The 144,179-nt window shown below is 44.9% G+C and overlaps 1 protein-coding gene across 2 annotated transcripts; it reads right to left on the reverse strand.

Moving 5' to 3' along the window:
* Positions 1 to 27,259: 27,259 nt before the first annotated feature.
* On the reverse strand, positions 27,260 to 96,071 carry Deup1 (deuterosome assembly protein 1). 2 transcript variants are annotated; one of them, XM_052752903.1, is made up of 14 exons: positions 95,882 to 96,059; positions 94,644 to 94,716; positions 79,811 to 79,982; positions 78,544 to 78,639; positions 74,475 to 74,606; positions 68,530 to 68,643; positions 67,200 to 67,442; positions 59,790 to 59,935; positions 56,027 to 56,132; positions 51,622 to 51,816; positions 50,156 to 50,242; positions 41,808 to 42,004; positions 30,861 to 30,975; positions 27,260 to 28,112 (listed from the first exon to the last, which is right to left on the reverse strand). In XM_052752903.1, the coding sequence occupies exons 2-14, from the start codon at positions 94,670 to 94,672 to the stop codon at positions 27,936 to 27,938; spliced, it is 1,809 nt and encodes a 602-aa protein (XP_052608863.1). In that variant the 5' UTR covers positions 94,673 to 94,716; positions 95,882 to 96,059; the 3' UTR covers positions 27,260 to 27,935. The 2 variants fall into 2 exon arrangements, with proteins under 2 accessions (XP_052608863.1, XP_052608873.1); XM_052752913.1 differs by lacking the exons at positions 27,260 to 28,112; positions 30,861 to 30,975; positions 41,808 to 42,004 and adding an exon at positions 46,503 to 49,372 and having other exon boundaries at positions 95,882 to 96,071.
* Between the last annotated feature and the right edge of the window lie 48,108 nt (positions 96,072 to 144,179).

Raw genomic sequence — 144,179 nt, forward strand, 5'->3', positions numbered from 1 at the left:
GAGTAACTATCCCACCTCTGCATCTGCGTGGTCTGCATGGTGTGAGTAACTATCCCACCTCTGCATCTGCGTGGTGTGCATGGTGTGAGTAACCCACCTCTGCATCTGCGTGGTGTGCATGGTGTGAGTAACTATCCCACCTCTGCATCTGTGTGGTGTGCATGGTGTGAGTAACTATCCCACCTCTTCATCTGTGTGGTGTGCATGGTGTGAGTAACTATCCCACCTCTGCATCTGCGTGGGGTGTGTCCCTCACCCACTGGGGCACCCTGACCCAGCCGCCAAGTCCTGCCGTGCACTGTTTCACAACATTAACAGACATGGCCAGAGCAGCCTTCCCACCAGAGGAACAAGGCCTGCCTGTCCTGGTGGCCTGGTGTGCAGTTAGTCCTTAGCCATCTACAGGGCTGTGTGAGCACACTGTGCCTTGGTTTCTCTGTGAGCGGTTGCTAGAACATTCTAGGGAGATGAAACATCTAGTGGAAAGCGAGGTTTTAGAGTGGACCTGAATTCTCGTGCCAGCTGTGCTGCTGGAGCCTGAGTCATGTCCTGTGGCGACAGTGACAGTGGTTGTCACCCTGTCTCCGGGTGGGTGTGATGATTGAATGACGGTCTTGCTAAGGAGCACAGCCTCATAAATCACAGCACCCCACTCACTTGTACTAACACATTTTCCTTCACACAGCTATCTGATGTAAGTGCTCATCTTTATCAAACAGGCTAAGTAGTCAGGAAACCACGTCACATTGCAGTGGCAGGGCCTAGGAGTCCAGGAAACCACCTCACACTGCAGTGGCAGGGCCCAGCACTCCAGGAAACCATCACGCTGCAGTGACAGGGCCCAGCACTCCAGGAAACCATCACGCTGCAGTGACAGGGCCCAGGAGTCCAGGAAACTGTCACACTGCAGTGGCAGGGCCCAGCACTCCAGGAAACTGTCACACTGCAGTGACAGGGCCCAGCACTCCAGGAAACCATCACGCTGCAGTGACAGGGCCCAGGAGTCCAGGAAACTGTCACACTGTAGTGGCAGGGCCCAGGAGTCCAGGAAACCACCTCACACTGCAGTGGCAGGGCCCAGCACTCCAGGAAACTGTCACACTGCAGTGGCAGGTCCCAGGAGTCCAGGAAACTGTCACACTGCAGTGACAGGGCCCAGGAGTCCAGGAAACTGTCACACTGCAGTGGCAGGGCCCAGCACTCCAGGAAACTGTCACACTGCAGTGACAGGGCCCAGGAGTTCAGGAAACTGACACTGCAGTGGCAGGGCCCAGGAGTCCAGGAAACTGTCACACTGTAGTGGCAGGGCCCAGGAGTCCAGGAAACCACATCACACTGCAGAGGCAGGACCCAGGAGTCCAGGAAATTGTCACACTGCAGTGGCAGGGCCCAGCACTCCAGGAAACTGTCACACTGCAGTGGCAGGGCCCAGGAGTCCAGAAAACTGTCACACTGCAGTGACAGGGCCCAGGAGTCCAGGAAACTGTCACACTGCAGAGGCAGGGCCCAGCACTCCAGGAAACTGTCACACTGCAGTGACAGGGCCCAGGAGTTCAGGAAACTGTCACACTGCAGTGGCAGGGCCCAGGAGTCCAGGAAACTGTCACACTGTAGTGGCAGGGCCCAGGAGTCCAGGAAACCACATCACACTGCAGAGGCAGGACCCAGGAGTCCAGGAAACTGTCACACTGCAGTGGCAGGGCCCAGCACTCCAGGAAACTGTCACACTGCAGTGGCAGGGCCCAGCACTCCAGGAAACTGTCACACTGCAGTGGCAGGTCCCAGGAGTCCAGAAAACTGTCACACTGCAGTGGCAGGGCCCAGGAGTCCAGGAAACTGTCACACTGCAGAGGCAGGGCCCAGCACTCCAGGAAACTGTCACACTGCAGTGACAGGGCCCAGGAGTCCAGGAAACTGACACTGCAGTGGCGGGGCCCAGGAGTCCAGGAAACTGTCACACTGCAGTGGCAGGGCCCAGGAGTCCAGGAAACCACATCATACTGCAGAGGCAGGGCCCAGGAGTCCAGGAAACCATCACACTGCAGTGGCAGGGCCCAGGTCTGTTGTTTCCTTGGCTTTTGTTATGGGAGATTTCAAACACAAGTAGGAACAGAATGTGCAAGGCTCCTGATGACTGAGGAGTGTGGTCATTGGCAGGCTTCCAAAGACACCAGCGCACAGTGGAAGCATAAAAACCACAGCTCTCACCTTGAAGCAGGTAGGAGATAATTTTTTTTCCTGGAGCCAAATATGAACAGCCACAGTCCCAAACAGATTTAGTTTACCCAAAATTTTATTTTGCAGCATAAGAGTTTTGTGAAGTTTTTATAGTAAGAGAACAAAGAAAGTCATATATCAAGATATTTTCTAAATACATTGGCAGGAACATCAGGTAGGCAGGTTATAGCATAGTTATGTATCTGATGACATTTTTAGCCTTTGGGTTGGTGGAAGCTAGGGACCTCTTCACACCTCTCAAAAAGATGGGTGTAATAAAGGGTTAGGTCATGTACAGAGGAGGGCAATAAACGGCTCTTCAAAGGGGCCAAAAGATAGCCCAAGAGATTTGTCTCAGAGTCAGCAACACTGTAACATCTTCACAATTGTTGAAGTCACAGTTGGCCAATCCAGTCTGTAGACTGTTCCAGATCGGTGATAGGTTCTCTTTCTGGGAACTTTAGTTCATAGAGGTGACATAGAAACTTAGTATCTGTGTCCTCAGTATCTTATCCTCAGTAACTTAGCTGTTGTCTCGGTCAAAGAATTCACACAAGACCTACAGTATACTGAAGAGGATGGGAAAGGTTTACTACAAAAGAGGCCCTTTCTAGAAGGGATGGTGGGCGATGGCCCAGGGACCATTGTGCTAACCTTCATATTTAGGTGGGTTTTCCTGTCCGGGTGATTGACAGGCTTACTTGGATCAATTCTTGAGAGGGGACAATGGTATGTTCTTCACCAGAAATAGCCTCAGTTTCAACAGTAACTGAACTTCAGGGCCCTTCAGATTGTCATGTCCCCACTCTGGGCCAGACATCTGACTTGGACCCCGTTCTTGTGGCCAGCAATCAGAGTCCTGAAGTTTGAGGTCCCAGTTTTACAAGCTGGGATTCTGAGCAAGGGGCCCATGCTAATGAGCTTCAAGCTACTATCTGCCTGGCTGCTTAGCAGAGGAGGTGAACCGTGGAGGACCAGCTCCAGAGGCCACAGTCTTCACTCCAGCGTCAATGGATTCCCTCACTCTGCACTGCCTAGGTGTGTTTGAACAGGCCTCCCCTGGTGAGAGAGACTGCAAATTCTTAGGTGACATTAGTAGATGAGTTCGGTATCCCCTACAGGGCGCCTAAAGGGGCATGCTCATAAGCCATTGTCTAGGTGAAGAAGAGCCTTGCCAGAAGACATCAAGAGAGATGTCTGTCCTGTGGGCTCCTTATGCAAACATTTGAGGGTTCTTTGACATACAAGATCTTGAGTTGTCTAAAAGCATGAGTTTGGGGCAGCAAAGATATTTGTGAATCCCATCCCTTGGCTTTCCAGCTGTGCAGCCTCAGGCTCCCACACCTGAGCTCTGGGACTCCACATCTGTTAATTTTACCATTGAGATGGTAAGAGGGTAAATTGAAAAACAAAACCACAATAGCATCCTATCCAGTAGATCATAGGAGCTCAATAAATGTCCATTTCTGCCCTTGTCAGTGTGTTCAGAACCTCACAGAACACACTTGCACTCCTGCTCCCCAGGCTTTCCTAGCAACTCAGATTGCAGAATACAACACGCGATGAGCCCATCACATGCCTTTGAGTCTTGCTTGCCTCGATGTTCTCTTGTTCTGTGGAAGGACATGCAGATTTAAACTAGATCTACAGGTCAATGACTAGGCAGGTTCAGTGGGCTGAAAGTGGGCTTCTGAGTCTTGCTGGGAGCGGCGACCTCCTGGTGGGCATGAGATGTTGGTTCACTGTGAATCTGTTGGGTGGAAGCTAACCAATTCTCAGGGTAAATTGTGTTCTCTCATGTGGGTGCTCTTGGTAATGAATTGAGGCACTGGCTTTTGAGTTATTCCCAGGTACTCACTGGCTTCGTGACAAAATGGAATGATTTCTTAGGCATATCAGAGAGTCATGCTGAGGTTTCTGCAGCACGATATTGGACTCTTGGTGTTCAGTCCTCATTACTGAGCATGTTCCAGAATGGAAATCAGGTGGGAAACAGGAATAGGAACCATGGCGGTGAGTGTAAATGGTGTCATTTGTTGTGTATCAATGCTACCCTGGGCGTCTGCTTACCCATTCTTTGGCTAAGCAAAATCTCAGTAACCCATCAGTGCAGTTGTTGGGGTGTGAAACGAAGAATTCAGACCCAGTCTTCTCTCAGTGTGACATTGGCCAGGCGCCTATGTGGGTATGTGGCTGTAGATTCTCATATAGCCTCTGGTACCCCAGAGATTCTGAATGCAGCATCAACAAAGTCCCCACATGAGTAAAAAAGATCACACAGAACTCAGGGAACCGGCAGCCCTGAAGAGAGAAGCTTCCAGGAAGCCTGCATGGCCTCTCCACCTGCTCTGTGTTGTGTGGCTGCTCTGATTACTTATGAGCCTGCTCCGGGGAGAGCAAGGGCTCAGTTTGATGAGTTCTGAGGTTGACTCCTCTAATTCCTCCCTGGCTAGTTCAAAGAGTGCTAGGCATGCAACCCTCCCTGCTTCCTGCCAGCAGCCAGGCTCATCCGAGAATTGGAGATGCTGACACTTGGCTTGGTTTGTTGGCAGCATTAAACAGTCAGCTCTTCCCCTGCCCCCCAGAGGATCTTGTACCATTCACTTGCTTGCTAGAGGACAGAAAGAGGGAAGTGTCTTGGTTATGCCCACCATCATGTGCGTCTGCATCCTCTGCAGCTGCTCCTTGATGCTGTCCCATGTGGTACATCTCCTGCTTTTACCAGGGATACGGTTTCTCTCTGTAGGAGCCATGCTGATTCTGTGTTCTCTACGGTGTTTGCCACATCCCACTGTGCAAACATCAGGCATGAGGTACAGTATCTTCAGATTAAGGAAATACATGGAAGCCGCCTTCTAAGTCCTTCCTGAATGCCTGCAGTAAGAATGGAGGCGTTCAGGCCTTGCAGGTGACTGTCCCTGTCCTCACATTTCTGATATTAGGAAGAGCAAGTGTGCTTGTCTGGCCTGCCACACCTACTCTGCTGGACCCTGTTTCCTTCTAATGAGTCTTTTGTGTAGTATCTTGCCTTCCACAGCAAACTTCTTTGACATTAGTATATATCAGGTGCTGCCCTGTGTTATTTCTCTGCCTGCCAGTTCTTTCAAAAAGAACAGCCTTTTCAAAAAGCCTTTAATCCCTTCAGCTGCTAAATCATAAGCACTGTGGATCCCAGAGAGCGCCTGAATGCTTGGTAAAACTGGTAAGACCCTGGCTAAGCCTCTCTACTTCCCTTGGCGTTCTCCTCCCCACTGTTTCAGAAAAGTTGTCTGTCTTTGAACTCTCCCAGCAAGAACGTTTTTTCCAACTTTGGAATATTCCTTTTCCAGTGTTGGTCACCTGGCTGTTTCAGAAGGCCTGCTAAGTTTCTGGGATTAGACGCTGGTTCTCAAGTTACCAGCTGCTTCAGAATGGAATAAATGAAGAAAACCTGCTATGAGAGCCTTTTGCAAACTCCCCCACTTTGAAACACTTCTGCTTCCAACTCTGTCACTGACTGCTTGAAAGCCCAGCTGACCCATTTCATACTCCGCACTCGGAATCCGCAGACATTAAAATGCCTGCCTCACACGATCCTCCCAGATTGGGTTTTCAAAGACATACATAAAGCAGAAATGTACGAAGAAATGGAGAATAAGAAGATGGGGAGAGATGAGGCAAGCATACATGAACAAAAACCATGGCAACAAATGAAACAAACAAAAGGTGGATGTGTCACGAGGGGTAAAAGATGGCAGATACGCCGGGCGGTGGTGGCGCACGCCTTTAATCCCAGCACTCGGGAGGCAGAGGCCGGCGGATCTCTGTGAGTTCGAGGCCAGCCTGGGCTACCAAGTGAGTTCCAGGAAAGGTGCAAAGCTACACAGAGAAACCCTGTCTCGAAAAACCAAAAAAAAAAAAAAAAAAAAAAAAAAAAAAAAAAAAGATGGCAGATACTAGTCAGGCAGCGAAAAGCCTGATGTGACTGTAGCCGTGTGGGCTGATAACCTGGCCTCAACTGTGTACGAAGCAAGTGACTGCTGAGGGGGCCACAGGAAGACATGGTCATTTTGATTGTTTTTTATGATTCACCTTTCAAGTAACTGAGCATTAGAATAATAAAATTACTCAGCTTGATCCGGTAGATAAATAGCTATAAGCAATATGTTCCCTCAACAGGAAATGTACATTTTTAAGAACACATACCTGGAAACATTAATTAAAAATTGGCTAATTTCCAAATCGGGTGAAAAATATAAATCTACAATTCAAAGTTTCAACAAGCACTGAGCAAGATCACCTTGGTCAATTCACTGGAGACCGAAATTAAATTGTGGTGGGTGTTGAAAACAGATGGGATGGAGCAGGAGTTCCTTGGCTCTTTCCTGGTTGAGCTCTCTCTTCTCAGGTGCTCACAGTGCTGTTGCCTTGTGGTAGCTTCTATTCTTGGTCTTGGTTACCTAGCAGTGAGAAAACACTGGTTTTTGGTTCCTGTTTTTATGGGATGTGCATTCTGGTGGGTGACGGCTAACGTACGACAATAATACAGAAGCCTTTGTGAATGTGGGGCAATTGAAGACTGTTTTCGTATGAACCTTTTGTGGAGAAATGATGAAATTCAAACATTCAAGAGAGAAATAGAGAAAAATACAGCACGAGAATTTGCACTGGGATTTAGAATTACGTTCCTGGTCATGTTTCTGAGATTATGGCTTAGGAAAAGCTGGCACAAATTGGAAGTGGGAAGGGAAAATAAGAGGGTGCATAAGAAGCCTATCTTTTACCCTTTCATTAGGTCTTTACAGTATAAAGCTTACAGTATGTGATAAAGGGTAACCTGAAAGACAAGTAGAAATGTAAGCAGCTAATTTGGCCTGGGGTGGATGTATCGGGAAGTAAAAGGGCATGTTAGCCTCTGCATATATGCAGGGTCACTAGACAGGGAGTGGAGAAACAAGGAAGCTGCATGTTAGCCTCTGCATATGTGCAGGGTCACTAGACAGGGAGCGGAGAAACAAGGAAGCTGCATGACTGGTTTGGAAAAGGAGGATTTAGCTTTTTGTTTTCCTTAGAGTCAGGACCTCAAAGTAACAGCGGGCAAATTGATGTTGCAAAATTCTTGTGCATAGTCAAGGAAACAATGAATAGCCTGAAAAACAGAATGATAGAAAATATTTGCAAAGTATACATCTGATAATGGGCTAACATCCCAAATATATAGGGAACTCAATTTGAAAGTAAGACAGCAGATGAATTAACTGCAAAGAAGACAAAGGATCTGAGTAGAAAGCCCCGCCCACCCCAAGCCACCCAATGGTCAAGGAGGATGTTAAAAATGCAGACCACCAGTCTGAGGAATGGGACTACAACCATGAGCTAGCACCGCACACCTGTAGAGCGGGATGTCGCCCAAAGCCTTAAGGATGATTGATGGACAGGATATGGAGGCTATGCGGCCATTTTGCTGAGAATGTAAATGAGCTGGGCTAGTGGCAGCAAGCCCAAGCAGTTTTCCTGCTTCCTCCCTCCACAGTGCCGGGCTATAGGCATGCATGGCCATGCTTAGCTTCTCATGTGAGTGCTGAGCTTCCGACTTCTGTCCTTCACAGCAAGCACTCTCAGCCACTGAATCATCGCTCCAGTGTCTAAATACAGATATTTTAAATGATTTAAAACTTGTTTTCTGCTGAATTATGGTCAAAGTGACTGAATGGAAAGGCTGGGAAATGAGATGAATTCACAGTGCAGATATTAAACCACAGTGTGATTGTTAGAATTCTGCCCTCACCCCAGCTACATCACTGCACATGCACAGTTCAGGGTCTTGCATTTTACGTCATCAGTGGGCGCTGGCGATTACGTATGCACGGTGTGGTCACACAATCTGTGCCTTAAAAGCCGGATGCAGACCCCACACTCTCTCTGCTCTCTCTGCTCTGCTCCTCTCTCCCCCACTCCCCATCTTTCTCTCTTTCCAGACCTGGCTCTCCTCTCTCCCCTCTCCCCTTTCCCTCCTAATAAAGCTCTGAAAACTAACACTGGGTTCTGTCGTGACCATGACCTTTCCACACAGTAACCAGCGCCACCACCAATGCCGTTTATCATCAGTGATTGCAAGGACCCAGAAGACTCCAAATCTTGTTTACAGGAGTGTGGTGGAGAAGTTACTTACGGGAGTGTGGGCAGCTTATCAGTGGTTACACCACTCAAGACGTGCCTCTCTTTTCCACTTACCAGTTTGTATCTTCAAGACTGAGAGAGGCCCCATGGGCCCCTCACTGTCCATGAGGGAACATCCATGGGTCTCTTCTTGAGTGGGTCTTGTGCAGGTAATCACAGCTGCTGAGCAGTCAAGCGGGCAATGGCATGTCCTACAGGGGACAGCTTTCTCTAGCACCCCCATTGAATGAACACTGTATGAAAGTCTAGACTTGATTTTACAGGCTCCATCTTAGGGAAAGGGCTACCATCTCAGACCACCTGCTATACTCAGTTCCAGGAAGGACCTCAGGAATGTTCCATGACAACTTGAACAGATACTGTCTGCAGTTTATGGCCCCTGAAGATAACTAGATAATCCTGCTGAGCAGCCCAGATAATCCTGTTAAGTGGATTGTGGTTCCCCGCCAAAAGTCTAACCCAATGGTTTCAAATGTGGTTTCCCACCCAAAGTCTAGATCAATAGTTTCAATAAATCACCTTGCCCCATATGCCTTCTACCCAATCCCAAGTTGCCAATTCCTGGCTTGTGGTTTTTCCTTATAAAACTCTCTATACCTGGGCTCATGGCCGCCACCACATTTCCTTCCATCTGCCATGCGGTGACTCAGGTTGAACCTGAATAAAAGGACCCCCTTTTGTGTTTGCATCGGAAACCAGCTCCTTGGTGGTCTCTGGGTGTTTTGCTAAACAGGTACAACTGCCTTTCTTTCTTGTTTGCATTGAGCTCTGCAGAATAAACCACAGCCTGTGCACCACATCCAGCTTGCCACCTGTTGGAACAGATAGCAGCTAAGAATAGTTGTTTTTAAAAGTAAACTTTTATTTTGAGATAGTTACAGACTCACATGTAACCGTAGGAAATAACACAGAGATTGTGTGTACCCCTTACCTATCCCTCCATTAGGAATTGTATGTGGCGGGCAGAACCCCCAGATGCAGCAGTGGGCTGGTGGGTGGCCCAGTCCATGTGGGCACAGCTGCATGTCAGCAGGTGGAGATACACAACCCAGACGCTGCATCCGCACAGAAATGGTTTATTATAATAGAGAGATGAAGAGGCAGAAAGAGGGAGACAGAGAGAGACAGAGAGAGAGAGGGAGACAGAGAGGGGCTGAGGGGTTCGAGAGGTGCATACCTCGTGGGAGGACAGCGGAAGAGAGAAGAGAGAGGAAGGGGCGGAGTTTTCCCTTAAGAACAGGCTTCTATGCCAGGGCATACAGTGTTGGGGGGGGGGTGATCAGAATGCTAACAAACACCCCCCCAGATTAACTTCCTCACACCTACCTTGAGTGTCTGAGGGTGCCACTGAGATGAATTACAGATTTTCATAGGGTTTCCCACATCCCTTCAATTTCTCTGTTCTTGCCAACTTTTGAAAAATTTATTTGAGAATTTTCTTTTAAAATATTTTTTAGATTTATTTTTAATGTATATGAATGTTTTTCACACATGTATGTATGTGTGCCACATGCGTACCTGGTGCCTGTGGAGGGCGTTGGATTCCTTGGACTGAAGTTACAGTTGTGGGCTGATATGTGGGTGCTGGGACTCAAACCCGGGTCTGTCACAAGAGCGGCCAGTGCTGTAACCTTCTGAGCCACCTTTCGAGCCTTGTTTGAGGATTTTCATCTTCTCTTTGCTGATGCCAGTGTCTTGGTTCTTACTGTAGTTTAATTTGCATTTCCTGAATTGTTAACGCTTAGACTTTCCCCATGTGCTTATCTGCCGCCCCGGTTCTCCTCAGTGAAGTGGGGTGGAAGGGGTCTCCACAGCTCTTAACTGTATCTAGCTGGATTGCTGGCTGTTTTGCTGTGGAGTTTGCAGAGATTTTTATACATTCTAGACACTAGTTCTTGTCAGCTATGTGATTTGCAAACACTTCCCAGGAGGCTTTCTTTTCATCCTCCTAACAGGGCCTTTAGCTGAGCAAATGTTTTTGGTTTTGGTAGCTCCCTACTTACCAATTTGTCTGTCTATGCATTTTGATTTTCCCGTCACATCTCAGAACCCTGCCTAGCTGCAAATCCCACGGTTTTTATCCTAGACTTTTTTCTTAAAAGATTTAATGGCTTCACATTTATATCCATGATTTGTGTGTTTATGTTGTGTGTGTGGTGTATGCATGTATATTTGTGTGTTCATGTCTAAAGGCCAAAGGTCAATGTGGAATGTCTTCCTCCAGTTCTTTCTATTGAATTTTGGGAAACAGTCTTTCCCTGAATCTGGCACTTGCTGACTGTCTAGACTGGCTGGCCAGCGGCTTCTGCCTGTCTCCATGCAGATATCAGGCACATGCGACCATGCCTGATTTTTACATAGATCTGAGTCCAGATCTCCGTGCTTTCATGGCAAACACCTTACCAACTGAACCAACCCCCATCTGTTGTTGTTGCTTTTTGACAGAGTCTCACACAGTAGCTCGGGCTGACTTTGATCAACTTCTCAGAATCTGTCTGCCTGAGATCCCCAAGTTCTAGGGTTATAGGCTTATTCTGTCACACGATCTATTTCGTACAATTATTAATTGTATTATTTATTAATTTTAAAACGTTAATTTGAGCATAAGGTACACATTTTCCCTTTTAATGTCCTAACAGGCCTCTAGCATTTGCTGAAAGGCTGCCATGCCTCCTCTGAATAGCTTGGTAGTTTTGTGAAGAGTCTGTTGGGCATGTTTGTGTGGGATATTCCTAAGGTCCTTATCAGTACCTGTGATGGTCAGTCTCAACTGTCACCTTGAGGTCTAGACTCACTCAGGAGAAGGGTCTCTGGGCAACCCTGTGGGGGATTATCTTGATTAGGTTGATTGATTAGGAAGACCTGCCCGATGTGGGTGGGATCCTTCTCTGACTGTATCAAAATATTAGATTATATCAAGATCCTAGACCATATAAAAAAAGGAGAAAGAAAGCCGAATACAAGCATCTACTACTCTGCATGTGAAGGGGCTGGACCTGCAGACCCAAAGCTGCAAGATCTCTGTGACACAGGGCAGCAACAGGCTGTCCAAAAGGAGTCCCAGTGAGGACCCAGTATCAAGGGTGTAGCAGAAGCCAGAGGCCTCAAACCAGACCAATGACTCATTGCAGTGAACACTTACAAGTAAAGATGTGTGGACTAAAGGGTACACACACTGTGTGACTCGCCACAGTCCGTGCCTCCAGGCTTTCTCTATTCTTCCTTCCTTCCTTCCTTCCTTCCTTCCTTCCTTCCTTCCTTCCTTCCTTCCTTCCTTCCTTCCTTCCTTCCTTTCTTTTTTTTGGTGTGTTAGTTAGGTTTGATTTTTTTCTGGTTTTTCTTTTAAATTTTATTTTATTGGGGGGAGGGTTGCAAAGGGCAGAGGGTGGATATGAAGGGATGGGGAGATGAATGAGATCTCCCCTGATCCTTACCACCAGGGCAAGCTCTCCAGCATTGCCCCAGCTAGCTCACCCAGTGCAGCAGGCAGCAAGGAGCAGGGCCAGTTCTCCTGTTCTCACACCCTTGGGGCTAGCTCAGCCACACCCACACCACCAGAGCCAGCTCTACTTTGCCCAGGCAAGATGAAGGGCCCACTCTCCTGTATGCTGCAGCCAATGAGCAGCAGGGCCAGCTCTCCTGCCATGGCAAGGGGCAATGGGAGGATGTGGTGATATATTGTTTGTAATCTAAGAAACAAAACTTACCTGAAGATCAGAGGACAGAGCCAGCCACAGAGTTAGCCACAGAGGTCAGGCAGTGGTGGCACATACCTTTAATCCTAGCACTCAGGAGACAGAGGCAGAGATCCATCTGGATTTCTATGAGTTCAAGGCCACACTGGGCTACGTGACATTAATCCAGTCTAAAAGAGAAACAGCCAGGCAGTGATGGCACACATCTTTAATTCCAGCACTTGGGATCACACACCTTTAATCCCAGCACTAGGAAGGTTGAGACAGGAAGTGATATGCCTGGGCAGAGAAAGGAATATAAGATGGGAGGAGACAGGAACTCTGGCTCTTTCAGGCTGAAGAGTTGGTAAGGTAAGAGGTGGTGGCTGTGACTTGCTCTGCTTCTCTGATCTTTCATCTTTCACCCTGATATCTGGCTCTAGGTTTTTATTAAGATCAATTAGGATTCGTGCAACAGGGGGAGGCTTTCTTTCCTTACCGGTACTGCCACATGGCAGATGAATGGGGGTGGGGTCAGCTCTTGTGCTCTCACCCCCTCAGGACTAGCTCACCTGCACCCCCACCAACAGGGTCAGCTCTACTCTGTTGCCTGGGGGAGGTGCAGGGCCCATTCATTCTCCCAAGTGCTGCAAGCTGTGAGGTACACACAGGACCAGCTCTCCCACTCTCATAAACTCAGGGTCAGCTCTCCCACCTGCTACAGGTAGCAAAGGATGAGGGATGGGGAGGATATCTCTCCTTCACCCACTCTACCATATGGCAGATAAGGGGTGGGACCAGATCACCTGCACCCTTGTCAAAAGGATTAGCTCTACTGTGTGAGGTGCAGGGCTTCTCTGCTGAGTGCTAAAGCTGGCAAGGGGCACGGTCAGCTCTCCCTGCTGGTGACCCCAGGACTAGCTTTCCTACCTGCAGTAGATGGCAAGGGGGTCATGCTGTGGATGTCGATCTGTATAAATAAAACACTGACTGGTCAGTAGCCAGACAGGAAGTATAGGCGGGACTAACAGAGAGGAGAATTGAAGGAACAGGAAGGCAGAGGGGGAGACTGCAGCCTTGGCCACCAGGACAAGGCAGATGTAAGGTACCAGTAAGCCATGAGCCACGTGGCAAGGTATAGATTTATAGAAATGGATTAATTTAAGCTATAAGAACAGTTAACAAGAAGCCTGCCATGGCCATACAGTGTGTTACCAATATAAGTCTCTGTGTTTACTTGGTCGGGTCTGAGCAGCTGTGGGACTGGCAGGTGACAGAGATTTGTCCTGACTGTGGGCCAGGCAGGAAAACTCTAGCTACAGATGGTGCCCAACGGCTCGAGTTTCCACCTTAAACCTGAGAATATTTAATAAACAATTCTAAACAGAGCCAAAACCAGGTTCCTGCTTCATGTCTCATATGGGCAGCTAGACGCCACAAAATGCGGGTTTGAGCTACTGGCGGGTTCCTGGCGTTTGTGCTCAACCTGCAGTATGGTGGGAATGAGGCATCTACAAGCGGCACATTACGCTGCTGCTGTGTGGTGGATTTAGCCTTTGCTAGTATAAAAAAAAAAAAAAAAAAGAAGTTTCTGGGCTACCTGCTGCTTTGATAGAAGCACAGACCTACTATTTCTGAGAGTTGATGGCTCCCAGAGCTGGCGGAAAACGTACCACTGCCATGTTGGGAAGCTGAAGTGGGCAGAGCCAGCAGCCACAGCGCTGTTTCAGTCTTAGAATGCTACAGTTTAAAGCAATAGGTTCACATTAAGACTGATTCAGATGGATAGTTTATAATATATGTGAAAATGTACATAGGCTTGAAAGAGAAAGAAAAAGGAATATATACAGTTATATAAACAAATAGTTTTTGAAAATAAAGTCTTTAAAGAGACAGTAAAATTAATATAAAAAAATAAGCCATGTAAAGATGGCTATCACACAGAGAATCTGGATTATGTTCTCTTTGATATTTGTAACTGAAGAAAAACATTTGATTGTAAAAGCTGTTGAGTTATGCCAAAATGTAAATTTTAAAGGTACCTTGACTTCAAAATTTGGATATAAGGATATGTTGCTTTGGAAAAGAGACTCTGCTTTTGTTTCCACAGAAAGCCAGAGGCTATGGATTTGTTCCAGATCAAGATGCATCAGGTTTGACCAGCCAAGACCCCCTGAAAGGTCTCCAATGACACCATGGCCCAGATGATCCAACATCCAGAACAGTTTCAAGGCAACTGGCTCAGACAATACAGCCTCATGGACTACTCCATAATCCTAAAATTTTCTTTGTGTCCCCATAAAATACAGTGCACTCTTCTAGCAGGAAATAGTAAGAGAAGCTATGCCCAAATTCCCAAATATACCAAGCTGGCTTTGGAGATGGAATTGGCTCACTCCCTCTCTAAACCCAGACATATTGCTAAAAAAAAAAAAGGTTAAGAAATTCTTGTGTCCCAAATCAGAAGATCCCTCAGGTGTGGGACAGAAAAAAAAAACAATATTTTTATTTGAAACAGGTTGATTATAAATACAATCTCTTTCTAAAGAAGAAAAGGGGATATGATATAGATATGATAGGATAAAAGGGTAAATTGCTAAACCTATTTTAAAGAGCAACAACTTGTTTAAAATGTTTTACATTGGTATAGATTTTAGTTTATTGATACAAATTTAAAGTTAATTTTGTTATACTGTATATTTCTACTCTTGTTTAAAGTATTATGTTTGTACAACTCATTTAAAATTGTAATGGATAATTAAAAATAGATTAATAATTAGTCATTTATGATAATCATACTTGTAGCCATGTTAGTTAAGTCTTCTAGGTATACATAGATATATTTCAGATAGATAAGTAATCTTTAAATACTTCAAAGACCTACAGAATATGGCATTTAAAATATTTTTAAAAATTTAGACTTTCTGGACAGTGAGACATGTCTGCTCCTGGCAGCACTAGATTTACTTCAGAGAGGAGGATGGGCATCAAAGACACTCTATATGGAGTTTATCTTCTTCTTGACACAAATAGCCATTTGGGCAAGAAACTGCTTGATCGACTGGACATGCAGGACCCATAGGAAGGTAACCACTGAACTTTGCTTGGCAAAATGGTCCTTCAGGTTCCTGCTTCGCAGAGGAAACTGCCAGACATTCTACAGGACACACACACACACACACACACACACACACACACACACAAAAAAAAAAAAAAATGACTGAGAGACTCTAGCCCTGTGGGCTGAAGGCAGATGACCCAACTTTACAAGAGAACTTTAGATGACTGTCCAGGCTGCCAGCTATCTCTGCCTACCCTACAAGACTCCCAAAGGTTGCTTGCATCCTTCTCCCATTTCTCAGGTAGTATTATATCCTTCTGAGGTCTTTGATGTGGTTGAAGACTAGATACTTATAATTTCCTTAGTTATGATAAAAGATGGGTTAGATATAAAACCTTAGACTCACAAATATAAGATAGATAGGATATCTTCTTTAATATTGTAACTGTAATTCTTGCTTGATAATTGTTTTGTTATATGTAATTTTACTATGTTAAAGTTAAAACCTTCCTTTTTAAAAAAGAAGAAAAGGGGAAGTGCTGTGGATATCGCTCTGTATAAATAAAACACTGATTGGCCAGTAGCCAGACAGGAAGTATAGGCGGGACTAACAGAGAGGAGAATTGAAGGAACAGGAAGGCAGAGGGAGAGACTGCAGACTAAGGTACCAGTTAGCCACGAGCCACGTGGCAAAGTATAGATTAATAGAAATGGGCTGAATATAAGAGTAAGAGCTAGATAATGATAGGCCTGAGCTAATGGCCAAGCAGTTTAAATGATATAAGCGTCTGCATGTTTACTTTATAAGTGGCTAAGAGACTGCCAGGGCTTTGTGGAACCCGGAGAGATATCTCCAGCTACAGGGTCATCTCTCCCTTGCCCATGCCACCATGTGACAGAAGGATAGTGGGGCTAGCTCTCCCACTCTCAAGCCTTCAAGGCAGGCTCACCCCCTGTCAATGGGGTCAGCTCTACTGAGCTGCCCAGGTGAGGTACCGTGTTGGTGGGGTCAGGGGCAGTTCTCCCTAATGCAGCAACCAGTTTGGAGCAGGGCCAACCGTGTGTATTCCCATCCTCACTGTCTTCAGACATCAACACAGAATGCAGCTATGGCAGGGCCAAGGACCTAGACATGGCCTTTGGCAGCAACCCAGGCCTGGATGACACCATGGCCCCAGGTGGCAACACAGGCCATTCAGATCTGTATGGCCCTGGCAGTGGCATGGCCCTTGTACACTAACATGGCCCTAGGAGGTGACCCAGACCCCAGACTTCCGAGTAGCCCTTGGTGGCAACACAGGCCATGGATATCAACACAGATCCTGGCTGCAGTTGGACCATGGACCCAGACCTGGTCCTTGTCAGTAGCCTGGGGCAGGATGTCACCATGGCCCTGGTTGGCAGTGCAGGACACTCAGATCAGCATGGCCCGGCAGCTGCAAGTTCCTTGAACACCAACATGACCGCAGGTGGTGGCCTAGATCCCAGGCAACAGGAGCCTCAGACATCAACGTAGACCCTGGCAGCAGCCACTGACCCAGATATGGCTCTGGCCACAATTCAGGGAGGACAACATCATGGCTCCAATTGGCAGCACATGTCACTAGGGTCTGTATGGCCCTAGCAACAGCACAGCCCTCAGACTGCCACATTTTCTTTATTCTTCTGTTGATGGATATCTCAGTTATTTCCAGTTTCAGGCTATTACAAATAAAACTATAAACATAGTTGAGGAAGTGTCCTTGTGGTATGGTAGAATGTCCTTTGGGTATATGCCCAAGATTGATGGAGCTGGGTCTTGAGATAGGTTGATTCCCACTTTTCTGAGAAGCTGCCATATTGATTTCCAAATTGGCTGTACAAGTTTGCACTCCCATCAGCAATGGAAGAGTGTTCCCCTTGCTCTACAGTCTCGATAGCATGAGATATCACTTGTGTTTTATATCTTCGCCATTCTGACAGGTGTAAGATGGAATCTCAGAGATGTTTTGATTTGCATTTCCCTGATGGCTAGGGATGTTGAACATTTCTTTTGAGAGTTCTCTATTTAGAGCTGTACCACATTTTTTAATTGGATTATTTGGTTTGTTGATTGCTGTTTTTTTGAGTTTCTTATATATTTTGGAAATCAGCCCTCTGTCAGATGTGGGGTTGGTGAAGACCTTTTCCCATTCTGTAGGCTGCCATTTTGTTTTTTTGATGGTGTCCTTTGCTTTACAGAAGCTCTTCAATTTCATGAGGTCCCATTTATTAATTATTGATCTTAATGCTTGTATGATTGGTGTTCTGTTCAGTAAGTAGTCTCCTGTGCCAATGTGTTCAAAGCTATTCCCCACTTTCTCTTCTATCAGGTTCAGTGTATCTGGTTTTATGTTGAGATCTTTGATCCACTTGAACTTGGGTTTATGTAGGGTGATAGATATGGATCTATTTGCATTCTTCTACATGTTGAAATCCAGTTAGACTAGTACCATTTGTTGAAGATACTTTCTTTTTTCCCTTGTGTATTTCTGGCTTCATTATCAAAAATCAAGTGTCCTTAGGTATGTGGATTTATGTCTGGGTCTTCAATTTGATTCCGTTGATCAACATGTCTGCTTTTATGCTAATACCATGTGGTGTTTATTACTACAGCCCTGTAGTACAGCTTCACATCAGGGATGATAATACCTCCAGAAGTTCTTTTATTGTACAGGATTGTTTTAGCTATCCTGGTTTTTTTGTGTTTCCGTATGAAGTTGAGACTTGTCCTTTCAAGGTCTGTGAAGAGTTGTGTTGGGATTTTGATGGGGACTGCGTTGAATCTGTAAATTGCTTTTGGTAAGATGACCATTTTTACTATGTTAATCCTACCTATCCAAGAGCATGGGAGATCTTTCCATTTTTTGATGTCTTGTCCAATTTCTGTCTTCAAAGACTCGAAGTTCTTGCCAAACAGGTCTTTGACTTGCTTGGTTAGAGTTATTTGTGACTGTTGTGAAGGGTATTGTTTCCTTGATTTCTTTCCTAGCCCGATTATCATTTATGAATAGGAGGGCTGATGATTTTTTTTTTTTTAGTTTCTCTTGTATCCAGCCGCTTAGCTGAAGGTATTTATCAGTTAAAGGCATTCTCTGGTAGAATTTGGGGTTCACTTATACATACTATCATACCATCTGCAAATAGCGACACTTTGATTTCTTCCTTTCAAATTTGTATCTCCTTGATCTCCTTTAGTTGTCTTATTACTTGAGCTAGAACTTCAAGTACTATATTGAATAGATAAGGAGAGAGTGGACAGCCTTGTCTTGTTCCTGATTTTAGTGGAATTGCTTTGAGTTTCTCTCTGTTTAATTTGATGTTGGCTGTTGGCTTGCTGTATGTTGCCTTTCTTAAGGTATGTTCCTTGTATCCCTGATCTCTCTAAGACTTTTATCATGAAGGGATATTGGAATTTTTGTCAAAGTTTTTCAGCATCTAATGAGATAATCATGGTTTTTTTTTAAATTTCAGTTTGTTTATGTAGTGGATTATATTGACAGTTTTTTGTATGTTGAACCATCCCTGAATCTCTGGGATGAAGCCTACTTGATCATGGAGGATGATCTTTTTGATATGTTCTTGGATTCAGTTTGCAAGTACTTTATTAAGTATTTTTGCATCAATGTTCATGAAGGAGATTGGTCTGTAATTCTCTTTCTTTGTTGAGTCTTTGTGTGGTTTGTGTATCTTTGGCCTCATAAAACAAATTTGGCAATGTTCCTTCTGTTTCTATTTTAGGAGTATTGATATTAGCTCTTCTTTGAAAGTATGGTAGAATTCTGCTCTAAAACCATCTGGCCCTATTCTTTTTTTTTTTTTGGTTGGGAGACTTTTAATGACTGCTTCTATTTTCTTAGGGGTTATAGGTTTATTTAAGTTGTTTGTCTGATCTTGATTTAACTTTGGTAAGTGGTATCTATTGAGAAAATTGTTCATTTCTTTTAAACTTTCCAATTTTGTGGAGTTGAATATTTTGTTAATTTGAATATTGCTTCTCTGCCTTTTAGTTAGTTTGGACAAGGGTCTGTCTATCTTGTTGATTTTCTCAAAGAACCAACTCTTTGTTTCATTGACTCTTTGTATTGTTCTCTTTGTTTCTATTTTATTGATTTCAGCCCTCAGTTTGATTATTTCCTGCTGTTTACTCCTTCTCTTGGGTGTGTTTGCTTCTTTTTGTTTTAGAGCTTTCAGGTGTGCTGTTAAGTTGTTAGCATGAGATCTCCCTAGTTTCCTTATGAAGGCACTTAGCACTTTGAACTTTCCTCTTAGCACTGCTTTCATAGTGTCCCATAAATTTGGGTATATGTGCATTTATTTTCATTGCATTCTAGGAAGTCTTTAATTTCTGTTTTCTCCCATTTTTCATTAAATAGAGAGTTGTTCAGTTTCCACTAACTTGTAACTTTTCTGTTGTTTCTATTGTTGTTGAAATCCAGTTTTAATCCATGGTGGTCTGATAAAGTACAGGGGGTTATTTCAATTTTCTTGTATCTGTTGAGACTTGCTTTGTGATCAAGTATATGACCAATTTTGGAGAATGTTCTATGAGGTGCTAAGAAGAAGGTGTAGCACAAATCGCTAAATGGTTTTATTAATAAAAACCTGGAGCTAGATATTGGGGTGAAAGCTTAGAGATCAGAACAAGCCAGCTACAAGTTCTTACTGCTAGGAAATCCTCAGCTCAAGAGAGAGCTACTTCCTGTATACTCTCACCTGTATACCTTTTGTGCCCTGTCATCTTACTTCCTCTCTCCGCCCATCTACATCACTTCCTCTTTCCGCCCAGCTCTATCACTTCGTGTCTGTCTGTATAGACTTCCAGACCTCTATGGTTAACTAGTGCTAGGATTAAAGGCATGTGTTATCACTGCCTAACTTCTATGTTTTTTCCTCTGATCCCCAGGCAACCTATATTTACTAGAGCACAAATAAAATATCACCAAAAGAAGGTGTAATCTTTTGTGTTTGGGTGAAATGTTCTGTAGATATCTTTAGGTCCATTTGGCTTATAATGTCTGTTAGCTCTGTTATTTCTCTGTTTAGCTTTTATCTGGATGACCTGTCCATTGGTGAGAGTGGGATATTGAAGTCTCCCATAGTTAATGTGTGAGGTTTAATGTGTGATGTAGTCTTTAGTAATGTTTCTTATACAAATGTGTGTGCCCTTGCATTTGGGGCAAAGATGTTAAAAATTACAATGTCATTTTGGTGGACTTTTCCTTTGATGAGAATGAAATGTCCTTCTCTGTCTCTTTTGATTAATTTTGGTTGGAAGTCTACTTTGTTAGATATTAGAATGGCTACACCAGCTTGCTTCTTAGGTCTGTTTACTTGGAATATGTTTTTCCAACCCCTTACTCTGAAGTAATGTCTATGTTTGGTATTGAGGTGTGTTTCTTGTATGCAGCAGAAGGAAGGATCCTATTTTCATACCCATTCCTGTTATTCTGTGTCTTTTTATTGGGGGAATTGAGTCCATTGATATTGAGCAATATTAATGACCAATGGTTGTTAATTCCTGTTATTTTGGTATTGGTGGTGTTGGTGATAGTGTGTGTGTGCATGTTTTCCTTCTTGGGTTAATCTGGTGTGAGATTATTTATTGCTTGTGTTTTCATGGGTGTAATTAACCTCCTTGGGTTGGAGTTTTCCTTCTAGTACCTTTTGTAGGGCTGGATTTGTGGATGGATATTGGTTAAATTTGACTTTATCATGAAATATCTAATTTTCTCCATCTATGGTGATTGAAAGTTTTGCTGGGTATTAATAAGTTTTAGGCCTCTGATTTGGTTGCAACCAACCAAATCAGACCAAATCAGGAAAAGCCCAGGTTTAATGGGTAATGCATTCCCAGGCGATTCCCACTCCTCAGAGAGGAGATAGGGAAGGGAGACCAGAAGAACCACAAGTCTGTTTTCGGGGTGGGGGGGGTGGATGCTGCTTATATATCCCCTGAGGGAGTCATCCTGAGCCTCTAAGGGGGAGGAGCTGTGTTTGGTGGGCTCTGAAGGGGTGGGTTTGGGGAGGAGCTCTGTGAGGTGGAGCTCCCACTCAAACAGGTATAGTAGTCTGGGTTGTCACTCCTGGTCTAAGAGTCTGCAGCATATCTGTCCAGGCCTTTGTGGCTTTAGAGTCTCCACTGAGAAGTCAGGTGTAATTCTAATAGGTGCCTTTATATGTTACTTGGCCTTTTTCCTTTGCAGCTTTTAATATTCTTTTTTGTTCTATATGTTTAGTGTTTTGATTATTATGTGGTGGTGGGACTCTTTTTCTGGTCCGCTCTATCTGTAAGGTTCTTGTACCTTTATAGGCATGCTCTTCTTTAGGTTAGGAAAATTTTCTTCCATGATATTGTTAAATATATTCTTTGGGTTTTTGAGCTAGGATTCTTCTCCTTCCTTTACACCTATTATTCTTAGGTTTTGTCTTTTCATAGTGTCCCAGATTTCCTTGATGTTTTTGTATTAGGAATTTTTTAGACTTAACATTTTCTTTGACCAATGAATCTATTTCTTCTATCAACGCCTGAGGTTCTCTCTTCCATCTCCTGTATTCTGTTGGTGGTACTTGCATCTATAGTTCCTGGTCATTTACCCAGATTTTCCATTTCCAGAATTCTCTCAGTTTGTGTTTTCTTTATTGCTTCTCGTTCCATTTTCTGGTCTTGAACAGTTTCCTTCAGCTGATGGTTTTTTTGTTGGCTTTCTTGGCATTCTTTAGGGGATTTATTGATTTCCTCCAGTATTTGTCTTTTCTTCAGTTTCCATAAGGAATTTTTTCATTTTGTCTTTAAGGACATATATCTATCATCTTCAGAAAGTTGGTTTTAAGGTTGTTTTCTTGTGCTTCAGCTGCACTGGATTCTTCAGGTCTTGCTGGGCTCTGGTGGAGCCATGTTGTCCTTTCTGTTGTTGATTGTGTTCTTACACTGGCTTTAGGCATCTGGATTTGGGATGATAATAGGTCTAGGTGTTGATTCCTAGATGTTGTCTTTGTTGGATGGGTGTTTTGTTCCTTGGTTTCTCTGGTCTTCTGGCCTATGTGGCCAGGGGTTCTGGTGACTAGTGAGTCTTCAGATCCAGTAGATTGTCTCCAATAGGGTTTTTGCAGCCTCCAAGACCTCTGGAGTTTTGGTTGCCAAAATTGCCTCTGCAGTTTCAAGTACCTGTGTGGCCTCTGGGGTTCTGGGTACCTGTTTGGTCTCTGAGATTGCTAGTACAGCTTAGCCTCCAGTACAGCAAAAGTTTTCTCCCAAAGTTGTGGGCTGGGATCTAGAGCTCAAGGCAAGGGGGTTCACTCTGGGGCTGTTGGGTGGGCTTTAAAGGGTATTAGTGGTCAGTGGGTGATGTCTTACTTATGGTCCCTAGGACTAGCCTGGCCTCCTGTAAAGGAGCAGGAGGTATGGGCTGGGATATGGAGCCCAGGGGAGGGGTGCTGCTGGGAGACATTGGGCTGGCTTTAAGGAGTGTTGGGAGGTGTGGGGATGGGTATGGGAAGGGGGTCTAAAATTATATATATATATATGTGTGTATATATATGTATATACACACACACATATATATATATACACACACACACACACACACATATATATATATATATACACACACACACACACACACACACACACACACATATATATATATATATATATATATATATATATATATATTCGTCTTTCGAGTCAGGGTTTCTCTGTGTAGTTTTGGTGCCTGTCATGGATCTTGCTCTGTAGACCAGGCTGGCCTCGAACTCACAGAGATCTGCTTGGCTCTGCCTCCTGAGTGCTGGGGTTAAAAGTGTGTGCCACCACCACCCGGCTAAAATTATATTTTTAATTAGCTTACAAAGTGTGAGTTTCCATAAAGTCGTTCATATTGATTTATGGTTTTGTTTTAAGGACTTGGTCCATTTCAAGCTGGTTTTCTGATAACCATTTGTGTTTGTATCTGTCTTTGTTTTGGTAATTTACACCCCCTTTTTTTAATTTGTCAGTCTGGCTATAGATTAGTCAATCTATTGATTTGTTTTTCAGAGACAGCTCTGAGTTTTCTCCATTTTCTCTGCTTTGCTTATCATTGCTCCCTATGCTTCATTGCTTCCAACTTGTTTTGTGGCTTTTTTTTTTTTTTTTGACTTTTTGCTCCTAGATTCTGCAGATTTGAGTCTTATCTTGTTTGCTAATGTATGCATTTAGTCGCTAAATTTCCCTCTTAGCACTGCTTAAGCCTGCTTGTGAAGGAGACTCTCAAAGTGGAAAGGTGGCTAGCCTATCAAAGCCTCAGATTTCACAGTGGCTAGCCTCAGCTGTCTGTGGTCTCTGACTGGATTAGTCTTGTCTTTTCCTAGTGAGAGAGGTGTTTTGCTGAGGTTTTTTGGTTTGATACATTGCCAGCTTTTCCAGCTCCAGTTCAGGGATATGAGAGGGTGTTGGTTTGCTGGGGCTGCCCCAACAGTGTGGCACAGACTGGTGGCTTAAACAGCTGGAATGCATTGTCTCTCAGGCCTAAGGGCTGAACATCTGAAATCAGGATGTTGACTGGATGTGTTCCTGCTGAGTGCTGTGAGGAAGAATCTGGGTTCAGGCCTCCTTCTTAGAGGCCTGTGGTTTGCTGTCAATCTTTGGCATTCCTTGACTGATAGGAGCAGGACCTTGGTTTCTGCCTTTGTCCCCAGTGTGCATCCGTGCCTCTGGAGCTGTGAAGGATGAACTTCTGGTGTTTACAAGTCATCTGGTCTAAGGCATTTTGCTACAGTAGCCTAAACAGACTAAGACAGCAGGTCACCACACTTGAAGGAACACAAATCGATAAGTGAGAGGCTTAATTGTTGGAAATTACCCATTATCTGTGGTGTGTGTGCAGGCTTGCACACGCCATAGTTTGCCTGTGGAGGTCAGAGGAGACCTTCCTGGAGTCTGAGCCCTCCTTGCACCTTTTCGTGGCTCTGAGGAGTTGACCCTGGTTGCCAGGCTCCTGCAGCATGTGCTTTAACTGCTCAGCCATCTTGCCAGCCCATTAATTACCTTATGTGAAGCAAAGTAAGTTCTCACTCTTGTTAAGAAAAAACAAGACAAAACATGTTTAGAGAAAGCTGATATTAAGTGGAGTGCTGAAGTGATTTAACTCGAGTCTGCTCATGGGTTGATGCGCTGGTGCATGGAGGCTGGGCCTCAGGACACACTCTCCCACTCTCCTCACAGTTGACGTCCAAGAATGCTGCATCCTAGATCTTGGTTATCCTGAGGAGACTCAAGTGGTCCAGGACTTAGGACTCGGTGAAGGTATGTTTAAACTTTATGATCATTTCTTGACCCGTCCCGCGGGCCAGGTTATTGGGGAGACCCGAGGAGGCACCTCCTGAAAGATCAATGGGAGCGAGAGAGAAAGGAGGCCAGGCGCCATAAAGGAAGACAGAGTCAGTCTGAGTCACGTCAAGGTCTCGTTTATTGACTGGGTATTGAGGCTTATAAGCAGGGCTTCAGGCAGGGAGGGGAGCAGGGGAAGCAAAAGGAGAGAAGAATGGAAAATTCCTAAGGAAGGGTGAGGTCGCATTGGTCCCAGGCCCCTGCAGCTGGCTGATTAGCAGGTACTCCAGGAAGTTGTACAGCCCGCGGTTAGGCCAGGAACCTGTTTTTTGCAAGGTTTGATAAAGTAAGGAAGGTCACACAAAATTCAAGACACAGCTGTCCGGAGTCGGTCTCCAACAATTTCTGTTTGTTTTAGGGATGTACAGGCTGTAGACAAGATCAGATGGGTTCAGGGTGGTTTGGCCATGGACCCCAATTCTAAGTAAATAATTTCTTCCCATCTTCTAAGGAGAACACCTACATACCTTTTTTCTCTATTTGCTTGGGGTTTTGGTCCTTTTTATTTTTGTTGTGCAGTTCAGGATTCACCTCAAGGCTTAACTCATGTTAGACCCATGTTCTCTGTTCATTGCACCCAGCCTAGAAACTAGTCAATAACAGAAAAGTACCCCAAATCCTATGGCTTTCCTCACAAGGGGCTTTTGTGGGCACATTAAGGGCATGGAACTCTCCGATGTTTCGTCTGTATCTCTGTTCCCATTCTGCCTGCTTATAGGAAGTGATATTGTGATGAGAGTCAGGAGTCCACAATCCATACTCTTTCCTCTGTATATCCTGCTTACTACAGGATACTTTTGTCTTGTTTTGCAGATGTATGTGTGTGGTGATATATTGTCCACCCCAATACACAGTATGTATACCCTAATAAACTTATCTGGGGATCAAAGGACAGAGCCAGCCATTAGATTAGACATAGAGGCCAGACAGTGGTGGCACACACCTTTAATCCTATCACTCAGGAGGCAGAGATCCGTCTGGATCTCTGTGAGTTCAAGGCCACACTGGACAGAGCCAGGCAGTGGTGGCACACGCCTTTAATCCCGGCACTTGAGATCTCATGTCTTTGCTTGGGAAGGACACACACCTTTAATCACAGGAAGTGATGGCAGGAAGCAGAAAGGCATATAAGGTGTGAGGACCAGGAACTAGAGGCTTTTAATCAGTTCAGCTGAGGTCCCTTCTGGGTAAGGACTCAGAGTCTTTCAGTCTAAAGAAACAGGATCAGCTGAGGAGTTGGGGAGGTGAGGTTAGCTGTGACTTGTTTTGTTTTTCTGACCTTTCAGTTTTCACCCCAATATCTGGCTCCAGGTTTTCAGTTAATAAGACCTTTTAAAATTTGTGTTACAGTATGTATGTGGATGTGTGTGTACCTGTGTGTATGCAGAGGCCAAAGGGTGTGTGCAGAGGCCAGAGGCCAGAGGGTGTGTGCAGAGGCCAGAGGCCAGGTGTCCTGCTCTGTCACTCTCTCCCTAATCCCCTTGAGACAGGGTCTCTCAGTGAACCTGGAGCTGGGTTAGCAGCCAGCAAACCCTGGTGATCCCCCTGTCTCTGTCCACACCACATGGGGCTTGCAGGTGTGTATGGCCATGCCCTGTCTTTTTACATCAGTACTTGGATCTGAACTCAGGTCCTCATGATTAAGCAACAACTTCTCTTTCTCACTGAGGCACCTTGGATACTCATTTTGCTAACATCAAATTCTTAAGTTTAAATGGTGCTGTGGTGTGTTTGTGTGTGTGCGGGCACCATGTGTGGTGGCTAAAGGTCAATCTCAGGTGTCATTCCTCTGGTATCTTCTACCTTATTTTTTGAAACAGAGTTTCTCATTGGCATGGAGCTCCCTGGTTAGACTAAGCTGCTGACCAGTGAATGGGGGATCTGCCTGTCTCTGCCTCTCCAGCACTGGGTTACAAGTGTAGCCACCACACTTGGCTTCTTCACATGGGTTTTAGGGACCAAATTCAGATCCTGTGTGTATAAAGCAAGCACGGTACCTACTGAGCTGGCGTCCCAGCCCCTTAGAAGGGATTTTATACCATAAATGTATCTCCCCTCAAGTTTATATGTTGAATTCCCAACCTTTAGTGAGATGCATCAGGAGCAGGCGGGGCGGGGGTGGGGTGGGGTGGGGGAGCTTTAGGAAGGCATCGCCCATATGAGGGTGGAGCCTCATAAAGGTAATGGATTATCATCCTTATGAGGCCTGAGAGAAATTGTTTTTCTCACCTTATGTGAGAATACAGCAATAAAGTGTCTGTCTCCAAACCAGGAACTGGGCTGTCATCAGACTCTAATCAGCCGGGTCCTGGATCTGGGACTTTGTAGCCTCCCAAACTGTGAGAAATCCTGTTGAAGTCACACAGCCTGTGGGACTTTCATAGTAGCTTAACTACCATGGAAAGCTTTTGAAATGTCAGGAGCTGTAGAGGCACAGACAGCGATGCTTCCCAAAGTAGATACCATTTTGTATAGTTTACATGAAAACAACACTTGTTATCCACGGACATAGGGCTTCTCTTTCAGTGTGTCGACACTATTTCTTTAAAAAGAAAGGAGACTACAAGAGCTGTCGTCCTACCTTGAAGTTCCTCATAATCTCTGTGTGCTCTGATACAGATGTACAGGCAGGGGTGTGTGTGTGTATTCCACGTTTAAAGAACAAGACATCAGATTATCATTTTGTATGTTTGTTATGTGAATTTCCTTGTTCATTTTCTTGCTATTACTTCTGTAGAAACTGGACACTTGTAAAGCAACTGAATTTTGCATTCCTTTATTGTATTACAAACAGGGATGATTCCAAAGGAGACAGAGGAAACGTGGTGCTCTGTGTTTGCTGTGTCTCACTGGTAGCATGGCTCTCTGGCTGTGCACAGCGCACATTCAGGATCCTGCTTGATGTTATGGCAGAGACACTACAAAAGTGAATGTAGAAACAGCAAAGGCATGTCCTTGTGCTTCTAAAGCAAATCTTAGGGTGTTTACATAGTCCAATGTGTCTATCTAAACACCTTTCACTTTTAGAAGTCCTTGAGCTTTTGTGCCCAGCACAGAGTGGCTGCACTCAGTTTCCTTACATTTGAGTTGAGCGCTTCCCTTTCTTGCTGCCTGTTACACAGGAAATGGGACTTTAGCATACATGATTCAAATCAGAAATAATTCATTTTTATTCCCAAACTGTTCCTTAGACAGGAAAGAAACCCTCTGGGGCTAGTCATGCTTATTCTATCCTAACAGAACCATTAGTGTGTGAGATGCAGAAACAAGCAGCTTTATGGAATAAATGCTGTTTTCTAGCTGCCTTACAGAAGAGTGATTGGCTTGTGGAGACGGAACCAGATTTCTGCTTCAGGAGCCTGCTTTGCAAGTGTTGCGCTGGAGCTTTCCCCCTTTCTTCCTTTTGGAGAGGGAGCAAGCAGAAAAGGTGCAGAGCTCATATGTGTCTGTTCTGCTTGAACTTGGTGTATTTGTTAAGCGTGAACTCCGTGTGTCTCTGCAGCTCATCGATGTGTGTGTTGAGCAGCTTCTCAAGCTCCTTGGCCCGTCTCTCTTCTTCCATCAGGAAGTGCTGTGTAGCCAGGGAAGCTGGGAAGGATACATCTGGTGGAGACTGAAGAGAGGGAGACAAGTGAGGCGTGGCCAATGCAGAGCCTTAAGTCACAGGCATGCACCTCCCTGTCATGTGAGGCGTGGCCAATGCAGAGCCTTAAGTCACAGGCATGCACCTCCCTGTCAGTCAACCCTGCAGCATTGACAAAGTACCCAGTTTTGAGCAGAATCCTCCTCCCCTTGCAATGTAGTCCCTGCTAATGAAACCCTCGAGGATTTGAGACATCTCGGCTCCACGCCATTAAAGAGCTCTAGAAATGAAAACTGCAATGACCAGCTGCAAATCCAGGGTAGACCTAAGTACCAGGGAACCCAGGCAGAACACATTTTGCTGACTCACAAGGCAGGTAATCAAAACACAGGTAAGTCCCAGATCTGGAGTGAAGATGTAGTAGATTGGGTAAAGATGATTCATTTGAAACAGAAATCAGGCTAGGTTTGAGGAGGGGCTGAATGCCTAGGGGAATTAGGCGGGGAGGAGCCTGACCCAGGACATCCTGCTGGAGGTGGCGCTCTCTCTGTCTCTGTCTCTGTCTCTCTGTCTCTCTGTCTCTGTCTCTCTGTCTCTCTGTCTCTCTCTCTCTCTCTCTCTCTCTGTCTCTGTCTCTGTGTATGTGTGATGGAACTAGTGCTCCAGTCCTCCCCACTAGTCCTCCCCACTAGTCGGGCTTAGTGGAAGAAATCTGAGTGATGCCCAGTATGCCTGGCTGGGAGGTGTGGGGGTATTTCACAGCTTGTGATGTGCTTAGTGTATATTTACACAAGAAAAAAATATGGAATAAAGGGCATTAGTTTTATTTAAACATCATAAAATTATTAAAAAATTACACTTTAATTTTCTAGTTCTTTTATCTACCCTTCTTCCTCTTTATTATTATTTGAGATAGTGTTTCGGGTAGCCCAGGCTTGCCGGTAACTCACTCTGTAGTTGAGGGTGACTTGGATCTCTATTTCCACAGTGCTAGGATTCCTGGTGTGCAGCAATGCGCCTGGCCACCATTATTCTTCTTTACTTTTTATTTGTTATGAAGAATGAAGCTTTATGGAAGTGAACCAGGTTCTAAGTTTAGTTCATCAATCTATAGAAACTCCAGATCACAGCAGGTGACAGCAGAGGCCTGTAGCCATGTCCAAGGGTTAAATCCCAAGTGTACCTTCTGCACCAGGTGCAGCCTCTCCACCAGAGTCTAAGGAAACAGCCTTGAACATGCAGTGTCTGCTGCTGGTGGGTCAAGCACACTCTTTCTAAATATCCAGATGATCAGAAGCAGTTGTTGTTTCATAGGATGGACACTGTTAACACCAGGTTTGCCCCAGCCTGTGCTAATGATGTGTTGTAGTGAATTCCAATGGACTTTGCCCATCCGGACACCCAAAAGACCATGCCTGTGTACTAACACAAGTATCAAGTTAGAGAACCTGAGGAACCCAAGGCTTGAAAATTTGCACACACTCCAGGGGTGGAAACAAAGTCCCACACAAGACTCAGGGGCTTGGCATGCTTTTAGGTTGTGTGGGGCAAGCAAAGATATCCATGTAGAGCATAAGTTAATGTGTACTGAAGTTCTGTGCTTTTGGATAGAGCAACCTGGTGCCATTACCGGGCAGCACAGAAGGCTGGCAAGCCTAGAACAAAGGAGAGTTCCATAGTGGGTTCAGGATAGGTTAGAAATCCTGCCCCTGGGGTCAGATAAATGGTAAATCCTGTTCTAGAAAAAATCTCCAGCAGGGAGAATGTCTTGTGCATTTCATAAGCCTCAGAGGGAAAGTCATGTTGCAGATGTTTAAGACCAGAGTGAGGCTGTGTCTCCTATAGCAGAGCCTGCATAAACCTTAGACGACTCCTTCCTGTGAGCCCAGGATGACACAGAGCAGCTAGCAGATGGACAACGTTACCTGTCCCATTTTCTGTCCTTGGCAACCCCAGAGGATATTACATATGGACCCAGTGGCAGAGGGGCCCTCCCATTGAGAGCTACTTAGCTTGCTTCTCTTGACTCTTGGGCCAGCTGAATCCAGGAGGTGTGCCACCCCTCACTGACACTAGGCAGCCTCTTGGTTGGAGCAGGACCTCACTGGGTCCCTTGCACTTTGGAGAGGGCAGAGTTTTCTCCTCCCTGGAAGTGATCTGCATTCCTGTGCTGACCCTTTCTGCCTCAGGGCATTAGCACTTACATCGATGTTCTCTGGGATGACTCAGCACATGGCCATGTTCAGTTTGTACATGCTACTCTATATTAAAATCTATCTGGGTCTGGTGGTTCATGCCTGCAATTCCAGTACCTGAGGCAGGAGGATGGCTGTAAGTTCAAAGCCAGCCTGGGCTGCCTGGTGAATTCTAGGTTAGCCTGAGCCCAAGTGAGATCCTGTCTCTAAAGAATGAAAACAAAACAAACAAAAAACTAAAAAGTATAGCCAGGATTCTTGGTGGGGAGTTATCTTTTCCTTTTAGAGATAGGTGTGGTCAAATGGCCTGTAGAGAGCACCCTGCAGTCTTATTTCAGAGGTCTTTGCCACACACCTTTAATCTCAGCACTCTGGAAGCAGAGGCAAGTGGATTTCTGAGACCAGCCTGGTCTACATAGTGAGCGCCTGGCTAGCCTGGGTTACACAGAGAAACCTTACCTCAAAACCACAAAACAAACAAAAGAGAAAGAAGTGACATTTTAAGCTCTTCTGCCCTTCCCTGTATTGGTCTCAATATTGAATAATCTACCCTTAAAGGAAAACTCAGCGTCCAGAAACTCACCAGAGGGAAGACTTCATCGTCACTAGCCAAGGGACTTATCATTTCTTTGGTCTGAAATGGCAAAGGTGGTATCGGTGGTGTTGGGCATCTGCTCAGCTCACAGTCTTGGCTAATTCTAAAGAGAAGAAATGGATGTCAATGGTTTTCCTAAGTATCCTAGTTGGTTTGTTTTTTTCCTATTGCTGTGATAAAACACCATGACCAAGGCAACTTATAAAAGAAAGTGTTTCATCTGGCTTATGGTTTCAAAGGGTTGGAGTCCATGACGGCAGCATGCCAGAAGAGCTGAAAGCTCACATCTTGACCTACGACCACAAAACGAAGAGCTAACTGGTAATGGCATAAGTCTTCTGAATCGCAAAGCTCTCTCCTCCCCGTGACACACCTCCTCCAGCAGGACTGTACCTCTGAACCCTTCCCAAACAGTTCTACCAACTGGGGACCAAGTATTCCAATTTATGAGGCCACTCTCATTCCAACAACCCACCAAAGGCCATGTGTATTGTAGCAGGTTTTGATTTCCCTAATGTTCAGCTAAGGAGAACCAGTTGAATGAATGAGTTTGTTGGCGTATTTCTTTGAAAAAAAATTTTTTTTAAATAATCTCAACTTCCCTTTAAAAGCTTGGAATGCAGAATTATGAAGCAGAAAACACAAAGATTGCTAGGACAGTCTACTGTCCTGTAGTCTCAGCCTTCCTAATTCTGTGTTGTGCTTTTGTATTCTAGGCCAAATAAATAACTGGAGCAAATCTGACAGAAATCTGAACACTGAACACTGCTGCCACGGGGGAGACATTTGAGTTCTCTGCTGCATTTCACAGGCTTTTGTAACAAGTCATGCTTTGGGGATGTGGTACCACATCTCTGTACTAACCAGTTCCTTCGGATTCACTAACACAGTCTGCTTCCCAATGGCGCCCTCCCAGGTGTCTTGGTCACTTGGTCTCTGACTTTCCCTCTCACTTATGAGAAAGGGTTCTTAGGACAAGTGCAGCGTCAATGCATGCAGAACACGGAGAACACGATGCCTGCTGCATTCTCGACACCCAGTGAGGGTCAGGGTCATCTTGATGCCCATTTGATCTTCAGAAAAGCCCAACAAGGTGAACACCACCACAGATGAAGAAACTAAAATGTAAAGTTAAGTTATTTACCCATTCATTTTCTTTTCCTTTTTTCCTTTCTGGTCCTGGGGAACTGAGCCCAGATTCTTGCAAAGACTTCTAGGTGAGTGCCCTACCACTGAGCTACATTTTAGTTCTTTTTATTTATTTATTTATTTTTAAATCCTAGACAGGGTCTCCCCAGGCTCTCCATGAACTAGAAGTCCTCTTGCCTCTGTGCCTCTCCTTCCCCTGATGCCCCAGCCCCACCTAATGTGGGATTATGTCCTCTGAGTCACCAGTCCAACTTCAATCATTTATTTTAATTGTATGAAATTTTTTTCTTTTACTTTTGAGATTACAATATAACTACATCATAACCCTTCCCTTTTCTCCCCCAAACCCTCCTTACTCTTTCAAATTCATGGTCTCTTTTTCCATTGTTACATGCATATATATGTATAAATGTGCTTATATATTCCTAACTACAAACAGCTCAGTCTATCTAATGTTACTTTAGATTCCAAAGAAGGGAAGCAATGGACAGTCCTGCACAGCCATGACACCTGTGAACCACATCAACAAGCAGAATGGCACTATAACCCTAAAGGTACAGCAGTGCCTTGGTGATAACGAACAGCTCTCTAACTGGACTTAAGATACACTCAACAAATGGATAATCATGCCTGGTACTAGAAACCCAACCAACTACCCAAGGCTAGTGAAGTCATGGATCTTGGAGAAGAACCCATAATTTTACTAAACCAGTGTAGTCTCAACTACATTGGAAACATTTGTCCCTGTACCCACATAAGCATAGTCCTCATCCCTCAGGAAGGAAGCTTCTCTTTGCAGCAGAGAGAAGCCATTATAGAAAATTATAACTAATCAATATAGAGTTGTGGAGCCCAGTCCCAGTAGATACATCTACAATACAGCTCCTGCACCTAAGGCTCAGAGAACATTGCAGAAGATGGAGCAGAAAGATTGTCCGAGCCAGAGGACCGAGTTTGCTGTGAGACTGTCCCTCCTAGGAATGTCATAAATTACACCCAGAAAGTCTCACCATCATGATTGCCCAAATGTGAACAGAACAAGGCCAACACCAATGGACACACCAAAGTGGATGGAGGAAATCCTATGGTGCCTCATCTCTGCACAAAGAACTACAGGCAACTAAGGAAAGCTGAGAGGGAGAAATAGTCTTCCCCAGGGAAGAGTACACCAGTTGGTTATCTAGTACCAAATGGTCAACCCTGGTGTGGGATCCCACAGAGGCTTCCTAGTGACAACTTACTCAGGGTCAGAAAATCTCAGCTTGCTTTACCCAGTAGGGTTGTGTAAGGAGATGATTTGGCCACAGGCGTGTTTACCAAGTGTTTGGAAGGATCTACACTTGGCTGTACAGCATGCTTTGATCTTGCAAGGGGGAAGTCTTTTGCTTCTCCCCTTGGCATATTATAAAAAGACCTTTTCAATAAAGGGCGAGGCTGTTGGGTATTGACCCAGGCCCTCCCAAAGCTATCCTGAGTCTCTGTCTTTCTTTTCTTTGTCTAGGTCTATCTTTCTATCTGATATTTCCTCATTTCTCTCTCCTCCACCTAAGAACCCTTCAAAAGGTGGGAGCAGACTCCCACAACCCTAAAAACAATAGTTTACTTTAAAAATGAGAATAAATTGCTAGGAACTGGTAACTTTGAACTCAAGTCCAAGTTTTCCTGAAGTTGAACCCAACAACAAGAATGCAAAGCACACTATGGAATTTATTGTCTGTGCTGAAATATTGGGTGGAAAATGTAAGTAAAAACAAAAAAACAAAAAAACAAAAACCACTGAACAGATAAGCAAATAATGGAACAAAACAACATACCTTAAAATTGGACCAAAGACTATCCCACCTGGCCTGTTTGACTAAATAAATGTCTTTTATGAAAATGGGGCTTAAGTTTAATCAAATCATCAAAGACCATGAAAACATAAAAATCTCTTTAAATGAAAGCTATTTATCCTTATTAATAACCCAGATTTCCCACAGGTGTTGACCATTTTCAAAGCAATGTTTTGATACAATTTAAAAACCCACACTGTATTTTTCTGTTCTCATTCCAAGTCCAGTCCATGTAGACTTGCTTCTTATGCAAACTTCTTCAAGTCTGTGCATATAAATGGCACAAAGCATCGTGCTAGGTGCCTGCAGATTGGTGTAGAGAAGCAAACAAATGTTTCCCGGTTTTAGTTATCTTGAGATAAATCTTTTCCCCCATTATCCCACACCATAATTACCATGGAAACAGAAGAGCAAATTAAATGGAAATAACATGGTTTATGATGTGAACAATAGATGAAACATCTCACAGTTCAAACTGAGCAGTAACAATCGTATAATGCACCCATGTATCATCTCTGGCCTGAGCCTAGTGTCTACACTTCCAGGTGGAAAAAACAAGACAATTATAGAGGTGATCTGAGAAGTGTGTGTGTGTGTGTGTGTGTGTGTGTGTGTGTGTGTGTGTGTGTGTAGAGATTTTATACAAAGTATTATTTTTTCTAAATTATCTAAGTAATTATCCCAATTATCCATTTTGCTGTGAATGCATAGAGATGGCTTTATGGCATTAATTACTAAGATTTATATAGGAATATTTTTTATATTATAAGATCAATAAAATATTGAGATTGAAGGAAAAAACTATATTATGAAGTAAAGTGCTTTGCCTTAAATCATCTTTATAGCTGAAAGCCCTTCTAGGACATAGCTATTCAAATACTTCATAAAACTACCTTACACAAAATGCTGCACGTATCAATTTAAAGAGGGCTTAAAAATTATTGCAGAAGGCTTTTGACATCCACTCACAAGTCCCACTGTGCAATTAGCTTTCCCATTGGCCCTGCTCCAGGGCCGCTAAGTATGGCAGGCTCTTCTACGTGGATGTAGTGTGAGGTCCTGTCTGAAGTGTGCAGGCCTTTGACGTGTGGCCCATCCCACTTCTCCAGGTCCTCCTTCTGGACTATGGGATAATGTCCTAGCTGGGGACAAGAACCCACCACCTATTGCTCACCTCCCCAGCCTCACCTTCTCACACTCCACAGAAGCTCCCCATTCTGTGGCCTGCACTGTCCAGGCCTGGACCCTTTATTAGGCTGTGTTCCACTTCTTACTTAATACCACAGTACAGAATTTCATAACTTATTTTTGGCTTCTAGATTCATCCCCTGACAAGGGACCTTGCAAGCAGCAATGACAGACCTGCTAACTGTGTGGTCTTTTCCTATTGGACACTAACTTTATTAGCTAGACATGAAGCCATCTTAATGATTAATGTTTCCAATTACTGATGTCTTCTTGGTTCATGATATAAGAATTTAAACCATGAATATCATGTTTTAAAAGATTATTTATTTTCATGTGTATGTGCCTGTGTGGGCTTACTTGTATGCAGGTGCTGGTGGAGGGCAGAGGGAGTCAAATCCCCTGAAACTGGAGTTGCAGGAGGTTGTGAGACACCCGATGTGGATGCTGGGAACCGAACTCAGGTCCTCGGAAGAGCAGTAAGTGCTCTTAACCACCGAACCATCTCTCCAGCTCCTGTGACTTCACTTTTAAGTGTGTATTCTCATATAAAGACAAGCTCCATTGATTACAAAATTGGTTTGTCATTAAAATTAGTTATATATTAACAGTTCTAGATCCCAGTACTTCAAATCAGCTTGTAAGTTCTCCCATAACTTCAAAACACTGTTTTTTAAGGAACACTACACAGAACATCTTCACTAAATTCCATTAAATCTCATAAAAATTTTAAGTGATGAATAGATTATTATTCTAGAAACTCGATGCTTTGGATCACCTGAAAATGCTTCAGATTTCAAGTGAGCTAACATTAGGATATCACTTCAGACAGGGGTGAAAGACAAATGTTAGGAATGAACAACAGATTGTCTAACTCACAGACTGCTCGAATCTTCCTCACTTACAAGGGAGCATTTCCTTAGACTGCAACCTTGAGGTTTTATGAAGCAATTTTATTTTCCCTTCTCCAAATAGTTTAACCCATTGATATGTAAAGATGACTTGGGCATTTTCTGGCTAAGTTATACCAGAAACACACCCTACATGCACAGACCCACATACATACATATATACACATATAAACTATATAGAGAGAATACATACACACATATGCATACATATACACACATACACACATGCATATACATACAGATACATATACACCACACATACACATAACCACGCACATTTATATACATATATACACATATATACATATACTACACATACTCATATGCACACATACACCACACATATTTATATACACATGTGTGCACATATACACACACATCCATGTAAATGCACACATATGTGCATATGGATTTTGCTTCTTGACTCCCGGAGCTGGGCTGTGAGGAAAGGCTTCCTCTTCCACTGGGGGCTTCAGCGGGAGCTACCTGCTTTCTGGTTCTCCACTGCAGAGCTCACAGCGTCCCTGCATCTCAACAACTCTTCCCCATAGTGGGTTTCACATGGCAATAATTTATTCAGACTATTTGAAATGCTGTTTCTTTTCAAAACCAGGTCACTGAAGAACACTGAAATCAGACGAGGCATTAAAACAAATTTAATGAAACTTTCAGCAAATGGAGCTGGCAGGGCACGGCTCTGCAGTAGGAGCAGTTGTCCAGACTGCTTATTAAGATAATCTCCCGCGGAGCCTTTCACTCCCTCCTGCCTCTGCCTCCCACTGTCTTGTTTTTGTTGGGCACTTTTAATACATGCTGCACTGCCTGACAAAGTAAGATTAAGGGCCAAGAAAAATATTTTTAAAATCACAAACTGCAGAGTAATGGCACAACACCTCACCTGACCAGAGTTGCTCTAGTGACTGAGGTGAGGAGCTGGGAGCCCAGGGCCTCAGTGACTCGCTGACATCAGCCATCAGTGGGCCAACCCTTCCCAGCATCTGGAGGGCTCTGTGGAGACCGAAAGTACTGACATGTTTTGTGTAGTTCTGATTCTAGATTAGAAAATGACCTCTTAGAACAGGTTTTCAGGTCTACCGGGTGATCAACATGTGTTCAGCCATCAGAGGACAGGCTTTTGGCTGTGGCTAGAGGCCTCTTCATTTTCTCACAATGCTTACACTGAAGCCCCCATCATTATGTCATACCATGGCACTCCTTCCATGGCACCACCACCACCATGGCACCTCCACCACGGCACTCCCACCATGGCACTGTCACCACAGTACCCCACCGTGACACCCACACCACAGCACCCCCACTATGACACCCACACCACAGCACCCCCACTATGACACCCACACCACAGCACCCCCACCATGGCACCCTCATCATGGCATCCCCACTAGGACACCTCCACTATGACACTCACACCATGGCACTCCCAACTATGACATCACCACCACAGTACTCATATCCTGGTACCCTCACTATAGTGCCCCCACTGTAGGACCACCATAGTACTACCTGTTGTGGAATAATCTTTTTGTACACTGTGAAGAAATGTCATTAGGATTGGTTTAATAAGAAACTAAATGGCCAATAGCTATGCAGGATTTTTGGGGCAGAGAGAATGCTGGGAAGAAGAAGGGTGGATTTGCCAGACAGACAGAGAAGTAGTATAGACAGTACAGAGTAAAGGTAATAAATCCATGAGACAAAAAGTAGAATGATAAAAAATGGGCTAATTTAAGTTGTAAGAATATGTTAGTAACAAGTCTAAGCTATTGGCCAAGCTTTTATAATTAATAATAATAATTAATATTAATAATAAATTTAAAAGTAACAAATGGCACCCAACATTCAGCCACATATATCCACATAAGACCTGAGAAAACTTAAAAAAATATTCTAAACACACAAAAAGTGAGCCAAATGTGGCTTCCTAGTCTTGTGTCTCACATGCTGGCCACAGTACAGAGACAGGTCTCCCAGCAGCTGCCTGAATGCTCAAGCTACCAGTGCACCATGATCTAAGCTGCATGGCAGGTTTAAGGTTTTGCTCATGCACAGAGAAAAGGTTACCATATGCAGTAAAGCAGGTTCAGATGGACAAAAAACCTCTAAATAGGTTACAGTGTGTTTAACAATGTGTCTAGGGTTAAGAAAAAAATAGGTATAAACAGTCATAGAAAAAATAGTTTAAAAATAATAAAGTTTTGAGAGAGTAAAGCAATAAAAAGATTAAGCCATGTAAGGATGGGAAATACACAGGGAGTCTTGATCCTATATGGTGTCATTAACTTTGAAATATTAAATGCTAATGTACAAAAAACAATAGCTGCTGAGAGACATTGGATTATGGAAACTGCTAAATTAAACCAACCTGTATATTTTAACAATATCTTAACTTCAAAATGGAAATCTGTCAATGTGTTGTGTTGAGAGAGAGATTATGCTTTTGTTTCCAGAAGAAATGAAAGGCTGTGGATTCCTTCTAGGTTAATAGAGATTAGATTTGACCAGGGGAGATCTCCTGAGTATCTTGGCTACAGACATGGGGGAAGAAGCCAAAAAGACTACAGGACAGGTGACATGTAAGCTGATCCCTTGACATGGGAACAGCTCTGAGATGAGATGAGACATGATAAATCTTGTTGGCTACAGAGTCCTCATGACTTATTATATGCCATCCTTTCATATGGCATGGATAGAGATTTATATTACAGTTTGGTTATTAGTCCAAACGGACTTAGAAAGTTGACAGATGTCTTTGACCTGCTCAAACATAAAACAAAAAATTATCTCTAGCTGACTTGTGGACATTGCACATTCCACACTTGTGTTAATGCTGATATGTACATTACCTTTGAAAGTTTAGATGTTTTCAGAGCAAGGGGGCCAGACACCAATGAAAATGGGTGGCACAGATGACCCAGCCTCTTAGAATGCCTCTGTTGCAGTTTCCTCAGAGTTCAGCATCCAAAACAGCTTCAAGGCTGCTGACTGAGATAGTCCAGCTTTACAGACTACTCTAGGTAGTACTTAAAATAAGTCGTGCACTTTCCCATTGCACAGAGACTGGACAACAAATAATACAGCTAACTCTCCCAGGACTTGACCATTATCCCACTTTTCTCAGGGTCTCCTAAAGATTTCAGCACCCCCAGACAACAGAAAGCAGTCTAGAGAACACAATGCCCATATCCCAAGAGGTGGGCTTGATGGCTTTTGGTTATTCAATGGATTACAGATATTTGTCATCATTTAGGGGGGGATGGTTACAAGTTGTTATTTTTTATGGTCAAGAAAAAAGCTAAACAAAGGAGTTAGATTCAAGGATCCCTTTCTGAAGGAAAAAAGGGAGATATAGTATAAAAATGATGAGCTAAAAGGGTAGATTGGTGAGTCTAATTTTGAACAATCACTAGCCTCAATTATTTTACATTGGTATGGATTTTTGTATATAGATACAAATTTAAGGTTATTTTTGTTAGAATAGATATTTCTACTCTTGTTTAAGGTATTGTACCTATGCAGCTCATTGAACAATGCAATGTAAATTTCTAGTCCTTGAAAGTTATTATTACAAACTATTTAGGATAATAAAGAAATGAAGGTTAATAGTCACCTATAACAATCAAACTTGTAGTCATGTTAGGTATGTTTTCAAGATCAGAGATACATTTTAAATAGATAGTCTTCAAACACTTCAAAGACCTGCAGAATATGGCATTTAAAATGTTTTGTTAACATAGGGCTTTTCATGACAATGAAACATGTATGCTCCTGACAGCACCAATTTACTCCAGATGATGGGCATCAAAGAAACTTCATGTGAAGTTTGCTTTCAATGTGGCAAAACTAGCCATTTGGGCAATAAACTGCTCTTGTCTTGACTGCTGACAATATGCTGTACAAAGTGTACAAACAGAACACAAAGGAAAAAGACTGTAGAACTTTGCCAAGATGAGGTGGGGGTGTCTTTCAAAATTTCTGCTTCATAAAAAAGTCTGCCAGACATTCTGCAGGACACATAGGAAAGTGACTGCTGAACTTTGCCAAAACAAGGTGGGACAGTCCTTCAAAATTCCTGCTTCATAAAAAGTCTGTCAGATATTCTAGGCCTGTAGGCTGAAGATGGATGCTCCAACATTACAAAGGAACCTTGGGTGACTGTCCAGGCAGCCAGATGTTTGTCATTTCTATAGGTTTGGAAGTGGCTTACACTGCACTTCCTGTTTACTCAGGTAATATTATAACCATCTGGGGGTCTTTGATGCAGTTGAAGACTAGGTAGTTACAGTTACAGTTTTCCTTACTTATGATAGAAGGTAAATTAGGTACAGAGCTTTGGACTCATCAAGATAGAATAAGTAATAAAGTATTTTTCCCAAATATGCCAAATACAAATGGACTGAACATTGTAAATGAAACTCATACCTGATAGTTGTTCTTATTATATAGAGTTTTACTATGTTAGAGTTAAAACCTTTACTTTTTATTTAGACAAAAATGGGGAAATGTGGACTAATCCTTTTGTACACTATGAAGAAATGTCACTCAGATTTGTTTAATAAGTTAAATGGCCAATAGCTAGGCAGGATTTTAGGGGCAGAGAGAATGCTGGAAAGAAGGTCAGAGTCGCCAGCCAGATGGAGAGGAAGCAGCATGGACAGTACAGAGTAAAGGAAACAAATCCACAAGACAAAAAGTAGGTTGATAAAAATGGTTACCTATGGGACTGAGGTTGTGAAGGGAGAGCACTGCTCTAGAGCTTGGGAGTGTTGAGCAGACTTTCCCCTCCCCCGTTTTGGTCTGTTCCATAGGTTTTGCTTAGCTATCAAGAGGAGCCTGGCATCACCTTCTCCAAACCTCAGGGTCAGCTACTAGTCTAGTCACCAAAATACACATTTTAGTCACCACAAATTATTATAGAAGTATTAATAAATAAATACAATTTACTAATAATAATATTAGTGATTAGTGACCAACATTAATGCGACTACACATATTACACAGATTCTCTCATACAATCTCCACCAACATCCTACACACAAGAAACCATGGCATCCACGCTAAGTGACTCAAGCTTCTGAGGACAGGTTGAGTTGCAGTGTGGTCTGGACTTTCTTAATCACCATGAAAGGCTTATGTCAGGGAAGTCTGGTGAAGGCAGCATGCCATAGCCCTTCTCAGAAACCCACACTGTAAACTAACATCTTCATGGCTCTGAGAAGTTCTGTGGAAAAAGAATCGCTTTGCTGCGCATTTTGTAAGATTGAGGAAATAGTGATCAGCCTCCAGAGACATTTCTGACTCCATAAATCCTTTGTTAAAATTGAATTAATTAGCATGTTTCATTGTTAACATTGACTTAGGATGTGAAATGGACAGTGGGTATTGATCTTCCATGCACTCTACTCTCTCACTACCCCTAGGGCCTTGTAAGGATGTGACCAGCAGTTGGTCACCATGGCAAGAATGACAGCACCAAGTGGCTGTACCATGGAGGGACAGACAGAAGTGACGCTTTGCCATCATACCTAGCGGAGTAGATCTAGTTTTCGCTAGTCTCAGAACATTAGAAAGACTGCTGGTTTATTTGTGCAGCATGTCTTCTTGCGCGAGTGTTCGGAAGCAACTAGCCAACAAAACACCCTGGGAACTCGCTGCCCAGCTCACCGTTAGAGTTGGACAGCTATTGCCAGTGTGTACTTCTTATGAAATAGTGTGCCCCGACTCCTGTGTTATCACTACCAGATAAATTAAACACCTGAAGAAGCCATCATTTTATATTACTTATGAATTTCCCCCAAGGCATTTTTAAATGTCTGTTCCTGATGGTCAAGCCAGCATACCTGTCTCCACTGGTCTCCATCTTCAGCTGGCTCTGGTAGGCATATGCTCCTGCTTCATCATAGCTACTCTGATTAGACCATGCTGCTTTTCCATTGACATGCAGCTTTGCAAGATCACTTCGGAGCCTTTCATTCTCGTATTCCAGTTTGTTAATCGATGTGTACCGCGAATGCGTCTTGTCAGTGCAGTCCACACTCTAGGGAGTAAAAGAAACCCCCGCTGAATGACCTCACACACGACACGTGTTTTCCACATGTTTGGACTCATACGTTGGGAAGGCCTTTTCATTTGAGCTAGGTGACATGGTTTTTGTGAACTCTTTGTTCCCCCAGAACATTTTAGATATAAATTATTAATATCAATAAATTAATTAAAATATATTTTAAAAGACTTTCAATGGCTGCATTAAAGAGGTGTAAAATTTATTTAATCACTCCTGTTCTTCAAAATTGAGTCTGTTTCAAAATCATCAATGGCGCTGTGACTTGCTCACAGACTTTCACTGGCATCCCTTTAGAACGTGGGAATAAACTGAATGGGTGTCTTCGAGGACCTCACTGGGAAGTGCTAATCCCTTTCATTACTCTCCAACATTTGACATTCGGGCTGGAGAGATGGATCAGAGGTTATGAGCACTTGCTGCTCGTCCAAAGGACCAGCATTCAGTTCCCAGCACCCACATTGGGCATCTCACAACCTCCTATAACTGCAACTCCAGGGGATCTGATGCCCTTTTCTGGTCTCCAAGGGCTGTGAACCATGAGGCACACACACACACACACACACACACACACACACACACACACACACACACACACACACACAAATAAATAAATAAATAAATAAATAAATAAATAAATAAATAAATAAATCCTTAAAAGAATCTCATAAATTCCCACCAATAGACTAATGGTCTTATTTATTACCCTCCCAATTGAATATTAGTATTTGTTAGATTTGCTAATGGTAAATAAACAGCCATCTTCATCACTGAAGTTGAATATGTTTTCCTGCTCTTTTGGCAATTTTCACTCTGTGTTCTCAGTTGCTTCTTGTATTCTTTGGTCATATTCCCACTGAGGAATTTCTGCTTACTAATATCGGCATATTTTTTTTAACAGTAGAGGCCACAATCCAATGTTTCTCCCGTTGGTGAAAGTATGGTGTGTTTGGTTTTTAAAAAGATATTTTTAAAGTTTTAATTGTGGTCTGTGGCATGTTTTATCTGGAAAGGGACTTTGAGTTTCGTTGTTTAAATTTAGTGAAATGTCATCTTTCCCTTGTGCCTTCCTCTTTGCCTCACATCCAATTTTCTTTTTTTTAAAGAGCTATTAAACATTTACTTCTACTTTCTTATATTTGTTTTATGATTTCATTATTTCACATTCAATTCTTTAGCTTATTCTGAGTTAATTTTGCTATAAAAGTAGAAGAGACAGTAAAAATAATAAGTTCTTCCAATTATTCCAATCGCATATTGATTAAAGTATCATGCCCCACTGCTGAGTGATGTAACAAATCACATGATGACCCTATGTGGACTGGGACTGGAATCTGGACTGTTTGCTGCATTGATCTTGCAGTTGAAGCAGAGCCAACCCTGCATATCTGGAGCCATGTCGTTTCATAGTAGAGATTTGCTACCTGGTACATTAATGCACCACCTCAGAATGTAAAATGAAACATATTTAAATTACAAAAATTTAAAAATTACAAGCTTTAAAAAGAGGCTTAGAGATTTCTCAGGCTGTTTAATTAAACACTGTAGGAAGTTTCCAGGGCAGGTGTGTGTGTGTATGTGTGTGTGTGTGTGTGTGTGTGTGTGTGTGTGTGTGTATGTGTGTGTGTATACACTCTTCTTTCTCAAAGCTTTGTAGGATAGACTCTAATCTCACACAGCAAGTTGTGGGAAAGCTGTGTGTGACGCTCTATTATCCACCTCGATCCTTCCAGTCCTGTGAGTTGACCATCCCAAGCTGCATTGTGGCTGACGGGACAACAGAAGGGCAGAAGGGCAATACCTTAGCACAAAATGCTTGACTTCGGCAATCCCTCGCTTTTGAAGCTCCAAACATTTGGGATTCAAGGCCTAGAAAACTAAATGATTGGAGCTTAGACATTTCTTTTTGAAATCCCTAGACTCCCAAGCTTTGAGAACCATTCACATAGAATAACACTCAACATTGCTCCCAGCTTTCTCACATTTTTTGAATAGCTGCATATTGATAATCATTCAAATCATCAGTTAATATCAATACTGAAAATAAGCTTATAAATACAATTATGCAATATGTACATATAAGCTATTAAAATGTTTACTTGTTTTGCGTCAAAGGCTAGTTACATCTACTTACTGTTTTCTTGCATACTATGATAGTTTAGGAAATGCAGAGGAAGGTCTGAATTCTGGATGAAGACTCAGGAGGGCATCCAAGCAGCTCACTGAGACCTGGAGAAACTTAGCCACTCTGTGGCTGACCCAGCCAATCCTTCTCCACAGCTAGAGGAAGCTGCTCCCAGGGCAGCGGTACACAAAGGGCTTCCCAGCCACTGCCCGGGCGTCTTTGATCAACTTTTTCTCCTCAATGGAAGGACGCAAGGAGCTTCAGAATTAGGCAACCAGGAGCATTCTCAACTCTGTATTTATTTAGATAGGACCAATCTCAGGATCAGTAATTTCCTGTCTAGAAAGGAAATTCCAGGGCTGGAGTTATAGCTCAGTGAGTGGTTAAGAGCACTTGCTCTTGCAGAGGATCCAGGTTTGGCCCCACTATGCACACGGCAACTCATAACTATCCCCAATCTTAACTCCAGTTCCAGGGTATCAGACACCCTCTGACTTCTGCAGGCAATGCATGCATGCGGTACACAGACATACATGCAGGTAAAAAAAAAGAAAAAGAAAAAACAACTACTATTTTAAGATCACCCATATATCACAAATATTAGGAGGCTGAAAATAATGATGTATATATTTTGCTTTTTTATACCTAGGGTGAAATTTCAGCTCTAATCATTCAATTTTATATTTGTATATTCTAGTAATTGCTGAAATAATTATCTGATTATGGGATTTTTTGTATTTACAGAATTTTAATACATAAAAGTAGAGTTTTCTTCATTTCATAAAATTTGAAAAGAGTAACAAAGTAAAATAAACAGGAATAAGAAATTGACAAGCTCTAATAATAAATTAAATAGGGTGCTAAAGAGAGGACCCTGGCTGGTCTTCCAGAGGACTCAAGTTCAAGTCCCAGCAACCATATAGTGGCTCACAATCATTTGTAACACCAGTCACAGGAGATCTGATGTTCTATTCAGGCCTCCACAGGCACAGCACACATGTGTTCCACAGTCACAGCACACACATGTGGTCCACAGTCACAGCACACACATGTGGTCCACAGTCACAGCACACACATGTGGTCCACAGTCACAGCACACACATGTGGTCCACAGGCACTGCACACATGTGGTTCACAGTCACAGCACACACATGTGGTCCACAGGCACAGCACACATGTATTCCACAGTCACAGCACACACATGTGGTCCACAGGCACAGCACACATGTGGTCCACAGGCACAGCACACATGTGGTCCACAAGCACAGCACACGTGTGGTCCACAGGCACAGCACACATGTGGTCCACAGTCACAGCACACATGTGGTCCACAGTCACAGCATACATGTAGTCCACAGTCACAGCACACATGTGGTCCACAGACATAGATGAAGGCAAAATAATCAGACACAAAATAAAAATAAAGGTTAAAATTTTAAAAAATAAATGAAGTTATAGTACCCTCAAAGCCATTCTTTATACATGTCAGTAAAATAAACTTGTGAGTCATAATTAAAACAAATGGAAGAGAATGTGTTCAGCCACCCAAGCCCAAGAGTAAGAAAGGAAACTAAAAGGAGAACTGGGCACAACAGTTCACATCTGGAACTCTGACACACAGGAGGCTGATGTAGGAACTCAAGGCCAGACTTGGATAAATAGTTCGACCCTGTCTCAAAGAAGAAAACCTGACAATAACACTTGGAGTATGGGAGATGAGTAAAGCTGCTGGCTCTGAGTAACTTCAGTAAGGAGGAAACAAACGGAAATGAGCATATTTCCTCAAAGGATACAAATGACCTTAGAAAAAATAGAGACTTGAATAAGCCAAGAGGAAGAGGCAAAGGGAACTCCTTCGTGTCCAGGCTGACATGTCTCATTGTTTGTTCCACCTTTCAGTAACGAGGGCTAGTATTTATTATTTAACTGTTTCTAGACACCCCAGAGCCAGGAACCTCCAGTGTGTGCCTAAAAACAATTACAAAGAGCCAAGGACAAACCTCACCTTAACTAAAGTATCATCACACTGACCCAGTAACGCACTAAAACTGACAGAGTATGACTACCGTGGTTGAATTGTGGCTCCCTACCAAAGCCTGTTGAAGTCCTAACCCCTAGTCAGAACAGGGTCTGCACAGAGGCAGTGGGCCCAGAGTGAATGCCCAGCAAAAGGAACAGGAAAACCTGACTCCTGAGGATCATGGAATGAGTCAGACCTGGGAACCACAGCACCCTGAGACAAAGCACTGGTGTGAGGCATTCTTCTGCCCAGGAACACCAAAGACTGTCTCAGACCAGCAGAGAAAGAGGAGGAGAGAGGGAGAGAAAGAGGAAGGGACCGGGGTGGTGGTGGTGGGGTGGGGGGTGGGTTATGTGTGTGCAGAAGCCTCCTGCACTGAGGTTAGAGGGAGCATGGCCCTGAGGACATGTTTGGGACTTCTAGCCTCCTCCCAGAGCCCTGCTGTTCTAAGCAAACACACTGTGACATCAAGCCAATTTAGAACTGGGAAGAATATCCCAGGAACCCAAATTTGGATGAAAACTGGGAAATACGTCAACCACAGTCTCGACACATCACCAAATGCAAGGGGGACACTCACTCAGTGTCATCTCTGCCGCAAAGGCCCTGGCAAGCTCTAGCAGCTGCATTTCACAATGGGCAGAAAGGACGACACAGGATCATGAATTGAAAACAAATTTACATCCAGCAAACCTCCAAAAGTGAGACATTTATAGTCATAAACTAGAAAGTTTGCCAGCAAGTACTACCATGCCTCTCCTAGAGGTCCTGGCAAGGGCGTTGTGACAATGACGAGATTGGGGTGAGCACAGGAAAAGAGGAGAGAGCCAGAGAGCTAAACTCCGTTAGCAAAGTTCCTTCTAGAACGGCAGTTCCCAACCTGTGGATCGTGACCCCTTGGAAGGTCGAATGACCCTTTCACAGGGGTTGCCTTAGACCATTGGAAATGTCAGATATTTACATTACGATTCATAACAGTAGCAAAGTTACAGTTATGAAGTAGCAGTGAAATGATTTTAGGTTGGGGGTCACCACAACATGAGGAACTGTATTAAAGGGTCACAGCATTAGGAAGGTTTTGAAACACTGCTCTAGAAGGAATAAAATAACCTTCTTCTATATTGGCAATTAGCTGCTTGATGTGATAAAAGCAAGATATTCCATTTATAACAGTGACAAGAATTGTAATAACTTGGGAAATATTTTTAAAGAAAGGAAACAGGAACTATTCAAAGAAAATTGTATTATTGGGAAATGTGTTATAAAGAAATAGGGAATCATGCTATATCTTATTATAATAAAGGCGTTGTCTTCAAAGTTAATACAAAAACAAATTCAATTCCACATAGAATGCACAGGAAATTATAAGAACAAATCCGGTGTACTGAGCTTAGTCTACATGAAAATTTTAACTGAGCTATTACACATTGCATTTCAAAGTACAATTTAAATGGACTGAACAATTGGATGGAAAATATAAAACTGAAAAAATACAAAAGCATATTCGTACGTGTAGAAAACCCTATTACCAAAAAAGGAAGCTCCAAATATATCCATAAAGAGAGGGTGATTTTTGGCAAGTCAAAGTTTAAAACTTCTTGTATCACAAAAATATAAAGTTACAGAAAATAGACTTTGAAAATGCTTCTATAAATTGACAAGCAAAAGAAAACTAACATCAGAGAAAATATGCATAAAGTGTGTCTAATTCATATTGTTACAAACTGTCAGCTACGGCAGGAAACTGATGCGTGCCCATTGGCAGGGAATGGAATGAATCAAAGTGCTGTTGGAAAAGTTACTGTAGCAACAGTACTGGCAACAAGAAAGCACAGTGCTGCAAAAGAAACAGGCTGTGAGAATGATATTAACATTAAAACACACATGTCCCATGAGCATGGCTCCTCCCCCAGAAAGCTGCTCCAAGATGTACGTGTTGGGAGTTTTATGACCTATTTATCCAGGTGAAAATACAAAAACAGAGTCAAATACACTAGGACTAAAATACTTATGAAAAACAGTCTAATACATTTTGATATATCAACACCATGGAATATTACACAACTATTATAAAGGGTAGACTATGTTTCAGCCAGTTGGTGTGGAAAGGCATTTTGGAGCAAACAAAAATAAGACTCATAGAAGTGTGGCATGTAGAGGTATGTGAACCTAGGTTTTAAAAAATAATTATATGTATCTCTGTGTACCTCTGTGTGTATATATGTGTGCCTTATATGTACAGGAGCCTGAGGGGATCAGAAGATGACATCATATACCCTGGAACCGAACTTGGCAGGTCATTGTGAGCTGCCATCTGGGGGTGGGGAACTGAATCAGATCTACACACGAGCAGCAAATGCTCTGAAATTCCGAGCCATCCCTTCTACCCCTGTCACCCTTTTTTTTTTTTTATGATAAAATCCCCAAATAAGCATATATGTGTGTATGGTATGTAAATACACAAAGTGATAGATACAAACCGAGGAGTCATTGTATCTGCCTGGCACACAGGACAAGATGTGGAAGAAGGGCATGGAGAGGCAGAAGCAAGGAAAACGTGTGCTCTGAAGTCACCTGCATGCACATTATGGTTAATTCACAGACAATTATGTGCAGTTTAGATGAGTGTAAAGTTTCCTAGGACTTGCTGACTTGTACTGTTGTACACACACACACACACACACACACACACACACACACACACACACGGCTGGAGGTCAGCTCCAGGCAATGCTTGAGTTTCACATCTATGTTGTAGGAGACTCCGTCTCCCACCTTATCTGTGGGAATGGTCAGGAAAAAGCCATTGTTTTCTGCCACAGAGCCTTCTGCTGCCCAAGTGGGGCTGGAGAAAGGGGTGTGGGTAATTAGCAGCTGCTTTATATATCTTTGTGCGTTTTAGTTCTTAAAAAACCAAATAATATAAGTGAACAAAGCTAAAAGCCTACAGGAGCAGAGTGAAGCCCCTCAGCAGGGCTCTGGTGACCTAGGAGGTATACAGACAAACACTTGGCAGCCGCTTCAGCTTGTGTCCCATGCTAGGGAAGGAAAAGGCGGAGATGACGGGCAGGATTTTAATGTGGCAGGTAGGGAGACTTTTTATCTTCCCTTTTTATCCATCAGTGCTGCAGTCACAGGGTCCACAACCACGCTCAGGGAAGACGGGAGAGTGCTTCCAGGTGCTTCTCCTGTCTTCGTGCTGGAATACGGACTCGTGTGAGAACAGGTGCACAACATGATAGAAATACAACATTGGCTTCAGAAGGGGCCCGGCCGAGGCCTCAGGCAGCTTAAATAACCATGATGCCCAAATTTTCCTATCTTACCCTTTCTGTTCCTTGAACAGTTAAAACAAACAAACAAACAAACAAACAAACAAACAAAAACCAATGGTAGGATTTTCTCTGAGTGACTATAAGAAAAGATAACAAGTAATGCTAATATGTCAATATTTCAACCAACGAAAGTTCTTCTTTAAAACCAACTGTTGACGGCCACGTTAGCCAACGGGAATCGAGAGGCTCGGAGCCTAGGTCGAGCCAGGGGCTAATTCATTTATTCAGTCAACAGCATTGAACGCTTGCTTTGTACCGGATGTCCTGAGCTGATGGCTATGCCAACTTCCTGCTTGTCATCCAGTGGAAAGGGACAAGTCACAAAACAAGTCAGAGCCAAATACGAACCAAGTAAGGACGGGCCAGATCGTTCTGATTCGGGTTTGCGGACTGAGCATAAGGTTGGCACTGAAGTTGGGCCGTCTAGGATATAGGGTTTGGGGATTAAAAGTCAGGAAACTCCATGTTTTGCATGTCTGGGAAGGCTCAGAACTGAGCCCTAAACAAGTGTCCCAGCTTGGGCAAGCCACCCCGGGAAGGCAGCACCCAGCTCTGGCGCGCATGCTCAGTGACCACACAGAGGGTCAGCCCTGGCCAGACAACCCCCTCCTAGGAGTTCAGTTCGGGGAATGAATTCAGCGCATTACCAAGTACCGTGCAGGGTCCAAGTCTCCCATCATCCCTTTCAGGTGTGTGTTTTCTGTTCGGACTGCTTTGTATCTCATATCCGAGACCTGAAAGATTAGTAGATAAGAGGCACGCGTGAAACTCACAGCGGAACTCGTCTTTGTGTTCATTTGCTCTGTCCCGTGGGTGCAAAGCCCTTTCTGTGGTGGCAAAAGGGAACCATTCGCCAGGGCCCCGTTCCCTCTCCTGGCCTCTCTTCCTGTGTGAGTAGTGCTGGATTTAAACACTTAAATAACGGTTTACCTTTCCCCAACAAGTCTGAAATTCCATTTCTCATGTATAGGAACTACAGCCAGAAGAGCCACAATTTTAAAACCCCTTCTTGAAGAGACTGCTCATTACGCTTCTTAACGCCCCATTAACTTTTACAGTAAGCAGTATATGGCCTAATTTGTTCCTTCTGGTGTTCTGGCCGCGTTTCCTTGCCTGCCTATGACTTCATTTTGTATCTTTCTTTTTTCTTTCCCTGATTTCTACCTGAAGGTTGGGAGGCCAGATGTGTGCCTCTATTCCTGGCCTGCTCTTTTGTATAGCTAAGGCTCATTTCTTTTTTTTTTTTTTTTTATAAAACTCACGCTTTATAAAGATTTACTTTTGTAAGTTATAGAATATATGTTCATTGACAAAATGTAGGAAACATGGCCATATGAAAATGAAAATGAGTCTCATTCATGTGCAGCTGCCCACTCTGCCAGCTGCGTATCCTCTGCCCGTGCAGCGCCCTGTCGCCACTTTCCTGGGTATGGTACAAACTGGTCAGTCTAAAGCCTGTGACTGGATGGAGGCCTACTCTTTCCAGTTTTTGTAAACACACATGATTTAACTGCTCTTGTACAGATTGTCTTGGTTCATGTTTTGTGCACCTAGATTTAGAATGAAAAAGCCATAAAGCCCGTGCTGTCAAAAGCAGGCTACAAATTTGATTATTCATAAGAGAGCAGGGAAATTTAAAGACTAAATAGGGAGGGAGGGTGTGCATGAGCATCCCTTAACGGATGAACCTCCCAATCTCTGCTTGTCTCTGAGGACAAGCTGTGTGCGGGATGGATGTTTATTCTGCAGCCTCCATGTTAAAAACACTAATGGCAGTCTATTAAATGTGTGTGTGTGTGGGGGGGGGGTGGTGCGGGGGAAGCGTTAGTGGAAAGGGCATATTGAAAACACCGGCAAAGGAAGCAGGGTACATGTGATGTGAGAAGACAGCTGCAGGAGAATGCCGGCGTGGGACTGATCACCCTAGCACGCCCTGTCTTCAGTTTCTTTGATGATGCTTTGTGGTACGGCACAGGATTTATGAGGCACCGCAAAGCATCTCTGACACCAAGTCTCAGACACTGGCCCGAGCACCCAAGGCTCTTGACAGGGGAGGAGGAGGGCTAGGACTGAGCCCGAGTCAGCCCTGGAGAGTGCTTTCCTGTGTGCATACCTGTTGCTTTGTTAACATTTTTTCTTTTATTTCTAATTCTATCTTTAGCTGTCTTTCCAGAAGGGCAGCTTTCTTCATGACAGTTGCTATAGTGACCTCCTTCTGCTGAAGTTCCTGGGTGAGGTCGGAGATCTCATTCCTCATGCGTTCCTGTTCGGAGCACCGGTCTTCCTCCCGGTAGAGCTGGCTTCTCATCTGCAGTGAGAGTGACCCAGAGACATGAACCCCTCACTCACGGAGCAGCTGCAGCTTGTGCTGAACTCCCTCAGTCCTCCTGCCCTAAGAGGTCTGCGGTCCATGGCACCCCCTTTCTGACCAGTGCTGACGGACAAGCACCTCACTAAGTTCACAGTTTCCTCCCAACCCCAAAAGTCCACTGCTTTCTTGTCATGTGTAAAGTGTCACTTCGGACTCAGCTTTGCTACAGACTTGACAGAAATTATTACTTTGTTTTGTTTTTGAGGCAGGGTCTACCTCCACAGCCCAGACTGTCCATTATCTTTGGATCCTCATGCCTTGGCCTCTGAAATTCTGGGATTATGGGTGTACACCACCAAGTCTGGCCATCAGGACCTTCTTATGGAGGAAAAAAAAAAGGACCTATGAAGGGTAAGCAACTTGCTCAAATCATACTAGAGTAAGTGTCAGATTTGAGACTAGAACTCACAGTTCTCGGCTTTAAAGTTTTTAAAAAATGAAACAAAGTGTACATCCCACTGTGCCAGCTGTGACTCCACACTGCATCTGAGAACCACTAAGTAACTAAGCACATGGTGTCGGTTAGAATGTCTTCCTGGCTTCTCATGACCCCTCAGAGTCGTCTTCACTCACCTTCTCCTAACAGGACCTGTGGGACCTGGACGCCTCACCACCCCCAACTTTCCAAATCTAGCCCAGTTCACCCTCTGGGATCTTCTGTTCTCTATTCCTGTTACTCCCGCCTTGGTCACACTCCCCAGCATCGTTTTAAAGACTACCCCCTGCTTCTCACTCTTGGGAGTCCCAGATAAAGTACCCAGTGAGCCCTCTCGTGGAACACACACATGTGGGGCAGGGGGAGAAAAAGAAACATAGTCACAGCATGTGGCAGGAACTGATGTTTGAGGAATGCCCTGGAGGGTGCCTAGCCCAGCTGAGAGGTGGGGGAGGGGGGCTTGGATCAGGATAGTCAGGATCAGGATAGTCTTCCCAAATCCTGAAGGGTAGATGGAAGCCAGAAAGCCAGGAGGAAACTCCCAGGCAAACAATGCAGCAGGGCGGGCCAGAGAGCTGTGTTCACTGAGGGAGCCTGGAGTGTTTTGATCATCTGTGTGCCAAGAAATAAGGCCAGAGAGGGAAACCAAGAAAATCCACGGAGACATACATGAATATACTCAGACACTTGGAAGGTGAGAAGTGACTCTTCTACACTTCCTCTTTGAAAACCCAGTGTATATCTCTAAAGGAGTAAGGGCTCTTTTTCTGTCCTCTCTCCCCGCAGAACACCTTTACAATGTCTTCACGATCACTTCTTCCACATCACCAAATAGTCAGGCAGAATTCCAATGCTCTTCAAGTTTGTGAAACTGAATTAGGAGCTCACCACGCCCATCTGGCTCTCCCTTTCCACTCTGCTCTCTCTTCGTGCCTGTCTGGTCTCTTCATCCAATCCCATGATCTCATGTTCCAGTTCCAGTCCTCATGGAAGGCAGTCACTTCCAAACCTGTGCCCCATCCAGAGTGGGTTGCACACTGGGATGGCCAGGATTTAGGACAGACACCCAGGGACAGACACCTAAAGCAGGGGTAGCTGTGTCCAGAGGCCAATGTGCAGCATCCTAGGTTAGGCACCACGCACTCCTTATCTGGTCCTGCTCTGATTGCTAAGACTAGAAATGTGACTTAGAAATCACATGGTCTCAACTTTGCCATTCAGCAAATAGGAACCAGGGGTGTCTTATCCAGCTCGCCAAAACAAGAGTCTTGGTGGCAAGACCTGACCCCAGAATACGTCATGGGTCTCTTTAAATTACATTTGTTTGTGTGTTCACGTGCATGCTACAGCACCCATGTGGAGGTCCAGAGAGCTCCTAGGTGTTGGTTCATTCCTATCATGACTCTTGGGGATGGAACTCAGGTCATCGGCTTAGCAGCAAGCCTCTCTATCTACTGGGTTGTCTTGCTCACCCCCCTCAATCTCGTTGATTCCCATCTCTCTATTTTTCCTCCTTATAGTTTATTTGGTGAACCAACAATATTATTCTGCAGTGTGACAGTCTAGATTTTACTGTTTATGTCCCTGTGGTATACTTTAGCATGGTCCTCTTAAAAATGAAAGTCAGAAAATTAAGAAAATGAATATGCTATTCTGAAAGAGGATTAAGATTTTTTTATTAGTTTAGATAGTAAAACAACACACTCTTCCACAGAGCGTGTTTCTAAATGAGATGAATTTATCGTTGCTTCCAATGACATGGCTTTTTTTTAAATGTGAATTTTATCAAAAAAATAAGGGACTAAAAACAGCTCTGTACCCACAAAAGAAAAACCACTCACAAGATTCATAGTGCATGGCACTTGTTGGTGTCTTTACAATGGAATGGAAATGCTCTTTGCTGATACTTCTGGAAGCTGCAGCTAGTTACCCTGGCTATCCACTATCACCCTGCACAGCACTGCTGCCTGGCCTCTAGGGGCCTGGGAGATCTGTGCCTTGATCTCTCCCTCCACCTCAGAGGCCGACTCAGAGGATTCTTTACTCTGTATTTCTGACTCTGTTGGAAGCCTCTGAGCTCCAGGAGAGTCCAACTCCACACAGTGTTAGTCACTCCTTTTACCATGGCACAATCTCTGGAAATACCAATAAAGAGCAGTTTTTGAAAGTTGTATTTTTAAAATCAGTAAAATCAGTTTTATGGGATTATGTGGGATCAGTGTTCAAAACAGGAGAGCAACAACAATTGCGCTATCACGCATTTTCTGTGCTGGACCTGCATTAGTTCTCAGCCAGCTCTGCCGGATCTGTCTTTTAAGGGGCTGAAGGGTAGAGACAGAGTCTTGATATATAGCCTAGGTTGGCCTCAGACTTCTTGCAATCCTCCTGCCTCAGCAATCCACAAGTGTTAGGATTATTGGTATGAATTGCCACACCCAGTCAGGATCTATCATTCCAATGTATTTCCTATTACAACTGGGGAATAATTACAAGGAGGATGTATTGGTTGTAGGAGAATGAAGAACCGTAGGCTCCATAGGAACCATGCCCACACCCTCCTCATCTAAGGTGTTTAGCTCTTGGCAGGTCTATGCTGGGCCCTCAGAAATGTGGGTGTGGCCCAAACCACCGTAGGCCACATCTGTCCTGTGTTCCTCTGAGCCAGGCCCTGTTCTAAGCACGTGACTTGCATTAGCTCCTGGATTTTAACAGAGGTAGGTATGTAGTCTCTGGGGTAAGATAGCCTACATTCAAAACTTGTGTCTACCACTTACTGTGTAATGTGGGAGAATCTGTTCAACTTCTTTGTGTCTTAGTTTCCTCTAAAGCAAAAAGAGGATGACATAGATCCCATTTTTAAAGATGGTTGTGAGGACTGAGTGACGTTAGGCTGTTAAATCCTTGGGACAGTTTGTTCCTGGCACACGCTAAGAGCCACAGGAGTATCGACAGATACCGGTTCATTTCACCCCCATCATAACCTCAGGGTGTTGGAAGGTGTGTTTCTAGTTCCTCTGAGTTGAGACAATCCCTCTGGCACTGAAAACAGAGCGTATAAGACTCAGGAAACTAATAACCTCCTGCAAGGTAAGCCCAGGGGCCCAGAAAGTTGTAAGGTACCCCAAGTTCAGCCACCGTTCTCAGCAGTTAACAGTTGATAGGACGAGGAGACTGCAGCAGAGCTGCCAGCCAAGAGCTCCAGGGATGCAGCGTCTGTGATGCATCCTCCTCCTGCAGGTCTCCACAGTGATGGAGCTGCCTCTGCATCACACGTGGTCCTGTAACTATGCCCCCTTCTGAGGGTAATCGATAAACTCATTGGTTTGCCAAGTGAGCCTTGAGTGGAATCCTTCCCCCATCTATAGTCAGTGCCCTCTCTGGGGTGACAGACGTTTGTTCACTCTGTCTACAGTTCTAACCGCCCCGTCCTAGATGAGGTGTGCTGGCAGGTCCCCCAAGGTCCCCCACATGCTGAGCACCTGCCGCAATCGCTCACAAAGGCACACCTCCACATTTCATCTGCAGTCTCCCGCTAGCAAGAATAACCCAAGATCTGTGTTCACACAGAATATCGGAATTATCCGCTTGGTGGATTATTTCTTTTGGAGATAGTACAGCAGGAAAAAGAAGGGAGCGTGAAGGAAGATTTTTAAAGCCAATTTTATGCCGAGACTTTAGAGCTGAAAGAATGGATCTCATCATATTCCATACCTTGTTTAATTCTTTTTCATGATTTGGTTGATCTGAGACCATTGAAAACAACTCTTTTCTTTTCCTTTCTGGTTCTTTAGTAGAGGGGGAACATGACGATTCAAGTCTACAAATTAAGAAGAAAGCAGGCAACACTTAAGCCTAACTTGGTGAATTCTTAATTAGATTGTTAGTCTAGTCATTGGAAGCTGTAGAAAATAGATCATTGTATTGTTAACACTAGTGGCTACAAAAATCACAAATTCTAATAATTCTAAGTCCTGAGAATATTTCTGTTTTTGAGTGAGAGTGGTTTTAATGGGAGAAAAGGAAGCCGTTAATAGCCAACTCAATTATGCATTAAAATAGGCAGGACACTGGGGTTACATATGTAGATAAGATTTTTTAAGCATATTTATTTATATATTTTATGCACACAAGTGCTTTGTTTGCATGTACACCTGCACACCAGAAGAGGGCACCAGACATCATTACAGATGGCTGTAAGCTACCATGTAGTTGCTGGGAATTGAACTCAGGACCTCTGGAAAAGCAGTCAGTGCTCTTAACCACTGAGCTAGCTCTCCATTCCTTGTAAGTAAGATTTTTTAATAAGAGGAAAAGACTTCTTCTTATAATAGCATAGCTTGGGAACCTAACTGGAACTATACCCAGCTGCTGGGGTGTCAAGTGCTGATGTTAGAAGTCCAGGGAGCGAGCACACAGTCTGAAGGACACTGAAAGTGACACCTGACACTGTGGCCAGGGAGGGAACTCAAAGGGGCCTGGTTTTTGCTATTTGCATATAAAATGGAACAGAAGCCACTTCTCAATATGGGGAGGGGGAGGAGTGAGGGAGGACAACCCCACTTGATGCTCAGAGAAGCACAGCTAGTGAGGGCCACTTCCCTGTGTGGTAAACTGGAACCAGTCATTAAAGTATAAAGGGGTGGGCAGCAGCTCCAGGATGATGGGTGAGCTCACCACTCTAGAATCAGCTGTGACTCAGTAGGAGTCACCTGTGAGGATAACTAACTGGCTTTCCAGAGACATCCCGAGGGTGTTCCAAATATCAGAAACACAAAGCACACAAAGTAAAACCACAACTCCAAATCTGAGCAATGGTGGAGAGATAATTACTTTAAAGATTAGAAATAAAGGATCTCTCAAAAGGTACAAATTCAAGCGGTCTCCCTAAGGTACACGTGTCTAAGCTGGGTCGATCTTTCTGACCACCACAGTTATCATACACCACTCCCCCACCAGTTATCATACACCCCTCCCCCACCAGTTATCATACACCCCTCCCCCCCACAGTTATAATACACCTCTCCCCCACCACAGTTACCATACACCCCTCCCCCCACAGTTATCATACACCCCTCCCCCCCACAGTTATCATACACCCCTCCCCCACCAGTTATCATACACCCCTCCCCCCCACAGTTATCATACACCCCTCCCCCACCAGTTATCATACACCCCTCCCCCCCACAGTTATCATACACCCCTCCCCCACCACAGTTATCATACACCCCTCCCCACAGCACAGTTATCATACACCCCTCCCCCACCACAGTTATCACACACCCCTCCCCCACCACAGTTATCACACACACACCCCATATTCCCCACGTCCGAGTTTTTGTAGGCCAACAGAGTGTGTGAGTGTAACTACCACTGTTGTGTAATGACCCTGGAAGGACCGCTGTCAGCCTTTCTGTGAATGATGTCCTCTCCTCCATATATACAAGTGAACATGTTTCTCATAAGCCTAGAGTACACACTACATGTTATTATCTAGTGTCCTTGTGTTTCTCACCAACTAATGTGTTGTGAGTACTTCCATTTTATTTAACATCCTATTTCAAATGTAGTCTTCAAGTTTCTCACTTGCTATGATTTGGAAAGGAAAAAAGAATGTTCTCATTTCTAGATTCTTCCCAAGCACTCTCAAGGGTGCAATGCTGAATGACCACTAAGCCTTTGTGGTGAGCTTGCCAGGTTCAGTGAGTGAATGGAAAAACATGCAATTCTGATATGGATATGTGTTTGGGAAACATGACCATGCTAATGCAAACAGATAAAGGAGGTATGGTTTTTCACTTAGGAAAAGGATTGTGGAATTATTTTTTAATAATGCAAAACATGTCAGCTCATGGTGCTTGTGCCCTGAAGAAGGAAATGGAAAAGCTAACAAAATTTAATATCATCAAGAAAGGTTCTGGGAATGAATGGAGACATCACTAACCACTGTGCCAATGCTCTGGGCTGCTTCATTTTAATAAAGCACAAAGAGGAGGCAGGGCCCAAGTTCAAGAAACCCAGACCACAGAGCAGACAGGCAGCAGCCATGGAAACCAGACCGGAAGGATTTAAAAACTGCAAGCGGGAAAGATGAGGGCTGAAGACTCTACCATGGCGGGAAGCTGCCGTGCTCAATGCATGGCATCTCATGACATCTCAGAATGAGACGTCCGAGAGGTCCCTTCAAGGGAGAAAGACATAGTTTGGAGACCAAAATGATCATACAGCTTGACAGAGACTAGAGAAGAGTTTGTAGTGAACAAATATGTAGGAACTGTGTATTGAAAGAAAGCTGGCTGTGTTTGGACTGAACATTACTAGTTTTGTTCTTTGGTAGCACTAGTAGACTGAAACTCACTATGTAGACCAGGCTGGGCTAGAACTCACAGAGAGCTGCCTGCCTCTCCCTAGTATTGAGAGTGAAGGCCTGTGCCATCATGACTAGCCTGCCTTTTTTTTTTTTTTTTTTTTTTTTTTTTTAGGATTTATTTTATGTGTACGGGCACTCTGCCTGCATGCATGTCTGTGTACCATGTTTGTGTGTGTAGTGACAGCAGAGCCTGATGATTATTTTGGATCCTCTGGAACTAGAGCCACAGATGGTTATGAGCTGCTATGTATGGGGATGAGTTTAGAAAGTTGAACCCAGGATTTCTGGAAGAGCAACCATTGCTCCTAACCACTGAGCCATCTTTCCATGTTATCATGTCCTACAACTTTGAAGAAATTATTACTGTCTGAAAAGCAATTATCTTTCAGTAAAATACCCTTGATCATTTAGCTATTCCAATTTTTAAAAATCCTATCATTTGTTTCATTAGCTTGCTGATTCTGAGAAGAAAGTTCCACACCAGTGAATTGTTGAAGAAATCAGACCATCTCTTCAGAACTTCAAACACCAAGAATTCTCAGAAGACCTACTTGCTAGTGGTTATGAAAAACTTAATATATGTCTGCTCTTAAGGGTGGGGGGGAATCTGTGTTAGTAACAACTTCTTAAAAAGAGATTTATCTTATTTTAAATTATGTATATGTATGTGTGTCTGTGCACATGAGTGCAGGTGCCCTCAGAGGACAGAGGCATCAGGTCTCCTGGAACTGCAGTTATGTGTTTGTGAGCCACTTGACATGGATGCTGGGAACTGAGTTAGGGTCCTCTGGAAGAGTAGCAAGCTCTCTCAACCACTGAGCCATCCCTCCAGAACAAGTAATAACTCCGAATATGGAGCTGCAGGTCGTGAATGCAGAGGCAAAGTTACTACACCACCCTCAACCAAAGCAGAAACAATTATAATAAAGAATAAATCTCATTTCTCTGCAAATCTATAATTAAACACCAGCTCCACACTGTTGTTTATATTGATATCCTAAAGAATATGGTAATTCAAATAAACATTAATCTAGTTCAAATGTGAAGCCCCTGAATACGTATATAAATCCTGCTTTGAGAAGTTTCTCTCCAGGGTGAGAACTGTACCTTCTCCTGTTGTCTTGAGCAGTCTGGCATTCTCCCATTTTCAACAGTTCCCTATGCAAGTGCAATCTTTCCATTTCTATGATCCTCAGGAGGTCATCACGTGACTGTAACTCATTCTTTACCTCTGACAGTCCTGCTTCCATGGCCTGCAGTAAAATTTTTTTTGACGTTCACTTTAGAATTATTGTGCACAGTAGATTAAAAAGCCATCTAGCCCTCAAAACAGTACAGGATATTGCCATTGCTCTCAGTTGCCCACCAGACCCTACTGCTGAAATATTGATTGCAAGACATGGGGAAATCAAGCTGGTGGCTTCCTCCCTGAAGGACAGCACTGACAGTGCCAGAATGTGCTAGCCAGGTTGATGTGGGAGAAAATTCATCAGTGGCATTACCCAGTGGAAGACCCTGCATGCCACCAACATGCCAAGCAACACGTGCCTGGCGGTGCAGCAGTGAAACCAATGTCATGGAGATAACCAGTCACATGCCGACTGGATTTGACTGCTCCACAGGAAGGAGCCCATACCTGGGACTGGATGACGGGGAGATCCTAAGTCCCAGGAAGAAGCTGCTACTGTTGCTTTGCTAAACAAACATGTTAAAGTACCTTCTAAATATTTGTTTGAATCCATAAGTTAGTGCTGTTCTCAACCTTGGTCAGAGAAGCTTCTTCTTGCCACAGGCAGTGGTTACCTCAGAGACTCATCACTGGTCAAAACACTGAGAATAAGTCCCTGTGGGTGCTCAGCCCTAAATGGGACATTATATCACCCAACCCCTCGAGGCTCTGGAAATACTGTGCAAGGGAAGAATGCAAGAGCCAGAGGATGAGGAGTTCTCTGGCATGATGTCTAGTGGACATAGCCTGGCTGTTGTACTCGAACTCACAGCAGCTGTGGTTACCTGTGCAAGATAGAGCCTGTCAACATCCCATCACGGATGAGAGAGGGCTCTTGAGGACCCACTCCTCCTTGAGAAGCTACTGGTAGTTCATGGAACTTGGAAGAGGGAAATTGTTTTCTTCCATGATGTAGTCACAGGCAAGTTGCCCATGCTCCAATAAATAAGTCCACACCCATGGAAGCAATTCTAATGAAACCCACAAGGTCTCTCTCTCTCCCTCTCTCTCCCTCCCTCCCTCCCTCCCTCCCTCTCTCTCCCTCCCTCCCTCCCTCCCTCCCTCTCTCTCTCTCACACACACACACACACACACTTACACTCATACCCACACACTATCACACTCACACACTCATATACACACACTCATACACACTCACATACTCTCTCATGCATGCACACTCACATACATACATACACACTATCCCATATACACACTCTCACTCTCTTGTGCACACACACTCACATAGTCACTCACACACACACCTTACACACAAGCTCACATACACTCAGTCTCACAACACTCACAGTCACAACACACACACTCACATATCACACAACACTCATACACACACAGAGTCACACACACACACACACACACACACACACTCAAACACTCTCTCACACACATGAAAGTAGAAAGAGGGCTTGTTAGGAAGAAAGAGGGATACGGTGGGGGAGGAGGGGACTGAGAGAGGATGATGATGGGTGAAAATGACCCAAATCCACCATATACATGGATGAAACCATCAAACAAATTAAAAATTAAAAATTAACACCTCTAAGTCAATGTACTCAATTTTAAGTAAAGCATGTTCCCTCTTTTGCTCCCTCTTTCTTACAGAATTCCTTTCACTCAATGGACAGATCCTAACTGAGCTCCTAGTAGATGCTCTGGGGCACAGATGCTAGTTCGCCATCCTGGATAAAGACAAAGAACATACGACCAAACCACACCTATGTGGTCCCACTGTGTGTGAACCTGAAGCAGAGAAGTTTGAATAAAGTATGAGGGTGAACTCTAATCAATGCTGGTACTTTTGATTAATAAAACAGTAAGCAAATGACAGATAATCTCATGACCAAAGCCATCAGTCAGCTTTCCCCACAAAGCTAGCAACACAATGGGCTATGAGCCTCTCCTCTCCTGCCCCATGGCAGTCAAGCTATGCTGAAGGATCTAGGAATACCAGTGACCCTGTGCGTCTACAAGAGACCTCAACAGCTGGAGTGAAGCAGAGGATCTGGACAGGAGAGAAAGGGCAAGAGCAGTGGGCGAGGCTCCTCAGAAGGTGGTTGGGAGAAGCAAAGCCAGGACAGAGAACCTGCAGCGAGACCAGTCTCCTCCAGCAGCAGGAAGGAAGGATGGATGGGCTGGAGGTAAGTTTCTGTGAGACCAGTCTCCTCCAGCAGCAGGAAGGAAGGACGGATGGGCTGGAGGTAAGTTTCTGTGAGACCAGTCTCCTCCAGCAGCAGGAAGGAAGGACGGATGGGCTGGAGGTAAGTTTCTGTGAGACCAGTCTCCTCCAGCAGCAGGAAGGAAGGACGGATGGGCTGGAGGTAAGTTTCTGCATTTGGATACGAGGAGCTTCAGAGCCTGGCTGTCTGTTGGTGGAAGGGAGGAGGCGTCAGGAGTGGGGGTTACAGACAAGCATGTTGGCCACTTCAGTGCTGGGTACCATTTCAGGCCATGGCCTGTTGGATGATCTCCTGCAGCAGTGTGGCAGCGCTCTAGGAATCAAAGGGTACCACACAGGAAGTGGCTCCTGAAGCTGGTTTCTTTCCCTCGGCAAGTTTCCAAGGTTCATCCATGCCGAACTACATCTGTTCCTGTTTATGGCTGAATTATAGCCTGTTACATGGATATACCACATTCTGTTTCTGTTCATCATTTGGCACACATTGGGGGCTAGCTCTACTTTGTGTCAGTCATGAGCAATGATTCCACTTTAATGATGGGAGTCCTCAGGAAGTTTTCTTAAAGAAAACCTTTCATTCCATGTGTTTCCCAAGGGCCTGGGTTTGGGAAGACTGATTACTATACTTGGCCACACACATTCCAGGTGACTCAGAAATAAGTTTAAAAACAGATTCAAAATTATGTCTTATGAGATTAGTTTAGCTATTCTCTGTTTTGAAGAGTGGGGATTTTCTCAGGTAGAGTTAAAATTTCAAAAACTAAAGAGATGTGAAACAATTAATTAGACAGTAGAAAAGCGATTTACCTTAATGCGAAAGCCACCTGTTACGTTATGCAGGTGAAGAAGGGACATGCTGGGCTCTCGCTTGGTGGGATTTCCACCGTGGAACATGAAAGCCAGACAGACAGTGGCTGTGTCTTTCTTGGGGGAGAGAAGAGGGGAAGCCTCAACTCCAGGCTGGTGACCTGTGGTGTCAGGGTGATGGGAGTGGTCTGTTCCGTTTCTAGAAAAAATTCTCTGTGGTGATGAGTATCCAGGAGAAACACACTGTAATGATCCACAGGTGTGAGAATGTAAATTAAGATGTACATTGTACAAGTTAGAGATAATGATTTGACAGATAAATAGGCAAAATAGATTGTAGTTGACAGAGTAATGTAAATTGGCTGCAAAAGTATAAGAACAATTGGAAGGATTTGTTGATATTGATAACTCTAGAATCATTTTCTTGCTTTGGATTCAATAAGCCCAAGTTGACATGAGAATTAATGGATTTTTAAACTAGAACGTAGTTTTGAAACTGGTACAATTTTGCATCAAAGTCAGATCAATTATTTGTCAATGTGTCAACCATCTGGGAAATGATTCATTTTGGGGACTTTTCAAGCGTGTCTGGAACAGTGTAAGCACTGCAGGCTCCCTTTAGTGTTGATCTTTTATGAAACCTAAACATAGATCAGGCATTTAGGAGTGAAATGTAGGTATGTTGTAGGTTTAACATATACACAGAGTTTTAATGACTTAGTAGGAAAACTGTAAGATATCTCATTAATCAGTTTTACATTTTGATTACATTTTAAGTGACAATGTTTTGATATACACATATATTGGTTTGAATAAACATACTACTTACAGTAAATTTACCCATTTCTCTGTAGTTCTTTAATGTGGCTACAAGAAGATTTTAAACCATGGTTGAGGATGGAGCTCAGTTGGTACAGTGCTTTATCTAGTGTGCATGAAGGCCTGGGTGCTGTCCTTAGTGCTGTAAAAACTTCATGTTTTTACATGAATGTGATACCCAAACTCCCAGTTCAGGAAGTAGAGGATGAAAAGTTCAAGGTCACTTTAGGCTATATAGGGAATTTGAGGGCAGCTTGGGCTACATGAGACCCTGTCTCAAAAAAACAAACAAACAAACAAACAACAACAAAAAACCAATGAAACGAAACAAAAACCAATAACAAACACTCCAGAATTTAAATTAGATCTGTGGTTGGGGCAAACTTTTCTCGGACGGTGTTGCTCTAGTTTTTAGCGCTGTATTAGCAAGCACATGAGAAGTTAACTTTCCCAGCATAGATGTTTGAAAGACGCAAAACCACTTATTTTTGTCATTAATCTCTAGTGGAGAATGCTGCACATTTAAAAACATGAGGGGTGTGTAGGGTAGTAAATAAACATGAGCCGTGGGCTATGTGTGCTGACACATTTCAAGGTTGTGGAGAGACAGATGATGTCTCGAGAAGACGCAGACACAGCCGCTGTCAGAAGGTGCCGCCGCATGTTAAATGACAGCGATTTAGACAGGAATTCCTGTCTTTTTACATTTACGCCCGAGATGTTGGAGCACTGTCAGGTGACTGAGAGAGAGGACACTTTTTTTTTTTTTTTTTTGCAAATGCATATTATGGTTGCAGTATTATTTACCTCTACTTATCCTTATGTGATACAATGCAGATTTTGTAGAACAAACCTAAGGCCCATCTGTTTCATGAGGAACTTGTCTAACTCTGAGAGGAGCAACGGTTTTAAACCTTCAAATTAGCTGACAAGCTTAATCAATGGATTCTCAGCATTTACCAGAAGGCACAAGAACAGGCCATAAGTGACACCTGGAAATGAAATACAGGGTGGAGGAGAAAGAAAAAAAAAAAGAAAAAGCTGGGGTCTTGGTGCTTTTTCCAAAGAGAAATTGTGAAACTCTGAGTCAAGTTACTTTTCAGTTTTCAAAAATAATTTTTTTTAAGGACAGTAGATATTTTTCCTCTTGAACATGTTCCACAATCATTAGCTTTTCTTTTTAATACATGTAATTTGTGTGTATGTGTGTGTGTGCTCGTGTGTGGTGTGTGTGTGTGTGTGTGTGTGTGTGTGTGTGTGTGTGTGTGTGTGTGAGGAGGACAGAGGGGGACCCTGGCTATCTCCTATTGCTCTGCACCTTGTTTTATTTTATTGCGAAAGGGAGACACGGTCTTTTGCTGAACCAGGAGCTCACTCTTCAGCCAGACAGTCTGGCTAGCAAAGCTCTGTGGATCCTCACATCTGTCCCCACCTACTCAGTAGACACTGCGTGGAACAAACTTGCAGGGACCAGAGGCAAAAAGACCCCAAGAAGAGACAAAACACAAAGGTCTTCAGTCCATGCAGTGTGAACTGAGGCCCAGGGCAGAATATTTTGGGAGGACCTAGAAAAATAATCTGCTTATTCCTGGAGTCTGATCCTGGCTCAGGCCCCACCTGAGAAGACAACCATGAAATGAATGCTCACGTTGTCTTTAAACAGAAGGTAGGGCCAGTGTCCCACCCCAGGGGAGAGACTCCTGCTGGACCAGGAGCTGTGCAAATAGCTCTCGGGCAGGTGGGTACTAACAAGCTCAATACCAGGAGATCCTGGCAAACTCCCAGGAGGAGGATTAATCTTAGACTATGGCGGAACCAGGGCAGATACCATCACACCTGTCCCCTATGTCTGAAGGATGCCTGACTTCTTCAGGGTCCAGTATTTTCAGTTCAATTTGGTTTGTCTGTTTACATCTGTACTCAAAGTTTATGTTAGAATAATGTCTTTCTCCAGACAAAGTTGGAGTTCAAGATGGGGGAGATGTGGATCTCTTAGAAATACCACTAGAGGAGAGCATGTGGGAGCCTTGTGGTCAGTCCCCCCCCACCCCCCACCCCCGCAAACACAGGGGAAAAGGACATGGGGGAGAGCAGATGTTGATGCAGAGGTTTCAGGACAGTCCTGCAGGTCACACTGCAGGGTGGGGAAGGAGGGGGCTGGCCCAGGACTAGGAAATGATCCTGAGAGGTGAAGGGCAGAAACTACGGGGCAGACTCTCTCAGAGAACAGGGGTCTGCCCAGGCAGTGAGCCTTAGGATGGCACAGATGAGAGGAGCTCAGGGATGGGTGGACCGAAGGAAGAAAATGGTAGAAACAACATCTGGAGGTGGGAAAGGAGGACCAGAGGCAGAGAAAGGCCGGTAAGGATGTCTCAAGTGTCTGAAGTCACACAGGTAAGAAATGAGTGTGGGACAGCAGGAGCTGGTTTTGAAGGGTGCTGTTACCAAACCTCCCTGCTAATTAAATACAAAGTACCTGCAAACATTACAAAGAAAAATAGTTGGCTTAAGGAAGACAAAGCTGGGTACACACCTGTCAGCCTGTCGGTCTGATGGTGTCCTGAGAACTTCAGTTCCACAGGGCTGTTCCGCAGAGCCCCGTGACCAAGTGTGATGACCAGACACTGATGGCCCCGAAGGCCTGTGCGCTACAGGCCTACTCTCCAGAGTTTCTATGGGCCAGGCGGTCGGACCTTTGGGAGATGGGGGCCCGTGGACACCCCAGCTTGTCCCCTTCCCCTTTGCTGTGGGCCATGAGGTTTTAGTTTACCCTGCTCTCCTACCGTGATGTTCTACCCCACCACAGGCCTGCAGTAACCATGAGCCTAAAGGAACCTTTAGTCTTCACTGTTTACCTAGAGTGCTTTGCAAAATGGTGGAGAGTGGGCAGACGTGGGCTCCCAGCCATAAATCAAAGAAGCTCCATGCCTCCCGCCAAAGTCTAAACCTGCAAATAAGACCGGAGGGGAAGGTGGTGGGTAGCCACTGGGGTACCAAGGCTGCTGTCCCGATGCACTGGTAATAATACACACTGTCACTGTGCTACAAGACTCCGGACACTAACACACCCACAGGATTACTGAATTTACTCAGGTGAGAATTACAGAGGGGAGCGCTGACTTCAGCTGAAAGTGCAACAGAAAGCTGTCCTGTGACTGTCCCTATCCCTGTCAGGCCAGCGTCTGTGCAGCTCACCAACAACAGCTGGAAATGGAGCCGAAAGCACAGACCCTCACCCGGAATCACCTCTGCTGCAGACCCTCACCCGGAACCACCTCTGCTGCAGACCCTCACCCGGAACCACCTCTGCTGCAGACCTCACCCGGAACCACCTCTGCTGCAGACCCTCACCTGGAACCACCTCTGCTGCAGACCCTCACCTGGAACCACCTCTGCTGCAGACCCTCACCTGGAACCACCTCTGCTGTAGACCCTCACCTGGAACCACCTCTGCTGCAGACCTCACCTGGCATTGCCTTTGGTACATCTTTAGCTCTTGCAGAAGCTTCTGGTTCTCATCCTGTAACTTGTTCCTGCTCAGGGCTATCTCACTCACGGCCGACTTTAACTTTTCAATAATGAACTCATCTCTTTGGCTGGCTTCACAGCCAGGATCGGATTCACACACCAGGCGAGGGATCTCAGGGCTGCTGTCCTCCGGGCATTGCTTCTTACCGTTTAGCTGAGTTTGGTAATTCTGTGCCTGTTTCTGAAAGTATGATAATCAGGTAAATTGGGAGAATAACATCATACTTAAGCTTCCAAACAGGCAAAGAAGTAAAAGAATTGGTAAAGGTATCTTTTAGTATTAAATTTGGCTTGTACAGTACAGTGCTATGCTTGTTTATAATCTTAATTTCAATCATATGAAGAGAAAATGTATTTGCTTTGGAGCACGGAAGGAATCTGGAGGAGGAGAGGTCCTATTAACCAATAAAGAAAATCTAGAAGCTATAAAAAGAGAAAAAATATTAATTCAATCACATAATAGTTGAAAAATGTCTCTGGGGTAAAGAAATAAAAACCAGAAACAGACTGAGGAAAAAACAGTTGCCAACACATAACTGGTTTTAGTAATTCCTGATGTGTGCAACCTCTACATCTCAAAGGAAAAGCAAGTTACGCAAGGCAGGATGCACAAAGTGTGGGGTGTAATGCCGAAGCGTGGGGTGTAATGCCAAAGAAGTGTGGGGTGTAATGCCGAAGAAGTGTGGGGTGTAATGCCAAAGAAGTGTGGGGTGTAATGCCGAAGAAGTGTGGGGTGTAATGCCGAAGAAGCGTGGGGTGTAATGCCGAAGCGTGGGGTGTAATGCCGAAGCGTGGGGTGTAATGTCGAGAGGAGGGAGTGAAAGGTGCTAACAAGGGCATGAGGCCATGTTCGGCCTCACAGGTGGTACGGACACGTAAAACAAACCATACGGACATCTATTTTGTTTTTTCCTTTTTCCTTTTTTTTTTTTTTTCAGTGAGTCAGAGTCCTGTTAAGCAGTGGGGGCTTGCCTCACACTCATGCCCTTCCTACATTTGGCAGCCAAGTGCAGGAATTACTGGGGTTTCACCAAACTGCCTGAGAGCATATGTTGTTTAAAGGTATAACAGCACCAGACTTTCAGACACAGAGGCTAAAATACCGGTGACAAAGGGCTGTGTACGTGGTCATGCTGTGGCCAGACCCACGATGGCAGCTGTCCCTCAGTCCACATTTCCATGAGTAAGTAGATGCCATACTGAATGCAAGGATGGCAGTAGTTAACCTCTACTTATGTTTTCCAATTCAGACAATAATAATAGTTTACCTGAAATTGATTACATTTTTCAGATAGTAATTTTTGTTGAGCATCCAAAGACACCAGGTGGGTCTGGTAGAGGATCTCTTGTTTGTCCCATTCCCTTGACTTTGCTCTAAACTCCTTTTGGAATAGGGAAGGGGGAGAGAAACAAATTGAAAATTATTATTCACTGAAAGTACAATACACAGGGCTTCTTCCCTTTGTGTGTCTTCATTGGGAGAAGAAAAGGTCTGTTCTTTACCTATTAGGAAAGCAAACAGGAAAAAGATGGAATTACACATTGATTGATTACTACGACTCTGTGTTCTGCATCTGAACCACTTGGACCGGGGAGCTGCATTTCAGATTTTGGATTATTTACATAGTCATACTGAGATGCCTTGCTGACGCCATCTAAGTCTAAACACACACTCATGTGTTCCACACACCCTGTGTGTACTCTGCCAAAAGGGGACATTGTGTGCTGTGTTTAATATAGCCCTGCTGTGGCCACCCATATGATTTGTGGCATTGTGTCAGTGCTCAAAAAGCCTGAGATTCTGGAGCATTTGGGGATTTTAAGTTTTCAGAAGAGGTGTGCTTAACCTGTGTATTCTATTTTTTTGAGGAAATTATACAATTTTTAACATACATAGAAACCAGAAACATACTGAAAGCACTGATCTCTCATATGTCAAAGGGCGAGTGCTAACAAGGGGAGTCGGACAGCCTTTGGCAACAGCTGGCACCTCCCATCCACTCCTCGGATGCTCCTCTTTTTTTCATTCCCTACACTTTGTCAATGGACATTTTCTTTCATTACTTAAGAGGCGGGTCTAGGAGCTGGAGAGATGCTCAGTGATCAAAGGCCTGTACTGCTCTGCAGAGGACTCCGCAGCTGCAGGGGATTTGCCACCTCTGGCCTCAGCAGGCATCAGCATTCACAGGTATATACCCCCATAATTAAACATAATTCTTTAAAAAGATGCCTATTTATCAAGTTCCATGAACTCAGTGTTTGTGCCTCTTTTAACTACATATGTTGAAACCGAATGCTCACTGTAATGAAATTGAAAGTTGAGCCTCTGGGAGGCTATTGAGTTATGACTCTGGAGCCAGTGTGGGTTGGATTAGTGTTCCTGTGATATAAGATTAAGAAATACTGGGGTCAGGCTGGGCACGGTGGTGCACACCTTTAATCCCGGCACAGAGGCAGGCAGATCTCTTAGTCTGAGGTCAGTCTGGTCTAGAAAGTGAGTTCCAGGACAGCCAAGGATACAGAGAGAAACTCTGTCTCAAAAAAATCACACACACACACACACACACACACACACACACACACACACACACACGCGCGTACACGCACAAAGAAGAAGAAGGAGGAGGAGGAAGAGGAGGAGGAGGAGGAGGAGGAGGAGGAGGAGGAGGAGGAGGAGGAGGAGAAGAAGAAGAAGAAGAAGAAGAAGAAGAAGAAGAAGAAAAGGAAGGAAGGAAAGAAGGAAGGAAGAAAGAAAGAAGGGAAGGAAGGAGGAAGGAAGAGAGAAAGGCAGGAGTCTGGGAGATGTTCAGCTGGTAAAGCATTCACTGTGCAAGTACAAGGACCTGAGTTCAATCCCCACCCACTGTATAAAAATTCTGGATGGGCCGGGCAGTGGTGGCACACGCTTTTAATCCCAGTACTCAGGAGGCAGAGCCAGGCGGATCTCTGTGAGTTCGAGGCCCGCCAAGGCTACAGAGTGAGTTCCAGGAAAGGCGCAAAGCTACACAGAGAAACCCTGTCTCGAAAAACCAAAACCAAAACCAAAAAAAAAAAAAAAAATTCTGGATGGTATATCGGTGCCCATCTATAATTTCTGTGCTGGGGAGGCAGAGGCAGGAGGATCCTGGCCTAGCCATTCTAGTCAAATAGGGTCTCAGTGAGAGATCCTATCTCAGAAAAGTAAAGTAGAAAGAGATGAGGAAGATACCTGATAATGATTTGCAGCTTCCACACACGCACAGATTCTCATGAACGCACACACCTATCCCCAACAAAGGTAAGAATCACCCCCTCCCATTCCTCCTATTTCCTGCCGTACAACCAGCAGACAGCTGTTGAACCAAGAGGAGGCCCCCATCAGCATCTCGCCCTGTTGGACCTTTGTGTAAGCTACACAGCCTCTGCATTCTGCTAAAGTAGCCTGAGCTAATGTTGGTTTTATTGGCCTCCTCTGGCTTTCAAAGCCATTGTGTATAGGGTGAAGCTAACATCATTTGGGGAACAGAGAACACATCTTGGCCTTCATTCCCACGTGTCAGTTGGGGAAGAAAATGTGGGACTAGCTGGATACTGCATGCTTAGCTGCACAGCGCCGACTCAGGTAACGCAGTGTGGAGCACAACGGCACAATGCAACCCTGTGAGCCATGGACATGGCTTCGGGGTGCCAGAGAAGACCTCCCTGCATCTCACTCTGGCGGGGCTGGCCCCTGCAGTGTGCCTTTCTACCCAGGCTTGAGAAAACTAGCCTGGAAGACTGCCTGCTCCGAGCTCTGCTTACAGGACCTTGTTTGGAACTATTTCATAACTAAGTCCCTGCCCCACTTTTAAAGGAAAATATAGTAAAGGAGCAGCATGCACATATAAACAAGCCATTTACAGTACACAAGTATGATAAAGGTGTCACATAAAAGCCACGGGGATATTTTTCCTACTATGTCAAGTTGGAACACGGCGTGTTTGGCTGGAGTATTTTGAAAATGGCTGCAGGGCCTGGCTGGGCTATGCTTGAAAGGAATCCCGTTGATTCTGAGAATGCAAACTGTATCTTGCTTAGAATGAGAAAAACGGCGCTTTTCAGATTCCTTGCACAGAAATGATTTTGAAGAATATTTGGGAAAATTTAAGTGTCTGTGTGTTTTTTTTTTTATACACAAGTCCTAATCAGTGAAGGAGGTCTGTGAGTGAGGAAGACTATATGTAATTAAAGGCAATCTGAAATCAAGTGGAGGGAATTTGCCTGGGGAAATGCAGGCACACACCTCGCCGTCTACATGCATAAAGACACCTTATGACAAACTCTATTTATTAGGATAATGGGGACAGTCCATTTATGGACTGATTTTTGCCACTCAATGATGTAAAAATTAAGAATGAGTCTTCAGTAGCAGTTACATATTTGAAAAATTAGGTTACAAATAGAGGATAAGAAACATTTAAAAATCAATGCAAGTTTAGATTTCAAGAATTTGGTTTTAATATTTATGATGATGCCATGAGGAAACCCATTATTTTGTATGCTAACTTTAGGAATTAATTTTTTTTTAATTTAAAAAGAACTCTTTGGGGGAAAATAGCAAAAATTGGAATAAGATTGGCTTAAACAGTAAATATGTTTTCCTCTTTTTAATGTTTCAGATAGCATCTCACTGTTCAGCCCAAGCTGGCCTTGAACTCAAGATCCTTCTGCCTTCGCCTCGAAAGTGCTGAGATTAGAGGTATGACCCATATGCCCAGTTTAGAAAATATCTTTTAGATAATAAATGTGCTTATCATCACCTACTTAACATCCACAAATAATCTTAAATATTCCCCCAGAATGCTTTATGGGGAGGCAGTACCATTAACTTAGCTTATAAGGGCTAAAACAGGCATCGATGAGGTCTAGGATGGCTAGACAGTGTTACCGACCTGTCAGTGGGTACTGATACAGTCCAGGGTCCTTCATTAATCAGAGGTATGGCTTTCAAGGTTAGGAGAGTCACCCAGCCCTCCAGGGGGAGTTCTTAAGACTACAAAGCCATCTCTGAGCCACTTAGGTTGAGAGTGGGTCATGATCATAAAAATGAGTATTTCTGGTGATACCTGCGGTGTTAGTTTTTGGTTGTTGTTGTTTAAAAGAGCCCTTTTAAACAACAAGTTCTGAACCCTGAGTAACAGTGTCAAGTGATGTATCAGTGAGACTACAAATCACAAAATGACCTTAAGTTTTGATTAGGAATTTTTTCATACTTACATAAAAGTGGAGAATAACCAAAACCATGTGATCTTTACCCACATTAACGTTCTGTCTCATTTCTTGCTCTTACCTGTTGAAGTGTTCTAAGGGGACTTTCTGAACTCATGCATTTGGAGGTCAAAGGGCAGCCTCAGGTGTCATCCCTCGAAGCTGTTCACTTTGGATTTTGACTGTGTGTCTCACTTGGCCTGGAACTTAGGGACTAGGCTAGGCTGGCTGGCCAGTGTGCCCAGGGATCCGTTTCAGGCTCCTTAATGCTGGGTTACAGGTGTGCACCTCCATGCCCAGCTTCCAGACTTAGAGTCTGGCACTTGAACTCAGGTCCTTGTGTTTGTGAGACAAGCACTTTATTGACTGAACTGTCCCCCAGCCCCACCGGCCTAATTTACTGATCAAAGATGGAACGTCTGAGGCTAACATGAATCGATGAGCAACATAGGGGATGCTGTGGGTAATAAGCCATGATGCTCCCCGACTGCACACACACACTGCCCCTAGTGACATTACTATAGCATTGAATGCGCTTGTCCTAATGGAGAACATGCTACATGCTCGAAAACAAGAACAGCCATCCTCCTGCATGCTATTTCCAAATGGCTGAAGAAAAACAGCTATGTTACATGCTTATAATCATTCAAGTTATACTGTGTCTACTTAAAACTCTTGCATAAGTATAAACATATTCATGAGGATGCGTGTTGTCAGAAACAAGTATATGAATGTGGTTCCCCTCTATCAGCCCACAAAGAACCAACCAGATGGACAGTGGGTGTTCTGACCTTCATGTCAAGAGGGCGAGTTCTCCAGAGCCTGTGTCTGACACCTCTGAGAGGCCAGTCACACCCTTTGAGAGGCAGGGAGCAGGTGTCAGGATTTCCTGAGTGCCCTTCATTGGGTGACAGTGGCTTTATATCTGAAGAACTCTATCTTATCCAGCAAGGTGGGGAATCTGTGGAGCCTTGAAGGTAAGCCCCAGGCCTTCTACCACACCGGCTAGTTCCGTGGCTGTGATCTCAAACTGCGATTCTCTCTGCTTTTACAGAGATTTTGGAGCAGGAGTTAGAAAAAAAAGAGCAGAGTAAGGTGGTGATGTCTGAAGACAAGGAGACAGGAAGAAGGTCAAGGGCAGATCCAGCTGGAGCATGACAAGGACGAGAGAGGCCAAAGATCCCTAAACTGTCTCTGACCTTGGTCCCTCAGAGATGCAGGATGGTCCTGAGCTCATGAGTAGGAGAAAATGAGACTGTTGGCTGGGGATGGGTTGCTCGGCTTAGGACCTGAGGAAAATGAAAGAAACTGAATAGGGAAACACAAGGGTTAAGGAGAAAGTGACCCCTAAGCTGTGCTGGAGCCCCAGAAAGCCAGATGTCAGGGGCTCACGGAGACACCATCCCTTCCGGATTTTCCACAAGGGTTCTCAGGAGCACAGGAAGAAAGAGCTGGTTCGCGTTTTCTAAAGCTGTGATGTTAAAAGGGTGGGAATAAAGGTCCTGGCAGCATACGGAACCTTTTCAGAGATGGATTTTAGAAGTTCTCAGTGACAGGCCACAATTTAAAAGGACTGGAATTAGGCCTTTACAGAAGAGAAAACAAAACAGAAATCCCTGGGCCTTCAGGCCCTGTTCTGAAACAGGCCTGAGGCTCACTGAGATTTAGCACACTAATAGTTAAATGGTCATTAAAAGATTTAGTAGGTATTTGATTTAACTGACCCCAGGGTGCCCTTCAGTTTCACTCAACAGCTGCAGTCTTTGTACTTGTATTTTTCTTAGCTTTCCCAGTGTGTGTGTGTGTGTGTGTGTGTGTGTGTGTGTGTGTGTGTGTGTGTGTGTCTTATAAATCATAGTCATTTTTGAATTCACCAAGTTCCTGAAGAGGAAGGTGCACTGAGAGACCATACTGAGTGCCATGTGCCTGGAGTCCACGCCTCCAGCAAACCACCTTCAGAACACAAGGACTGGCGATGTGTGCTCACCTCTAACTTCTGGTTCAAACTGCTCAGCTCAAAGGGTATTTCTTCTTTGCTGGGGGCTTCCTTTCGGTGAACTTGGTTTTGCTTCATCTGGTGTAATCTCAGTTTCTCAAAGTTATTGGTTAGCTTAGAAAACTGCAAACGATACGAAATAGTACCAGTTACTTACAGCTGGCCTTCATAACATTTCTTTGTCGCGCAGCTCTTTGAAAACGTTAAGTCATGATTAGAAAGTGCAGTAAAACTTAAATGTTCCAATTAGTGAGGATGGAACCTGCTATTAAAACTCAGTTACTGAGGCCGAGCGTGACTCTACTCTGTGCACATGAATCTGGGCCTTCATTAACTGTGCGGTGAGCCCATGACTCACTTGATAAATGTTTTGTTCAGTTTTGTGTTAAGTGTACGTAGGCAGCAAAGCTGACAGTCTAAAAAAAAAGAAACCCACAATTTTCCTTACTTTTACTTAATGCCATCTTGTGTTGACAACTTTAATCTCAACAACTCAGTTGGTATAACAGCCGGCTCATACTTTCATGTACGTCTATAGCATCATATCGTAGCATCTGAGGAGATTTCAGAGAGTCTGTTCACTGTACCCACTGACTATCTTTGTGTTGAACTAGCTACGGAGGTAGCTAAGCCGTTGCTGACAGACTCAGGGTGCGTGTTCTTGAGCAGTCCCTGTGTGTTTGTTGAAGGGCTAATCTCCTCTGCTGAATCATGGCGGCACACCTGCTTTCACTTCTTAAACACTGCATGCTGTAGTTTTGTCTTGTCTTTTTACTTTCAACCTCCCTGTATAATCATATTTGAAGGGAATTCTCTGAACAGCTCGTTGAGCTGGGTCCTGTTTTTACATATCTGGCACTCTTTAATTTGTGTGGTTAGGCCATTTTTGTTAAATATAATTATGGATATGCTCAACTTAAGCTTGGCTTCTTGTGTTTTGTTTTCTGGCTTCCTCTAGCTTGCAGTTTGGTTTTATTTTCTTGTCTTCCCATGGCTCACGGGGGTATTTTTAAGGCTGCACTGTGAGTTGTAGATAGTTTTGAGTGTGTCTTTTCACATCTTTTTCAGCCATTCCTCCAAGCATCAGGTTAAATACACACAGCTTGCTGCAGTCTGCAGGTATCTGATATTTCTCTAGTTCAAATGTGGGATCCTTATTTTCTTTTCATCCTGACTCGATTATAAACAAAAAAATTACATATTTTTGCTACATACACTGGAAACTACATTAGACATTTAAAAAATTTTAAATCAAACAATTAGCAAAACTCAAGAGCAGAAGGAAAGCCTGTGGCCAGGGACCCAGGATTTTATACCAGATGTCTTCCTGGTGCCTGTAAAGAACTTCCGGTAGCCATTGTGTTAAGGTAACGCGACCTCTAACAGAGGCTTGAGTGTTTCCCCCCTCTGACTGTGTCTTGGTTTCCCCATCACTCCTGAAGGATATTTTCTTTGGATGGAATCCCAGACAGTTCAGCTCTCTCGGCACTTGTGACCCTTCTGCCCCTCCCATGAGAGGTCACTGCTACCCGAGCTGCTTTTCTCCTCTTTAGGACTTGTTTCTTTCAAATGCTTCTGAGGTTGTTCACTGTTTATTTCTTTGGGTTTATCCTGTTTGAGGTTCACTCAGCTTGGTGACACTTTGGTCAAATTTGGGGGCATTTTGTCCACCCTTATCCTCTTTTTCTTTTCTCCTGGGATTTTAATGGTTTGTTGTGAAGCCCCATGTCCCTCAGGTCTGTGCCCTTTAGTGTTCCTTACCTCTTGTATTCTCCGTTCTGCTTCTGAGACCCTCCACTGAAATTTTCAGTTCGATTATTCTAGTTTTCAATTATAAAGTTTATAATTATTTTCGATATTTTAACTTCTTTGCTAGAATGGTGTGTGTGTGTGTGTGTGTGTGTGTGTGTGTGTGTGTGTGTGTGTGTGTGTGTTTTGAGACAGTGTTTCTTCGTGCAGCATTGTCTGTCCTGGAACTCTCTCTGTAGACCAGGCTGGCTTTGAACTCACAGAGATCTGACTGCCTCTGCCTCCAGAGTGTTGGGATTAAAGGCATGTGGCACCACTACCTGGCTAGAATGTTATAATTTTTATCAATTTCAAGCATGTTTGCAAATATTCATTGCATCATCTTGCATGACCATTGCTTCAAAGTCCTAGTCAGATTATTCTAATGGTGTCATTGGCATCTGCTGATCCTGTATTCTCCTTTACATTGAAATCTTGTTTTGTTACTGTGAGTGATTCTCTCTGGGAACCTGGAAATTTGGGGACACTGTGTCTCGAGACTGTCTCCTGACTATGTTGGAGCAGGGGAGATGGAAGGCCAGGGCTCCTGCTGGGCGGCAGTGGAAGTCCAGGTACCAGGGCAAATGCCCCTCCTTGCAGCCGGGAGGAAGGGGAGTTCTGAGGATGCTGCCTGCACTTGACTGGAGGGCATGGGTACCGATTACTGCATACAGACTTCAGCGATGCCGTGTGGGGTGCGATGAGGTGAATCTTCACCTTGCTGCTGCTTTCAGAGGCTTCCTCTGACACTACTCTCAGCAGCGGGGGTGGAGTGTCTTATGACCTACCACAAGGCAGTTGTAGAAATCCAGGCTCCACATTTGGTCTTCTTGACACCACTCAGGCAGGCAGCCTGGGGCAGGGGCTTCTGTCTGGGAGAGGGTGGAAATCTAGGTTTCCTACTCAGTGTTGTTGCTGGGCCAGGGCCATAGTTATTTTTCTGTGGTACTTGGCTAATTTTGAGAGTTTTTGTGTTGGTAGTTTTGCTACTTTCTTGGTCTTTCTGCTATAGACGACAGGATTTCCTTTGGGCTCTGCCACTGTTAGTCTGTCTGCACCCAGTACTATGTCTGAGCTGTGTGACAATGCTAAAACAATCCCAGTGAGCTCACTGATGCACTGTGGTGGCTCTCAAGGCCCCTAAGCAACCGGCCTCTTCTCCCTACTTTCTACCAAGTTCACAGGCTGTCTTACAACGTCCAGGGCTTTCAACTGTGCTTAGGAGGATAGAGAAACACACAGCTGGTCTAGCTCTCCAGAAGTATCAAACATACCCACACTGGACTGTCAGAGTGAATTCAGATTTGTGTTGCTATTTTTGTAGGAGGAAAAAAAAAGCCAAGACTGATTGCATCAAGTTTTAGATGCTTCTGGTCTCAGCTCAGAAAACTGTATGCAGCTTCATAGTACAAGCTGCCTTCTAGTGGCAGAAGCCTGAATTGCAGGCAAAATGTAGACTTAGCTAGTCTGAAATATTTTGTAATAGCAGTTAAGAAATGGCTTCAAATGTTTTCTATTCCATTTTTAATAGCTGAATCCCCTTTCTAGAAAAGGCACTTAAGGAGGAACACTGAATACTCCAGGCCCCCTTAACTAGGTTATTACATATAAAATCTTTGCTTTCCAAGAAACATTGGTGGTCGGAGTTCACAATCCCACCACATTCCCTACTGACTCCTTTGCTAGGTTAAGGACCTCAGCAGCTGCTGGGCCTGTGATGCCGACACCTGCCCTAAGAGGCATCTATGGTAGGAGACAAGACTTTGAGGCAAGCCTAGTGGGGAGCTGCAGTGATGGGGGACAAAGAAACTGGCACCCCTCTATGGCATATGCAGAGGCACTGCCATTTATGAACAGCCCATCAGTAGCAAGCCCAACTTGGTTCTTTCAGCTGCTCACTTCATAGTAGCAAGCACCCATATTTTAGGCTGCCGTGGAAGAAACTCTATTCCCAGAAATAACCACAGGGGAGAATTTTGTTTTTTCTTGTTCTCATAACTAGTAACCATTAAAAAACTGCCCCTGGAGAGACAGAGAGTTATCGGTCTAGCGTCCTGTCACAGCGAAGGCAGTGCAGACGGTATCCGAGGTGACAGCCTCGTCAGGGGGACAAATCAGGACACAGAAGATAACGAAAGCCAGAGACAAACATGCAATTAAGACACAGAACATTTGCTTATATACAAAACATTTTTTTAAAAAAAAGTTAACACTTTTACCGGTCAAAACATGTATCAAAGTATGTAACATTACACTTAACAGGTTGTCTTACTTGAGCTTTTAGGGTCTGTAGCTGTCCTTCATAGTTCTGAGTCATTACTAAATTACATTTTTCTAGACTATCCAGCTTCTGTCGAAGTAGCCCCACCTGCATTAAGAACAAACTTTAAATTAGCTTTTTCTGAATTTTACCTTAAAAGATCAGAAAATGTGCAAAGGAGAAGTGCAATCCAAGTTAAGCTGCTGCACTGAGCCGGGAGTAAACATTTGTCCTGCAGTTCTTAAAATAGCTGCTAATAACTGAATTCGCAGACACCAAATGTCTCTAGCCGGTCCACCGGCCATGTATTAGGGCAGCATGGAAGTGTGTTTATCAAGAGATCCTTGGCATGGCTGCAATTTAAATTAAGATTTAGAATTCACTCTGTATGATCTGTTTTGGGAGGCCGTTATCATGTAAAACTTCTGCTAATGTAACCAAAGGATTTTCTTTTGGTTAGGTTTCACTTCTTACCAGTCTGGTTGGTGGTCTATGGATGATTGTCACATTTTATAAGAACTAACATATTAATGAGAAAATAAACACGTCTAAGAGCACTTGTTAAGGATTTGAATGATTCTGTTTAAATGCAGACGAGACACGTACTTACTACACACCTGTGTCACTGCAGGGCCTTGCCTACGCCAGGACCAATGGACCTGCGGATGGAAACCAGAGCCATGCCCACCTGTGAAACACCAACGCCCTTGGCTTTGCAAACACCAAGTGCCATCCAGAAGTCCACAGAGGCAGAGAGTGGCTGATGAAAACTTCTGTGATGACGTGTGATTCCTGACTGGAGAGCTTTCCCATGTACACATAGGAGAACATACCCCCACACACCCATACACACCCACCCATACCCACGAACACATGAGAACATACATGCATGTGCACACATACACTTTCACCAAATGCACTCTCCTTTGGCAATTAACTCTTGATATGCTTGTTCACAAAACATTTTCTTGCAGATCAGAAGCAGTCAACGCTCCTGACCTCTCCTGAACAAAGACAGCTTTGGTCTCTATGGCAGAGCTCCTGGAGGAGCCAAAGCATTTTTATCTTTGTTTCCAAACACTCTTACTTCACATGTACCTTAAATGTCTGTTTACATTTATTGGCAGCACTGATGTAGTGAGTGTCTCCATCAGTAAATACCTGATTTAGTCTCTGCATCGATTCGATAGCATACATTTAACCCCAAATGTGCTGACAGAATTGTAAGTGACAAGCGAGTTTGGCGCGTGAATACTTTGGTGACATGTGTGCTCAGTACCTCCTGTCCTTTCTGGTCCAAGCAAGTCTGTGCATTGGCCAACTCTTGATCCCGAAGGTCTAACCGCGTCTCTAAAGCCCGCATCTTTCTTTCCCAGTCCAACTTCTTGTTGCTCACCATGATGTCAATTTGTTCCATCAGTTCTTGAAGCTCCGCTTCACAAGGAGAAGCTCTGGTGCGTGTGGAAAAGTGAGATAGTTTCAGAAGACTAAGATGGGGCAAGAGGGATTCTTGCCTCACTCTCTGCAGCTGCATGGCTTCCTCAAATGGTTCAAGTAGGAAGAAGCCTCAAAGCTGCACGTTAATCCCTTAAAAAAAAAGGTAACTTCAGAGATGATAGCACCTGTCTTAGTCAGGATTTCTATAGCTTCGATGAAACACCATGACCAAAATGCAAGCTGGGGAGGAAAGGGGTTATTTGGCTTACACTTCCACATTGTAGTCCATCAATGAAGGAAGTTGGGACAGGAACTCAAGCAGGGCAGGAACCTGGAGGTGGGAGCTGATGCAGAGGCCATGGGGCGGGGGCGGGGGTGGGGGTGGATGGGGCGGCTGCTGCTGCTTACCTGCTGCTTACTGGCTTGCTCAGCCGGCTTTCTTATAGAACCCAGGACCACCAGCCCAGGGATGGCCCCACCCTCAATGGCCTAGGCCCACCCTATCAATCGCTAATTAAGAAAATGCTCTACAGCCAGATCTTATGGAGGATCTCAATTCAGGTTCCTTCCTTTCAGATGACTCTAACTTGTGTCAAGGTGATATAAGACTAGCTAGCACAGTACATTTATACTTAGCTAAAAAGAAAAAAATCTTGTTACCCACTTATAATCCTAGCACTCAGGAAGTAGAGTCAAAAGGATTCCCAGGCAGTCAGTCAGGCTATATAAGAGTTCCAGACACTTATCTTAAAAACAAAAACAAAAACAAACAAAAAACTAAAAAACAAAAAGCCAACAAACCAAACAACACACACACAAAACCCCCACAAAACCCAAACTGAAACCAAACCAAATTTAACAAGCACAGTCTTTTTAGAATATGCTAATTCTAGGGGATATGGTAATTCTGAACAAATGCTAAGTGCTTAGGGATCCAACAATTGAAAATGACACACACAGACGTCTGTCATAACTCAAGGAGGTTTGACAGAGACACCCTGGGACATCAGTCAGGTCCACGGTCACATAGTTCATCTGCAGAAGGGTCAGACCCAGGCCTCAGCTTCCCATTGTGGAGTCCTTGTACCGTGAAGTGAAAACAGGTCCTTTCGATAAGAACTGACTTAAAATCTATGGTACTGACCATGGTAACCCCCCAAATCCTGTGTTTCCCCAATTGCCCAGCACAGTCTGCACAGTGCTGTGTCTCTAGTTTATCCAGGACATTCACCAGCCTTGACGTTAGAGAGGGGCCAAGTACAAAGTGTTGTTCTGAAGCCTTCTCATGTTAGTACCAGACTAAGGCCCAAAGGCTTTTTCAATTTTTATTTAAAACTTAAACCTAAGGAAAGGAAGTATGCCATTTCTTCTGTAGAGAGCCTGAGTAACTGAACTGGAGTCTCGATGTGGAGAAGAACAGAACCATGGTGTTTCCTTTTCACACTGTCTTTTCATACCTACTTATATTACTCCCTAGTGTCAATAAGATTCTTTTCTTTCTGTTAGTATAGGCTCTGGGAAAGAAAGAGCTGTCAGTCTTGCTCATCACTGTCTCACCACAAGCCAGAGCAACGCGCCAGCACAGAGGGAATGCTCCAGCATATGGTGAGTACCCTAGCATGTAGATAGTATTCCATCATGTGGGAAGTGCTCCCTCATGTGGGAAGTGCTCCCTCATGTGGAAAGTGCTCCAGGACATGGTGAGTTGCAAGCGCTCAGTACACCTCTGTGGTGATAAAAGAGCTTTTTCATTGACATTTCTTTGGCATATAGGAATACAACAAGCCAGTGGAATTCACATACTGGCCCAACATTGACTGTGGAATAAAAGAATCTACCCCATTGATATTATTAAATAAACAAATGAATGGCTTGTTTCCTGGCTATGACTACAGTATAATAAGCTAGAATACATGACTCACAGAGCAGAAGAAATCACACACAGAGGTCATCTAACTCACCTATTGGTCCAGCATGTACACTCCTTCCACAAATATTTCTTAAAAGAGTCGTCTATCATACACAGCAATGCTCAGATTTAGTGGGCCTTTGATATGATTCTGTGTCAGTAACAAAAGTATCTAGTGATTCCTACAGTTTGTGATCTATTTTGAAAAACCACTGCAAAGACATCATCCAGCATAGGTCTGAGGTCTCCTCTGAACAAGTAACTGCCACTCTCTGAGATGATATCGTGTTAGCAAGAAGTGTTCTGTTTTCACAGTGACTTCTCTCCCACTCCCTAGTCCTGACTTGATCCTGAAGTCATTCAGGACTTTCAACACTTATGACCACACAGTACTGAGTCATTCATGTGGGGGGTACAGTTCTGGTTGTACCCTGTCTTCTCAACATTTCATATCAGATATCTGGACATTCAAGTGAATGGTGGCCAGACCACATGACAGCAGACTCTGACCTGCATCTGCTGTACCAGCCAGCTCAGAAAGCCAAACTACCAAGGTTGCAGGTGTCACCAGATGACAGAACATGGTTACTGAGCGTCCTTGATTTTTGTTCCCCTTTCCAGCTCAGAAACAACTAGAGAAGGATAAATATGTTATCCAAACCAATTGCCTAGGATGCCTCACATCTAGTTATCCTCTCTCTAACCTCTCCGTGCCAAGAGCCCTCAACCACAGCAAACCCAAAGTCTTTCCTCTCCTACAGGCTTTTCCACAGTCCGCTCTTCCTTGAATCTGCAAATGCTCATGTGATGTTCAGCCTTCATTGTCAACTTGACTAGACTTTAGAACCACCTAGAAAACCTAGCTCTGCGTGACTCTGTGAGGGTATCATAAGAGAAGTTCAGCTGAGGAGGGAAGAGCTACCTTTAAAGACAAGGCAGTTGACCGGGTGGAGTGAAAGGGGGGAGGCGACCAAGGAAACCCCCTGAGCACCGGAGTTCATCTCTCTGCTTCCTGCTACAGAGAGATGCAAGACACCCAGCCACACTGTCTCCCCATTATGATGGACTGAATCCCTTCAAACCATGAGGCCAAAGAAATGTCCTTCCTTCGGTGGCTTGATGGAGAATGCTTCCATAGACTCATGGTTGGAGGAGGTGTATCATGAGGGGGAGCTTTGAGGATTCCAAAACTTCCCCTCATCCCTAGTGGCGTGGCTATGGCTTGCTGCTGACAGAGGAGAGAGGGAGGGGGTGTGTGTGCTGCATGTAAAGCAGAAAGGTAGGAAAATGCATTTGGTGAGAAAAGCAGCGTGGTTTTTAAAACTGTAAACTTTAAAACAGAAGTGAAGGTGGTGGTTTGGTCTCCTCCACGTAGTCTGACATGAGTGTTCTCCATACCCTCATTTCTCCCTTCAGTCACACCCCAGCTGCGCTGTGTTAAGGATCTCTCTCCACTTCCTCTCCTGGTCCTTCCAACATCCCCTAAGTAGGTATTATATCTCAATTTTAGAAGAGTTGATTGAGGAGTCAAAATGGAATAAAAAGAAGCTCTTAGGGTCATCGAATTTGGAGACTGGGTGGGATGTACCTGCCTAAGGCGCAAACTCAGTCTTGACCTTTGGGTTTACAACTCACTAGAGAGGGCTCTGCGCTCAGGCCACACCCTTCAGCCTTGACATGAGGAGCCAGAAGGGAGAGGGCACGAGGCCTTCATGATGATGGAATAGTCTGGGATTAAACGTCAGGATATGACATTGGGAGGAGAGAGAACAGTTATGAAATCATGGTGGCAGGGTCAGCAGGGGTCAGCTGCGGGCCTGGGGCAGGGGTGAAGAGGAAGTTGTGTTTACAGTGAAGGTGTGGGCCTAAGCCAGTTTTTCAGCCATCTTTTTTTTTTTTTTTTTTTTGGTTTTTCGAGACAGGGTTTCTCTGTGTAGCTTTGCGCCTTTCCTGGGACTCACTTGGTAGCCCAGGCTGGCCTCGAACTCACAGAGATCCGCCTGGCTCTGCCTCCCAAGTGCTGGGATTAAAGGCGTGCGCCACCACCGCCCGGCCAGTTTTTCAGCCATCTTGTCTGAGTTCTGACACTACATTGTCTGAGTTTCTTGTGTATTCTGGATATTAGCCTCTTGTCAGATAAGTAATTTGCAGATACATTTGCATGTTCTGTTGGCTGTCATCTGTGGTCTACCGGCTGCCTGTACTCTGCCATTCAGATCTGTGTTCTGCTGATGGCTTCATTTGCTAGGAAGAAACTTTTTAGTTGGATGGAATCTAATCTGTTAACTTTTGTTTTGGTTTTCTGTGTTTCTAGGGTTCTCTCTCTCTCTCTCTCTCTCTCTCTCTCTCTCTCTCTCTCTCTCTCTCTTTATATATATATATAAATATATCTGCCAAAGTCAAGGTCCCCCAGATTTTCTCCTATGCCTTTTTCTAGTAGTTTCCTAGTTGTGGGTCTCACATTTCAGACTTTAATCCTTTTAGAGCTTGTTTGTATCTGGTAAGAACGTAGATTCTTTCTTCTCTATAGATATCCAGTTTTCCCAGCAGTTTATTGAAAAGATTATCCTTTCTCTGTGTTCTAGCAACTAGTGGAAACACATGAACTGTGAACCAATAGCTGAGGAGCCCCCAACTGGATCAGGCCCTCTGGATAAGTGAGACAGTTGATTAGCCTGAACTGTTTAGGGGGCCTCCATGCAGTGGGACCAGGACCTGTCCTTAGTGCATGAGCTGGCTCTTTGGAACCTAGGGCCTATGCTGAGACACTTTGCTCAGCCTTGGTGTAGGGAGGAGGGGACTGGACCTGCCTCAGCTGAGTGTACCAGGCTGAGCTGAATCCCCAGGGAAGACCTTGCCTTGGAGGAGGTGGGAATGGGGGGCAAATTGGGGGGTGGGAGGCTGGGGGGTGGGAGGAGGAAAGACAGGGGAATCCGTGGCTGATATGTAAAATTAAATTAATTTTAAAATAAAATAATAATTCAATTGACTATAAATTCATGGGGTCATTTCTGGGCTTTGTGATGCTTCATTGGTCTGTGTGTTTTTCTTTTCTTTTTCTTTTTCTTTTTTAAAAAATTCTTCTCTCATACTTTACGTCCTGACCACAGCCTCCCTCCCTCCCTCCTTTCTCCCCCAGATCCACTCCTCTTCCATTTTCCTTCAAAAAAAAAGAAGAGCAGACCTCCCAGCGATATCAATCAAACATGGCATAACAAGTTACAATAAGGTAGGTACAAACCCTCCCATCAAGGCTGGGTGAGGGTGTGTCCGTCTTTATGTTGATGCCATGCTGTGTCGGAGACTGGGTTTTAGTGTGTTCTGAGGTACAATGACTCCTCTCTTATTCTTTCTGCTCAAGGTTGCTTTGTCTATGTGGAGGTTTCACCACAGTGAGAATGTCTACTTGGGGTCTCACCACAGTGAGAATGTCTACTTGGGGTCTTACCACAGTGAGAATGTCTACTTGGGGGTCTCACCATAGTGAGAATGTCTACTTGGGGGTCTCACCACAGTAAGAATGTCTACTTGGGTCTCACCACAGTAGGGATAGCTATTATCAAAAGGAAAAGAACAAGTGATAGGTTGTGACAAGAGGAACCTTCGTGCAGTGTTGGTGGGAATGTCATTAATGTGGCCATCACGGATTTCTAAAAATCAGAGTAGAACTACAATATGATCCAGCAATCCCACTGCAGGTTTTATACCTGAAGCAGATTCAATCTGCATATTGAAAAGGCACCCACAACGCAACTTTATTACTATCTACAAGAACCAAAACACAGTCCCAAACCTAACGTCTACCAGCCCAGCAGATGGCAAAGAGAATGTGGCACAAAGACACAGTGGAATACTATTCAGACCTAAAACCTGTGCAGTCCTGACATCTAGACAGCATGGATGGAGATAGAGGACATTTATGAAGTGAAGTGCATCCTCACAGACAGACAGACAGATACCCACCCACTCATGTAGATTTGGAATAGCTGATCTCATAGATCTTGACAGCATGACCATTACCAGACGGGGTGGAGGGAGAGGGGATGAGAAAGAGACACGGAACTGTTGACAGGAGTAAGTTCTGGTGCTGTGTGGAGCAGCACAGTGAATATGATCAATGGTAAACACCACACATCTCAACTGGTGTTTAGGACAGACTAATCAATGTGTGTGTCAATAAGAAACAATAGAGTTTTAAAGTGGCAGCACTAATCGCCTGGCCTTGCTCGCTCTACCGCGTATGTACATGACTCAAACCCTCACATTGTACCTTCTGAATACATAAAAATGTCATTTGTGAATACAGAACTGAGAAATAAAAATGGAGTCCATAGAAGACACATGGAATCATCCTCAAGTGACCAGGGTGATGCAGCAGCTGGTGGATTCTCCCCTCACGGGGCTTTGAAATGCAGGCTTCTGTTTCGGTCCCTTTGTGTTGTTATTTGTTTGACTGTGTCTCACTCTGTTTCTCAGGCTGGCCTCAAAATGACAGCAACCATTTTGTCTCAGCCTCCTGAATCCTGGGACTACAGGCTTGGGCCACCATGACTATTTCATGTTCTTAAAAAGACAGCGGGGCAGCGTCGGCCCAGCTGTGCTGGCCTTGTGAGATCATCTAAACCAAGGCAGCTGTGAAAGTGAAGAGAGCACATCAGTAATGATTGCATCAGTGCGGTGCTGGGGAGGCAGTGAGGTATTGCACCAAACGCGGGTCTGGAGCTCATCATAGAACAAGGGAGCTCATCAGGGAGGATGGAGACAGGGAAAGAGCATGTTCCTTGAGGAGACACAGAATCATCTGAAAATGAGTTCCCAGCGCGAGCAAGCTCAGGAGACCTTACCTTTGTCACAATCTCTTAAGAAAACTCATTCTGAAATAAATTACGTACTCATTTCCCTGAGCTGGCAGGCTACTGCATGCATTCGACCTTTCCACGGTGGCTCACAGCAGACACTGCAGCACACTGAGACACAGATGTAGGCAAAGGGGCTCTGGAGGTGACCAGGACCTGCCCCACGGACTCCCATGCTCACAGTGGTCAGCGTGGCTCCCCTTCAGCAGGACGATGGAAGTGCTGTTCTTTGCAGTCCTACAGGTCAGAGCTTCGCGGTTCCCTTCCTCAAGATTAATTACTGATTCATGGACATGCTTTTCCTCAGGCACTCTCCCTGCCATCTAAACACATATTTACCATCGTCCTGGGAGTTTGCTGAGTTAGCAGTAGTCAATGTCTATTTTCACCGCTTGCGTGTGATGGAGGCTCATGTCCTATCCAGTCCTCCTTTTCACTTGCAAGAAGCTTAATGGATGTGGAGGTGTTACAAACCCCTCGTTCTAAAGAAGGGGAGCATGAATAAGGTCCTGTTCTAAAGCCTTTGACCTAAGGGACAGGGAGCCCCTAACAGATGAAAAGCTCTACAGTTACCCCAGCACTGCCACTGACATGGAAATCTAAAATATCCTCTTTTCTTTCCTCTGAAAGTGGGATGTTAGGTTAAAATGGACACATCACAGATAGGCTCTGTAATAACTTTTCACATTGTGAGAAACCTTTCAGTGAACAGACAGGGAGGGGAGCAGATGGGGGTGGGGGAGCACACAGGGAGGGAGGGGAGCACACAGGGAGGGAGGGGAGCACACAGGGAGGAAGGGGAGCACACAGGGAGGGAGGGGAGCACACAGGGAGGGAGAGGAACAGACAGGGAGGGAGGGGAGCACACAGGGAGGGAGGGGAGCACACAGGGAGGGAGGGGAGCACACAGGGAGGGAGGGGAACAGATGGGGTGGGGGGAGCACACAGGGAGGGGAGCACAAAGGGAGGGAGAGGAGCACACAGGGAGGGAGGGGAGCACACAGGGAGGGAGGGGAGCACACAGGGAGGGAGGGGAACAGATGGGGTGGGGGGAGCACACAGAGAGGGGAGCACACGGGGAGGGAGGGGAGCACACAGGGAGGGAGGGGAGCACACAGGGAGGGAGGGGAGCACACAGGGAGAGGAGCACACAGGGAGGGGAGCACACAGGGAGGGGAGCACACAGGGAGGGAGGGGAGCACACAGGGAGGGAGAGGAGCACACAGGGAGGGGAGCACACAGGAGGGGAGCACACAGGGAGGGAGGGGAGCACACAGGGAGAGAGGGGAGCACACAGGGAGGGAGGGGAGCACACAGGGAGAGAGGGGAGCACACAGGGAGGGAGGGGAGCAGACAGGGAGGGAGAGGAGCAGACAGGGAGAGAGGGGAACATACAGGGAGAGAAGGGAGCACACAGGGAGGGGAGCACACAGGGAAGGAAGGGAGCACACAGGGAGGGAGGGGAGCACACAGGGAGGGAGGGGAGCAGACAGGGAGGGAGGGGAGCAGACAGGGAGGGAGGGAGCACACAGGGAGGGGAGCAGACAGGGAGGGAGCGGAGCACACAGGGAGGGAGGGGAGCACACAGGGAGGGAGGGGAGCACACAGGGAGGGAGAGGAGCACACAGGGAGGGAGGGGAGCACACAGGGAGAGAGGGGAGCAGAGAGTGAATGTAAGTTGGAAGGTGCTGGCCTCTTCTCCAGGGGAAACCCTGTGGTTTTAAGGGAGCACACACACTTCCCTGCCCTCACAAACGGATGCATGAAAGCGTTGAGGAAACTGATAATGTTTGTCCTCATATTGGGTTCATGTGCTCCTGGACAATCCCCATCCCCATCTGATGAGACCTGAGGACATTGTTAGTGACCCGAGGACAGGCATTCTGCCTTTCCTACCTGACAGCAGGGCCGGGTGTCTCACTAGGCCTCGGTAGACTTACAGAAATAAAACTTTAGAGGGATACTCTGCTTTCAGAATGCTGGAAATTTCCCATGAACCTTTCTTGCTAGCATGTGCTAACTTCTAGGCGTTTCTGCAGCCTCAAGCCCTGAACTCCAGGTATCCAGTCCAATCCTGTTCACTACTGGCAATTCCACAGGACGCTGGGGGACTCTGAAAACATCGTATGTGCAAACAGACTCTCGATCCTTGTTGCTCAAATCCACCCCCATTCCAGTCTGCTCCACATCTTTACACTGGCATAACTGCTCCCAGCGGCCAGCTTTAAACTCTCCTTTTGACAAGTGAGTGCTACTGCTGCCACCTCCGGTCTGGTCCGTACCCTAAATTCTGCCCTCTCATCATATCCAGTGATAAAACCTGACCAAGCTCTCTTTCCTCAGTGCATGAGCCGGCTGGTTGGAACCTGGGGCTTATACAGGGACACTTAGCTCAGCCTGGGAGGAGGGGACTGGACCTGCCTGGACTGAATCTACCAGGTTGAACTCAATCCCCAGGGGAGTCTTTGCCCTGGAGGAGATGGGAATGGGGGGTGGGCTGGGAGGAAGGCGGGGTGGGGGGACGGGAGGGAGGAGGACAAGGGAATCTGTCACTGATATGTAAAATTAAATTAAATTATAAAAAAAAAAAAAACTGACCAAGGATCATCATCCCTTCTTGTCAGCGTGTGGCTGGAGTGCATCTCCCAAAGGTCGACAATGTGGTTTCTAGCATGCGGAAGCAGAGAGGTGGCCCCTTGAGGTCTGGTCTTGTGGGAGACAGTGTGGTGATTTAGTTCTAAGGAATCTGCTTAGGTCTTGTGGGGCTGAGTCTTAAAGAGAGGAACCCTGGCCCCTGGTCACCCCCCCCCCACTTCCTTTTCTTCTGCACACCTCTGTCAGATGCCGTGAGCAGAGACAGCGGGTGAGGCTCCAAAACTGAGCTAACTATACCTCTGTTTATTAAAAACCATCCAGCTTTGAGCATGTTGTTATAGCAACAGAAAAGGGGCAGTAACCTCCTCAATATCCATCATTCCATTCTCACATATTAGCAGAGTTTTCATGGGATTTACTGTGTTGTAGCGAAGGTTTGAACGGTATCTGCATGGACGGGGCTCGCTGGCTCTATTCTCTCTCCCATGTGTTGTCATCTGTACACGTTGTTGTCACTCCTCATGCAACAGCTTAGCAAGGAGAGCCCAAAGACAGCTGTACTGCGTGTTTGTGGGAACAACAGCAAAAATCCTGTTAACTTCAAGTCAGAGCCTAGTTTAAGCAGCGTTAGAAGGTGTGTCTCAGGTGTGACCCTCGGAGGATCCCCGAGCAGACTGTGGTCAGGAACTGCTGCCACTGGCTGCGTGTCCTAAACACCCTGGTTCTCCTGGACCCCATCATTTTTCAGATCATTCTGCTTCTACCTGATTTTGAACTCAGCTCTCTCTCCTCTGGTCCCCTGTGCACGGTGTTTATGCTGCTCTTCCTGTCTTAGACATCACTCCCGACTGAGAACACTCCCCGTGTGAGATGCTCTTCCAGTCACGGAGGTGTAAGGAGAAGATGTTGCTGTTGCTGGGTTCCATTCAGGCCCTGTGGGTCCTTGGTCACCACTGCCCGAGCTCCTTTCCTGGCTCTGTTTCTAGCTTTCCTTTTTCTTTCTGCTTCTTGACTTTGGTAGAGGGAGGACGTGATTTGTCATTAGCTGCCGTCCAAGGAGATCACTCCTTTCTTCAGAGGTGAGAACCCTGGGGGCTGCTCACATCACTAACTCTCCTGTGCCAGCCACACTGACTAGAAGCTCTCAGCTGTTCTAGGTGGTTCCAACATGTTGAAAAACTTTGCACCAAAGACCACCAGGTCAGGTTAGGTGGTGCCAGTGTGCACTGTTAGGTCTGTACACTCAGGCGCCTTCACCCTTAATGTAACCAGTGGCTAATACACCCAACAGAGTCCTATAAAAAGTGAAGGCACATGCGTATTGTGTAGTGACGCTTCTTAATCTTTCTCTAACGTTGTTAGTAACTCGATCTGTCTTTCGAAGGAATCTCCACTTCTTTCCTCCCTCCCTCCTGAGTTTTTTCTTTCACAGTCACTAAACCTGTCCCTAATCAGCCCCAAGCTAACACTTCAGAGTCCACCTTCATGCCACACGCCATGATGCCCCACCCCCATCTCTTTCTCGTTATTTCTTCATCCAAGACACAGGAATTTAGAGGAACTTGGTATGTGTGCCTATTCTGGGGAGGATCAGGCATGGGGGATGGTGAAGAGCCATGTGGGGAGGCACGAAGGTGTGGGATGGGCTAGCTAGAAGTCACAAAAAGCCAAAAGGCATTTCAATGTACAGAAAGAATACACTGTTACTGTTCATTATGGTCCTGCTTTAAGGGCTTAGATCAGAAAAATCAGGATTTCTTTTTACAACTATAAATAAAACCGTACTTAACTCATCACAAAACGAGCAGGTGAAGCTGTGATTCTGTCTCTCAGGGGAAGGACCCTTGAGGGTTAAGCAGACACACACAGATGAAGCAGTGTCAGGAAGGGCTTTTGGGAATTCAGGTGGGAAGCTTCTCTTTAAGAGTCAATCTTTCTCCGTCCTCCGAGAGATAAGAAGAGTTTACTGGCGTGTGCAGTGGCATCCTGATTATGAGAACCCCTTTGACAAGACTCTGAAAGGGACCGATGGCTCAGGAGTTCGTCAAACAATGCAGAGAATGTAAGAGACTCAGCAGATGAAAAGGAGGCTTTGGGTAAGGAGGGGGGAACCCACAAAATTTGTTTTTTCCCCAAGTCCTACTAAAATGAAGCAAACACATATTTTTAACCTGCAAAGTTAAACCTACAAAGGCAGGGACTGTGGGAGTCAAGTAGCCACTTGCAATAGTTAGTATTGACTGTGAACTTGACAGGATCTGGACTCACCTAGGAGGCAAGCTTCTGGGCATGTCTGTGAGGGGCTTTCTAGAGGGAAGACCCACCCCAAGTGGGGATGGCACCATATCATGGGTGGGTCCTGGACTGAATAAGAAGTGAGTTCAGGGGCCCAAGGAAAGCAGCTCACAGGACTGAGAAGATGGGTAGATCCAAAGAGGAAGACTTTTTTTGGGGGGGAAATAGTTTAAAAGAGGTTTATTTTAAAATAAAGTTTACATCTTTATTTTACAGATGAAATCCCACCCCCACCCCTTCTAAAGAAGGAAAGAGTGGAGAAAGAAGAAAACTTCAGAAGTTTGTGATATCAGGATTCCTAACTCTAGGGGGCAAAAATGTTGAGCAGGAAGGAAAAATGATCCCAGTCAGACTCCAAGATGGATGTGACTTACGAAGTCATAAGAAGACTATTATAAAGACACGTGGAGACTATGGAGGCTGCCAAAATCACGGCATATTGGGCGGTTGGGGAGTGAAAAGTGTGTGTGTGTGTGTGTGTGTGTGTGTGTGTGTGTGTGTGTGTGTGAGAGAGAGAGAGAGAGAGAGAGAGAGAGAGAGAGAGAGAGAGAGAGAGAGGTGTAAAAGTCAATAGACAATGCCTAAAACTGAAAAATCAAATAAAGCACATTTAAAGATACTGAGTCAGACACCGAAGGCCTTGGGAGAGAGCCCCTGCCAAGAGAATTGGAAGTGGATGTCTTTTAGAATAGAAAACTGGGTGGGCACCAACACAACTAGATTTTATTTTGGTTTGGCTTTGGTAATGCATAGAACCAAATGAATTTTTGTATTGCACACATACCTTTCTCTTCTTATCAGTGTTTGATATATATATTTGCATGTTTATACAGTTTTAGAGCTACATAAGCTCACAGTGGGTGCTAACTATTTGTTGAAAACAGGTTGCTTCAAGAAATGCTGGAGGAACATGTTTATGAACTTGCTAACAAGTCCCTGGAGAACAATCCACATTTACTGGTTCCTTAACAGCATGAGAGTCTGTGGTCTCTGTGCTATGGAGACCATGGTACAGAGTGTCTGGCCGCATGTCTACCATGATGAGTGACAGTCTTTCAGGACAACTGTGGTGTGCTCATTAACTTCTGCTCTGTAACTGTCTGGACCCAAACAAGTCTAATTCTTTCCAATAAATTCTAAGTTCCTTAAGGACCAGGTCTGTTTTGAAATAGCCTTTGCATTTCAGGGCTTAACACTCAGTACAGCTTACCTTGAATGAACGCAGAGAACCAGCCATGCCTTTAGATTTGCAGAGCTGAGGTCATCTGCTGTCCTCAGGCTTGAGGCCTCCAGTCTGTCTTACTGTACCCTAGTGTCACAGTCACACCAGGGAACCCACATACGTTCATTTTGACTTGACTGAGATGTGGGCTCTAGGCAGGCTGCCCCTCACCCATTTCCAGGGTAGAAAGAATTCAGGAATTGGAGCCAGATGTATTTCCATTCAAACCCTGCCTCCCTCCCTGACCAGTATTCTATCCTGGGGGTAAATCCATGTTCCCTTCTCTCCATCTCTCTGAGGTTCAGTAGGGCAGAGTGTGCTGGGGACGCAGCAATGGTCATTCTTCACCCTTTAGATGCCCCTCAACTTACAGTGGAGTTGGCTATGGCTGGACAGGGCCATTATATACTGAAAATACCATAGGTTGAAAATGCACCGGATATGCCTACCCGCTGAGCATCACCAGCTCAGCCACCTAGTGTTTTGTGGTGTGGTGATGGTCGACCCTCACCATTGCACGGCTAACTGAGAGTGTGAGCTCACTAGCATTGTCAGAGTGAATCCACAGATCACTAGTCTGCAAAAAAGATCCAGATTAGAAATCTGAGGATGGTTCCTACCAAATGTCTACAGCTTCACACAGGCATACAGGTGGTTATAAGCTGAGCGATCCTAAGTTCAGAACCAACTATGTGTGGAATTTCTAAACTGTAGCTGAACATATGCTGGCCAGGTGGAGACCACATTTCTGAGCCTTTCTTACAACTAACTGAGACTGAGTTCTGGCCAATGTTAGTGAAAACAGTCGAGGGCTGACATCTCTAGGCAGAGTCCTAGAAGGGAAGTCTTTCCTGCCCTCCCTTCAGTAAGAGCATTGCCATGCTGGAAGGCAAACAGTCACAATGAGGGGAGCTGAAGCAATCACTTTGGGTCTAGAGATGAAACCACCCAGTCTGACATAGAGATGAGCTTTCATGTTATTCAAGGCTCTGCAGTGTGTGTGTGTGTGTTTCAGGAGCTTCAGCTATACTGTAAATATTATATTTTCTTGTTGAGAATAAGGACTACAGTAAGGGGGCAGGGCTCAAAATACAGTCACCATTGTTCACACTTCTTTGCTTCCCTTTACCTGATGTCAGAGTCACAGCCTGAGCAGGTCACTGGAAGTGAGACATCTAGAGTTGTGACTAGAGTCAAAAAGTCACAACCAAGACTGGGCTCTAAAGTACCGCTGGCTGCCCCCAGCCAGTGGCCGGGTGGCTAGTGAAATCTTCATGGTGCTGATGCCAGATGCGAGGTGGGACAAACAGTTGTGAGAAGGAATTTGGTCCATTTTCTACCACAGTGAATGTTTTCTAAACCCCATTCCTTGTCTAAAATATCCCATTCTTGCTGTTCTGTGGAAACATGTGTATTGTGTAGCTGTGTTTAAATGCTGAGAAAACATGATAAATCTTAAGAACAGGAGCAGAGAAACACTCATTACAGCAAGAAAGGAGCAAGCTGGCCAGGAAGTGTGTGGTGGACATGTAAGCGCTGAGGAGGCCAGCTTGGGTCTGTACCTATGATGCCCACAGCATCACTGAAAGTGCTGTCTTCAAGGGCAGAGCCAAGGTCTCAGCATCAGGAAGACTCATGCAAATAGATTCTTCAGAAGTTATTTGAAATTTCCCTCAGTCCACTTACCAAAAGTGATCAGCAGATCCTTCTTGTAACAATTCATTTCAAAACTCATACTCCATTAAGGAGTTTCGGACATAAAGATCAACTAAGTAAATATTAGCTTTAAACCACTTACCCTGGGGTAGTATGGGATTGGTTCTCCATGCCAAGAAATGTCTACATCTGGCTTGTTCTTCTTGAGTTTTAATCTGTGAGGGAAATTATTTGGATTTATAAAATGCTTACATATATTAATATAAGATGATTTTCTTGCTGTTGGTAAGTCATTATATAGTATGGGGTTTTCTGTGTATGGAGACTCTTGCTTCTACAAGCACAGAAGTGGGTGGGCCTTCATTGGCTTGAAGTCCCCACACAGATAGGAATACTGGCTCAGCCCTTGGTTGAAATATGAGGTACTGGCTGAAACCAGCATGCATTCATCTTTGACTAAGTGGCAGCTCAGTGTCAGTTGCCTTGTGAAGTGGTCAATTCATAATCCCTGCTTAGAGGAATGCTGTCTAGAAGCCCTCAAAATTCCCGTCTCAATGGAGTTCCTACACTTTGCTTTTGAGAGCACATATTCTTTCATTGGCCTTTCTTGACTTTTTAAAAGAGCGAATAAAGCAGGAAATTTAGGACAGAAAGTCTAAGAACAGGGGATGGAGAGATGGCCCAGCAGTTGGAATGCATAGTGCTTAGAGTGCAGAGGACCCCAGCACTGGTCGGGTGGCTCAAAACCACCTATAGCTCTAACCCTAGGGCACACACACACACACACACACACACACACACACACACACACACACAGATTGCCCCAGCTGTGGACTAATCTGCAAGGTAAATTAACAAAGTGTTAAAATGAATTTAAACCCTCCTAAGAACTATATGAATCAATTAAATGCCTGAGAAGGGAGGAGGAGGGCGGAGAGAGAGAGGAGAAGAGAAAAAAGAGAAGGAAGAGGAGAGAGAGGAGGAAGGAAGGGGGGAGAGAGAGAGAGAGAGAGAGAGAGAGAGAGAGAGAGAGAGAGAGAGAGAGAGAGAGAGAGAGAGAAAGAAAGAGGGGGAGGGGAAGAGGAGGAGGAAGAAGGGAAGAGAGGGAGAGGGAGGGAAGGAGGGAGAAAATCTCCATTCACACCGTTTTCACACCACTGGAACTGCAGCAGTGGGGCTGACATGGGAGGCGATAGGAGGCAAAATCAGATCAGAAAGTACAGACAAATAAAAGAGGGAAACTGAGGCACATGCCATGGTTCTGATGGAAGCTTGTCTCCTGAGTTTGCCCAGCACGTGTCCCTGCCGTCCCCGCGCCAGCTGCGGCCGAGGGGAGCGTCCCGGGTGCCGGGTCCCCGGTCCCCGGAGCCAGCCGGTTACCTGCGCTGCTGTCTGGAGAGGTCTGAGCTGTCCTGTCCAGCCCGCTGCGTCCGCCCAGCGCCTTTGGCCTCTCGTGCCCCTCGGGTTGCCATGGAGACGCGACCCGACTCTCACCCATCGGTTTCTCTACAGCGGGAACTCCCCAGCACCAGCGCGGGAAGTCCGCAGTCCAATGTCTCCCGGACCCGCCTCCTGACACCCGCCTATCCCGGCTGCTGCAGCCCCCAGGCACCCGGCACCAGGAGGCGCAGAGGAGCGCGGGAGGACGCTGCCCGCCCAACCAGAAAGCCCGCGGGCCCGGGAACACAGCACAGACTGGAGCTCCTAACCCTGCACCTTGACCCGCTCCCAGGCTAGACCAGGCGCGGGAAAGAAAGAACTCCTGGCAAAGACCCTTTCAATTCACCGTAGTGACTTCCAGCTGGGAATCTGCGAGGTTCACTCCACTGTCACTGGGTTCGAAGCATTTGAACCTCTCTCTTTACACAGTGCGTCGCGTCCTTGGAAAACTTCTAGTTAGGTGGATCAGAATGTATTGGGGACAAGGGAGTAAGTAGCTAGCTTCTAACGAGGGGAACCAACCTGGGCCCACGGTAACTGATTCCAAATTCTTTCCCTTTTCAGCCACATTCCAACAATAATTGATGACAGAATCTCAGTCTGACCCTGTTGATTTCACCGAGGAAGTGACGGTATGTACCGGGTATATATATATGACAGAACACACACACACACACACACACACACACACACACACACACACACACGCATACATTGATACACGTACTGTTATACAAAAAACACACCTACATACACGGGTGTGACAGCAAGTAAACTTTCTAAGCACTTGAATTGGGGAATGTTGCTGAACTTACTTTAGAAACATAATTGTTTCTCAACACGTCTAGTAGATAGATTGCTAGGTCTTAAAATCTTGCGTTTGCATTTTCCTTTTGATATTTCATGTCACTTTGCTACTTTGACATGACTGTCAATTTTAATCCAACCCACAGTCCTCCATCCAGGTCTGTCTGATTCTTAGATGACTTGTATGGAGTAACTCAGGATGCTAGCTCTGATTAGTGTTACACTGTTCTGACAGGGACTGAGTGAAGTATGGTTATTTCATCTTTCCCTGAAACATCTCTATTCTGAGAATGCTAATCATAGCCTTTATTCTTGCCCATGTTGAAATTTTTCCCCACAAGAAACACAATCACCATTATCGCATTATTTATTTATTTTTATTGTTTTGAGACAGGGTTTCTCTGCGTAGCCCTGATTGTCCTGGAACCAGCTTCTGTAGACCAGACTGGCCTCAAAGTCAGAGATCTGCTTGCCTCTGCCTCCTGAGTGCTGAGATTGAAGGAATGTGCCACCATGCCCTGCTATTTATTTATTTTTGTTGTTGGCGTCAGGGAAGGTGACACGTGAATGGCTCACTGGTGGAACTCTGCTCTTCCCTTCTACCTTTTGGTTCCTGGGTATCAAACTGATATCCTCAGGCTTCGGTAGCAGGTGCCTTCACCAGCTGAGCCGACAGATGAAAGTGAGCAGAAAGAGCAGAAAGGAAAGAGATAGGAACCGAGGACATCTTGACTTCAGATTCGGTGCTCTTCAAAATCTTCCCAGAAATTAGGGTTATGGTTTTGAATACCCAGAAGTCCATTATATGTAGGTGTAGGAGTCTAGGTCTTGTAGAGGTGATGGTTGATTTCCTATTTTCAGAAGAATGGATGTGGGAAGGATTTTCAAAACCTGAGAGGACATACACTCTAATGGACTTTAGGAAGACTAGACCTGCCGTGTCCGTGTCCCGTCCCCCCCCCCCGTCCCCCCCCCCCCCCCGCCATTCAATTCAACAATAGGAACAAAGTCTTTCTTTTCAGAGTGGTTGTTAAGACCCAAATGAAATGAAGACTCAGCTCCACTCCTTAACAGGAAACACCTGCAAAGGCTTAAGTTTGCCTTAAGATGCACTGGTTACTAGATCTTTTAGGATGATGTTTTGAAAGATATGTGTTTAGGAAGGCTCCAGGTTCAAAGAAGAGTACAAGTGGGGGCATGTGGTCCTAACAGGAGCTGCTGAGAGGTACTTCAAGAACTTAGTCCTGAAAGAGTATCATATGACAAAGTGAGTCAGGACAGGTCCCACCCTGTAGCTAGAGAGCTACTGGCAATTGATGACTTGCTGGGTGAGTCAGTTTTCTTCAGGGATACAGGACATGAGACGCTTCTCATGGTCCCGCAGATGGTCCTACACCCATACACAGACAGCACTAAGTAGATTCAGTGAGTTTTAAAACACAGAACATGTGCATTTGAAAGGCGAGAGTGGTGAGGGGGGTAGAGAAGGAACTGGAAATTACCAAAGGTCAGTGTGGGATAGCATGGCATGGACAAGGACACTATGCCATCCAGTCCTCCATAATCCATTCTCCATGAGCCATCTGGCCCCTCATTTGGGGTTGTCATTGGATCATGTTCCCACCCCTGACAGTTTCTAAAAGTGAGGCCAGTATGCACTGCTCACCCTGGATCAGACTTGAAGGGGATCAGGGCTGTACTCTTGAACTTTACATCCTCTTACCTCCAACTGCGATTACAGGTACGCACTGCTATCTAGTTGTTGGTTTTTTTTTTTTTTAAAAATCATTTACTTGAAGCGTTAGTCTAATTAATCTTTATCAATAAAAAATTGGGAGTCATTTAGTAAGGTGGCAGGATACAAGATTAAACTAAAAAAAATCAGTAGCTCTCCTATATACAAATGAAAAAGGGGCTGAGAAAGAAATCAGAGAAACATCACCCTTCACAATAGCCACAAATAATATAAAATACCTTGGGGTAACTCTAACTAAGCAAGTGAAAGACCTGTATGATAAGAACTTTAAGTCTCTGAAGAAAGAAATTGAAGAAGATATCAGAAAATGGAAAGATCTCCCATGCTCATGGATAGGTAGAATCAACATAGTAAAAATGGCAATCTTACCAAAAGCAATCTACAGATTCAATGCAATACTCATCAAAATACCAACACAATTCTTCACAGACTTGGAAAGAACAATACTTACCTTTATATGGAAAAACAAAAAACCTAGGATAGCTAAAAGAATCCTGTGTATTAAAGCAACCTCTGGAGGCATCGTGATCCCTGATCTCAAGCTCTACTATAGAGCTATGGTAATAAAAACAGCTTGATACTGGCATAAAAACCAACATGTGGACCAATGGAATCAAATTGAAGACCCGGACATTAATCCACACGCCTATGAACATATGATTTTCGACAAAGAAGCCAAAACTGTACCATGGAGAAAAAAAAAGAAAGCATCTTCAACAAATGGTGCTGGCATAACTGGATGTCAGCATGCAGAAGATTGCAAATAGATCCATATCTGTCACCGTGCACAAAACTCAAGTCCAAGTGGATCAAAGACCTCAACATAAATTCAGTTACACTGAACTTGATAGAAGAGAAAGTAGGAAGTAGTCTGGAACGAATTGGCACAGGAGACCACTTCCTAAATATAACACTAGTAGCACAGACTGAGATAAACAATTAATAAAGGGGACCTCTTGAAACTGAGAAGCTTTTGTAGAGCAAAGGACACGGTCAATAAGACCAAAGACAGCCTACAGAATGGGAAAAGATCTTTACCAACCCCACATCTGACAGAGGGCTGATATCCAAAATTTAAATATAAAGAACTCAAAAAGCTAGACATCAAAATACAGAACAATCCAATTAAAAAGTGGGCTACCGAACTTAACAGAGAATTCTCAACAGAAGAAGCTCAAATGGCTGAAAGACATTTAAGGAATTGCTCAACATCCTTAGTCATCAGGGAAATACAAATCAAAATAACTCTGAGATACCATCTTACACCTGTCAGAATGGCTAAGATCAAAAACACTGAAGACAGCTTATGTTGGAGAGGATGTGGAGCAAGGGGAACACTCCTACACTGTTGATGGGAATGCAAATTTGTACAGCCACTCTGGAAATCAGCAAGAACCTGGAAACAATCTAGATGCCCCTCAACTGAAGAATGGATAAAGAAAATATGGCACATATACACAATGGAGTACTACTCAGCAGTAAAAAACAATGATATTATGAATTTGCAGGCAAATGGATGGATCTAGAAAATATCATCTTGAGTGAGGTAACCCAGACTCAGAAGGACAAACATAGTATGTACTCACTCATAAGTGGATACTAAATGGGAGGGAAGGGATGGCCAGACTGCAACCCACAACTCCAGAGAGGCTAGCTAACAGGAAAAGACCCTAGGAGGGACACATGGATGATCCTGTGAAGGAGAAGTGGATGAGATCTATATGAGTGAACTGGGTGGGGTGGTGGTGGCAGAGGGTGAGGAGTGGGGGAAGAGAACATAGGGAAATGGGAGGCTCAAGCTGGAACAGGGACAGAGTGGGAGGACAGGGAGGAAAATACCATGATAGATGAGGACATCATGGGAATAGGAAGAAGCAGGGTGCTGGGGAGGCTCTCAGGAATCCACAAGGTTGACCCCACCTTGGTCTGCTGGCAGTGGTCCAGAGGGTGCCTGGACCAGTCTACTCTGGTGACCAGTCTAGCAAATAACCTAGCTGTCATCATAGAGCCTTTGTCCAGTGACAGATGGAGGCAGATACAGAGATCCATGGCCAGGCACCAGGCTGAGCCCCGGGAATCCAATTGATGAGAGAGAGGAGAGATACTGCAGGCGAGGGACGTCGAGATCATGATGGGAGGACGTGCAGAGATGACCGGCCACACTATTGGAGGCCCATGAACTGTGGACTGGTGGCTGTGGAGCCCCCATGGGACTGGACTAGGCCCTCTGGATATGGAAGATGGTTGTTTGGCTCAAACTGTTTGGGGGGCACCAAGGCAGGGGGATCGGGATCTGTCCCTGGTGAATGGGCAGGCTTCTGGAATCCGGTGCCTGTGGTGTGACACCTTGCACAGCCTTGGTGCAGTGGGAAGGGGTTTGGATCTGCCTAGACTGAGTGTGCTGTGGGCTCTGCTGACTCCCCATGAGAGACCTTGATTTGGGGGATTTAGGGTTTCGGGGTGGCTTGGGAAAAAGGGCTGGGGGTGGGAGGAGGGAGGAATGGGGGTCTGTGGATAGCATGTGGAGTGAGTAGAAATTCCTTAATAAAGAAAAATGAAAATAAAAGGGAAAAAAATGGGAGTCAGATATGGGGGTAAGAACCTGAAAGATCAGAGAAGCAAGGGAGCAGCCACATTCACTTCCTACCTCTCCCATTCCTCTGTCCAAAAGGGGCCAAGATCGTCTCTCCTCTCTGCCTTACTACTTCCTATCTCCTCTCTGTCTACGGTCCTCCAAACCTCTATGGCTAATTTAGGTCAGCTAGTGGCTAGATCTGCTCTCTGACCCCAAGCAAGCTTTGTCAGAACACAATCAAAGTATCACACAACATTTTCTCCTTACTCTTTGATTGCCCATCACCCAGCTCCCAAGTAAATACATGGAGACTTATTCTTACTTATGAATGCCCGGCCATAGCTTGGCTTGTTTCTAGTCAGCTTTTCTTAACTTAAATTGTCCCATCTACCTTTGCCTCTGGGCTTTTACCTTCCTTTGTTTTATATATCTCTCTTTCCTTCTTACTCCATGGTTGGCTGTGTGCTGAGTGGTTGCTCCCTGACATCCTCCTCTCCTTCCCCTTTTCTCATTCCTCCTTCTCTCTGCTTTCTTCTCTCTCTCCTTCTATTTATTCTCTCTGCATGCCAGCCCCACCTATCCCTTCTCCTGCCTAGCTATTGGCTGTTCAGCTCTTTATTAGACATATCAGGTGTTTTAAGCAGGCAAAGTAACATAGCTACACAGAGTTAAACAAATGCAACATAAAAGAATGCAACACATCTTTAATTAATATTCTACAACATTGCTGTTTTAAAGAAATTAACTTCCTCAGAGTAGTTTTGCATTTATAAAATAAATCTGTGAACAGAGATGTTCTCTTACTATGTTCTCACATCCAGTAGCCCCTAGTGTTGACACCTTACACTGGCATAATCTATTTGTTCTAATTAACAAATCCAAACTGATTTTTAAAAACCAGTTAAGCCTATTCTTTACTCATAGTTTTTTTTTCAGCTTATATCTAATATACTTGTTGCAGTCCACACAGGACACCATACTATGCATAATCACCTCACCTCTTTAAGTGACTCTTGGCTGTCAGTTTCCAGAATTTTTGGTTTTGATGAGCTCAACTGTCTTGACAGTTTTGAAGCATGCTGTGGTTCTTGCAGAATTCCCCTTTGTAGAGGTTGTTTTCTGATTTACTGGGGGAAGGTCATGGAAGGCATCTGCCCCGTGAATCACATTGTACCAAGGCACATGACACCATGCCCTGGGTTGTCCTGTCTGCCCACTGTGATGTTACCCTCCCCTTTTCCACACTGTGCTTTTAGATGACAGTCACATGTGAGGCCCAGAGAGGTGTACAGAATCATGCTCCATCTGAACCATAGAGCTTCTGTCTAGGTTATTTGAAATTCTTTTACATGGAAACAGTGTCTCCCATTTGTTGTTTTTTTTTTTTAAATCAGTTTAGAATTGTGAATATTTGCTGTGTACTTTGTCTTTTAACCTGGAGCTACACATTTTGTCCCATGATTTTACCAGCTTTCACCACTGAGAGCACTGTCACACGGGTCTCACTGTGCAAATTTTGTTTTTGGTTGGGGCTTCATTGCTCATTTTGGTTAACTTCAGTACTTCCTACAGTGTAAGCCATTCCAAGCTCCTCTTGTCTATTATGTATCATCCCCATTTCTGCAGACAGCTGTTTCCCTAGGGACATGGTATCTTCAGTTAAGAATGCAATTAGAAACTGATATCTTGGCACTGAGTACTAGTTGGGTCTCATTGTTTCTAGGCCATCTTGGCTGATAGAAGAAGGAAATAGGTGTCTTGTATTAGCCTCCTAGGCAAATATATATACAGATTTCCATATATAATCATCTATATCTCTTTATAAAAGATTTATTCATGGGCCATGGTGACATCTGTGCCTGAGCTGCTGCCCAGGGTCATGTTTGGGTACGTGGCCCCACTGTAGCTGGGGTCTGTGATGATGTCCATGGCCCAAGTTAACCCAGGGGGTCACTGGGGCCATGCTGTGCTGAGCCAGCCCCGCCCTTCACTGGTCCTGGGATGGCTGGCCCTGCTCCTGGATGGATACTATAACAGGAGAGCTGGATCCACCCCTCAGGGGAGAACTCCCCTCCTACACACACACACACACACACACACACACACACACACACACACACACACACACAACGGAAAGATGGCCCCACCCCTCACCTCAGGCATGTATCCTGTCTGGGCAGCACAATAGAGCTGACCTTGTTGTTGGGGGATGCAGGTGAGCTGACCCTGAGGGCATGAGAGCAACAGAGCTGACCCCCACCCCTCCCTCCTTTGTCCCCTGTGGCAATCAGGAGAGAGGGCCCTGCACCTGGGCCAAACAGTGGAGCTGGCCCTGGTGGTGTGAGTGTGGCTGAGCAGGATCTGGGGACCTGAGAGCAGGTGGACTGGCCCTGCTCCTTCCTGCAGGCTGCAGTGGGTGAGTTAGCCTGGCAGTGCTGGAGAGCTTGCCTGGGTAGTGACAATGAGGGAAAGCTGGTGGGCTGACCAACCCAGCTACCACCCAGGCCCAGATCCATGGCTGTGAGTTGACCAACTCTAACATCCACCCCACCTATGAACTGTTAGAACTTGTGAAGGGGATGAACCTACAGACCCAAAACAGCAGGATCTCCATGACACAGGACAACAACAGGATATCCAAGAGGAGCCACTGTGAGAGCCCAGTTTTGGTGGTGTGGCAGAAACCAGAGGCCTCCTGCCAGACCAATGACTTCTGGCAATGAACACTTGCAGGTAAAGATGAATGGACTGAAGGATAAACTGTATGACTCAACAGGCCGCACCACAGCTTCCATGACGAGATCCCCCCCCCCTTTTCCTCTTTTATTTGTTTGTTATGTTTAGTCTTCCGTTTTTTTTTTTTTTAATTTTGTTTTGTTTGTGGGGGGAGGTTGCAAGGGCAGAGGGAGGATGCGAGGGGACAGGGAGATGAGTGGGATTGGAATGTGTGATGTGAAATCCACAAAAATCAGTAAAAGTTAAAAGAATTTTTAAAAAGATTTATTTATTTGTGTGTCAGTGAGAGTGTATATGTGTATATATGGGTGCACATGATGCACATGCGTGGGGCCAGAAGGATGCATCAGACATCTTCCTCTGTTTATTACCTTGAGGAGAATCTCTCTCTGAACATGGAGCTCATGTTTTCTTGGCTTGGCTGGAAGCCATCAAACCCCAGCTATCCTTTTGTCCCTGTCTCAGTACTGAGGTTACAAGCATGCATGGGATTCCTGGTTTGTTTTGTGTGTGCTGGGATCTGAAGTCGGGTCCTAATGGTTGTGGTAAGTGCTCCTATCCAGTGAGCCGTCTTGTTGTGTCTTTATTAACTAAACATGTGCTTATACAGATATTCCCAATTCTGTTATACACTGTGTTCTCAGTGAGGACCGTGGAATTCTTATAAAGGAAAGCATTTAACTGGGGGTCTTGCTTACAGTTTCAGAGGTTTAGCCCATTATCAGCACTGTGGGAAGCATGGTGGCAGGCAGGCAGACATGGTGCAGGAGACAGAGCTGAGAGTTCTATATATAGATCCAAAAGCAAACAGAGAGAGAGAGAGAGAGAGAGAGAGAGAGAGAGAGAGAGAGAGAGAGAGAGAGAGAGAGAAAGAGAAAGAAAGACTGGGCCTGGGCAAGAGCATTTTAAATCTCAAAGCCCACACTCAGGGACACACTTCCTCCAATAAATGCCACACCTACTCCAACATGGTTACACCATCTAATCCCTGTCAAGTAGCGCCGCTCCCTAATGACCAAGTATTCAAATATATGAGCCTATGGGGGCCATTCCTAGTCAAACGACACATGCATACTCATAGGCAATTCTGCTTTCCCTTTGTTGCTCTGTGATTCTACCAGTGGAAAAACAAGCTCTGGCCATTGTTGTATTTAGTTGGGCAACTATAGTAGTATATATAAAAATGCTAATTTAATATAATAATAATGGAATTATTAACTTGTACCTGGGGGGGACAACTTTGTCAATCGGAGCTCAACAGTTAATCTGACCTTCAGCTTTTATGTTGGTTAGCTTTGTCAACTTGAAACCTAGAATCACCTGAGAGTCTCAATGGTGGACTTGTCTACATTGGGTTGGTCTGTGTGCATGTCTGTGGGAGATTGTCCTATGAGGGAGATTGTCCTATGTGACGTAAACTGATGTGGGAAGACATGGTGTACTGTAGGCGGCACCATTCCCTAGGCAGGGGCTCCTGAATTACGTAAGAGTAGAGAAGCAGAGCTGCACATGAGTGAGCATGCAGGCATGCATTCTCTGTTCTTGACTGTGGATGTGATGTGACATCTCCGGCTCCCACCTTGACTTCGCTGTGGTGATAGACTGTAACCTGGAAGCATGAGCCCCATTAAACCCTTTCTCCCCTAAGTTGCTTCTTGTCAGGGTATTTTCACAGCAACAGAACTGAAAGTGGGGTAGCCTTTCAGCATCTGGCAATGAGGCAAAGATGGCTAGATCAGGCCCCTTTCCTTCTACCTCTTTTAGCAAGGCATTCCACATGTGCCTAATATGATTGTCTTGCTTTGCCATGTGTATTCTATCCTCAGTTCTTTCAGCTTCCTAAATGCTTTTAAGTTTGCACATATTAAACTCACTGTTTACCCTGTCTATTGCTGAGACACTCTTTTTCTAACATTTTTTTATTAAGAGATTTTTCTATTCATTTTACATATCAACCACAGATTCCCCTGTCCTCCCTCCTCCCACACCCAGCCTTCCCTCCCAACCCACCCTCCATTCCCACCTCCTCCAAGGCAAGGTCTCCCCTGGGGAGTCAGCAGAGCCTGGCACATTCATTTGAGGCAGGTCCAAGCCCCTTCTCCCTGCACCAAGGCTGAGCAAAGTGTCTCAGTATAGGCACTAGGTTCCAAAAAGCTGGCTCATGCACTAAGGACAGGTCCCGGTCTCACTGTCTGGTGGCCCCCTAAACAGTTCAAGCTAAACAACTGTCTCACTTATCCAGAGGGCCCAGTCCAGTTCCATGGGGGCTCCTTGGCTATTGGTTCACAGTTCATGTGTTTCCACTAGTTTGGCTAGTTGTCTCTGTACTTTTTCCAATCATGGTCTTGATATCTCTTGCTCATAATCCCTCCTCTCTCTCTCTCTCTCTCTCTCTCTCTCTCTCTCTCTCTCTCTCTCTTTCTCTCTCTCTCTTTCTCTCTCTCTCATTGACTGGACTCCTGGAGCTCGGCTGTGGATCTCTGCATTTGCTTCCATCAGTCACTGGATGAGGGTTCTATCATGACAGTTAGGGTGTTCAGTCATCCAATCACCGGGGTAGGTCAGCTCAGGTACCCTCTTGACCATTGCCAGTAGTCTATAGTGGAGTCATCTTTGTGGATTCCTGGGGACCTCTAGCACTCTGCTTCTTCCTATTCCCATGGTGTCTTCATTTATCATGGCATCTCTTTCCTTGTTCTCCCACTCTATTCCTAATCCGGCTAGAACCTCCTGCTCCCCTAAGCTCTCTTTCCCCACCTTTGCCCTTCATTAACCCCCCTCACCCCCAGTTTGCTCATGTAGATCTCATCCATTTCTCCATTGCTTGGCAATCCCTGTGTCTTTCCTAGGGTCTCTTTATTAGCTACCCTCCCTGGAGCTGTGAGTTGCAGTCTGGTTATCCTTTGCTTTACATCTAGTATCCACTTATGAGTGAATACATACCATGTTTGTCTTTCTGAGTCTGGGTTACCTCACTCAGGATGATATTTTCTAGTTCTATCCATTTGCCTGCAAATCTCATGATGTCATTGTTTTTCTCTGCTGAGTAGTACTCCATTGTGTATATGTACCACATTTTCTTTATCCATTCTTCAGTTAAAGGGCATCTACGTTATTTCCAGGTTCTGACTATTACAAATAATGTTGCTATGAACATAGTTGAGCATGTGTTCTTGTGGTATGATTGAGCATTCCTTGGGTATATGCCCAAGAGGGGTATAGCTGAGTCTTGAGGGAGATTGATTCCCAATTTTCTGAGAAACCACCATATTGATTTCCAGAGTGGCTGTACAAGTTTGCATTCCCACCAACAGTGTAGGAGTGTTCCCCTTGCTCCACATCCTCTCCAACATAATCTGTCTTCAGTGTTTTTGATCTTAACCATTCTGACAGGTGTAAGATGGTATCTCAGAGTTGTTTTGATTTGCATTTCCCTGATGACTAAGGATGTTGAGCAATTCCTTAAATGTCTTTCAGCCATTTGAGCTTCTTCTGTTGAGAATTCTCTGTTTAGCTCTATAGCCATTTTTTAATTGGACTGTTAGGTATTTTGATGTCTAGTTTTTTGAGTTCTTTATATATTCTGGATATCAGCCCTCTGTCAGATGTGGGGTTGGTAAAGATCTTTTCCCATTCTGTAAGCTGTTGTTTTGTCTTATTGACCATGTCCTTTTCCCTACAAAAGCTTTCCTGAGACACTCTTTTGCCACCTTGGCTTTGAGGAGAATCTTCTACTGGGATCAGCACAGAGCAGAAACTCCAGGCATGAGCTACTTCCAGGATTTGCCCCCTTGTTGGTGTTTCTGCCTTTACCTGGGGGTTGACATTTTTGCATTCCTTTCTTTCATTCCAACTCACAATATATTAATATTTTAAGAATATTTTCTTTGTTTTAATTTGAACACTTATTGAGAAGTATCTACTTAAGTCTGCTACTAGAAATAGAAGTCCTTTCTACCATAATCTAACTTTTTTTCAAATTATGTTACATATAAATATCTTTTAAGTTTTCTTAGGTTCTTGTTTTTAGAACCGGGGAGAAAAACGTAAATAGACTAAATAAGAAATGAGTGAAGGCCATTTGTTATGAATAATACAATACAATAGTTTATACAAAAGAGCTGTGTCTTTAAGATATATTTAGAGAGCAGGGTGTAGGGGCACACATCTGAACCCCAGCACCTGGATGGTGGAAGCAGAAGATCAGGGGTTGCAGGGTATTTTGATTACACTGTGACACTTCAGACTGTCAATGAAGTTTACCTTGAATGCAGGGGAGGCAGAGCCAGTGACTAGCTGATCAGAATTAGCTATAGAGAAGCCAGCAATTTGGATAGAGAAGACACATAGGAAGGAAAGGGTGGGGACTAGAGTTTGAGCTTCCTTTTAGTTCTGGAATGAGGGAAGAGATGCATCTCTTGCTGGGTCTCTGGCCAAAATGTAAGTCAGCTGGTTGCTTCCTGGCTTCTCTGATCTAGTAAGTTTTCACCCCCACATCTGACTTCCAAGTCTTTGTTGGTAAATAGAATGATAGAGACTTAATTTAAACCTATATATGGTTGCTGGTAGCAGAGCCAGGGCCACAGGACTGGAAACCCTGCCAGGCTATGGCCTGAGTAGCCTGCAGGGTACTGACTCTGCAGGGTCATGGGGCCACAGATGATAATTAAAGTATCAGTAGATTCATGTGCAGCCACTAAGCCAACAGAAAAACATCATTTGGCACCCAACGTGGGGTGCCAAATGTAGTCAGACTTTTCTTTGGGGCTGGCAGCTCACAAATAATGACGTGGAGACTTATTAATTATTAAAGCTTGGCCTTTAGCTTAGGCTTTTCCCCAACTATCTCTTATAACTTAAATTAACCCATATTTTTTAATCTATGTTCTGCCACATGGCTTGTTACCTCATCGCAGTACTGCATGTCTTATGGCCCCTGCAACAGTGAATCCATCTTTTTTCTTCCCAGAATCCTCTCTGCCTGGAAGTCCCTCCTATTCTCTCCTGCTAACTATTGGCCATTCAGCTATTTATTACACCAATCACAACAATACATCTTCATACAGTGTAAACAAATATTCTGAAACAATCAGGAATTTAAGATTATTTATTCTCAGCAACATAGCAAGTTCAAGGATAGCCTGAGTCACATTTTTTTGAGCCATCCGATCTTAGAAATAAAAACAACAACAACCAATATGCGATTGCATAATGAATAATTTTACAGTAGTAAGTAGTTTTTATTTTCATAAGTTACTATTTAATTTTACTGAGAAATCCTCCATGAGTTGAGAATCTGTGTATCTCTGAGTCCCAAGGCTTTTGCTAGCCTACCCCAGTGGTTAACTGAGTAGAGCTGAGACACTTGACAAGTACTGAAAACAAGCATGGATGAATAAATAGGCTGTACCAGGAAGCAAGGTGGCATACACTCTAGAGATATACCAGTGTTTTGTTCATTCGAGAGTCACCTTCGATTCTCATGTGGTTGAAGAGAAATGAAGCTTGTCACTCACATCACTTGGGCTTGTACTGTTACATGGTTCTCTGTTCCTTGTTTTGCCCCTGGTTCACTCAGCACAGCTGCTGCTGCAGCATACAGGCTGTTTCAGAAATGAGAAAACATTATTCTAGGATGTACCTGAGTTCAGCACTGAGGGACCACAGATTTGCCACATGCAGCAGGAAAACAGAAGATAGAATTTTTCTTTTGCCTTTTGTCTGGACTGAATTCATGAAAACTCATGGACAGATCTCGGGAAAAAAAAAAAGAAGTAAGGAAATGCTTGTGCATGGAATGTAACTTGAGGTGCCCTCACACAGTGTCAGCTGCTCCCCACGTCTGAGTTCCATCATGCTATGGTTCTGTTCAGAAATAATTTTTGACGGTAAGAGGAGTTGTCTCTAAAAAAAAAGTCATTTTACATCATTCTGATGGAACATGTAAGGTGTCCATGGTGACCTCAACTTCCTGAAGCACATATTATCTCTGAAAGTTTGCAAATTGCTTTTTGAAGAAGCCATCCATCCTTGTCTATATGGTGTTGTGTTAAGATTCATTATTCAGCTTTATTTCTGACTCAACTGAAAGAATTTTCACAGCTTGACATAAATCCTCCAACAGTAAAGACTGATCACAGGGAGATTTTCTGCATTTTATTTTTTTCCCTTTATAGTTAAATGTTTCAATTGCACTTTCTGATTTTAAGCTATAGGTCAAGTTGCAATTTGTATATTTTGTAAAGGGCTGGAAGCTTTTTCTCAGTGTGACTGCAGAGAGATGTGATGGGCCTGCAGGAAGTCAGTGTGTCACAGGGCACCATCTGTCTTAGTCAGGATTTTTTATTGCTGTGAAGACACACCATGACCATGGCAACTCTTATAAAGAAAACATTTAATTGGTGTGGCTTGCTTACAGTTTCAGAGGTTTAGTCCATTATCATGATGGGGAGCATGGCGGTGTGCAGGCAGACGTGGTGCTGGAGCTGAGACTGCTACATCTAGTTATAGGAAGTCAACTGAGAGTAGTCACACTGAAGGAAGCTAGGAGCAAAAGAGACCTCAAAGTCTGCCCCCACAGTGACACACTCTTAATAGTGCCACTCTCTTTGGGGACCATTTTCTTTTAAACCACACCATCCATGGAAGGATTTCTGTTTGTTTCATGAGACTGTAGTCCAGGACTGCAGCAGGTTGTTTTAAAGTTTGACCTGCTATACTGGTGGCTGCTCTCTCACATTCCTACTAAGTGGTACCATCTGCCATGGTGTGATACAGTATAAGACCCCCAAGGACCAGGTGATCACCCAAGCTTGGACTTCTTAATCTCTTATACCACTAGTCAAAAGAAAACTCATTTCTTTATAAAGTTTCCAGCCTTTAGGATTTTGTTGTAGTAACCAAAAATGAACTGAGACAGGACATTAAACCCATCGATGGCTGTGTTGAGATTGTAAACCATAGAGGAAATGAAAGTATCATTTCTTCTCACTCAAGGTTTTTTTCTTCTTTCTAGAAGTTACTGAAAACATAAGCAATAGGAGTAAGGGGCTGCCCTCTTTTTTTTTTTTTTTTTTCTTTTTTTTTGGTTTTTCGAGACAGGGTTTCTCTGTAGTTTTGCGCCTTTCCTGGAACTCACTTTGTAGACTAGGCTGGCCTCGAACTCACAGAGATCCGCCTGTCTCTGCCTCCCAAGTGCTGGGATTAAAGGCGTGTGCCACCAATAAGTATTTGAGTTATTTAAATTGGGGAATTTATTTACGGAAAGTCCTTACTTTTCAGTATGAGAAAACAATGAAGTAAGCAGTTTATGTCTAAGAAAGTCAGCTGAGGACTGTGGAGAGAATATGAACTTTGAATTTATGCAGACAGGAGCCTGGATCCAAGCTAAACACTCCTTCTTTTCATTTCCACGGTGGGGACAGTATTCACAGGGCTGCAGCAAAGATTACATTGGGTCAGTTATGTACACAGTGCACTGTCTATGGTATAGATCCCCAATATTTAATATTAGCAGCATTAGTCATGTCCTTATTGCCTTATGATTATTCTAGTCCATGGCTGCTTTTAGAAGCAGATTAATATGAACTATTTTTTAAGATAAAGATCTTAGAGAATACTCAAGTGGTAATTGAATAGTGAAAAGTGGGAAGGGAAAGGATAATTAAATTAATTAAAGGCTTTCCTCAATTAAAGTTAGTGGCACAGGGTTCAGCAGAAACTCTGCATATCTGAACATCACTTATTCAATCACTCATCCATTTTGAACTGCTAATTTGTGTAATATGAACTGTTCGGGATGAGAGATAAGAACACACAAAGAGAAATTAATCTGAAATAAAGAAAACACTTTGCCATTCTATAAACATACAAAAAAGGATTCTCAGTGTTTCCCCTCACCAGGAGTTAAAGATTAAAACCCAAAGTGGAGGGTTGCTTTCTTTCACAGGGTTGGGGGAAAATGGAGACGAATATAAGACTTAAAGTTAGCATGGGCAGATGTGGTGGTTTATGCTTGGAATGCCAGCACTGGAGAAAGAGAAGTGGGATGCTTGTGAGCTTTAGGCCAGCCTGAGACACCGAATAAGACCAAGCCTTAGAAAATACAGGAGCTGGAGAGATGGCTTACGATGAAGAACACTTGCTTCTCTTTCAGAGGACCAGAGTTCAGTTCCCAGCACCCATGTTGGGCAGCTCATAACTACCTATAACTCCTCCTCCAGAGGACCTGATGCCCTCTTCTAGCCTCGACAAGCACTACCTCCATGAAATGTTCTGATTTTTAAACCTATTTTTATCTTGTGAGTATGAATGTTTGCCTGTATGTATGTATGTATGTATGTATGTATGTATGTGCATGCTTGCATGCCTGGTTTCTGAAGAAGCTAGAGGGGGACAAATCCCTGCAACTGGTTATAGATGGTTGTGAGCCACCATTTGGGTGCTGGAAATGAAACACAGGTTCTCTGCAAGAGCAGCAAGCGCTCCTAACCACTGAGCTAACTCTCTAATTCCCACTCTACTGCTATACATTAAAAATGCAGAAGACCCACAATTCTAGTTTTAGGAATGGATTCTCCAGAAATGAGTCATGAGAACATGATGATGTTCATATATAGAAATTTATTATCACACTGTTCACAGTTTTATAAAATAGAGAGGAGAAAGTAACAGAGTAGCACATGTTTATAATACTTAGGACTGGCTGGATGGCAAATTATTCCAACAGTTAACAGTCCAAACAGCAGACATTTGTGATTCCAGAGCTTAAAAAACGTTATATCATTATGTGTGTATGCATTACTGTATAATTTGTGTGTTTGTGCATATATTAGTGTGGAAGGGCACATGTGTGTCATGGCAAGCCTTTGGGGGTCTGGGGACAGCTTTCAGGAGTAGTTTCATTTCTTCCATTATGTAGGTCTTAGGGGTTACACTCAGGTCATTAGGCATGACAGCAAGCACTTTGGCCACTGATCTGTCTCCGCTGCCCTGTCCCTACAGTTTTCATAAGCCAGGACTTTGTGTGTTAGCCAGACAGTCCTGGCTTAGGATGTTAAGATGTCAGCTGGAACAGTGGTTATCTTGACAGAGGGACAGACAGAGGTCTGAAGTGTGAGGAAATGGACAGATGGCATCATCAGCAAGGGCAGAAGAAATGGCCAGGGCACTTTTACCAGCTCTTACTCTGTTTGCCTCCACAGGCAACAATGGCAGGAGGAGAGAAGGGTTGTTTCTCTCTTGTCTAAAATAATCTGAACACAAGAAGCTTGAGGCTGGTAAGGGTCCCAGTTTCAGAGCACAAGTCTCCTAGCTCACTGTGTGGATTTCACTTGATATTTGCAGGATATGGCTGTGATGGACGGGTCAGACTCCATCTTAAGATTAGAATCCATCTTATTACAAGGCCAAAATAAATTCATGCCTATTTTCTGTAAAACTTAAAATTTGACCAGATCTTGACACATTTTCTGGAATTTGATATGTTCAACACCCTATATCCTAACCTCCACCATGATAAGATGTTCTGCCAAATAATTTTGAAATGTTCAACCAAATTGCTACGTAACCAAAATTCCCTTGGAAACCCCCAACCCTTGGAAACCCCTAGCCTTGCAGTTTGGGGCTATATAAACCCCACCTTCTCCTTGTTCCATGCTACTTTCTCAAACCCTGCTTTAGGGAGATAGTCCTGTCTAACAGAAAACAAAGCTTGCAGAACTTGACCAAAGAGTCTGGGTAACGGTTTTTACTCCCGTTTGGTGGGATTAACAGCGGCTGCAGGCTGTGCCATTGAGTTTGTGCTTCCGGCAGTGGAACGAGACAAGGAAAGGCAGGGTGCGTTCCACAGAAGCCTGTCCCTCTCTTCCTGTCTGAGAGGTCATTGGGCCGCATGCAGCTGCAAAGGGCAGAAAACAGATCACTTGTGTGGACAACAAAGTCTTTATCTGAAGTTCAGTGTTTTATTGCTTTAGAGAGGCCAAAATATATAATAGAATACACGTGGTTTCCCTGAGACAGTAGGGCAGGGAGAAGCAGCGAGGCCGGGATGAGGTTGCTGACAACGCTGGCTGTCCCTGTCCTTGCCTGAAGAAAGGATGCAAGGACTGGAGATGCGCATCTGTTAGCACAGTGCTCACCTAGCCTGCATGAAGCCCTGGCTTCCAACCAAATGGGTGTCCTCGTGTCTGCCTGTAACCTTAGCACCGGGAGGGGGAGGCAGAGGGATTAGAAGTTCAGGGTCATCACTGGCTACATACAGAGTTTGAGGCCAGCCTGGACTACCTGAATCCCGAGAGAGAGGGAGTGGGGGGGGGGGGTCAGGCACATTCACATGTCCTTAAATGCTTACACTACACAGTGGGTGGAAATAGTTGGGTCATGGACCACTAATAAACACGAATAAGCCTGTTGGTCCCCAGAAGTCCATGCATCCTTTTTCTCTGAAATACATTTAGCCCTGTAAATGTTTTCAGCACGGGCTCCTATGCAGTGTTCCTTACAACAGTTTCTGTGCTCAGGGGCCCTCTGAATATTCTATGATATCCAAACATTTCCTGCACATTTGGGGATTCTTTTTAAAGAGTGAAGATGTAAATATTTGAAGTAAGAGTCCAATACATTTGGCCATTAAATTCCTGTTTTGGACAGTGTGCATCTGCCAATTAGAGAGCCTGGTGTTTGGATTCCCAAGAGAGGAGATGACTAAAATGATACTATTCCAGAGGACTCAGCATCAGCAGAGAATCAACTTATGAAATCTTCAACACGGTTAGATTTCCATCTGTTTCAGGAGCTGTTGATAGTCCATGTGGGGTTATCCAGGCACTGTTTCAAAATGATGTGAGTGGCAGGGACAGTTAATCACCTGCTGACTCACTGTGGGAGGGAGACGTGGTGCCAGGTGCAGTGTGGCAGATGCTGTCCCCAAATTACTAAGATCATGTCACAATTCATTCACACTATGGCAGTCTGGTGTTCAAAGTCTGCTGCAGAGGAGACAGACATATGCTGTGCACCTGCTGGGTAAGCATGTTTCTCGAGGTAATATATTATACCTAGCAGGTGGATGGAGTAATTGATTTATTTCTGATCTGCTAGAAACGTCTGGGAGCATCTCTGGACACCCACGTCAAAACCTTCAAGTTCTAGATAACAGGCAAAGATGAAGCTCAGAAGCTTGCTGGGACCAGGACAATCAATTCCTCGTTTGATACTAAAGCGTTGTAAAGTGTGTACTAATGAATTACAAATGCTGTCACACCATCTTTGCACATTGTCATATTAATTCAAGATTCAGAGCTTTAAAATGCACTTCCAACATCAGTCAAGTGTACAAATATTAAGGAGGCATTAACCTTTATCAAGCCGTTTTTGTTTTTTTTTTTTCTTGTGTGAAAAGATCAGAGTTTAATATAACCGAACCCATAGTCTGGCTTTGCTGTAGTGTGGCTGATGAGAACATCTCTCCTTAAATATTCATATATCCCTACTGAAACATTCCATTTATACTTCTTTGGGAATGTCAGGGGTAGGGATGGGATTTGGGAGAGAAAGGGGAATGCTTTGACTAGTGAGGGGGAATGGAAAGGAAGAGTGTCTGTCTACCAACATTCTGCCATCCTTAGCACAGACAGGAACAAAGCCCATGGAACAATACCAAATGAGCCTTCGAATCTCCTACCCTAGACACACTGCAGTGTTTAGACCTTTCAGAGCCTCTGATGCAAACATTTTGTTCAAATACTTTGTCTTCCACCCACTTGCTATCAAGAAACAAGTTTTCAAGGTCAAATGGATATTTTTGATAAGCTTGAATGTGAGATCCCATGAACTGGCCTCCTTGAAGCTGATCAGAGACCTTGGTGAAGTAAATTGGGGTTTAAATTTGTCCTTACACCAGTTACTGACCCACATAGCTATCAAGGCCGTTGGGGGAAAAAAAACCAATAGCAAAAGAAGCAGCAGCAGCAGCAGCAGCAAAAGGGCCCTTGCTCAGCCAGATCTGCAGGGAACTAATCTCCACCCTCGACACATCCAGATAGCAAATAACAAACAAACCAAGCCCCAAAGCTGAGAGGAACTCACTTCTGCTTTCTTTTGTCAATCTTCACACTTGGGGCAGCTATTTGGGGTGCATGATGCCTACCACCTCACTCCCAAGCCCACTCAGATAGCAGACTCTGTAGAGTTCCCTACTGCCCTGGCAATCGTGTGGACCAGGGCCTGGTGCAGAGCAGGACCTTCAACTGTATGAGTTGAACAGGAACATAGGTGAACAGGATCAGACACTGAAAAGAAGCTCTTTGAGTTAATCACTCCAAGGAGCAGTAAGTCATAATTAAAATGTTATGTTGCAAGCTACGACCCTGATACATCTAAGGGATTGGACAGTTTCTGAACTGCTAAGGTTGTACTCTGTAAAACGAATCTCTGTGTATGCTTCTGAACACATGGGCAACAACTAATTGGGGTATCAATCAGATCTGGACTGGAGAAAGTAAGTCCAGGTCCTTATTAAAACAAGGAATATGGAAGTGCGGTAATAAATTGTGGAGCTTTAGAGATTGTAGTCACATGACTTCAGTGGTATACCACCTGTGATGGCTATTCTTGGTTGTCAACTTGACTACATCTAGAATGAACTGAAAACCCAAGTTGCTGGGCACACCTGTGAGAGTTTTAGTTAACTAGATCATTTGATGGAGGAAGAACCACTTCAGTCCTTATCACTAGAGGTAGGAAGAGACATCTTAAATCCAGATCCATGGAGGTGGGAAAACCCACCCTAAGTCTGGGCCACACCTCCTCCTGGCAGCCTAAAGGACAGGGGAGAGAGAAGCTTGCTCTTGTCTGCTGGCCTAGCTCTCACTTCCCTGGCATTAGAGCCTACTTCTTCTCTTCGGTATTCTGACGTATACTGAAGACCAGCTGAGGCATCTGGCCTCATGGACTGAACAACTGCTGGATTCTTGGAGACAGAATTGTTGACCTACTTGGACCACAGCCTGTAAGCCACTCCAATCAACCTCATACATGCATATTCACCATACACACACACACACACACACACACACACGCTCACACATCTGTTCTGTCAGTTCTGTTCCTCTGGAGAAGACTAACACACCACCCCATGACAGGATGACCCATTTTCCCAGCCGCTTTCATTACTTACATGCTGCACGCCTCAGGAGCTCGGCTCAAGCACTGGGATTGCTGCTCGGCACCATACTGAATGATACCTCAGCTTGGGCATCTTGGGTTAAAACAATTGGAGTGATGTAGCACTGTTCCTATGAATTCATTTGGAAGTGAAGGGGAAGAGAGTACAGTGATTTCTCTCTGAGTGAAAACTCAGTAGGGCATGAAGGTTGAATTTCTATATCCTGCTATTTTGTGAACAAGCCATCCACTGGTTTCAGACAGTGCACCACCAACAGAAACTATTCCACCGAAGTCTGGCTTTGTGGATTGATAAATTAAGTGGCGTTACTCAGGAGCATGGGCGATGGGTTACTCACAGGAGCCTGGGTACCTTACGGGTGGCTACAGCACTGAAGAAACTCTCAACAGCTAGAGTCTTGGTTCCAGAAAACTTTAGCTGCCTGTTTATCCTCAGGGAAGGCCAGGGCCTCGTGATGGAATGCTAATGGCCCAATGTGTCCAGACTTCCGCCACCTGTTTCCAGTGTATTTACCCTCTGTGACACTTCACCAAGTTGTGATCATTTTCTCTCTAGTTGTGCAAAGTTGTTATCAATTAAGAGTGTACCAGAAACTCATCTAACCACAGGGGGCACTTCATGTATGTGCACATGTGTATGTGCATATATATGTGTTTTGTGTGTGCATGCATGTGTATGCATGAGTGTGTGTATTTGTGTTTGTGTATGTGTGTGTGCACATGCATGTATGTGTTTGTGAATGTGTGTGTATGTGTGCATGTACATGAGGAAGATGGGGTGCGTGTCAAGTGTCTTCTTCAATCACCCATTCCCTTATTTTTGATCTCTCACTGAATCTGGAGCTTGTCAGTTTGGCCAGGCTGGCTAACGCCCCCGGGATCCTCCTGGCTCTGTCCCCTCAGTGCTGGGATTACAGGCACATGCCAATTGCATTTAGTCTGCTGGAGCTGGAGTTAACAGCAGCTGGGAGCTGGGAACTGAACTCTGGTCCTTTGCAAGAGCAATACGGGCTCTTAACCAGCCCGTTTGTTTTATTTATGTGTGTTTGTGTCTGTGTGAGTGTATGTGCATGTGGGGGTGATGGTGCAGAGGGTGCAGAATGCCTCTGAGCTGGGATTACAGGCATTTTGCCTGATGGAGGTGCTGGGATTTGAACTCTGGTACTCATAATTGAGCAGCAAGTGCTCTTACCATCTCTGCAACCCCAAATCAGACACTTTGAATTCCTTGTTTTGTGCAGGCCATGGCCTTTGGCTGTGTTCTAAGTCCACTTAGTCTAGGTTTAGCCGAATCTTGCTGAATTCATTAGTGAAAATGCCATTGGTATCAAATGATTGACTTGCACATGCTGTACCCAATGTCTTCGAATCTGTCTGCAGTCTTCAGAATCCTCTTGAGTTGGTCTAGCCACAATCCCGCTGCCTTGATGTGTCCTTTGACCACCCCTCCCTTGGCCACTCCTCTCAACTTGTCCTCTTTGTATGTGGAGTGGAGCACTGTGTGCACTACCCCAAAGCTCTCTGTTGCACCTGTCCCAGGACTGTTCTCTCTTTTGTAGTCACTGAAAAGAGGTGAGTGTCACTGTTCCTGCCTGGTTGACTCTCAGAAAAGTTGGGAAACTCCAGGGAATGCACGCCTTGGAAGCGAAGCATGTTTCCCTAGCCTTCCCTCCTGTGTCCAGTCTACAGTGAGCGCCTAAGAGGTGTGCGTGGAATGAGCTCCTCACCTTGAGATAGGCTTTGAAGGTCAAAGGAAGAAACACAGGCTGAAGGTAGAGTGGAGTGGCAAGAACGGGAACCAAGCTCTGAGGAGAGATGGTTGTGGATCAGGCTCGGATGGGCGGGGGTAGAGCGGCAGTTGGGAGATATAGAAATCTGGTTGATTGAGTCATAGGGAGCATGCAGGAGCAGAGGCAGAAAAAAGTCTGAAAAGTGTATTTTGGTCCCATGACAAGGCCCTTGAACACCAGGGTCCCCATGCCAATGATTTTGGCTGGCAGTGGAGGGTCCCTGGAGGCTCTTGAATGAGGCAGACGTGCAGATGGAGCAGTGCATCTAGGGATTGATGTGGAAGTGGTGTGAAGCCTGCACCTAAGGAAGACAGGAGGTTTTAAAGGAAGCCACTTCAGCCGCTCCGTGGTAATCCAGCAAGATGATGGAAGGCTGAATGAAGTGCAGAGGGAGAAGGTGAAGAGGCACTCAGAGGTCCTGAATCATCTCTCCAGCTGTGACACGGATGATGCGTCCCTCTGCCTCCTTCTCTTCTCTTTATCATTGATGCCAAAGGCAGCTAGAAGCAGCGTAACATTACCCACAATATGCTCATGTTTCTTTAAGATGTTGAAGGTATCTGAGCTTCTCAGAAATACTCAGATTACATAGATAATTCACCAAACGGATAGAATTAAAACAAAACAGTAAACCAAAGAGCCTTGTTGGCTGGAAACTTCAGTTTCCCATAAAGACATTATGTAATTAAAATTGAAGTTCAGAAGGCCACATTCTGATTTGCTATCTTCCTAGAAAATGCATTTGCAGATTTGAAAAAATACTCGGTAGCCTCATAAATTAATAAAAATATAGGTTAAAAACTCTGGGAAGGAAATAATCAATCACGATGAACCTTGGCAGCATATGACTCGAGTATCCCAAAATAACTCAGGTGCTGTTAAGCGTAGTTTTACTCTAAGCCACAGAAGAAAAGGGCTTCCGGGATTATTGTTGAAACCAACTGTCCATCATCTCATGGAGGAATTTCCCTCTTTGGAATTCCCTTTCTTCTCCCTGTTTTCCATCATATGAGGGAGCCATTTGATTCTTGGAAATTGACTTCTACCTCCACTCCCAGGAAAGAACCAAGTGACCTTTGCTTGGAGTCCTTGCATGTGAGCTGGTGTAGGGAATATTCTGAAGGTCACTGCTAGCTGCGACTCAAATTGGCTAAAGTAATAAGGGCTTTTTATTTCCTTTACAAGAAGTTTCAAGGTAAACCACTTCCAGCTACACCATGTTAAGAGCTTCTGGTCCTAGCTCTGCCAACACACAGTGTGCACTAGCCTCACTCTCGTTCCTCATGACTACAGCACGACTTCCAGCAGAGGCTAGGATAGTATACCACACAAGTGAGCCTGCCAGATCCTCTTGGTTTTCTGTGTAACTGGGCCACTTGAGGACATAGCTTCCCTTGAGTCAATGAATGACCATGAAAATATCTTTGTTACTATATTATACTTTGATTCACATGAGTTGGGACCCTGGACACGATGTAGGTATTTGAAGAGTGTGTTCTCTTAGGAAAGCAGGAGTTAGGCTAGAGAGAAAGGAATGCGAGTGTGGAAAGAAGCTGGACTCCTGCTATTAACTGACATGATCGCACGAGCTACAAGCTGGAGGGCAGTTTACCTGCAGAGGCAGAGTAGGTGGCCAGGACGGCAGAGAGCCAATGACATGAATCCATCAAACCAGGGCTATTATGTGGTAGAATGATTGGAGATTGAGAGAAGGCCTGGTGTGAATGACTTGGAAAGAAAGCTGCCTGCATGCTCTGAGTTCCAAACCATCTCCCCTTAAGGGAGCAGTGCCCAATCTCAGCAGGAGCGGAGGGAAGGGACCCATGGGGCACTTTGCTGTTTCCTCTGTAGGTGATCCCAAACTGGCGTGGAAGTTCCATTTCATGGACACATCCATTCAAGAGGTAGAATTAGTAAGATGTTAGCTGCTTCCTGGTCTCAGTGTCATACTGCAAAGCCAGCTTCTCACTGCTGTCCAGGTGTGACCCTCCCATGACTTCCCGGTCCCTGTACATCATTCCTGCTGTCCTAGCCTAGCCTTGAGCATGAAGATTTTCTCCACAGGCTTCATCAGGACCTTCTAACCTCTCATCTATCCTTTGTGTTCCAGACAAGTACTTCCCGGATCAGCTTTCCTCAGTTCCCCCAGGATCCCAAAGTTCCTTCTTTTCTGGTGACTCCAGCCCAGCATCATTTTTCTGAGAATTGCATGAGGCTTAACTTTGATTGCCCATTAGTTCACGGATTCATTCATTCAACAAATTCTGAGAGCTGAAGGTACTTTGTGGGTGCCAATGACGTACACAGCAGGTGTGGTCAAGGTCCTCGAAGGTAACATCTTGTGTTGAGGAGACAGGCATGACTAAGGAAGAAAATATATAATTCAAGTTTCTGTAATTATTATGAAGGCAACCTTACTGACGCATTGAGAGAGAAAATCAGGGATCTACCCTAGGCTTTGTGCTCAGAGGAGGTACCTTGAGAAGGCAACACTTACAGCAGGAAATATGATTGTTGCTTAGACAAGTAGGTAATAGGCAGGAAACACAATGTAGGCAGAGGAACCCTGAGCCCAGAAAGATCCAAATATGCAAGAAATGTAAAAGATAAGAAAATCTGTAGCTGGAGAGCTTCTCTCCAGGTCCCACCAAGCCCCCGCAGTCCCACAACCCACATATAAAATAATCACTCAGACGCTTATATTACTTATAAACTGTATGGCCATGGCAGGCTTCTTGTTATCTACTTCTTTTATCTTAAATTAACCCATTTCTATTAATCTATAAGTTGCTACGTGGCTTGTGGCTTACTGGTGCCTTACATCTCACTTGTCATGGCGGCGGCTGGCAGCGTCTCTCTGACTCAGCCTTCCTGTTCCCAGAATTCTCTTCTCTGCTTGTCCCGCCTATACTTCCTGCCTGGCTACTGGACAATCAGCATTTTATTTATACAGAGCAATATCCACAGCAAAAACCTGTTTGGGCACAGTGGCCAAGGGCTGGTTGCAGGATTCGGATAAGCTCAGAAATAGAAGAGATCTGATGTGAACTTCCAGGGTTGGGTTAACAACTTAAAATTTAGAGCTAAGGATATTGGGGAAAATTTGAAGGGTTTATAGCAGAGCAGCAATACCCCATATCTTGTTTTGTAATTCTTCTTTAATTTTAAATAAAAAAATTTAAAATAGAATTACATAATATGATGGCTATACCTGGTTGTCAACTTGACTGCATCTGGAATTAACTAAAACCCAGATGGCTGGGTACAGCTGTAGGGGATTTTCTTAATTAAGTCTTTTGGAGTGGGAAAGCCCATCTTTAATGTGTATCTTTCTTCTTTTTAAATTTTTTAAAATTTATTTTTATTTTATGTTCATTGGTGTTTTGCCTTCATGTGTGAGGGTGTAGGACCCCCTGTAACTGGAGTTACAGACAGGTGTGAACTGCCATGTGGATGCTGGGAATTGAGCCCAGTTCCTCTGGAAGAACAGCCAGTGCTCTTAACCGCTGAGTCATCTCTCCAGCACTAATACGTATCTTTCAAGGTGGGAAGATCCACCTCTAATCTGGACCACACCTTCTGCTGGCAGCCTATATAAAGGACATGGAAGAAGGTTTACTCTGCCTGCTTGCTCTTGCTCTCACAGCAAGTTCATTCCTTCACTGTTATCAGAGCCTACTTCTTCAGGATTCTGACATACACTGAAGACCAGTGGAGACATCCAGCCTCTCGGACAGAACAGCTCCTGGATTCTTGGACCTTCCGTTGGTAGACAGCCATTGTTGGACTAGCTGAGCCACAGCCGGTAAAACACTCTAATCTCAGTCTCCCCCTCCCCCACCTCATATACATCAGTTCTGTTCCTCTAGAACCCTGACTGAAACATAATTCCCTCTTTTCCCTTTCCATCCTCTAGTTCCTCTTAGGTATTATCCTCATGGAGGTATTGGTGTGGCTGATTCCTCTGGATCCTGAATGTGGGAAACCATTCCTTGGTTCTTCTAGCTTCTAGCTTGAACTGGCTTGTGGCTTCATCACATCATTCTCTCTTCACTAGCATTGCCTCTTGTAAGGATCCCCATGACTACAGTGGGTCCCATAGAAAACCCAAGTTGATCTCATGTCAGGATCCTGGTGTTTACAAGTCCCTTTCTCTATAAAAGTTGATGTTTCAGGTTTAGACATAAGGACATTATTGGGGAACATTTATTCGGCTCCCATGGGCACTAATTAATTTAACGAGATCAATAGCTGTTGAATGGCACAGAAAGAATGCAAACTGAGGGCTTTTGCTTTAAAACAGAAATTAACACACTAAGTCATGTTGTCCATTGCCGAATTATTGATGTAGTTTGGCTGTTTAAATTAGCTTCTATCAGACAATTTAAGTAAGAAATTCAATTTATTGAATCCATGACTTGCCCCAGTGAGCACTCTGGGCTGTGGACCTCGCTGGCAGAACACATATGAAATGATGAAAGGGGATGGAGAACTGTTGGAAAATTTCACTAACCAGGGCACCGACTTGATGCAGTGCCATCAGACTGGAATTGTTGCATATGCTAGTGACAAACGCTCATCAGACTCAGATGGCTCACTTAAGGGTATCCAGAGATCTACAGAGAGCTTACATCCTTGCTACTATAACTGTGGGCCAAGACCAACAGCATTAGGAATATCTTGGTAGCATAGAGAACCTCAGGTACCAACCACTTCAGACCACCTAAACCGTGACCTCCATTTTCAAAAGACACCACACAGTTTGTATGAGAGTTAATTTTAACCCATCTACTGCCTCCATATGGGAGGGAGGGGCTGCTACTTGTCAAACTCAGGTTGTTCTTAGGACCCCAAAACAGGCCATTCTAAAGCAATGCAAATGCTACTGGCTGTAAGGCACAAAGGAAGAGTCTGGGATAAACTGACCTCAAGATTAACTGCCACAGAATCAGCGCAGATAGTCAGTTCAGTAAGAGAAACAATTCCAAGCCAGAGAAGACAGGAGTCAAGGACATACTTTGAACATAACTTTCACTTAATTAAAGAAATCTGGAAAACATCCAAGAATGACCTTAGGACTGTCGTCATGCAATGCTGAAAAACCACCACCAGGTCAGAATGAAATAAGATGAAATGTAAATGCCACCTGAATAGAATATAAGAAGAGTATATGTCGTTCAAAGGTCATAATATTAATAGAGGGGAGGAAGTAAAATATGAGAAGTCGTTAGGAAACTCTATTCAATTATTTTTAGAAAAATCAGTGACCAGAGCCAAAGAAGAAAAAGTCGTACATGAATTATATGCTCTGATTCAATGAAGTCAGACTCAGATGCATTGATTCATCCCATCAGGCAAGCATTTGTTAAACCCTCCCGCGTGTAGGTACAGTGGATAGGAAGATAAACAAGTCTAGTGATTTGTCTATAGGAATTCACAGAGAAGGCACATCTGTTTTGTTAGAGGCATGATACGGCGTAATGAGCACAGTGCAGTGAGGCCCTGGGGGGCTCGGGGAGCCGCCATGTCAGTGGTCACTGAGCATTTAGAGAGTAGCAGTGTTAGGGAGAAGAAATACAGAACACCGAGGGTCTGACAGTTCAAACCTTGCTGCATGCCATTTGGGACTATTCCTCATGCACATAAATTCATCCTGCATTTAATTCTGGTTTATAAACTGAACTATTTAGAATTGCCCATTTTGCAGATGAAAAATAATTGTAACAGCCAGGCATGGTGGCAAACACCTTTAATCCTGGTACTCAGGAGGCAGAGACAGGTGGATCTCTGAGTTTGAGGCCAGCCTGGTCTACATATAGAGTTCCAGGCCAGCCAGGGTTATATAGTGCGATTCTGTCTCAAAAAATTACATCTTCAGATGGTTTAACCCAATATTCCAAAAATACCCTAGAATAACATATAATACCATAGGTATGTTAAATAGTGTATATTTTAAAGGGTAATAAAGCTATTGAAAAACAGTAGCTCCACAAATGGTTACGGCACCTGAGGGCTACCAGTGTCTAGCTTCCTACCTTATACTGTGGCTGTGAGTTTCTTGGCAGCTAAGATGAAACTGAAAAGCTCTTCAGGTATCAAAATCCTCTTTATAATTAAAGGAAGCAGATATTGTTTACCTGGAGTGATGAACTTTTCCTCTCAGTGAAATAGAAGGTATTTGTCATTTTAAGTGATGTTTCCATGAGAGCTAAAACTTCACAGGGAAATGACCCAGTTTGGTTCTGGGAGATGGTTGCAACGAGCTCAAGATTTGGAAACTAGCTAGTCTCTCAGGCTCGTTCTCAGATATTGCTTCAAGCTTTTAGTGGGTGTCTGTGTTGCTGAAGTTCATTTCGAGTTCTGTTTCTTTTGCTGCGGGTTAAACGTAAAATGTCCCCCATAGGCTCATGTGTTTGAACACTTGGTCTACCTCCAGCCCCATAGGCTCATGTGTTTGAACACTTGGTCTATCTCCAGCCTCACAGGCTCATGTGTTTGAATGCTTGGTCTATCTCCAGCTGGGGGTGCAGTTTTGGAGTGTTCGGGTAGCTTTAGGAAGTGAAGCCTAGATAGATGAAGTGGGTGACTTAAGGTAGGTCTGGAGATTTGGTAGGTCAGCCCATTTCCTGTCTGCTCGCTGCTTCTGACTGTGTCAGGGTGTGACCAGCTGCCTCATGCTCTGGCCTCCCTGCCTTCTGTGCCGTGGGATGTACCCGCTCCAGCTGTGTGCCATAGTAAGCCCCTCCTCCTCTATGATGCTTCTGGTCGGGGATTTGGCCACCACAGTGAGGAAAGTTAACTAACACATGCCCCTAAGCAGATAGATTGTTGTGCTTAGCTTGCTTAGTGAGCGAGGATCAAAAACATCTCACGTGACGTTTTTGATGCTATGCCATATCATCTGACCTACTTGGAGTTGGAAGTTGAATATTTTTCAGGGGCATATAGTAGGAACCAGCTTATCTGTGAGCTTGTCACAGCCCTGGTGACACAGCCCCATCCTAGTTTCTAAGCTAAGCCTTTTCTGGATTTACTTCTGTCTCTCCTGTCTTCTTGGGGTAGACGTGTCACACTGAAGACACCCTGCAGAGGGAGAGGATTTGACAGCCACTAGCCCATCATGGACCAGAAAGGGAACAGGAGTAGAATGAAGCCATTACACAGGTTATGGGTGGAGGGCACATGGCTCTGGAGTTGCACAGATGGAAAAATTCAGCTTCAGGCTCCCACACTCACCGGTCTGTGACATCAGACTAGCTGTCACGCCTTCATGATTGTGAGTGTCAACACACCTGGCTTCAAAGTAGCACTTGCTGGCCCATCTAGAATTTCTCTGCTGTTGTTTTATTGTCACTGTTTACAGATGGATCTTGACGCCACAGCTACCAGAGAGCTTGAGAACATCCACAGAAAAATACCTTATGCTATCTTTTCATTTTCCCAAATTCTCAGGGAGATGAGATCCTCAAATGGAACTTTTGACCAGTCTTACTGAAAGTAATTAAATATTTGTTTTCTCATAAATGGAAATACCTTTGTTTTTTTTAAAGTTTTACCGTTTGACTGGAGGAGAAATTCTGCTGCAGGTGGTGGAAGAGCATGTGTTCTCAGACCTCTGTGTCCTCCGCCCCACAGTTATCACAGAAGCTTAGCAGATCTCTGCTGAGAAAGACCAGGTCACATCCAGGTTTTGTAGTTTCTGCATTAAAAGACATCAAATCATGTGATATACATGCATGAGTTTGTCATAATGAAACCCATTATTTTGCACAGGGAATTATTATGCTAATAACTAATAGAAATTATTTGACAGCCACAAAATTTATGTGGCATAAAACAATGTAATACAATTCTCTATTTCTAAATAATTAAAAGATTTATAAAAATATTGATGAAGGACTCATAATGAAAGTGATTGTACAGTCAACTAGCAGGGTTTCTAACATTTAAAGTGTGCTCAGCTCATAGAAAGAAAAAATCAAAGAGCTGAGGTAAATGCCCTAAGATGCACACTGGATGGCTGAGCCCACCCATGAGGCACACATGTTTAAGCAACGTGATTGTTGACAACTTCTTTCAACCTTCCCAGGATGCCTCTGCAGCCACATGGTTTGCTGTTTGTCCCTCAGGTCTGGAGGTCCAGCAGTCTGGAGGATCTTCCTCTTCCAGCCACACTTCCAGTCAAGTGCAGTGCTGTGGGTAGAGTCTGGGGCTCCCTTAGAAGTCATCCTTGCCCGGCCCTGCTCTGCACCTAGCTTTCTTCTCCTTCCTCCTTCCATCCATACCCTGCTAACATCTGCCTTTAATGACAGAAGGATGGAAACTAGGTTCAATATTCTAATAATCAGTGAAGTGATCTAGATGTCCTCAGATTCCTAAGGTAGATCTCTAATCTGATGTCTCCTAGCCTCCTTCCCAGACACGCAATGCGGAGGGACTCCAGCTGGTCCTTCACATCCTATTGGAAGCTGTAACTTGTTCAGTCTTCTGTGCTAGAAGTCCACACTCCTTTTTTTTTCTAGTCTTTGTGTTTGCTCCCCCTTATTATCGGCCAGGCTCAAAACCCTGCCCATTTCCTCTTGAGAGTATTGATTTTTATACCCTGTAGACACATACAGAAAAAATATCCTGTTATCTCTAAGAGGGTAAGTAAGGTTCAAAACTTGTCAGATGTGTTTGAGCACAGTGCTCCTAACTCTGAAGTTAGTGAAGACCTTAGTAAACAGTCTCCAAGGAAACAAGACTCACAGTCTGTAGACACAGAGGAATTCATACAGAACCAGATCACAGCTATGGAGTGGGGGTTGGGGGGAAGTTCAGGTCTGTATTCGAAGTCCACCTCCTGGCTGGAGGGCTCGTGGCCTGGTGAAATGAGTCTCAGTCCCAGTCAGTCGGGAGGACTGAGTGAGTACTGATGTCCTAGGACAGGGAAAATGGCTGTTCTAGCTCAGCAGAAGGTGAATCTATCCCTTCCCTATCCTTTTGTTCTGTTCAGATCCTTTGGATGACACCCGCTCACACTGCTCAATGGTTCTTCTTCCTTCAGTCCACCGGTTCAAGTGCTGACCTGTTAGCCAACACCGTCGCAGGCAGGCATACCCAGAAGTAACAGCCAGCAGCCCTGTGAGCATCTCTCAGTCCAGTCAAGCTGTCAGATGAAATTACCTTCACGATGATTTGAGAACACTGTGCTCCATGCTGCACTGGGAGGTGGATGAAGACTGTGAAATTTGCTGTGAGACAAACAAACCACAAACATAAAACACATAAGGAATGAATTTGAGGTTTAAATCCTGATGTTTCTCTTTGCACTCTCCAAAGGGATTCACAGACCGCAGACTAGGAAATTTTATTTGAAATTGATTGTTGGTTTCAGCTTTTGTGTGTGAGTGTGCTTGTTGTGGTCTGCAGATCTTTCTCCAGCTCCCCCTTTCCATCTATCACACTGCCAGCCTAATTGCTCCAAATTGCATCCATCCTATCACACCTCAGCTGAAAACATCCATGGCAATGTTGTGAATGTGCCTTTCATCCATCTTTTAATCATTTACTAACAACTTAAAATTTTAGTTGCTCTTTTGTTTACTATTCCATAGAATCCATAGGAGGCAAGGCTAATGCCTGTCCTGTTTTTTGTTATATGACCATTACCAAGCTCAGAACAGATATGTGTGGTGAATATAAATTGTAAGAATGTTTGCATAGAAAGACTGTTGGAGACACAGAGATGTGGTTACAGCAAATCTCTCAGAAAGGTGGGTTAAGGAAGCCTTCATTTCTGGATTTTTTTTTTTTTTTTAAGGTTTTTTTCGAGACAGGGTTTCTCTGTGCAGCTTTGCGCCTTTCCTGGATCTGGCTCTCTAGACCAGGCTGGCCTCGAACTCACAAAGATCCGCCTGCCTCTGCCTCCCAAGTGCTGGGATTAAAGGCGTGCGCCACCACCGCCCGGCTGGATCATTTTTTTAAAGTTCCAATGCTTTGCTTAGCCCACACAAGCTCTGGTGCTGGTTTCCTCCCCCTTTCCTCCTTCCTCAACATAACGTCAGTTTGTCACTTAAAAGGTGTGTCAGAGTTCAAATCCGTGTTCACTGGATGTCTCACCATGTCTCTTATAAATGCCTTCTCCAGTTAATTTATCCACACATGCATTAAAATGCTCTTTACTGAGTGTACCTTGCCAGGCTCCATGGCACAGGGAGAACATATATGAACAATGGATTATTGAAGGAAGGTGCAGAGTGGCCATCCACTGCCCTGGGGATACACATAGGCTGTGGAACCACAGAAGAGTCTGCCACTGAATTGACTCAGGTGCCAAAGGGGGTTAGGGAAAGCTCTGGAAGAGAAAACCAGGCTGGAAGTGAGCCTTGAGAGGGATTTGTCCAGAGAGAAAATAGAGATTTTTTTTCAGGCAGAGTTGGGGGCCCATGAATAATTTCATTCTTCTAGAAGCAGCACAGAGCAAAATGCTGTGTGCTTGGATTTTAGGGGTCCACAGCAGAAGTGAGAGTCTTACACCGTGCCTCCTCCAGTGGGACTCCAGGGTTGCTCCAAGCCCCCTGGCCTCTCCTCCTGTAGTCCAGCTGCCTGACTATCTGGCATCTGATGCAGGAATGCTGCTGTTATATTTCCTCATCTTCCTGCCTCCTCTTGTGCACGCAACTGATGTTCACAGTAGGGACTGATTAGGGCACTCTGGTGTGCACTAAGTGCCTAAGATAAGTCCCTGAGGGATAGACAGGTGACCTTTAGCCTCCATGCTTTCAGGTAACCGCACAGAAATTGGTTTCAGATAACTAATCCTGAAGGTGGCTGGCTGGAGAGTTTCCATATATCCCTGAAATAAGGATCTTGTGCAGTAACCCTGAACTGTCTTTGGAATCCTCCCTCCAAGTAAAAGGGCAGGCCCAGAACTGGGGTAGAACCAGTGCTTCCATAAATAAGGCCTGCTGCGGCCCTTCTGACCTTTCAACATTGACTGAAAAGCTTGTTATGTTTACCAAACTCCCGAGATCATGGGAGTCTGAAGTAATCTCTCATGCCTCATTAATCTGCAGTGTTTGAAGTAGTTGCTAATGTGTAATAAATCTCTGCTCTCTGAGGTTTGAGCTGAGCAGATGTGTTGTTTCAGATGAGTAATGACAGGCGTCACTCTGCCTGTCAGTCACTCGGCCCTCGGTGAGGAGGGTGGCGGGTCTGAAGAGTGAGGCTCCTACTTGTGACTCACACTGCTGTGTCCTAAGCGCTTAAGTGAAAGCAAAGAAAATCCACAATATATAAATACACAAAAATGTAGAGGAATGCAAAGTGGAGGGTGATTCCAGGGTCTGTCAGTTTTTGTGTATTCACAAAGAGCACAGTGCTGTGCTTCACTAATGTGGTGTATTTTTAGTTTTTTCTTTCTGTTCTAACGTTTATTATTTTCTCTCTTCTACTAGCTTGGGGTTGATTGTACTCTTGGAGTTCCTTGGGGTGCAGCTGCAGTTTTTACCTGAGATCTTTCTGACTTTATTGATTGGTCACAGTGACATTCTTTCCTGGCTTGGCTTTATGCGCCATTTTGTAGAAAGAAGACTCACAGAAAAAAAAATCCTTGGTTATTAAAACAATTTCTGATCCCCCAAATATTGAGAAGCTCTATCCATTGGTTTACTTGATCTATCAAAAACCAACTAGGGAGGGATGTTAAACTACTAAATACAATTTGAAGTCAGTATTCAAACGTATTCTCAAATAAGTAAAGACTACAATTTTTTTTTATATATACAGGATTCCAGAGAAGTAGTTGTGTCTATGTTTACTATTTACCCATTCCATGAATAGCATTACGCGAGCTTTGCTTATTTCTTTTCAGGCATTGGAGTAGAATGCACAGAGAAGCTGGCTTCCTGAAGGATGGTGGGAAACAGAGCCAAGTCCCTTTGATGAAGCTGGTTAAATCTGGAATAAACTGCTCACATATATTGCACTTTCCCCAGAAGGTTTGTGTCAGCTCCTTAATAGTTTCTTCTGATGAGTTCTCCATCTCTTTCCTGATCAGTCTCCTCTGTTGATGCTCTGAGGAGAGACTCCCAGTTTTGAAAGCTTCTCACATCCTTATGGTGAAACAATTCTAAGTCACAGACTTTCTTAAGGGAGACGAGGGAAGTAAAAGACACCAATTTTGGGGATGGGAATGACAGCCACGTAGACACAGACAGTTTAGAATGGGAAGCACCTGCTGACAGACCAGTCACGTATTTTCAAAGAAACCTCCAAGAACACAAAGCCAATCTTAAAGAAAACTGGAACGTTCTTAGAGGGGATGTTGGAATTCCAGCATGCTTGGCAAACATTTCTCTTGCCTAATCCTAGAGGTGTTCCCAGTGTCCCCTTATCCATTAGCTACAACACTGTGTCCCCATGTGCATATGTCCCACAGTACTGTCAGGGTCGTGAGCATGTCTTTACCTATTATCCATGCAGATATAAAGCATAATTTCTAATATTTTTCTGCTGGAGGAAGGGGCTCAGGGAAGCCAACATATGTGTGCCCGTCAGAGTCACAGGGAGACCTTGGAAACAGTAACGTTCATTGCAGTGGATGACAAGGTCTGCCTTTGTTGATTTTTCCCATTGTCATGACCAAATGCCAGGGAGGAAGCAACTTGAGTGAGGACGTTTAGTTTGGCTCACAGTGAGGAGGGTACACACCATCGTGGCAGGGAAGCCACACAGTGAGAGCACGAGGTTGCTTGCTCACATCTGGGGACATCAGGAATTAGGGGAAATCAGGAAGTAGGGGAAGATGAACGATGGTTCCTCCGACCCCAACTCTTTTTATTTGGTCTGGGCAACCAGCCCACAGGATGGTGCCATCCACTTCAGTATGTGTCTGCCTAACACAGTTAATGTTCTCCAGAAACACTCTTTCAAGGTGTCTGTGTAACTCAGACTGGCCTCAAAGCTAATATGCAGGCCAGGCTGGCTTTGAACTCACAGTCCTCCTGCCTTAGCCAGCCATATGTTCTACTATGCTCAACTAAGCTTTGAAGTAAGTCTGTTTTACTCACAATAGAAAGCAGTCATAAGAAGTGGCCCTAGCAGTAAGTAGTGGCCTTGCTGTGACTACATCTCTGTAATTTCTCCTATCCTCACTTGTCATCTTGCCATGCATTCAACATGTGGGAAGCAGAAGGCTCCTCCCCAGGAAATGCTATTTACTGAGGCTGCTTCCAGTGGAGGAGCCCTCAGTTAAGAGTCACAAGGCATAATCAGGCAGGACTCCTGCCTGGAGACTAAGCCATTCTCTGAAGGTGAACAGACACCCCACTGAATCCTTTTAGCTGGATGGTGACCTGTCTAAGTAAGTACCCATGTCACACACACTTCCTGTCACTGTGGGACTGTGACAAGACTTCTAGTTCATAAGCATGGATTAGGATCTTCTCAGTGGATGTGACATTAATAGCAAGTTGGAGTTTATTTAATTATCACACTGTCACACGTTTTTCAACATTTGTAGAATTCTAATACTCAAACACACTATGGTTTCACTGTGAAGACATATAAAGGGGCATAACAATGTGGATTGCTAAGACATCTGTCATCTAGCTCAAATAAGATGAACCCTGAAGTATAAACATTTTATCTGCCAAACTTTCAGGTTGTAGAGGTAAGTCCTATTTAAACTAAAACGTGGGAATACTGTCTTTCCTTTTCTTTCTTTCTTTCTTTCTTTCTTTCTTTCTTTCTTTCTTTCTTTCTTTCTTTGGTGTGTATGTGTGTGTGTGTGTGTGTGTGTGTGTGTGTGTGTGTGTGTGTGTTGTGTGATGCACGCACATGAGTGTGCACACAGTTGTACCAACTTGTCCACGTGAGCACAGAGGCCAGAGTAGGATGTCAGGTGTCTTGCTTTGTCACTCTGCTCCTTGCCTTGAACAGGGCCTCTCACTGAACCGGAAGGTCACCATTTTGACTAGGCTAGCCGGGGTTACAGGCACCTGCAGCCATGCCTGGCTTTTCCGTGGGTACCAGGGCTTCAGACCCAGGCCTCACACTTGCAGAGCAAGCACTCTTGCCCAATGAGCCTTCCCCACCCACTCCAAGTCTTTCCTGATCAAAATAAAGCTTATGAGAAAAAAGAAAGAAAAAGACTAACCAATGCCATTTGCTTTTCTTTTTCAGTTATTCTAGTCAAGAAAGAGGAGCTTTCTCTTGTGGATATTGTATGAGCTAGTTTTGACTTGTGAAGAACAGAATCTATTCAGAATAAAAGCAAGACATTTATTAAAGGTATTGTAAGGCCTATTTCCTTAGTAGGAGTCAAAGAATTCTCTTCTTAGCTGAAATTCCAAGAACAAATGGAATCAAACACACCCGGGCAGTGGCTGCCAGGCTGTCTGCTGTGGCTGTCTGGTTATCTGCAGTGGCTGTCTGGTTGTCTGCAGTGGCTGTCTGATTATCTGCAGTGGCTGTCTGGTTGTCTGCAGTGTCTGTCTGGTTGTCTGCAGTGTCTGTCTGGTTGTCTGCAATGGCTGTCTGTCTGGTTGTCTGCAGTGGCTGTCTGGTTTTCTGCAGTGGCTGTCTGGTTGTCTGCAGTGTCTGTCTGGTTGTCTGCAATGGCTGTCTGTCTGGTTTTCTGCAGTGGCTGTCTGGTTTTCTGCAGTGGCTGTCTGGTTGTCTGCAGTGTCTGTCTGGTTGTCTGCAGTGGCTGTCTGGTTGTCTGCAATGGCTGTCTGTCTGGTTGTCTACTGTGGCTGTCTGGTTGTCTGCTGTGGCTGCCTGGTTATCTGCGGTGTCTGTCTGGTTGTCTGCAGTGGCTGTCTTGATATCTTCAGTGGCTGCCTGGTTGTCTCCAGTGGCTGTCCAGTTGTCTGCAGTGGCTGTCTGGTTGTGTGCAGTGTCTGTCCGGTTGTCTGCAGTGGCTGTCTGATTATCTGCAGTGGCTGCCTGGTTGTCTCCAGTGGCTGTCCAGTTGTCTGCAGTGGCTGCCTGGTTGTCTGCAGTGTCTGTCCGGTTGTCTGCAGTGGCTGTCCGGTTGTCTGCAGTGGCTGTCTGGTTTTCTGTAGTGGCTGTCTGGTTGTCTGCTGTGGCTGTCTGGTTGTCTGCAGTGTCTGTCTGGTTATCTGCAGTGGCTGTCTGGTTGTCTGCAGTGGCTGTCTGTCTGGTTGTCTGCAGTGGCTGTCTGGTTTTCTGCTGTGGCTGCCTGATTTTCTGCAGTGTCTGTCTGGTTGTCTGCTGTGGCTGCCTGGTTATCTGCAGTGGCTGTCCGGTTGTCTGCAGTGGCTGTCTAGTTGTCTGCAGTGTCTGTCTGGTTGTCTGCAGTAGCTGTCTTGATATCTGCAGTGTCTGTCCGGTTGTCTGCAGTGTCTGTCTGATTGTCTGCAGTGGCTGTCTGGTTTTCTGCAGTGTCTGTCTGGTTATCTGCAGTGGCTGCCCGGTTGTCTGCAGTGTCTATCTTATGGTGATATTTTATTTGTATTAAAATGTTATTTGTATGTTAATAAATAAAGTTGCCCGGGGGTCAGAGCTATTAGCAAACCATAGGAAAGCCGGGTGGTGGTGGCGTACGCTTCTAATCCCAGCACTTGGTAGGCAGAGCTAGGTAAGTCTCTGTGTGTTCAGGGATATAGCCAGCATTGGCTATACATGCCTTTAATCTCAACACCGACCATAGAAGATCTGGAGGTCTGTACAGACAGGCACTGACGAGGCAGTCATGTGGTTGAGTTTACAACGAATGAGAAGGCAGAACAGAAAGTCTATATAAAGACTTTAACACAGGAAGTAGCTCTCTTTTGGAGAGGTAGGACCATCACAGGAGGAAGGGTAAGGTTTTTGCTCTTAGCTCTGACCTTTTGGCTTTCTTCTTTGCATTGGTTCTGTGTTTCTTATTTAATAAGACGGTTGGTTACATCTACACTATCTGGTTATCTGCAGTGGCTGTCTGGTTTTTTGCAGTGGCTGTCTGGTTATCTGCCATGGCTGCCTCATTGTCTGCAGTGGCTGTCTGGTTATCTGCAGTGTCTGTTTGGTTGTCTGCTGTGGCTGCCTGGTTATCTGCAGTGTCTGTCTGGTTGTCTGCAGTGGCTGCCTGGTTGTGTGCAGTGGCTGCCTGATTGTGTGCAGTGGCTGTCTGGTTGTCTGCAGTGTCTGTCTGGTTGTCTGCAGTGTCTGTCTGGTTATCTGCAGTGTCTGTCTGGTTGTGTGCAGTGTCTGTCTGGTTGTGTGCAGTGGCTGTCTGGTTGTGTGCAGTGGCTGCCTGGTTGTGTGCAGTGGCTGCCTGGTTGTGTGCAGTGGCTGCCTGGTTGTGTGCAGTGGCTGCCTGGTTTCTTCAGTGGCTGTCTGGTTGTCTCCAGTGGCTGTCCGGTTGTCTCCAGTGGCTGTCCGGTTGTCTCCAGTGGCTGCCCGGTTGTCTTCAGTGGCTGTCTGGTTGTCTTCAGTGACTGTCCGGTTGTCTCCAGTGGCTGCCTGGTTGTCTCCAGTTGGCTGTCCGGTTGTCTCCAGTGGCTGTCCGGTTGTCTCCAGTGGCTGCCTGGTTGTCTGCAGTGGCTGTCCGGTTGTCTCCAGTGGCTGTCCAGTTGTCTCCAGTGGCTGTCCAGTTGTCTGCCGTGTCTGCCTGGTTGCCTGAAGTGTTTGAGTGGCTGCTGATGTAAAGTGCTTATGCTCTAGCTATCTGCTCTGAGCCCACAGCTTCTCTGCAGATGCTGCTGTCCTATCAGCAAACTGGTGTGGCCTCCGCACTTTCTTGCTGTGTGATCTAGTTCCAAGTCAATCTCTCACCTGATGATTTGTCTTAGCTGGAAGGAAACCTGAGAATTACCGTTTGTACTTTTCTGCCTTCTCCATGGTAAAAAGGAGTCAGATTGGAGATCAAACGGGCTGATTTCGACAGCTTTTGCCTGGGTAGACAGACGATACTGAAAGATCAAGTGACAGAGGGCACTAATTGGATATGATATTCTTTGGGGGCACTTCCTCTTTTATTATTGAGAGAGTTTTAATTATAATCCTTGGCTAACAATACAAAGGAACTCACCTGTAGATAGCTCACAAATCTTGAACCATGTACACTGTCTAGCCTAGGGTCATCACTTTTAATATATCTTGCCACACACATGTGTTCTTACATGTTGTGTTTTTAGCTTTTTTGTTATCATTATAAAGATGAAATTATATGGTGTGTGATCTATTGGTATATCAGGTTATTTTTCCGTTGTTGTGATAAAAGGAACCATGACCAAAGGAAGACAGAGCTTATTTGGGATTACATTTCCCTATGGAGAGTCCATAATGTCAGGAGTGGGGGGTGGGATGAGGTTTGCGTGTATGTGGGGGGTGGCAGCAGGCAGCCAGAGCTGGGAGCTGGAAGATCACATTCGTCAACTACAAACAGGAAGCGGAGAGAGCCAACTGGAAGTGGGATGAGGCTACAACTCTCAAAGCCCGCCCTCAGTGATGGCTTCATCTAGTAAGTCTGCCTTTCCTAAAGGGTCTATAACCTCCCAAAGAGCACCACCAACTGGGGACAGCTTTCGAACACACGAGTCTCTGGGGATGTTTCTCATTCAACCACCACAGTTGGTTCTTTTTCAATTCATATAGTGCGGATTCTACCTTTTATCTTTTACTGTTCACAGTAGCTCGCTCCTTTCAACTGCTCCATTCTGTGACTGAAAAGATGAGATCACACAACGTGAGTATTCCAGCCTCTTTCTCTTAACGGGCAGTCAGGTGTTTCAATGTTTTGCTGCTGTGAACTATGTTACTACGAAAATAACCATACATGTACTGGAGCATTATGGGAGGCATCTTGTCTTCTTGTGGGACTGTAAGAGAACACTCGAGACTGGGTAATTTATAAAGAACAACCGGCTGGCAGTGCTGAAATCTGGACTTTCCAAGGTCAAAGCCTTGCTCTTGGTGTGGTGGTCTTTTTGGTGAACTAGATCCCGAGTAGCAGATAGCTTTGGGAGTGTGTGTGAAGCAGCTACGCCGGCTTTGACAACAAACTCATTCTCACCATAATCACTCAGAACATTCTTGGGGGCAGGTGAGGAATATGTGCTTTTCTTCCCCACCTGCTCTAAGAATTCATGACCTTCCACAACTGGACCGTAGCAGTTTCTCCCTCTGGTAACCCTACGTCAAACTCAGAGGCCCCGTCACTGACCTGAGCTGACCATCCCACTGAGCAGCCACCAGCCGCACGGGAGAACTGGCAATCGAAACGCAGTGATGAAGGATCCTGAGTGAAGAAGAAAACAACCGAAGGCCGTGGTGTGATCTGAGTTGATTGTTCAGGTGCAAGCCGGAAGGAAGGGCTTTGTTTCCCAGCATCCTATTCACAGTGTCGAACCAGGGAACTGTTTTATAGTGATTGTATTGTCTTACTCAACAATATGCCCAGATTGAGACTTAAGGAATATTTTCTGAATTCTCAAATAGTAACATTTACAAAGCTGAATCCCAGTCCTCTGATTCATCAGTGGTCAAGGAGCGAGCTGAGGTCACAATCAGATTTCTTTCAGCAGAATTGCCTGGCATGTGCAATGGTCTAAATAAAGATGAAATACACGAAGGAAGCAACCAAGTTTAAAGAATCATTCTCTTCGGTTTCTTTATCTCAGGAATGTGCCCATGAAGCCCCTGGGCCTGGCTCTCTGCAGAGGATGGTATAAGTCTCCGAGAACTCACAGAAATTCTGAGTTGGGCTGTCTCCACAGTCCGTGGGTCTCTAATCCACAGTAGCTAGCCTTCCCACAAGCCATTGGAATCTGGATCTAGGGGATTCTAGATCTTGTTTTTCAAGGAGAGAGAAGCAAGGAGACAACAGCCAGGAAGGGAGAGACACAGCCTGCCCAGTGGGAGAGCGCAGGACAAACCGCAGCCTACCCTCCCCCTACTCAGTCACCAATCAATCAGGGAGGCTAAAGAAGCCAGGAGCCTCCACAGAGACACAGCAGGGGAAGCGAGGAGGTGGGTGAGCGCACTCAGAGTCACCACGCTGAGGCTGGGGAACGGTGCTGACCAGAGGGCCGCCGCGTTCCCCAATTTGCACCTGGTAGAAGCATGCTGGCACACGTTAGCCAGACCTCCTGACACCCTGCCCATGCCACCACCTGCTTAGAGAGGCTTCATGCCCCGTCTCCGCCCCCAGCTTAGGTTTGTCCTCCGATATCCCGCTCCAAAGGCAGTCCATTCAGTCCATGCCTGTGCACGCTGGACAGTCCTTTGCCTGTGATCAGGCTCCCTGCAGAGTTCTCGGGTTTGGGGGTTGAGGTGACTGAGATTTCAGGCCGTCCTGTGTCCTTCTAATCTTCCATTGCTATGCTTTCCACCATGATAGAAACTCTGTCTTTCAAGCATGACTGATCCCTGAAACACATGCTCTCTCCGTGCACGCTGTCTGCAAAAATCTTTCCCTTCAAGAGGACGGCTTTTATGAGCCTGAGTCGAGCAGGGTGGTGGGGAATCTTGGAATCACAGCTGGAGTACATTCTCCTTGATTACTGGGACTCTCTCTCCCCTATGAGCCAACTATCAAGGTGCCCTGCTCACCACCCCTACTCAATTCCTTACCCTCTGTTTCAAAAGCCTTTCACACCGCCAGGTATTGACTCGGCAGAAATTACACACATGGTCACTGAGAGACATGAACAACAATGTGTCCCATAGCAGGATTCATATTGACCTCAAACTGGAAACAGACATGTGAGTCCATGCGATGGATCAGCATCAGCCCGGAGGCAGGCGAGCCCCAGCTACCATATCCTATGTGGAAAACCCTCCCAGAATGTCTTAGGGTTTCTGTTGTGATAAAACACCGTGACCAAATGCAACATGGGGAGAAAAAAAGGTTTATTTCATGTTATAACTCTAGGTCATAGTCAAGCACCGAGGGAAGTCAAGGGCAGGAGCCTAAGGCAGGACCTGAAGCAGAAGCCATGAAAAAAATGCTGTTTACTGGCCTGTTCCTCCTGGCTTGCTCAGCCTGCTTTCTTATACAACCTACTACCACCTTTTCCAGTGGGATGCCACCCACAGTTGGCTGGGACCTCCCATACCGATCACTAACCCAGAAATGTTCCACATGGAAAAACCCACAGCTTATGGTCCTGTTGACATAAAGTTCAAAATGAAACAAAACCAGTGTAGATTTTGAAATTTCTGGAGGGTCACACAAGGGCTGGGAGGGGTTCTCCCCCGTGTAGCTGTGCCCTGTGTAGCTGTGCCCTGTGTAGCTGTGCCCTGTGTAGCTGTCCCCGCCGCCTCTTCCATGGCACCTTTCATAGGAAGCGAGGAAAGGGAACAGGATAGGAAAACAGGGACCCAAACCCAGGCAGACTTCTGGAGAAGCAGCGGGTAAAAGAGTCAAGTCTTTTTTTTTTTTTTTTTTTTGGTTTTTCGAGACAGGGTTTCTCTGTGTAGCTTTGGGCCTTTCCTGGAACACACTTGGTAGCCCCAGCTGGCCTCGAACTCACAGAGATCCGCCTGGCTCTGCCTCCCGAGTGCTGGGATTAAAGGCGTGTGCCACCACCGCTCGGCGAGTCAAGTCTTAATACAAAAGGAAGCAAGGGATGATGGGCACAGAGCAGACGCCTCCTGTGATGCCAACAGTTTCATTTTAATAATGAAATGACTATTTCTGTTGCTGCTGTTCAGAGTCTGGGTGGCAGATCCACAGCCTCAGTGCTCCCATCGCCTTACCCATCCACACCTGGCTGCTTCTCCCGCTGCAGCACAGCAGGCGGCTGCTGAGATCAGCGTTTCTATTCCGTGTCACACTGAGATTTTACTCTATTGCCTTTATCTCAGTGCTGTTTCTGACTGTTTTATCTGAGGCTTTCAGAACCTTGTCCTCTGAGAATATCATCCAAACAGGCCATGGAGCAGTGGAGACATTGACACAGAGGTGGAGGAGGCACATTCTCCCTAAGGCATTCGAGGGGACAGAGAGAAAACAGAAATGGAGAAGTAGCTAGTGATAGGGGCTCAATGTAATTCTCAGTGTGTCAGTCATGTGTATGTGTGTGTGAGTGCATACCTGTGTGTGCGCATGCACATGCGCATGCATGCCAGAGGTTGGCATTGGGACGTCTTCCTCTATGGCTCCCCACCTTATTTTTTGAGACAGGGTCTCTTCACTGATCCCAAAGCTCACTGATTCACCTAGGCTGACCAGGGGATTCCTGAACACCACAAATCTGTCTCTCTGTCTCTGTCTCCCTCTTGTTTGTTTTGTCAAGACAACGTGTCTCTGTATAATCCTGGCTGTCCTGGAACTCGCTCTATAGACCAGACTGGCCTCGAACTCACAGAGCTCTCTCTGCCTGCTTCTGCCTCCCGAGCGCTGGGATTAAATGTGTGCACCACCACCACCTGGCACAGTCTCTTTGCATTCTCAGATTCTGCCTGTCTCTCTTCCCCCAGCACCGGGACAAGAGTTAAGCCCAGTTTCACATTGATTCTGGGGTCTGCACTTAGGGCCCAGTGATTGCTGTGGCCACTGAGCCATCTCCCCAACCTGTGACTGGGTCTCTGAAAGATGGATTTAGGGTGTTGGGGGTGTTCTGTGGAGAGAGTGGGAGAGGTCTGTGAGTCGAAAGTATCAAATACCAGGTGTTATCACATGCATGCTTTTGGTGGCCAATGATCAACATACGGAATATTGAGACTGACAGGTGTAAAGAGTAGGTGCCAAATAAATGGTATCCAAATGAAAGACCAAAAAGAGGCAGAAGCAGACATTTGCTCTTCTCATACTGGGGAGTTCGAGAATGATGAGACTCACGATGCCTCCTTGTCTACTGCCTTTATGACTGGCTTCAGGTCAAACACTCGAAAACCTCGGAATTGAATTGGAGGCAAGGATGAAAGAGAAAGATGTGGTAACTAACGCATGGGCGCCTCGTAAAGATAGCAGGACTTTGTAGACTAATGGAGAGCCTCAGGATGATTTTTTAGCTAAAAGGCTATCATGAGAGAATTGGAATACCCCCATGAGTCATCTATCATGTCATCTCTGGCTGAGAAACCCAGACTTCCTCAGTTGTTGATAACTATGCTCTACGTTTGTTAGTCCTTCTGTTCCCAAGGAGATCTCAAAGACAAGATCTCCATTAAGTCTCACATGATGTAAGCACGGACCCGAGTTACCTGACTTTGAGACCCACCATGAGATGCGAATTGTCTGCATTTTAGTTGTGGTAACATCATGAAGTACACTTACATTACTCCAAATGATAGATTCCCTGACATGACACCCCTGGTCTCTGTGGTGGAGTCCATACACTGGTCCTTGAGGTGGATCTTACTGTACCCTGGGCTCTGAGGTAAAGTCCAGTGCACCCCTGGTCTCTGAGGTAAAGTCCACTGCACCCCTGGTCTCTGGGTAAAGTCCACTGCACCCCTGGTCTCTGAGGTAAAGTCCAGTGCACCCCTGGTCTCTGGGGTGGCACTCCCTGAACTCCAACAGAGATCTCACAGAAAGTAGAATGAAAACCCAAGGCTAGCTCCATTATGATGGTGAGAGACCACAACCCATTGGTTGTTGTTGATTAAAATGTCATTATGTGGTGCATGACCATTTTCTGAGACTCAAAATAAGTCCTGGGTTTCTAAATACCAGATTCCAATTGACTTACAATTTAGCTGCCTGAAGACAGAGACAAGCAGATATCTTGGAAAGTTTGCTCAAAAGGACACACATCCAGTTATTAAGTAATAGGAAGAGCTTGTGGGAGTTAATTGGTGCTTTTCTTTCTGAAGCCACCAATCAGTGTTCATTGGGAAGTATTTCCTCCTCCCCTTCCCGTACAAGAACCACAGAGGTGCTTGGGAGCCGAGATCTAGTGGAAGGGCTAGACTTGGAGTGGCCGGCCTGTAGATGTCTTTCCAGGGACTAGAGCAGGCAGGGTTGCCTGTGTGTTCTGGCCTCACTTAGCATTGAGGCCCTCCTTGTGAGCAGTGCAAGAAGTGCGCAGGTGTGAGATGAGAAGCGCTGCTGGGGGCCGGGGGATGCTGTGACAGGTGCAACACAGTGGCCCAGCCGGTAGTCAAAGACCAGGGCTCAGCCCCTGCAGGAGACAGTGGGAAGGGCTGCGGGGCTCTTCTTCCCACTTGCCCGGGCGCACCTACTGTCCACTTTGGTATGGCCCCTAGGAGTGAAAGGAGATTGAAGGCTGAGGGCGGACTTACAACTAACCTTGGTAAACTGAGGTTTTTCTTTGGTTTAGAAAAACGCAGATATAATGTTGTTTTGTTTTGTTTTGTTTTTGTGCTAGAGACATCATGGAATCCCTCATTCTCCTTCATCCAGCAGCATTTATGAACCTGCTACCGTAAGCCAGACTTTAATGACGGATGCTGGGGATATGATGGGGGACGGGACAGAAGCACCTCCTGCCTGAGTAGCTTGTTACATGCAGCAGGGAAGAAAAAAAGCTAGTCAAGGAATAGCAACACAACAGAGAAATACAGGGATCTGAGACACCACAGAATAGGGGCCCACAGCCTGATCTAGGGGTTAGAGCCGGCATTTAAGATGGGAAGCACGTTGAAGATGAGATTTGAAGGGTTGCTCTCTGCATTACATTCCCCCATCCCCACCACCACCGACTACAGTGACACATCATCTCTCTTTCACTCAGCATCTGGATCCCGGGTCTTGGGAAGGAATGCAGATTATTAAAAGCAAAGACACATCTTTGCATCCCCTTGACTTGAGTTCTTACGTATAGTAGGTTTTAAAACAACACAGAAACAGACAAGTAACTGACTGCAAGAGTGAGCACAGAGTCCTGCAGAAACACCCACCGAGTTCTCCCACAGCAGCCTCAGCCTGGGCACTGGATCTGCTTCAGCAGGGCCCCGGTTAGCTGTTCAGCAGCTTTGCAGGCCTGCAGAGAGTAGCATCTGCTAGTTAGGGCTGCACTGCCACCGTGAGGACAATCTGGCTACTGTCAGGATTAGGACCCTTGTGGTCCATGCCTGCTTGGAATCCCAGCTTCCTGCTGGAGAGAGCAATGGCTGTGTGGAGAAGCAAGGCCTAACCAGCCTTGGAGCCCCTTCCCAGGGCTGTCCCAGCTTCACCACAAGGCAAGGGCAGAGAGTCTCTGGTAAATGTGCACAGTACTACAGGTTAGAAAAGCACGCATACAAAGGAGCCATGTTGCATTTCTGTCCCGGCAACGCTGACCTCTCTTGGACTCCCGCGGGCCCCTCCCTCCCACTGACCATGGCAGGCTCAGCTGACTTTGAGAGGAGGGGCTACTTCCTCTACGGTAGCCTCTTCAGGGCCTTTGCATGCTGGTACAACCTAGTCATCAGTACTCAGAGCACCTTCCTCAAGGGTCTTTTGGTCAATCCTGTCTGTTGCTGTGTGCCCCGGGGAGTCATCAACCAGAAAACTCAGATTGTAATCCAGCCATGCTGACTTCGGATACTTGATTCCAAGGTTGGTTTACCTCTTTGAACTTCCTGTTTGCTCATCTACAAAATAAATACTAATACACCAGACTTGTCTGACAGGCTTGTTGAAATCAAGGCATGTCCTGTGGTGAATGCCAGCTCTGTGTACATGTAACACACTACCCCTAAGTCCTATGTGTCTGCAAGGGTGCATACTTCCAGGATAAAAGCAAAAGGAAGCATAGGTACACCATGATGGAAGTAATGTGTGTGTAGCGACTTGCAAACTACTTTTTGTGGATTTGGGGATCAATCAAGTAAGTTACAAAGAACCATCTAGAAAGGGAGTTTCCTGTTGTGAAAATTAAAGAGGTGTATTTTCTAGAATGAGGGATTAAGGACGGACTTTTCAGGGCTGGAGCGAAGTCTCAGCTGCTAAGAGCACTTGCTCTTGCAGGGGACCTGGGTTCAGTTCTCAGCCCCCACGAGTCAGCTCACAACCATCTGTAACTCCAGTTCCAGGGGATCCAAAGCCTTGTTTAGGCCTCCGAGGGCACCAGACACACATGTGGTGTAATACATATATGCAGGTAAACACTCATACACATAATATAAATGAAAAAGGAAGACCTTTACTAGTAGACTAAAGTGACAATCGACAGGTTGAAGTACTTATTTCAAAGAAAGGGAAACTAATATATGTGTAGATGCGTTTAACTGGCTTAGCTCTTTTTGCCTTTTTCTTGTTATCTTGAATGAGATCAGCATTGACCACCTGCAGGAGACGCTCCTGAGATTGGGCCTGTTAAGGCTCCCCTGTGGGGGGAGGTGGAAGGGTCACAGGGCTCAGGGGGCATTAATGACATCCTCACTGGTCCCTTTCCTCAGAGAGGTCACAGAAGCTGTAAACCACAGGGTTGGGACGTTTTGGTAATGTGGCTGCCTGTAAGCTGAGCAGCGACCTTCAGGTGATGTGGCCGCCTGGAGTGACCCATG

This window comes from Peromyscus californicus, unplaced genomic scaffold, assembly GCF_007827085.1.
Source record: "Peromyscus californicus insignis strain IS unplaced genomic scaffold, ASM782708v3 Scaffold_11__1_contigs__length_118956290, whole genome shotgun sequence".
NCBI lineage: Eukaryota > Metazoa > Chordata > Mammalia > Rodentia > Cricetidae > Peromyscus > Peromyscus californicus.

Excerpts from the sequence above, each read along its gene's own strand:
- Deup1 (XM_052752903.1), bottom strand. The coding sequence starts at position 94,672 with ATGGAGAACCAATCCCATACTACCCCAGG. Across the intron at positions 56,133-59,789 it reads GCTCAAGACAACAGGAGAAG|ACTTGAATCGTCATGTTCCC; the intron begins GTACAGTTCTCA and ends CTTAATTTGTAG. Across the intron at positions 42,005-50,155 it reads TGGACCCTGCACGGTACTTG|AGTGTGGACTGCACTGACAA; the intron begins GTAATGCGCTGA and ends TTTACTCCCTAG.